This window comes from Anarhichas minor, unplaced genomic scaffold (assembly GCF_050575085.1).
Source record: "Anarhichas minor isolate MPS153535 unplaced genomic scaffold, ASM5057508v1 ptg000003l, whole genome shotgun sequence".
NCBI classification, from domain to species: Eukaryota; Metazoa; Chordata; class Actinopteri; order Perciformes; family Anarhichadidae; genus Anarhichas; species Anarhichas minor.
This window is the reverse complement of record NW_027466449.1, coordinates 8,037,036-8,181,214: the sequence shown is the minus strand read 5'-3', so window position 1 is coordinate 8,181,214 and position 144,179 is coordinate 8,037,036. Positions and strand designations below refer to the sequence as shown.

Here is a 144,179-nt window from a genome sequence, read left to right as displayed (position 1 = left end):
TGACCTTAAGTGGGAGGGTTGCATGTCTCTATGTTTCCGGACTGACATTTTGCTGCACACCCCAGCTACATGTAAACTTTGATTTCGTTTGACATGGATTTGTAGTATAGAGCCTGAAGCAACTTTGCATCTTGTGTCACTTGTTTCTCCCCTAACTGCACACACAACTCAGGTAGACACCTTCTCGCTGACACTTTTGGAACTTACATGGATCTCAAACAAACTGTCAACCGAATCTTTAGCAAACATCCATACATGGCACCATCTTACCCAACCAAAACCATCTCTCTCCTCAATAAACCAGGTCAACAAACAAAAAGCAATTATGTTGGGCAGCTGCCGCCTGGGAGTGGGTAATTACAGCGTGGTGTGGACAGCTTCATTCTAAACAGGTACTAAAAGCATCATTAATCATCCTCCCTCTGACGCCTAGCCCTGGTCATGTGACACAGGCTGCTGATGAGCAGGGGTGGGGGATCCGCCTTAGGGAGGTAGGAACAAGATCTGATTGGCTCCTTCCAGAAGTCCTTTTAGAGGTCAGCCAGTCAGCAGAGATGAACTGCCAATGACCTTGTATCACTTGACCCCTGAGGGCCCAAGGGTCACTCTCTCATATCAGTTGGGACGCAGGCAGAGGAGAGGCAGGAGGAAGACGAATGACACGGAGAGAGGGAAGAAGAGGAGAAGAATGGCGCGAGGAGAAAGGGAAGGCACACAGAAGGTTTGTGCACTGGGAGGGGTGAAGATGAAAAATAAAACAGTAGGCATGAGGTTTGATTGAGCACCTGGTCTTCCCTTTTCCATAAAATGGCTGACAAAAAAAAGTGTTTTTATAGCAGCAAGGCCAGTCCTGATGGCCCCTTCATCCCCCCTCCTCTCACCCTCTATTCCTTTCGCTCTCTTATTTTCTTCCTGTCCATTGCCAAGCTGTTGTCAGGTTGGCTGAAAGGTTAGTTATATCATCTGAATCTAATTTGTGAGGACCAAAAACATCTATATGTTCGTTTCTCTAGTGTTGATTGGTCATAGTATAAACGGCAAAATGGCCAGAGATTGCAAAATGTGAACACAACCTTCCAAATCAATTTAATAATACACATTTTCACTGAACTATTTGCCCGTGGCGCCCCTGCACATACTATGTTTTTTAGGTCGTGAAGCCGGCACAAGAATCAATCCTTTCCCTGATGAAATATAGCCAAGATGGCGCCTGACAGCGACTTGATTGAGAAAAGTTCATGAACTGTTCCCTCACTGAGCACAGACTGACACGGATGGCTGATTGACAGATGAAACACAAAGACACATCTGAAAGACAGAGCGCCAACGTCCTCAAACTGGTACCCATCCCCTTCTCCTCTGCCCCCCCCCCTCCACCTCGCCCCCGTAGCCCCACCCCTTCAACTCGGCTCCCCTTCTCCTCTCTCTCCATATGTCTGTGAATCTGTCACTATGGCAACCTCACCCCAGTGGCGAAGGAGGAGGGGGTTGCCTTCGTTCAGACAAATAAGCATCGCAGGGCTCATTTATGATGGTTTGTTTAGGGATTATAATACAATGATGAGAGGTCAAAATGTGTGTTTGCACACATGTTCGGAGAGTGTGTATGTTTGAGCCTATTCAGAAGACTGTGTGCCGCAAGTCGCTGAGCATATGTGGTAAAGCTGTAAACATTTTGGAAGGAAAAATGATTTAAAAAAAACATATATTTATTTAAGTATTTTTTAGTATATTGCAATTTTCCCCTGGACACAAACTGAAGAAAGCACATGCAGCATGCCGCCACCAGACTGGTGCCATTAAATCTGTGGATTATATTAATGGCATCATTAGCATTGCTGGTCCTAGGTTATAGCTGATGTCTCAGATGCAGTATCAGCAAACTCTGTAAAGGCTCATTCTATTGTTTTCCCTTCACTTTATGCTTGTCTGCAACTTTTGAAAGGGCAATTCAAACTAGTGAGTAAACAGAGCTGCATGGGAGAGGTCAGAGGCTCCACACAATCAGATATGTAGGGCCACCTTGGTTGAATACTGATGCTGCATGATGCCACAGGAAGATACTATCTGCACTGTACATAATGATATCCCACCCTGTGTACTCCGACACAGCACCAGACGTCTCAGGAAACAGGGAATTTTCCTATGCAACAGACTTGCAACCTTGACACAGTTTCACCTCTGCGTGCACCCCTTCTCACTCTTTTCTCCCTCACATCCCATCCTCATGATACCTTACATTGACTCAAAGCCCCCACCAAACACACACACACACACACACACACATACACATACACACACTTTCAAGAGCAAATCTCCGTTTGCAGCCAGAAGTGCTGAGTGCTGCTGTTTGCTTTGTACACAGAAATTCGCTGAGGCTGTAAGCTGTCCCCAAACATCTGCTCCCTGGAGTGGAGCAGGAGAGCGGCAAGGACTGGATTGGTGCGCATGTTGTTCAGTGTAGCTCTGTCAGAATGTGTTATGAATGGATTTGTATGTGCGGGTGTGTGCATGCATGCGCGTGTGAGTGAACACTTATTCAAATAGGTGCTTTGTATCTTTTTGAGCGCTTTATTAGTAGCACCTTGGAAACAAAACACATATTTGTGTAATTGTACACAGGACATCCAAATATGCATAGGCACACACACACACACAAACAGGTGCACTTCATTTAAACTTTCTTGATGCACAAATTGTTTGCTAGTCAAATATGTGAATGAGCCCGATCAAAAAGACTGATTGAGCATGAAAGTCTTTGCAAATAAAGGAAAACATTAAAATCAGACGATCAGACAAACTAAAAGGGAGGAGGGCATTCAAATGATCTGTAATTACACAACAACTGAGCTATTTGTAAGTGCTTCACTTAGAGTTAGAAAGAGCTTCACTTGAACAATTGATTTTATTCCCCTGAGCACCGGTGAGGATATTACATGCATATTATGCATTAAGTTAATTTTAGGTCAACTCAGCATTAATTACAATGAGCTCAGAAGAACCCACTTACATGTGTTCATTTAAAACGTAGTGTAAGATATGCTGTAAGCTGCATATGTTCTCTCATTGCTCATGCCAAGCAGGGCTCCTCGGGAGAATTTTAACAGCTCTGAACATCAGCTAACTTCCGAGAGAAGACAGTACAGAAGACGGTCAATAGCCTCATTCCTGATGAATTAATACATGTTTTAGTTTCATATCTCAGTGTTTTATCTAAATAAAAATGTAACAGGTAACTTCACTTTGACAAATCATGTTTGATCTATTGTACTTTATTATAAATATGTTTCTTATTGATCTAAATGAATGAGTTAAATAAAGTAGATTTTGGAACAAATTTCATTACAATAAATCATTGCTGTACAGGAGAGGAAAAGAAAAATAAAGGTGAAGAAAATTCCAACTTGTTCAATGTCACGACTGTTACTACCTGCGGCAGTAATACATTTTCAGCTGAGTTATTTTGGTTTTATTTCCCTTCCATTTACCATGTGTTTGCTCATGTATAAGCACAGCACAGCTGTCAGTCTCGTGAACCAACCGTACATCTTCAGGAAGGAATTACAGAAGAGCACAAATTCATCAGAGTAGAGTCACACTCAAATGCTTTCGAACTAAATGTCAGGTCTGAACAAACAATGCAGTTTGCCTTTCATCAATTGAGAGGCAAATGTTGAAGCTGCCACAGAATGAAATTAAAGTGATAGTTCACCCAAAATAAATCAACTCTTCTTTTCACCTTCACATCATACCTATAACTCACATTAAGTTTTTTTCCTCCACACATTTTCTCTGCTATTTTAAATTCTATTATATTATACAGTAGAAAACTCTAATGAAGTAAGTTTGGATTTTAAAAAGTCTGACAGCACACCTGCTGCAAACATCCTCTGTGCACATCAAAACCTGTAACTTAATGCCCTGTGGCAAGGGAACATATTCGCACAAGGTGATGAAAGAGTTTCTGATGAGGTCAACTTAACACACTTCTTAGTAACATGCACATGAGGGACCATTTTTATATTCACAAGCTTTATCATCACATTGTTTCATCATCGTTGTCCTCATCCTCATAACCTTCACAAGTGCACACTTATTTGCATTAAAAGAAGACAGGCGCATTAGATTGTTTTGTTAAGCCTTCCACTTTGTGCTATTTTGTTTAGAGAAAGGCAACCTTAATGGCATGTATTTTGTTTAAATGCAAATGTAAAATAAATTGGGCTTAACACATTTTAAGTCTAGCTCGCATGAAAAATAATTTGTAATTACAAACAAAACTTTAAAATGTGTGCACTGTCAAAAGTTCCTCTGCAGACCTTTACGTTTGAACTTCTATTCCTTTCTAGCTTTCAGTTAAAATTAATGAGATGAACATTATAAAGGATATTGGTTAAGGGGATTAATGTCTATATTCTTCCAAAATTATTCAAGGCAGCATGAAATATAAAAGCAGCAAGGGTGTTATGAATAGTTGGCTCTAAATGTTGTTTATCCGGGCTCTGACATAGAATCCTATTAAGTGTGCAGTATGCTCAAGTAACTTTAATTTTTCAACTTTGCAATTAAAAATAGATCTGTGGTTTATATCCAAAAACCTATTGGGTGAAAATACTCTTTTATCCAGTTTATAAAGTGAGCCAGGAACATACTTTTGGGCTTATTAAAATAAGAGATAGGGCAAAAATTAGGTTAGCTCTGGGTGTAGAAAAAATGCATTATGTGGCTTGGAATTATAATATGAACAATTATCATATGGCCTAGTCGCCCCTCTATTCAGCTGGATGAAATATGATTGTGTGGACATAGAGACCCACCACCAGAACAAAAGCGTTCAGAGTTGTTGAAAAAAAGAGAAAACGAAAGAAAGAATGAGAGAAAGAAAGAAAGAGGGAAAGCTCAGACTTAGAGGTCATCCAAATTAATGGTGCATCTTTCTCTCGCTGAGCCGCTGACCGGGTCATCGCTGTCCCGAGGCAAGACAAAGGTCAAGAGGTGAGAGGTGAACGCCGGTGTAACTGCATATATTAGAGTGAAGGTGCCGTCTAATAATTATATTATTATTTTACTTACACAAATCCCAAAGAGGACACCTGTTAAATGTTTAAAACGGACCCAATGCATTCATTTTGATTATCGCTTTGTATTTCTAAGCGGCACCCAGCTGCTTTAGGTTTATTTTCTTTGTTGTTGTCATTAACATCCGCTTTGGCTCTACTTACCTTCAGCATCAAGTGCAAACACCGCTAATTGAAAGCTAAACAAAAATATTCCCTGACATGGAATTAGTGTGGCTGATGGCCTCATATCTTGATATTAGAATAAACATTAACATGAAAGAAACCCATTGCGATACCGGGAACATAACAGTGTTTGTGGGCTGAGTTTACAATCATTTACTTTATATGAGATGAGATGTGAATCTAGAAGGAATATTTAGCAGCTGCTGCTGGGGCCACACAATTTATTGGTTGATCTGCAAACCAGCACAGACAGCGTTTTATTGTCTGCTCTCCCGCATGAGTGTTCAAGCTAAATTGTCATTTTCTGAAGCATGTATCGGTAATAAAAGACGCAACAACTCCCGACCGTGATTTTTCTACATTCCATTAACATGCAGTTACAGATGCATGCAAATGATCCCAGATTTGTGCCTCAAATAGATGGATCACCACGGATCAATACTCTTAATAAGAACGATCAATAAATCGATCAGTCAATTATGGCATTTTAATCTTTCCGTGAAAAAAACCCCTTAAAACCGGACAAATACACAACATTAAACAGCATCAACGCTCTGCTAAATTAGCCTGATAATTATCTGCTACCATGTTTACGATGTTATTTGTTTACAACAGGTGCATCTGACTTTTTCCTCAAATATTCAGAAACAAACAGCTTTTTAAATACATTTAAAAAATGAAATCTAATAATGCTGCAACTTGAATTGATTGAGTAAGCAAGTAAATCAATCCTGGTAAAAATGTATTTCCAATATAATAAATATGATCAAATGTACATTAAATAAATAAAAATAATTCTTATTTTAAACAAATGTAGGAAACACGTGTCCTGTTGAATAAATATTCAAGTAAAGTCAGCTCCTGGTTAAATTGTAAAGAATAAATAAACAAATAGTCTGCCACAGTTTCTACGGACAATTAATATCATTTTGTTTCCTTGTTTTCATAGGAGCGCTGTGCAATGACTTGAATTTTAATATTCAAATCAGCACCAGTCTGAAGCCGAGGGAGGATGACAAATTGTTTTCATCCGTTCTTGCATGACGAAACTTGCCAATGCGCTTCTTGCGATAAGAATCCATCGTGGTAAGCAAATACAGGTGACGCCTGATTGAAACCGATGCAAAAGGGAATCAAAACATCTGCAGGCAGGCGCCCTTGCATGAGTGAAAGCAGCTCCTGTGGTTCAGGAGTTCAGGGGCAGGTGTTTTGACGAGGACGGTCCAGGAGAGGGGCGGGTGTCCAAAGTGTCAGCGTGAGAGTGCGGTGCCGCCGGCCCCGGGTCTGAGAGCAGCCCGTCTCTCTGTAATTTCTTCTGCTTCATGCGTCTGTTCTGAAACCAAACTTTCACCTGCGTCTCGCTGAGCTGCAGGGCGCTGGCGACCTCCACGCGCCTGGCCCGCGTCAGGTACTTGTTGAAGTGGAACTCCTTCTCCAGCTCGGTCAGCTGCTTGGTGCTGAAGCTGGTCCTCGAGGCCCCGTTCACCGTGGGATGGTCACCCGTGCAGATGCTGCTGCTTCCAGCCTCGACAGCACCGAGGCCCGAGCCAACAACACTGAACCCGCAGGTCATGTGCATCCTGCCTGGGAACAGAGGACATGAAAACAGTCGTCAGCTAGATCAATGAGGTTACAAAACCCTTCTGAACAAAAGGGTCCACGTCCTTGTCCAGGAAATAAGATTAGATATTATTCCAGAGTTGAAGCAACAATTCTTGTATAATAAACTTCAGTCAAGGTTACATGTTTTAACTTTTGTATAAATCATCAGAAAATAAATACAATATTAATCACAGCTGTATTTATACTGGCCTGGTAATTTGTGTGATAATGAGGAATACAACAAAGAATTAATACAAATCACAGTTTGTTTTTGATACTAAAGAAATGAGTTAAAAACATATTGAAACATTCAAAATATTATCTACAAGAAACTGATTTGTAGGAACTGGCCCTGTGCCAAATAGTTGATTTAAAGTTTTCACCTGGGAGCAATTCTTCTCTCTGTATAACAGACGTGTTTCACTGAGGTATCAACTTTAGCAGTAGCCTAAAGGCACATTGTAAAATCGTTTGCAACTGTCAAACATGTGGATGGGAAATTATGTTTTATCTAATTGAACCTAACAGAAACACCTGAAAAGTACAATGCGATCTCATGCAACAACATTACAAACTATAGCCTGAAAAATGATTTTGACAAGATTTGAACGTTTCACGTTCATTTTGTAAAAGTCTTGCCTTTAAAGTCCAAGACAAGTTCACCAAATAGTAAAGCAAAATTTGTCGACGTGTATTGCAGATGTATGGAAAAGTTGTCAAAGAAATGTTTGGCGATTCAAAACAACTTTGTATCGTTTACAGTCCATTAACTGTATTCATCAGAATCGTTAATAATTTGCCTTTAGGCCTTTCTGTGTCAATGACAGTTTAACAGTTTACAAATCCTTTCGAACACCGCATTAATGACAAATGCCTCCATTTTTTCCTCTGAGGTTTCTGGGTCACACATTAACGTATCATCTATGCTACTTATGTGCAATGAATGACAGGAACTGCAGCTATATCTTGATTTTTCATTGCTGACATTGTGGGTAAGTCGTCAGTGTGTCTTTGCCTCTGAGAAAATGTGCTGCTGCTGCATAATGGAGTCAGTGTGCCAGGTGTAGAGCAATGCCTCCCACCACAATTCATGGAGAGGAAGGTTAACAGGCCTCTAGCCACTTGGAAAAGCATAGCAGATGGAAAGGTCAGTTATAGGATAAATGTCGACATCTATGTTTTAAGAAAATGAATGTCAAGGTAACCGAGCCTGAGAATTAGAGGGCAGTGAATATGAAGAACCAATACAGAGGAAGTACGTAATTAAGAACTTCAGCTTTCAGGAGTGCAAATGACATGCACATTCTGATTAATGGCACCAAAGATAATAGAATTGATGCCGGCCAGAAGGCATAAAAGAATCAAACTAAATATTTGAGAAATGACTTGCATGCTTAAAAATAGCCAGGCAGCAAAGGGAATGGAAGGGCCTTCCAAGCCAAGGAGAGGGAAGAAGAAAAGAGATAGATCGATACACATTGCCTCAGTCATCTGGGCATCCAGCCCACAGTAATTCAGGTGCTGTCAAAGCATAATTGAAGAATGACGCACTGGGAGTATATACACTGAGCCAAGAGATCAGGTTACTGCAGGTCTGTGGAGGCCTTTCAACATGGACGAATATACGCAAGACTTTGTTTCGTGCCAAAGCCAATACAACCTCCAGAGGAAAGCATACTTTCACTAATGACTCTTTTACAAGTTACACTATAGCGCAAATGAGTTACTCCTACAGAGGATCCCCTTCAGAGAGATGCAGAAGGAGGTTACAAAGATGCAAACGGTACTGCGAGGAGATGTGTGTGCGTGGGTGGGTGTGAGCAAATGACTTTCTCAACTGCACGGATTTGGTTCATGAGTGGCTAATGTGTTTTATGAATAAAACGACTCCTCGACCAGTGAAAGGTGTTGTTGTCACCTTTTGCCTCCCTCATGGTGCACCATCAGAGAGATCTTTTCCCACTCATCTAGATACTGAAGTAGGAATTAAAAAGCTAGAAATTGTAGTTTTGTGTTTGTTGCATGTTAAAACATTGCAATATTTATGACAAATCAAAAGTTGTTCATGTCACCTTTTCTTCTCATAGTAGCAACATTAGTACAATGTTTACATTGTCCACTAATCTGAATTTCTTTTTTTTGTCAGTTTATCCTTTCTGCTGGATAATCAAATGTAGTATTGTCATCCATGGCCTCTGTGATCGAGCCTTAATCCAAAGTGATATGAATGCACATCATGAATGAACATGAGCGAGGTAATCAAAAGCTAAACATGTTAGCTTAGTGCAGTCAAATCAAAGGTGTTGATGTCAGAAATAATGTGTCCACATCATGTTATGAACGTGAATGCTGCTGCAGCGTTTGGTTTGTCGTCCTTGCAGAGGAGCTCAGGCCTTTTCACCTCAAACAGTCTGCCTCTTTGGTCACTGAACATTTGGGTCAGCAGCACGCTTACAGCAGACAGAGATTGTGCTTTGGGGGGGAAAAAAGGTTGGACCACCATTGTAGTCAATCTTTGTCCATGTAAAATGTATGACACCCAATCCAACTCCAGTAGCCAGTCAGTCAACTGACATTATTGATCGAATGAAGGATCTATAAGATACTATCACTCACATAAAATTGAGGATTGATAGGCATTTTTCACATTAGTAGGCTATTGGTATTTTTTTTAAGCCTGGGATGTGTATTCTTCTGTGGGCTCTCTGCCCAGAACTCATCAGTCAGGGAAATGATGATCTGTGACAGCAATTATGTTAAAAAGGTGGACACATGTAAAGGTGCTGCAAACTGAAATCAATACACAAGGGCTTTCATTACAAAGAGACAACTAATCAATACTCAGGGAGCACTCCAGTTTACAAGAGTAAGTTTTACTCAACTTCCTGTGAGTCTCGACAGCCATGGTCTGTTGCATTATTCAACGGCTACTGGTTAGTAAGGGCAAGGGTAAATAATTGACTATTTTCCAGTTGAATATACAGTGAGGCTAAGCAGGCTTTTGACTGTTCTCCACCAGTATTGTGTACAGTCTAGATCCTGCTTGTAACAGTGTGAGGAGCGACGATGTTAAATAACCGATGTTAAATAACCGACTTACAGAAATAACAGACTTACAGTAACATGGAAACGTTAAGGAAATAGTAACCGAGTCCTCATGTGCATATTCAAATGTGGCGTCGCCTAACCAGCTAGTGCCGTCTTCCAAACACTTTGATCTGCTTTAAAACATGGAAAGTGATTTCTTTTTAAATTCAACTGTATTGTTGGTGACGGAGGAAATGGTGCACGGTGACGCACAAAACACGTCAGCTATTTGTGTCCTCTTTTTTTCAGCTTGAAGAGAAAACTTCGGCCAAACTTTCCCAACTATGAATGGAAGTTATCCAAAGCTTAAAGTTACACCAAGAACTCATGTATCCCGAATACGTTAGTGTATCAAGGTTAATTTATCCCTCCTCTCGTGCGCAGTCTCCCTTGACAAAAAAACTTACCCGCCCGGTGCTGACTCCTTCTTACTCTCATCCACTCAAAAGTTTTACTGCTTACATCCATATGAGCCACGTTACAGTCCGAGCCAGCTGAACTCCCCATGGCGACGTGAATCTCGGGGCCATTACGAGAGTAGATTTGAATTTCCTCGGCAAGTGAGCCAAAACCGGATTGTAGCGTTTCGTTGTTATTTGACACGCAGTATCCGCGTCCTGGAGAGCCCTGCCCCTGCGCCCTGCACCGCCAGGGGACACGGGACGAGTGGGGGCAGGCCGGTGCCGAGAAGCCCTCGAGAGTCTGGCACGCTGGAGGAGGAGGGCTGTCCAAAAAGGTGCAACTGTTGGAGAGAGTTGAGTACCGGGGATGCGGAGTATTAATTCCTGAGGCGACTTTCACCTCCAGTTTCCCCTCCTCATGACGACTGCCTAGTTCAGGATGCGTACTGCCATCCAGGTCCCGGTTTATGACCTCTTTTGCTCGGCGGCAGCCCGTGAACAGAGGGCTACTCTCCCCTTCGGCCGTTAACTCTTGATAGGAAGTCATTATCACCTCTCCCCTGCATAATCATTGGACGGGGTTGCACTTCATGCCCGGCCTCTCATGCATCCAAGTAACGCATGGTCAGGCGGCCGGACGACCGTGGGGACATTCCTTAGAGGAGAAACAGCAGTCCCTGATTGATGGAGATGACGTGCCCTCCTGGTCTCGGCCAATAGCTGGACATCTCTGTCATCAGAGAGGACAGCACTGATTAAACAGAGTTTCTTTAGGTCAACATTTTAATGGTGTCCGAGCACAAAGAGTTGCAACATGCAGGCCTTAGCAAAACCTACACACAACTTCAAAACCAGCGAGGAAGTCTATCATCATCAGCAGACACTGAGGGCCGTCATGGGCCTCTCACCTATGCAGACAGGTGGGCTACGCTGTCATACGTTTTTCTATAATGCAGAGTTTTCTGACCCCAAGAGAAATATATTTTGGGTCAAACTCTGGTATTTTGATTATTTTTCACGACAACAATGAACTCTTCTTTCCCCAAAGAATTAGCATAATATAGGCCTACATTGATGCAGCTAATGGATTATGCAAATTTGGGAAGGCTTCTTGAAAACCCCAGGCCCTCTTTAGCAAAGGGCTTAGGTCATGTGAAAGGCACACTTAATGGGTTCAGAGGTCGTGACAGCTGGTATTTAGAAGTTCAGTGGCAGGCAGCAGATTTGTAATTAGCCTCGAACAAATACAAAAAAATGTCTCTGAGCGGAGATCAAGAAGTTGTAACTGACAGAGAGGACGTGTTTATCTTTAGGTTAAACTAGCTCCTCTGCTGGATTAGCTGGCCAAAAACAACAAGGCGTGTTCATTTATACAGTCCAAAAATCTGTTTTTTGAATTTCTTTTCCCCCACATGGGTGTGTTTACTCAGTCATGAATCATCATGTTAAACCTTTCATGCATGTGCAAATAGTGCTGCATGCTGCTATTCAAACTGGATTGACATAAACAAAAACCAACAAACCTAAAACACTCCCAAACTACATGTAGAGAAGAATAATACAACAAGTCCAGGACTTGCCTCTGTACACTGACTTAAAACATGCAAATAGGCCTAATGCAGCTGGCATGTGTTTTGGTACAATACAGGGACACACAGCCAGTGTTTTCACCTAGCCCTTAAGTGAACATATCAATGAGCTCCACAGTGCAGCAGAGTTGTTTTTTTCTTCTTGAAGACTGGTGACCTACTTTCAAATGCGTCTCTCGGTTTGTTGGCATATTGTCAGGATGATTAATAAAGCTATAATATTATCCTAATTGATGTTAATTTGATCTCCAAACGTTTAATTATTTTTGCTTTAAATCGAAAGTGAAAAGATTATGTCTTATATTTTCAAAGAAATCCAACAATTGTGAAATTCCAAAGAAAGTTAGCCAGTTTTATTGTCAGTCATGTTTCATGTGATTGGCTTAGTCGCTATACAAATCGTCACTCAAGCTGGAGCCCATGCTGTTGAAATTATTTTACTACTTTACATTATTTCTTATTTATAAATAATTTAAATTGTATATTTTTGCTCTCCCTGTATGCTTCGATCAATCAATGAAAACAAATATAGTATGTTAATTGAAAGCCATATCATGCAGGTTATTTTTTTTATCATTATCATTAATATTGTTATATATTATCTTCCAGATGCTCAGATAACTGTACAAAACTACAACTCTTAACATTTAATAACAACCTAAACTTAAAACCACGACATATTACTGTTCTTTTCGTACTATTTCAACAATATCTAATATGTATTAAGTCTGCAGTAATTACAAAATAATTCAGCGTAATGAACAACTTCTAACTGCATTCTTACAACACAGAAATATGGTCCCAGCTGTTGGAGTTAATAGGATTCTACAGGCAGCGATGTGCTGAATGACTGAGTGCAATATATCCCTTCTCTCCATGCATTTGGAGGGTGCACTGATCCATCTTCATGTCAGCTCGGAGGTTACTCAGGGTTCACGCGCTAGCTTGTTTCTCTCCTCCACACTCAATAAATAAATCTCTGCAGCTTTCTGTTTACCGCCTGAATATAAATTTGTTTGCAGTCGATCGAAGACCTGTGCAGAGGTATTAGAAATTGTATTTCTGTAATGGCTTTCAGCACAGGGAGGGGGAGGTGGAAAGGGGGTGCAGAGAAGAAGAAGAAGAAGAAGACGACGAAGAAAAGCAGGTGTAATCCCTGCTTTCCCGTATGCAAACGATTTTTTTAAACGCATGCCTCAGCCTTCGGACGTATTCAAATTACATTTAAAACCAAGTAACCTTTTTATCATGTAGGACAAGAGCATCAGTCCCTTGAAGTGCCATATGTTTGATTAGCATATTTGAAGTGTCGTTCCACATCACTGCCCAGCACCTTTTATCCAACAGAAGTTATATTATCACATTTAGCACAGACAAAAAAACAAGACATCTATAGCCGAGGTTTCTTCCTCTGGACAGCTTGTATCCCCTAAACCACAAACTCTGCATGAGAAATAAGAAAGAGAATAAAACCCCCAATTTAGATGAAATGGATACGATTCTGAAATTGATTTCCCTCAAACCAAAATCTGCACCCCATACACACAAAACAGAAATGTGAATATTTGGCCCCCAACCCTGTAAACATCCTCTTAAAACTCAGTGCAGGCATTTTCTATCATGATCACTATTGTCTCTATTGTTTTGACTGGAGGTGAGCAGCACTTGGTGGCTGTGTCAGGAGGCAGGAGGAGGGAGACAATATTGACTGATGCTAATTTGTTTTGCGTCCATGCACTGATGTGTGTCAATAGGCAGTTGAGGCCCTGGGATCAGCGCAGCCGTGCTTGGATTACCTCCACGGTTTGAATTGAACCCTCATCCTGTCGCTGCTGACATGATGATACTGGCCGCCGTTGACACCAGACCCTTGTCTTGCCCTCCAACACTGTCAAGCCTAATTATATGTCAGCTCTTGACCCTGACAAGACTGGGAATTAACCAGTGCTGACAGACGACTGTCACCACCAGCCAGAGAGGTCACTGACTTTAATGCAGTTCCAAGAGGGTAGGATGACAGCCGTCTTTGCCATGTGTATGGAGCTTAGTGCTCATCAATGTGGCATCATGATAGAGCTGTAATATGGCAAAGAGAAATAGAGAGAGAGAGAGAGAGAGAGAGAGAGAGAGAGAGAGAGAGAGAGAGAGAGAGACAAAGGGTCAGAGCAAGGCTAAGGCACAAGAAGACAGATATTCAAGTTTGGCACATTGACCGGTTGAAAGATGGCTATCTGTATGATTGATAGAGCATGTCTGTGTTTTTCAAATATTGACATTTTTGAAAGATAGTGATGTCAGAAGTGAGGTTTAGCTTAGTGTATACCCGGCCCACACACAATCCAGGGAATACCTCTTGAAACAAAGAAATCCATCCACTCAGGGTGTGGAATTCAAATAATTGTCCTTGCTTCGTCGTGAAATCTGTCACATTGCATAAACCGTAATCATAAATCCAATGCAACTACAGTGCAAATGGCCAGGACATTACAGATAACTGCATTCTGCACAGGCTCAACAGTGTGACAATGAAGCAATACCTTGCTAATACCAGGGCTTTTCAACAATAGCCTGTAGTATGTACTGCAGTGCTTCACAGCTTCAGTGAGCCAAGAGGCTTGGAGTCGGCAGAATCCCAAACATCATGACAACAAGCCATCAGTCATCTCCCCCCCAAGCTGATGCGCACACTTGTGTGTTTCCGGAGTTCTTACTGTGGGAAATGAGCAGGGTTAAACATGAAACAGAAGGAAATGTTCATCATTGCAGCACACTCTGTAATATTCTGTTTTTCGCTGCAGGGAAAGAGAAGCAGTGGTTTTTAATTCATTTATTTTTCTGCTTAAACATCCCCTGCTTGTTCACAATGCAGATCAGTAGTCTACTGTGCATGCTAATTATGGCTAATAGCAAAATGCGGATAGAAAAATGACACTGTATTAATAAAGCACTAATCTTTTGTTGAGGCTCAGGAAGGTTTATTCCTGCAGTCTTAAAAGGAAAAATGTCAATCGTGTAAAAGTTTGAAAGTTGAAGTGTAGATGAATAAGGTGTTGGATATTTACAATATCCAAATATTAGTTGAATGTGTTTTATTCCACATTAAGTAGCTTTAAGGTTGTTCAAATCATCTTATTTCACACTGTCTGACAGAATCATGTATTCTGTCTCAGCTTGACTGAAGCTATATTATGTTTACACTGAGTGAAATATTCAAACCCAGGACTCCATGAATGTTACGGCTGCACATTCAATTAATACTGGAAAGGGGAATAATCTAGAGGTCTTGTGCATCATTTTATACACATTTCCACAAAAATTCATTAATACATATTTTGTATCTATGAATTTCGGTCCTCACTAGTAGAATTTAAAATAAAGTTATCTGGGTCATTACATTACATTACAGTCATTTAGCAGACGCTTTTATCCAAAGCGACTTACAATTCAGATTCTATCACATTTCTACACCGTAGGCACAGCTACGGGGTCAGAACAACGTTTGGCTGCACAAGGACTGGACCACTGTTGACTGACATGAATATAACATTTTGTATTAACATTTCAGAAATGTCTAGTTTAACAATTGAGGTTCAACAAGGATTTTTCACGCAGTCAATGAAATACAAATATTGTCACAAATGTCCCAGATGTTACCCTTGTGTTTTTGTTGACATTGACTTTACTTCCTCATTGTGCAGAGTCCCACTGACCCAACTGCTGTATGTGTAAAAACAACAATATTTGCAAAGAAAATTGTTTTCTTTAATAGCTTTTTTCTAAAGGTATTAATACATGTAAAAAATTATTGATGTAGTTTCAGTTGACACAAACTGTGCTTGGACGTGTGATGTGACAAAATATGGAAATTTCCATGAAGCATTATTACTACACACAAAATAATTAATATTTCATGTGTGCATTAGCTATGCATGAGCAAACATAAATTCCTTTCTGTTTGTCAAAAAGTCCGTCGCAGACATAGAAATGTAAAATGTGTTACCCTACATTGTGACATTACTATGTTTTGTGGCAGTTTGGGGTTTGGAAGATGTCAACACCAATCACATAAATAGAGCAGATGAAAATCCATTACATTTAGCCTTATTCTACAGTGGTGTCTCTGAGAGCCCAAACAGAACTGTAAAATCGGATCAAATTTGAGGTATAAAGCACATAAAACTAAGTTAAGTATGTTTTTTATTTACATCCAAACATCAGTATTCTGATACATTTCCAAAATATGTATATGATGCAAATGTTTTTATCTGAGATATTTCCACAAGGATTTTTTCGAGAACAACCGTAAGAAAGTGTGCATTGATTAGAGTCTGTGTGATAAAGCCGTTGGGTGTTAAATAATTCGCGGGTGATCAATAATGGTCAACATGTGACATTTAGCAGGGTGACTGTTGTGATTACAAGTTCATTCATTTAACCAGAGCTCTTCAGAGGGGAAAGTGAGCTCCATCCAGCAGGTGACTGTGTCACTGCGCACAGTGCCGCCCGCTCACCACAGCTGAGACAGTTTCATCACCAACTTACCTTTTTATTGTCACCGATCATCCTTAACTGGGAAGCATTTAAAATGTCATTGATCTTGATAATGCCGTGCTGTAATATGACAGTAACAGTTGTATGAGATTCAGGAAGTCAAATTTCCAAGATTGATGAGTCGTAGCAGTTGAGTTATAATCCATCTACCTGAGTAATGCTCAGGCTCTGTTCCACACGAAGGAGCAGACAAATAAATAAAACCCATAAAGGTGACACCGGAAATTGATACTTAGCAATCATCTTGAGCAACAAGCACCTGAGAGACTGGTGGGCAGCAGTTACTGCTGTGGAGGGAAAAGGATGAGAAGGTTAATAGGTCATAAAAAGAACAAAACCTCCTAAAGGCCAGGCATAAAAGTTCAGGTTTTGCTCAACAATGGACCAAAGTATTGCACGTAACAGTAATGCTATGGGATGGTTTTACTTCTATTATTATTTTCATTGTACAAATCATTCAATTATAAAGCATAATTATTAAAAAGGAAAACTGAAACAGTCCCAAATTGGTCATAATCTTAAATATTGTGTGTTGTAGTATTTTGTAAGCGTAGATGTTGCAGTCTAGCCGATAAGGTTGTGTCATAACTGTTTTTCATAAACATACTCTTTCAAATCAGTTTTATTTTGTTGATATACAGCTATACATTTTCATGATAGAATAAACCCAAATGAAACCTCACCAGTGCTTTAAAGCGTACCAGGTTTTCTAAGAGGTACATATGCAGTGAAGGCATGCAAAGTTGGGTTTCTCATTTGGTTTTGACTTGTGATGTGGCTCTCCAACTTTGCCTTCTATTCATTATGTTTAGGTTCATAAGTGATTGCGTTTGTACACGTAAATTGTTCCATGAGATGCTGTTTTATGGTTTCAGGTTTGATGTCATAATGGTAACTTTTGTTTTCCTTTAGAAGGTTCTATATACAGGATTTAGAACATTAATGTCAGAGCAAACAACTATTTGCAAAGTAAAGATATAGTTATGTAAAGTTTACCAGAGAGGGCATGGGCATGAAGTCAGTCTCCTTCTGTGTGTGTTGTAATCAGAGCTCTTATGCCTGGTTTACATAGCTGTGCCGGCCATGCGTGCCTTTTAGTGCACGTGAGTTTCTCTGTTGTGCCCCACTGGCTAGCTCATTGCCGCAGCTCTGCAGTGTTCATATGGCGTTTACCGCCAATAACGCAGCCCCAAATGGTAGTGTAGCGCCTACCCTCCAAACAAATTATCAATCCCAACTTGTCAAATACCAACATTTGGTCAATGGCCATAAGTTTCAAACTATGGCGCTGCAGGTAACCCTCTAGCGTCAGCCTCCGACGTGGCAGGGACAATGTGGCAGTTTCCACTCATTACATGCATAGTGTCTTTTCAAAATAAACTTCCGTTTTCACAGGAAGTTAGCTTTAGGCAACAAAACCACTTAGGTTTAGGAAAAGAGCGTGGTTGACGTTACCCTGACTAACGACTCACATCACTACCAAGTGACTAATGACTCACATGGTACTGTGACAAAATGTTGATGTTTACTTTAAGTGTCGCACGGGACAGATAGTCCTGTGTTTGACCCCCTCCCTTCCCAACTGACCTGTGTGCACTATCCCGTTTTTTAAAAAGTCATTAGCTCTGACCATCTAATGATGCGGGTGGGTTCACATTGGAGTTAATTCAAAGCGTGGTTGGTCGGTATCAGACCGTCGGTATTTGACAACTTGTTAGTGAGACAGGGTTGACCCCCCCTCAGGTATACACTGTCAGCACTGTTGCCCTTGTTTACACTGTTGGTGCTGTTAGTACTGTTAGCTGCTAGCCGCTGGCTCAAGCCCCGGTTATACTTTCCGCATGGACGGTTCCACAGACATGAGCCATGGAGTCATGACCAGGAAACTTTGGGATCTTTTCTTTATACTCAGTTGCTCCTTGCGACAAACCGTCATTCTCAAGGCTCATCAACGTTCACAATTGTCTCCGCCCATCTGCATCCATGTTGTGAGAAAATGTTGGATGTGCAGGGACAGGAGAAAACCCACTTTATGGAACCTCCAAGAATGTGTCTGATGGTGCGACATTGCTTTAGCAGTGTGGAAACTCCAACCGTTGCATATGCGTCAAGCATAAATCCCGCTTCAGTCGAGAGCTGTGTGGACGCAATAGATGAACCATAAGCCATGAACTTATGTTTGGGAAAAGCTTGTTCACTTGAGACTATTCTTTCTGCTCACACGTGTTTTCTCTAGGGGACTTCCTTGTGCTGCCTGAAAGAGTACACTTTCCCTTAAAAAAGTATTTGTGGGTATTTTTCCTGCTGCTATAACAGCAACCATCCCACCACTGCCAACAAATGTACTTGTGTGAAGAATGGAATAGCATGCAGGCATTGATTTTCCAGAAAAAATGTATTCAGAAAGGCTACAAAAAAGGAGATACATAAACCCTTTTATTAGGTTTATCAGTTAGGGTCTTCTGCAGAGATGTAATGAGAAAAAAACTTCAGACACACAAAACACTGTCCTTCCATTTTCATGGAGAGTGAAAAGTAGAAAACCAGTTTGCTCTCTTCCATGACCTTATAAACCCAGTGACCTGCTCTCTGTGGTCAATCAGGGAGGATCTCTGGAATAAATGCCACTTTAACCCAGGTGGCATCAATCTCCCCTCATTTGAAACTATCTGGGAGTCAAAAGTTTTTTGACAAAATGCATTAATCAAATTACCCTCTAAAGAGGCACAATCAAAACATACATAATGTTATTGAAGGTGAGAAACAAGTAAACTTTTCAACTGAAGAATGTGAAAAATTAGAGACAAGACATTTTAAAGGGGAAGTGTATTCCTTCTTAAAGGGTCAAGCAGGACAGGAAAGTCCGCCCACAGAAAACCTGCGTCAACAGGAAGTTTAAACACAAGTGAACAAGCATTTCTCACACACACGTTTATGGCTCATATAAATGTTGAACAGATGAGACAAAGGAATGTGCACCTTCCACTCAGAATAAATACATTACCTCAAGTAAATTGCTTGCATGAAACGGTCGCGGTTATGTTTGGCCAACAAAATAGTGTAACATAAGCATGAAAGACAGGTCACAAATATCACTTCAAAATAATGCTTTTTACCAGGTAAAGGGTCTTGGAAGACAGGAAACTGGTTAGTCTGTGTTTCATTCTCCAGGAAAATGGAGGAAGGTCAGTGTTTTATTTCTCATCAGTTCTCTGCAGAAGACCTTATGTGATAAACCTCATGAAATGGTTCATGTTTCTCCTTTTTGTGGCCGGTTTGAGTATATTTAGTTTACCTGTAAACTCAACGGCTGCATCCTGGTCAATTCATCCCACTCACACTACCAAGCATCCTGAAGTCAAACAATCATTATCATTTATTTCCTCTGATAGTGATCCCCATAAAACAAATAACATAAGACTATAAGCTTACTGTGATGGTAATATGATGAGCTTCAGGCTTTACTTTTGTTGAACGCAGGGCCAAATGCTTTGAAAGATACTTAAAGCAGCATGTCTTTGTTAAGGACGCGGCAGTTTTGTTTTCACGGCAGCTTAAGAAAAGTCTTGATGCATAGAGCATTTTTCAAATCTAACCCCAAAATCAGTTTTACAACAGCTGCAAATGGGACAGTGGAACATCAGTCACTGTAAAGGACATGCACAATGCAGAAATTTCAAAATTAATGATGGACCGTAACCAAAGCTGGTTTCATGGCACTACGGCTGGCATCATTTATCACTTCAAAGATCCACTTAATGCATCGCTCCAGTCTGGTCAAAGCTCAGAGTTTAACAAAAAATACTTGTAAGGATTTTTGGCTTTGCAGATCTTCCCCCCTGAAAACAGATCAACTGAGGTTAAGTGAGTAAAAAGGAAATAATGACTTTAGTTGCTCACTAGGAGCCACCCAATGTGAGAACAACCGGCTAATTTAATGTTGAAATGGAAGTAGACTGTTCTCCCTTGCAGTGGGGCCCTTAAGGGGGGGGGGGGGGGGGGGCTTTCCATGACCCTTGGGGATCCCCCTTGACCCCATCTACAGAATTACTGCACTCCAGTGTGTGGATCCTCGTGGCTTTCAGTGTCTGTAAGGAGAATGTAGTGAGGAACCAGAGGTAAAGTTCCTATTGGGCCACGGCACCATTAACACCATAAATCACCCTGTATATACAAGAATCTCAGGAATTCAACACTGTCTGCTTCTTCTTCTTCACAACCCCCTCTTTCTCTCTTTGTACACGAACATATTTGAAGAGAAGAACTTTTTCTTGCTTCGTCTTTTTCTCTCACTTGCCTTTAATAGTTTTCTCTTAAATTACCTGACTGTCACCACGTCTTTGATACATATGTGGTGTGGTGGATTTTATTTGATTCAAAATGTCCACAGTTATAGCTGTTATAAAGCTCCCCTGACAACTACTAAGACCTGCTGAAATTGGTGTCAAATGTTTACCAAATGACAGCTGATCCACTGACTGATTAACTGATGAATTGGGGGCAGGAAGTCATTCCATCCAAGAGGACCAGGGGATCAGCTTCCTCATAGCTGTCAGTAGTCCTCTGTGACAGCTCATTTACAGTACAGCCATTGATGTAAAACTGTCAGCATGTCCAAAAAAACGTGTGAAGCTGTGTTAGGAACATTGACACCCCGGCTCACATTATCAAGTGTAAGAGGAGGTTCACTCCTTCGTCGTGAAAGTTGCTGTCTATGTTTGATGTGTAAAACTGTGGAGACCCAAGAGAACCCGTGACCCACTTCTGTCAAATAACAGCAAAATTCCCTGTGGGAGTAATTTAGCTCAGTGAGAGGAATATTCTGAAATCAAAAATATCAAGAGGAAAACAATGTTTCAATGACATCATTTACATTTGAGAACTTGTCACAATGACACAGTGGATGCTGTTAAAAAAACAAAGTCTATTCATTTCTTTTTAAGATAATAAGTTGTCATTAGTGATTGAACCTCACTTGTCTGTTGTGGCCTATGTGCTGCTGGAAGGGCGTAGAAGCTACACAACTAACATACCTCCTGAGAAGGAGGCCAGCCCCAACTTGCAGCACTACAATTTGGCTATTGAAAAGGCAAAGGCTGCAGAGGAGGCAAGAGATCTTGTCATGGTGCCCAATGGGTTCAGAGCTTGTGGCTGGAGTGCTGGAAAAACTGCCTTGTCTCAGTGATTAATGGTGGGGAACTCGGAGGTAGGAGCGAGGGAGAGGCTTATGTGGCAAGATCGTGTAACTTGAATGCACAATACTGTCGAGTTTTCAATGAATCTAAAGCCTTAATTTGATTACTTTCCGGGGTTTTTTTTCCCTTTGAGATTTGAATCCTTAATTATGAAATACTGCTGGAAAAAAATGGAACTCTAATCAGCGATGAATAAGGTAAACATTGCACAAGGGCTATGGTTTTCTCGAATGCATTTATTAAGTGTGTACAGTATATGACATCTCAATTAATCAAGAACCGTATCAAAGACTTGCCGTATCCTTCAATGGATTTAACAAAAATATAACATCATTGGATATGAACATTATTCTGCGCATTTCACAGTTAAAACATTTTACACAAATTGCCTGTTATTTACAGTAGATAATGAAAAAGAGCCCAAATGTAACACTTAGAAAATATGATAACCACTTAGCTATTATTTGACAAAAGAGGGAAACAGAAAAATCACTCATAACATGATTCCCACATGCATTAAACATGCAACGACATTATAAATGTAACAGCCACAAAATCACAGCAAAACTTGTAGTAATTAATGGCTTGAATGTGTTGTGCATGCAGCGTGAGTACAATATGAGCAGCAAGTTTGACCTGCAGTCTGCAGTCACTGTGCCTGAGAAACACAAATGATATCGCTGTAGCTCTCCTTTAATTAAGATATCTTCATATAGTTTAATTAAAATGTTTCATGAATGGTGTGTTAAGGGGATTTCAACCCAGGGATGCTAATAAGACATCCACCAGTCTTTCATAAGTGAAAGTGGATGTATCATTGAGATTTTGATGAGCACAGGAGGGATGGCCATTATGGGGCCCTAGGGCCAGTTTGAAATGCCAGCATGGTGATGACTATCTGCACCCGTACAGGAGGACAGAGGACCATTTGCAACAGATGGAATTATGCAGCTCAGATGGGGCAGGTCTGCGGGGTGATTACACTGACCACTGCTGGTATCACTGTGAGAGCCAAAGAGAGAGGAGGACATAGGAGCGTAATCCATGAAGTGCAGCTCTGAGGAGGAAGTTCTAACAGCACATTCACCCTGAAAGCTCAGCTGGTCCGCACATGAGCTCAAGCTGAGGGAAGGGTTATAGGGAGGCCACTGGGAAGACCCTGCCACCTTTCCATGCCTCTGCTCTTTTTTGTACCTCATCCTGCGGTTCTGAAACCAAATCTTGACCTGGCGATCGGTGAGATGCAGCCCGGCTGCCATCTCCAGCCGCCGAGGACGACACAGGTAAGGGCTGAAGTGAAACTCCTTCTCCAGCTCCAGCAGCTGGCTTTTGGTGAAGGCCGTTCTCTCCCTCCTGACACAGAGCCTTCCTCTGCCTGACAGATCCGCCGCCACACCACCGCTGACTGATGCAGGAGGAAGCACATAAAGAAGAGAGGGCGTTAAGAGCAAGTGCCACATTTTTAACAGGTCTATCCTGAAATGTATACCCTCCGTGGACTTCAAGTGCCAGTGAGAACCATGTTAATCCTCAGCCAATCAACCGGGGACAAACTAGGGCCCTCAGCTCTTCCTGTGTATTCAGTCATGCTTGAGACACTATACAAGACTGGTTGTCTACTGTGTCATGTGTTCAGGGAAAGTTACCTCCCGAAGAAACAGTCTGGGGGAAACATCTGACGCCACTACGGCTGCCTGACAGGCCACATTAATCACAGCTACGCACGGAAGCAGACCTGTCAAATCCCCATCTCAGTCACTTAAAAGGTACCTTGGGACCACCACTGAAAATAACCACCATTAGAGATTCAATTTGACATGTATATGAATGATATCCGGTCCCTGTTGATAACAACATAACACACAGGGGTTAATGTATACCTAATAGGCCTAATAATAGTGAGAAAAGTGCTCTCCTCAACACCAGACTGGCAGACTAAAGCTTCCTTGTTGATTGTAGTGTCAAGATCGTGATGTTTATCTATTTTTGTAAAAAAATAATTTTTAAAGCATGTTGGTAAATAATATAAACAATACAAATGTGTATTTGTTGTTGAACATTTACTCTAGTTTTATATATTTAATATTATCATTTTCTATTTCTGTGATTCTCTTTTTTTTGCAAAACGTACTGAGACAATATGATTTACACTCAAAACAAAGGTACTTAATGATTGTTATAAGAAACAACGGATCATAAAGTGATGATCTTTGCTGATTAGGATGCAGTTATTGAAAAGAAGATCCTTAGTTCCAAATGTGTAGTTCTGTGCTACCTACTCACTGTAGCTATTGAACATTATTGCCAACAGCAACCCAGAAGAGCAAAGAACTATAGCAAGACAATGACATTTAAAAATGAAGCAGGTGACACAGTATTATATTAACTATAGTGAGACTTTTGCTTGCACTGTTTGTAAACGATTAGGGGGCTGACTGTGTCTTCAGTTGCAACATGTGTCTGAAAAAGCTATAACAGTCTAACAGCTATAAGGTTAGATATCAGTTATATATTCAATGCACAAATGAGGGAAATGCTTATTAAATTTGGATTCATGGAATCACCCCGTCACTGCACCTGAAGATTGTGCACTCACTTATAGCTTTTAAGCATTAAAAAGTAAATGACAATAAACAAATCCAGTTACCAGATTGCTCAGAGTCAGTTGTCCGTGGATTCATCCAGGGAAAAATTACTCCTGAGCGGCAGATGGTGAGTAGACTGCAGCTCCTGCTCTTGATGTCCATCTTGCCCTTGGCATGGCAGTGAACCAGAGGCTCCAGTGGGCACTGAAGCTGTTCACCTGGGTTCAACCTGGAACTGACATGAGCAGAGGAGGTCATGTTTTGCTGATTAACTTCAGCTTCTTGGCCTCCACCTCCTCCTTCTTCATTGTATCCCGCGCTTAGTTTTGGCACTTGTCCAGAGCTCAAAGCAAAACTGTTGCCATGCAGCTGCAGTGGGAGGGCAGACTGTTGGGGGTCCATGGACCCAGCTCATCAAACTGTCTCAAATAAAACCAGGAATCCCTCAACAGTAGTAAAGACTATATGACTTCTGTCTGTCTAATATCCGATCACAATTAACCTGAATATATAAAGCCATGCAGGGAAGAGCACTTGAAATAACCATGTGGAACATTTGAATAATATTTACCAGAAGGGTGCCGTAGTCACGTGTGGTCGTCCTCCAATAGCAGAGCCCTGGAGTTGCAAAGTAATCCGCTGGCAACTTGGGGCGAGCGAAGAAGCTTCTGTGATATTTCTTCAGACAACATTTCTATGAGCATCCTGCGTTCCTTTATCTATAAAAACACAAAACGGAATATGAGTAGACGCTAACAACTGTGTCATAAGTGTGAGAGAGAGAAAGAGGGAGATGTGTTTATGCGGTGAGAGAGAAACAATGGCAGAGAGAGGGGGGAGACTACACTGTGTGGAGAGGGACGTCTCATCACAAACGGAGTGTTGATTTCTTGTAATATTGTCAATCTTTTGACAGGACGCGATTGTTAGAAGGACCCGCCCATTGCAGCTGCACATCCTGATCTTTAAGTGGTAGGTTTAACCAGATACAACGTGAGGACTTCCTGTTAAATTATGTCTATGAGCTAGAATAATATACTGGATAACAACGCATCATCGACCACAACTCATTATTTCGCTTCAGCCGTTTTTTTTTAATGTAAAACGGCTAAAAATAAATGGTTTTCGGGGTGTATTTTTCTACAATTAAACATAATGAGAAATATGTTTCCCCCTTATTTCCATGCTATTAGCTGCTCTATATGGGCACTCTGCAATAAGCCTGTTTGTTGCTTGTAAAATAAATTATTCCGATTATTTTGGATAATTTGATTTGCAACTCATTTAACTGGCCAGTATAAATCGGCGGGCTTTTCCTTTAAATAACAGCATATGCTTATAACTGTCGGAGTGGAAGTATAGCTTTGGCTTAATAGGATTCACGGGGAGTGGTCAAACAAAGGCTTGACAGTCATTGCCACACAAAGACAAAGGAGGCAATCATTAGAGATTTTTTTCAGCGCATTTGCATTAAGCAGGCGTCACTGTACAGTATCAAGTGTCCCTGTATGGGCTCTGTAAGGCAAGGGACAAACACTGCGGACGTTTTGGATGGTGGACGCAAAGATGGACAAAAGAGTAGGGGGAGATGTTCTGCAACGCCTGTTTAGAGTTACAACAACGAGCATACAAAACACAAGGACCATTGAAATATAGTTATGAAGGTGCAAGGCACTTAAACAAAATGTGAATTTTGCAACTTCATTTAAAAAACCCATAATAAATAAGTTGGGGGAAATTATTTGGGCTAAATGCTACATCAAGTGTGGCCAAACTGAGTTACCTTTTGGAAGAAAAGAAAACTCATAAAACATGATTGCTTAATTTCCACAAGGCACAATGTAAAGTGGATAAATAACTAGAATAATAAAGCCATCACAATTATTAAATAAAAAATAGTGCACCCAAAAGCATCTTCCAAAACGAGAGTTTTCCGCATATTCTGTGTATCAATCTAAGTTGAAGCAGGCTTTAGATATAAGTTCCTTCTGGTGTTTCACCACAACAAAGCTGTCGAGAAAACCCTCTTTAGATGTCTCTCAGCGGTGATGGATTATGCACTCAGGGTTGCATAGCTTGGAAGAAGAGGAGCCTTCCCCCTTTTCTGTTTCACCCCTGCTTTGGCTGCCACCATCACTGAGGTTTTACCTGGTTACGTCCTTGGATTCTTTTGTTTTTCTTTTGAATTTCCAAGGAAACAATACAACTATCGTCCCATACACTATGGCTTATTATTGGTAACCATGATCCACATCAAAACGACTGTTACAGGATCATAATTCAGTTTTAACTAAAAATGATACAACGTTTAGCTTGGATACTGACTGTAATTTTCAACCGAAAACGGCGTTAATCTTCTCAGCCTGTCCATTAAAATGGCAGTTAAGGGCTAAATGTCCCCTCAGTTAATCTCAGTATTGGCTGAAGGTAGCCCATCAGAGCAAAATAAATAGAAATTTAAATATATTGGCATCTGCTTGTATCTCGTTAAATCCACCAATAATACAATAACAATAGTAGTCGGTATTATCTTTATTATTATTATTTAGTAGTAGTATTATCAGGCGAATTAAGTAGTATACATCAGCACTGACTGAAATGGGGGAAAGTAATTAAATTCGTTTTGTTTTCCTTACCTCACACCCTTGAACACACTCTCTGAATTGGAGATAGGATCTATGATATACTAGCTCAGCAAGACCATAATTTAGCGCCTCCGCGCCTCCACCACAATTCTCCGTGAACTCTGTTTGAACCGCCTCAGTGGCAATAAATCATTTTTCTCTCTCTCACAAAAGCGCGCCGGTCGCTCTGGGTGTCAACCCTTTTACAATTCCTCCTTACCTTCTGCGCTCTCTCGCCTGCTGACACAAACAACCGAGCAAATCGTCGATAAACTTTTATTTTTCATACCAATAACTTACAACGGTATTGGGGAATGGGGAGTAGGCCTATCTGCAAGCGCGCACACACGGGGGAATCTGCAGAATACAATTCTTGTATTCATTTTATTATATTTTCCACATAAATTATATATTCCTTATTCGCAAAAAACATAATTGTTTTTCAGAGCTCAACAAATGCACGGATAAGTTAATGTATTTCCAGGGGACAGAGCTGGGCAGATAAGAGGAGACTGAGAGAGAGAGCTGGGGAGAAGACGTTAATGGGCAGAGGATGCTGTCGGTTAAAACGGTGCATACAAATGGCGCTGTCTTGGCAGAGCAAGGAGAAGATTTATGGGCCCGGTGCCCTATATTGCTGTAAACAATGCAGAGTGAAATGAAAGGACTAGAGTTTGCAGACTGCACTTCATAAGTGGGGAAAAGACGCACATTGTCAATTTCCAAAACAAGTCCTGACTTTTGCATAAACCATGTGCATTAACATGGAGTATTAATTTGGGCCTGTTTAAAGCACAGCTCACTGTAAATTCTGGCCTGTCTGTGGAGAGTGCACATAAATCCAGTCGCTCTGAAAGTGTCACATTTGGAAATTACTTTTTTTTTTACTCTGGGGAAATATGCGTCTTCATCAGAATATCTTTAAAAGTATAAAAAACAAATATGTTTGCTATATTTTCCTGTGAAATCTGATAAGTGTTAACAGCTTGTGTGTGTAGTAACAATTAAAGCCATTTTGTTTTTCTTCGCAACTAATGATAAATTGACCTGTTTTACTGTTTAAAGCAAACCTTTAACATCATCATAATAGGCTTCAATTTATAACAATACATTTTTTTCATCAAATCGATTATCGATTAATCTGGACGTGACGGCAGGTTTTACATTTTGGTAGTGAGGTGACCCTTTTGCACATCCAGATGATGTATTTTGCCTTTAACATTCAATTGCCGGCAACATTCCAAATGCTGCAGCAGCTGTCCTCAAAGTATGAGACTACTGCAGTAGAAAAGCAACTAGTGGCCCCACAAATACACCAGAGAATCATTTTCACAGAGCAAATCAAATAAAAAGCACATTTGCACTTAACCTATACATAATTGTGGATCTATAGTCTCAGGATCCCAAATTCAGATCACTTTTGCTAATGAAAAGTGAATAACATAATCATAACTCAATCTAGTGACTGTCTGGGCCCCCGGTGACACCTTGAACTGAGGGAAAATTACTGTAATTTCTAAGGTCTTCAACGATGCAGCAAATAGGCAAATGAAAAATTTCTCAGCGAGGCATTATGATGACATGAAGTGTTACTGGCAAGTTTACCCATGGCCATCATGTCCTGTGTGATGTGATGTTGGAGTCTACAGCGTGATATCAGTGTTGATCCAAGCTGCTTTGTCGTCCCCCTGCTTGAAATGTTTGCCAGCACTGACAGTAAATCATTTAACATGTCTGATGGAGTTTTAAAATCTAGTTTTATGTAAATGTGTTTAACTCAACATACACACACACACACACACACACACACACACACACACATACACACACAGGGACAAAAAAAAAAAAAAAAGACATGGTGCATCTGCTCCCAGGAGGGGCGAGAGATTTACGGATTTATGACACACCCACTGCTGGTCACTGCGAGAGAGCCTCGCTGTCCCTGGAAAATAGCAGCATGACCCCTGTTTCAACTCTCAGCTTTTATGCAACTGCCATGGCCTCCGTTTAAACACACTACGCCATAACAATACACCTTTCATCACAAACCAAAGTGGTTGAAGAAGACACACCTGAGACGAGTGGAAAAAAACGTTTTGCAGCCTACTTAGACAATAAAAACAGGTAATAAACCACTACACCGACACAACAGCTGATCATTTTGGTTTCGTATTTGCCTCTTGTGAAAACACTTCGATGGCTGTTTATGTAAAGTTTGTATCCACCGAGAGAGAGAGATAGAGAGAGAGAGAGATAGAGAGAGAGACGCCTGAAGTGCTCATAAATCACATGGAGCCTGCAGCGGTGCAATGTGAGCTGAAAATCATGTGTGATTCAACAGTTTCGAGTCAGAAAAGAAAACAGTTAGGGCTGAGTAAGTGTTGGGGAATTTAAACACTGAAAATACATGAAATAATAACCATATTCTTTTAGTTTAAAAAAGAAGAAGATTCAACTGAGAGCAAAGGACTGCTTTAAAATAATTCGCTGGAGGAAGATTAAAATCAATGAGCGATTATTTGAAACTTTAAGAGTGGCTCTTATTCATAAAAAGGACAACAGATGAAGCTAACTCACGGATATTAAGTTGTTTTTAGTCATGTTGATCTTTTAAAAGGTAAGACTTTAACAGATGTAAGGAATGATTTGCTTGCTTATCATGTGTAAAGTATAATATAAAATTATGACAAATATCTGTGTAAATATTTAAAAAGTAATGTTGATGTCATTGCCCATTAGTCCAAAGTTTAATAACAAAACGCCAGGAAAGACTTATTTATGACTGATAAACGACACGAGCTTTTGTTTAAACAGTCATTCTAAACACCACATTGTTTGTTCTCTTAATAAATCGAGCAGGGCCTTATATGGCTGTGTTAATTGTTTTTTTTGGCACAGCTCATTCAACGAAAAGTCCAGACATAATATCTCAGCGAATTATACTTCATGTTCTTACTTTACACAAATCTTCAATTACAAGAGCTCAAACAAAAAGCGACATTGTTCAGGTTGTGGTTTGAGCTCCACCTGTAGCCTCGGACACACGAGGAGGAGGAGCATGCTGAATTATCACACAGGCTATAAATAAGAGACACTCTGATTAGTTGCTTGGGTTTTAGTGTCAGCTGTTTATCTTAGAAGGCATGCTGTTGAATATGTTTCCTTGAGTGCTGAATATTTGGTCCTGGCCACACAAGAAAGACCAGACGTTTATTGCACAATGCATCCAAATAATAATATTGTGATACAATTGAGGCTGCTTGCAACCAGCAGTAAGGTTTTCCAAATAAAGTAAACAGAAAATATTTAAAATATCTAAAATAGCTCACATTTAACGTTGTTGTGTTAATCATTTTGGGGCGTCCGAGCAGAACTTTATTTCTCATCAATAAGCTTTATAAGTTACTTTCTGTCTCATTTGCGAAAAAGAATTAGCATTTTGATTAAAAATACATTTTAGGAAAGAGTGGCGTGTCAGTGGAAAGCTTGCAAGGTTTTTAACTTGAAGGTCCCTGTCCATAAACTAATCACAATGACCAACTGTCCTAGTACTGTCAGAGACACCAAGCTATAATTGGCAGCTTGTTTTTGAGCGGAAGTACCCGAGGCGAGTTATTCTCTTAAGTCACACAGAAGTCACATGACCGCATAGACTATTTTTACTGCCTCCTATTTTTGAGACTTTAGGGAATGTAATTAATCTCTGGAAAATGGGACATTTTTAATTCTTGGTGCTAATTTTAATTTGATCAGTTTAATACGGGTGTATAACGGGAAATATGCCCGTGTAATAAATGCACAAAATGCTTCTTCTTTTTTTTTGCATGCAGGCTCATAACAACTCGACATACAGATATTTTGAATGAAGCATTTCTCCTAATCTCTCAGAATATTGCTTTCATGTGTACTTCTGTAAACTCCGGTGAAAGTAACCACAAATTGTTGGAAGCTCGGTTTCACATGCTCCAAGAAAGACGCAAGTTTGGAGATCCTAGATCTGTTGGATATAGAGAAGAGGACTTGTCCGAGAGTTCAAAACTGTCCTGGGTCACTCTGATTAACAAAAGGAGCAACACATTCAGTGATGCCCCACCACAGGCCCCTCTCTAGGCACAACGCAGAAATATCCACAAAGAAAGACGAGGCCAAGGGGGACCAGTGAGGGCGCACACAGAAGGTACACGAATATAGAGTGAGTCAGGTCACAGGGTTGGGGAGGTCGGCCATCCAGACTGAAATGAGCTTAATGGGACAGAAAATGTGTCCTCGAGGTGAACTCGGCCTTCTCCCACTTCGCCCCCAAACTTCAATAAAGTAGCTTTTCAGCCTCGCGACATGGAGGCGACAGGGCCTAGAAAGGAATTGGAGGGATGCTGCGACTGTGGCGAGCACATTAATTTCTCTAATCTGTCCAGCAACATAAAGGCTTGTGGATTCATTTTTCAGCGCCGTCTCACCATTCTAGTGCCTCTCCAAAAGCCACGTCCAAAAAGCAGATGGTAACCGCTGTGGTCCAGTTAAAGTACTTTATTTCAAAGTACATTTAAACTCTAACGTTTGGGAATAATGGTAGAAGATATGACCTGGTAGATAATATTTAGTAAGATCAAAACTGGCTGTTGCCAGAGCTGTTTTCCAGAACATAACACAAGGCTCTCTAGTGAAAGATTGATGATGGAGAATACCTCTTCCCTTTGTGCTCCCTTGCCCCCCCACTACGTCAGGCATTTTATAAGGCCTATTCATGTCACAATTTAATAATCTATCAAATTATTGCGCGTCTTTGGGTTCAAGTCATGTCTAAACTGAAAACCCTTCTGCACATATCTATCCCACAAAAAAACTACAAGAAATGAATACATCTTTGTGGAAAAAAATAGATCTCAAGACAGTTGAGAGGTGCAGTTTGAGTGATATTTTGTAAAATAGTTGTATGAGTCCAGCAGATCTACAGTCTTTAACAGTCCTGTGCGTCGGTCCTCCGGTGTGGCCGATGACGTTGCAGTAAGACGCGCCGTTTTTTTTTGAAATTGTAGTTGTGGTGTTTCTTGAATTCTCGCGAGCTGCTGCACACTCTGGAGGCAAAGCACTCACTGGGGAGACAGCAGTTACATGTGGCAAAGTGTTTATACAAGCAAAAGCCGAGAGTGAACAGACAAGAAAACATCAGCATTGTTTTCTTTTTGCTAGGGCACTGCTACAGAGTCTGATAACAAAGGTCAACTACTCCATCACCACATGACGCGTCATAGAATCTATCTGCATCTCAAGACTTTATTGTATTTATTTTTATTTCTGTACATTTGAAAACTCAGCCGCATGGCGCAGTGGACTGCAGAACAAAAAGCAGGGAAAATACTAGGTTACAAAATGAATAAGAATATTTTCACAACAATGTGTAATCTAACAAATGTCCTCTTAAATTGAACGCATGCAGCTTTGTGTTCAAGTCAGGACGAAGGAGCACTGGCAGACTCAGTGCAGAGTGAAGGGCCTCAGTACTTCTCTTCAGCATTAATTGAATGCCCTTCAGACTGATGAGTTTGCACATAATGCACAGCGCAAACTATTTCATTTTCAGATTTTAGAAATAACTTCAGTCCATTATAAATTTGGTTTTAAAACACACACACACACACACACACACACTATCTCTTACACACACACACACACACAGTCTGTGCACGTTGCTAAAGACGCAAGAATGAGCTGCAAGATTTACAATCACAATTTAAAAACACAGTGATTCTTGTTTCCCTCATGAAATGTTCAAGTATTCACACATCTGTACACTTTTTAAGGTGATCCCTCCGAAAAAGCCATAAAACAATAGCAGACCTCATCTTGCCTAAAATGAAGTTCGACCAAAGGTATATAAAACTAGTAATGTTTTATTGACCAATATGATTAGCACAAGTACACTACACTCCGTTTATTGCATTTCACAATAATCAGCTTTTTAACGGTCTAAACACAACATCAACACCACAAAACTAAATTGTAAATCAAAATCCTGTTTCTGAAATACACGAGGTAACTCACACATTGTTATTGTCAAAAACAATACAAGTTCAAGATCAATGGTGTCTTCCAGCTTTTTTATACCAAAAATAACTATTATTATATTGATTTTCTTCCAGTGTTGTTTGAAATAAATAGATTGTGCATTTCACCTTGGGCACATGGGCAAAAGAATGGCCCACAATAACATTTTAATAAAATGTATATTTTGTCTACTATTTTTTTCCTTCATTCAAAACATTTTTTAATAAAAAACATCATCTTAATTGAGCATCAAATAAATTAAACCCTGTGTCACGTAAAAATAATTAATCGGTATTCGCAATAATCCATGCTATATAACATGCATTTTATATAACTTTGGACTTAAAGGAAACCGCACAAGATAGCTACGAAAACAAAATATATAATTGTTCTATAAATAACCAGTCCTTTTTCTACCCCTTGGTTCGTGGTTTTATAACCTGGTAATATCCTCTCCATGCTGTGCTCCGGTGAGTTCGTCGGGGGCCCCAGTGTTAGTGGCCGAAGCAGCGGCAACAGCGCCGGCTGCCGAGCTTGTGTTGGACCCGGAGGAGGAGGAGGATCTCACTTTGGTGTTCGGGAGCCTGTGATCCTTTTTCCATTTCATCCTGCGGTTTTGAAACCAGATTTTAATCTGTCGCTCGGAGAGAACCAGGGTGTGGGCAATCTCGATGCGCCTCCGCCGAGTTAAATATCGGTTATAGTGGAATTCCTTCTCCAATTCTAAGACTTGCTGCCGCGTGTAGGCTGTCCTAGACCGCTTGGACTCCGCTCCATTGTAACCCGGGTTCGCTGGAAATAGGATAAGTGGAGAGAAAGGGAGACGGAGAAGGGAGGAAAGGAGGGGTAAACAAGAATGGCCTCTACTGAGATATGGCTGGAAAGATTTATTGGATATGAATGTTTAGCTGTTTGAGAAATTTAAATGGGAAGTTAAGAACTTCTCAGGGTAATGAGAGGACACTCACATCCAACTATGAGCTAAATTATTAATGCAAGATTACAAAGCTCAATTTTTTTTTCTTATTCATTTCTCCCCCTCTCTCTCTATCGCGCAATACATAACAGCAGAAGCCACATGGTGATACGGCTGCCCTGAGTATACCTCGGCTATAAAATTTATGGTGGGTGTAATTACCAATGCCGAGTCGTAAATCCGCCTCAATTGTGCCATTTCAAAGGCTTCCCTGCTATCGGAGCAGGGGCTGGCAACGAGATGGGAGTCAGAGGGACTGATAAAGGGAGGGAAAGGGAGAGAGGAGCACGAGGAGTGCAGGGAACATGAACACACAAGTTGCCTACCAGTGCTGACGTGAATTTTCTTCATCCATGGGTACACCACGGGCTGCTTGGAGGAGGCTGTGCTGTTTGGATGCTCCGGGGTAGCTTGGTTGCAGGCGGAGGTTGCGGCTGGTGGGGTGGCGGGGGACATGGACAACTGTGGGGTTTCACATGAAGCAGGTTGCCCTTTCCCTGTCAGCAGGTGCGCAGAATGGGGTACTCCATGTCCCCTTGGCGTGTCAGGTTCAGGGATGCTTGCACAGTTATACTGGCGCTCTTGGTAGCTCGCCCGCGGAGGATATAACTCCTGATGGTGATTCTGGAAGCCAGTCTCCCTTGCGCGGCTGTAATATTCTGGACTATGCTCAGGGATGTAGTTATTTTGCGAATATTCCTCGCATGGAGGGAATTTCGGATCAATGTAGTTAGACTCCATCAAATACGAGCTCATGATCATTAATTTCTGGAGTGGAAAATAATTTTTCTAGCTTTGTCGTTTTTCTGCTCCATAAAGCCCTCCTACTTGCGAGCAGCCCTGTAAAGTTACTTTTACCACGTGACCCAATGGCCCAATAGCAGAGTAAGAGGTAGTTCCCGGATAAGGAACCAGAGGTATTTAGCATACCTACAGTCGCCATTGTGTGCACAAATATCTCTCTCCCTTTCTCTCTCTCTCTCTCTCTCTCTCGCGCCCCCCCCCCCCCCCTTCTCTCTGGTTGTGTTACCTAGGCAATTGATCTTGGGGACAAAACTAGTAGCTAGTTGCTGACCAAGGAAAAAATAAAACAGGCAAAATCCTCTGGTCTCGATTATTCAATGGGACAATAGGTGATTTGCATAAGATAGGACAATAGCAAACCAATCATTTTGTTAGCCTGCACGCCTTATATAAAGGTTATCTGCTAATTAATGAAGGCATAGTCTTTACTAACAGCACTTCAGCTGTAAAACTGATTACACTCTATTAATACACTTAAGAATTGGAGCTTTATCAGTTTTGTAAGATGATATTGCTGAAAGCATTTCAGCACAAATATTTAATAGGTTTGTTGTGAATCTAAATGTCAGAGAAGACTGGAGTGGTGAGAAGATCAGGGGGTGTGGTTGATTTTTGAAAGTAGGCCTGATAATTTATAATGTTGGAGAAAAGGTGGACAGGCTGCTTAAACAAAAGCCTTCATTCAATGATGAGATATTTGTCTATTTTAAAATTATATCCCTTTTCTTTCCCAGACTATTCATTAAAAGGCTCCGCCTTCAACTTTTAATTAGAAATTGGTGAGGATAACATCCACACCGGGCCTGATTGAAGCTGTCATGAAGAAGCTGCCTTGCAAATCTGCTGGAACGAAGGTGTAGGGTGCTTTACAATGAAGCAAATAAGATGATAAGAATAAAAAAAGCCATGGTGTTCCTATTGTCTACAGTATAAAACGGTAAAGTAAAAAACGCCAACACATGCCTTTAACTTTTGACAATAACCTCTGATTCTGAAATATAGAATAAGCATTTAACAAAAGCCTTTGATATGTACATTCAAAATAGAGAAAGTAGAGAAAGGTCATATACTACAAGTAGGGAACAGACAACAGTGGAGCAGCCAACAGACCAAACTATCTCAACACTGGGAAATGTGTGAAGTCACAAACCTGACAACTGCAGCAGAGCAGCATCATCATGTCACAAACCAGACAGAATGAACACAACCAGCATGATGTCACAGAGGACCAACACTGTCATGATGTCACAGACCAGAGAGTCTCAGAAAATTCTGGTCTGCTGAGTTTACTGCAGAGCAGTCCTATTGTGTCACAGAGAAGTTCAATCTGGTCGAGCATGTTGGAGCAGCTGTACACGCAGGGCAGTCCTGCTTAGAGATGCATTCACACAATAAGTGCAACTGAATTCATCAAATTCTTCAAAGGCTATTTTCTGACAGAATGCTGCTCTTATATTTCCATCTCCTCATGACTCTCTGCTCCACCAATATTAAGGAAACAGTATCTTATACTTGCAAGACACTTTGTGACCTTTGTTATGACCTTAAATTAAACCACGTGACCACACTATAAATCAGCGAAACTACAACCCATATTTCATGAAAGGAAATGCTGAGGAAGATTTTGAATAATGCAGTATTGCTTTATATTTACAGAAATACATGCAACAGATATATAAACATACATGTTTACAATACCCTATGTGTATATTTATTTTCCTTTAAACTATAGTTCAACTCATTGCCAAAACAATAACAACACTACAATAATATGTCAGTCTGGCTGCCTCCAAATGTTACATGCTATTCTTGACTTAAGCACTGGCCATCAGCCACATTACTGGAGGTCTGCTGTGATATTGTAAACTGATACTGCCTGGCTGTGTAAACTTGTCATGTGCTGTATGCTTCCCATTCTTATCTCAGAGTCAGCTGTGGTCAAAGAGAGACAGGGTTAACTCTCTAATAGCTCAGCAGCATCCAGAATGTATACATCTTTTCTTTTTTTATTGTTATGATAGCCTAGCTATGGAGTCATCTACAGCCAAAATTACAACCTATAATAATAATAATAATAATAATAATAATAATAATAATAATAATAATAATAATAAACGTCAGAGGCTCCCACTTGAAGAAACATTAAGCCTGAACAAAAGTAGCACACAAGTCAATCTCTGGGTCAAAAGCAGCAAATTGCACGGTAACTGATGAATATATTTTCACAGCAATAATTACATAATATGTTTAAAAATGAGACATGAAATGGCATTTCTGGCTGTCCTGTTTGTACAGAATGCGCACGACATTTCTATTACCCCTTGCTAGAATGTTAGAGGCGTTTTATAGAGCAATAAAAGCCGTAAATCAGTCACTTTTAAACGACCCCTGCTTCCTAACGTGTTTTACAGGGTCTGACACTAGTAGCCGCACACTGTCTGCACACATGGGTCTGCTCTCTGTGGCCTACCTACACAATCTACTGTCTGGACTATGAATACACTTTGTGACAATGTTATTGCATTGCTAGTGCCTGGATGTAGGCTGTGTATATCACTGATGCTTGTATATTCAATAGCATTGAGGAAAAAAGCCAGAGAGACGTGAAGACGGGCAGAAGCAGAAGAATCCATTGGCTGGCGTGGTATTTCAGTTGCCCATGTATTCCTGTAGAGACGTATTTGCGACTGTTTGCATTTCACACAAATTCGGTTCTACAGGGTACATATAGACAACTAATAATTTTTAGGTTAGACACTGCAGAGGTGATCTCTCAGCCAAACCTCTATGCCTGCAGGTTATCGTGTCTGAATTAGTACAGTATTTGTCACAACGAATATTCAGGATGCAATAGAGTAGAAATACTGCACAACGCGTGGCGCTGTTTATCACAAATACTAATCAATTCTGCTCTTAAGAGAATGTGACTTTAACATATTTCCTCCAATAAAATGAAATTCGCGTCTATAAATACGCCTTCGCGCGCGCACACCAACGCGTCGTGTGCAAAGGACAAGAGGGTCTCTTTTCTTTACGTTCAACCTCTGCCTTTGAGGTGGCTCTTATATGAATATTCAGTCACAAACACGGCAGATACAAAGGGACGGCGTGACAGCACAGATGAAAAATAAGTTTCTATTGTTCCCAACCATTTCTTCTTCTTGCTATTACCATACTGACCGCTCAGTAACCTCTCTTCCTGCCACTCTGGAAGCTAATGAGAAAAGCCTCGGATGAAAAATGAAATATCAGACATGTGACCTGTTTCGGGGTTATTAAAAACAGCAAACATGCTCAGGTTGTGAATCGATGGAATTGATTACAGTGGAAATGCACAAGGGTATTCAAACACTGTCAAAAAACATCTCAATCTACATATTTCCCCGAGTGCACTATGTGTATCAATTCATTCATTCTTTTTATTGGAGAACAAAGCATCCTGAGCAAACAAACGGTGAACTAAAGAGGAAATAGTCACAAAAAGAAATCTAACTCACGTTCATTTGGCTTTGTATGCTCATCTAAATAAAAGCAGTTTGTTGTGCACTCAGTCAGTGTGAACGAGCTGCACGCACACTCCATATTCCCCTCTCGCCCCATGCGCTCTGGCGGACGCATTTTAATATTAGTTAGACAGCCTGACCCGCGTTTCACCCCTCGCGTTTGACTGGATCCAATAGTTCACTGCCAAGGAATATTGATGGAGGGACAGCAATGAATTCTTTCTCCCCACAAATGGCTTTCAGATCGTGCACCTAGTTCAATAACTAGTTATAATGTAGAAGTACAAAAAATGAGGCCCTCGGGCGGACTAATTTGATGTTTCATTTGTTCATTTGAGAAATTGTTAAGCGCCCCCGCCCCGCCCTGTAAAATAACAACGGTACAAGCGTGTTCACACATGTACATGTAAACACAATAAATCTGTGTGAAACTATGTGGAGGGTGTGGTTGTGGCCATGCATGGCATGTTTTTTAATTTGGTGGCCCAGCAGCACCTGACCTGGATGCAGACAGTGCAGTAATATTCCGCTCCCTGATGAAAATGGTTACGATGCGCTTTTAATCAAACCCTTAACCTAATAGCCTTTACACGTTTACTCTCCCCAGGTGTAATAACGTTAAGCCGGATCGTCCAGTTAAAATAAAAAGTTTTAATGAAGTGCAGACAGACTGGAGACTAGTTGGACATGAATACCCTCTAACAGCAGCAGCCGGGGGAGCAGAGGTGGTTTCAGATACTAGATGCCCCACAGAAACCATTGGTTGGTTTTGCAGTTCATTATGGCTATATGTTGTGGCTCGTTGGACTCTTACTGCAGCGTTAAATCCAGTTCACCTGTGCAGCAAGAGAGCAGCTGTTCTGGCTGTTAACTCGACCCAAGTAGATTGCAGGACAGTAATACGAGAAGTAGTTTTTTGTTGAAGTAATGTTTGAAATTGAAAAAAATCCAAATACAAGTAAAAACAGTGTGATTGTTAAACCGCAGAATAGCAGTTGGTTAAGACTGCAGGCATCAGTAGCCTACCCGTGATGCCAGTGGAGACAGCTGTTTGCCTACAGCCGAATAACAAGCTCCACGAAGTGTCACATCTCTTGACTAAAGCCAGGTGGAAAGGCGTGGGGGCGATGGATAACACTTACTGATAGATCCACGGTCCCACTCATTTTGACCCGGTGAACTGTCTGAAAAAAAGAGAGACAACGAAAATTAGACCAAGAGCAGTCTGTCTTTGAGTTAAGAAAATTACGTTTTGCATCGAAACTGGAAAATTAGAATTCTTGATGAAGAAGAAGCTAAAATTCTACACCTTGTTCAATTAATATTTACGTTTCAATGAAAGATATATTAGATCAATAAATTGACCACTTGCCGAATCAACAGATCAAGTATTCCTTAAGTCCTATTATCAGGCGTATAAATGAACGGATGCATTGTGTGTAACATATTTCGTTTTTGCTCCATTTAAAATTGCCACAATATCATACAAATAATACAAATAAATTTAAAAGATTTCAATTCAAATATGAGCAATACATTCTATTTAAAAGATATCGAAAAGCCACATGTTTTATTCCAGCCAAAAACATTTTTCCTATAAGTTTACAGTTAATCTTTGTGTTGAAACAGAAAATAACCGTTTGATATGCTGCGTTATTATTTCATCCTAATGATGCTTGAGTTTGTCCCTCTGCGTCTGATCTCCTCTGTTATCTAGCCTAATTGAAGGGAGGCTGCCCTAGAAACACGTTGACATGTGTGGGCTCCTGCAGAACTGGGGCCGAGGACAGAGAAATTTAGGACGGGTCATTTTCAGACAGTAAAAAATAAATTTACAAGCATTATGATATTTCCTTGGGCATATGTTCTATGAATAGAAATCCCTGGACTTCAGCGCGGCTGAATTATGGCGAACAGTCAGTAAAAGAATCACGACGTTGTCTTCACATTGTAAATACATTCTGGCTGTGCTCGAAAACGACCTAATGGGACTTTATGGTTCTTATTTGGGCTAAGACAAAGGGAAGTCTGTGCTCACCCGGAAATGACCTCGGTGGATTGAATGATGACAGTGTCAGCTCCACAAGTCAAAGAAAGGAATACAACAGCACAGAACATGGCAGTGAAAACGGATGTTTAGACTGTTCCACTTTTATTGAGTCATATCAGAATGTTTTAAGCTGGAGTAACTTTGATATCAACAACATAATTCAAACTTCCTCTAAAGATGCAATGACTGACAAAAAAATACTTTCGATTATAATAAGGGCACTGCATCCTCTGTAAAGATGCCTTAACACACATCAAATTAGTTGTTAATGTATTGGAGAGATGATGAATGTTTTATTTTGTTTTTTGAAGGAGAACAACTTTGGATTCTTTTTTATTTTAGTTTGATAGCTTATGTTGATAATTTCTCCCTCTGATAACAGTAAACATGACAATACAACTGCTCAAAAACAGCACGAGATCAAATAAAATCATAGGATATAAAGAGCACTAATCCATGTCCTTACGTGGACACATTGCCCCCACAGTGAATCACCCACACAGGAGCGTGTTACACAGTGCCCCCTATTGGAAGTGTATAATTGATCATCCACCTGAAAACAAAAAGAAAAAGGGATGCTGGTGGGTTGAAAACAACACAGCCACGACTGTGAGTCATCAATACATACATGGACGTGCACATATTGATATCGGAACGTGATCCATTAAAACTCCTAATTTGGATGAGAGTGGATTCATCCATTTCTATCATATCTAATTACATTGTAGCCTTTGATGCTGCATCATGCACACCCCTGCTGCACCTTGCTCTGTCAGCTGAGCTGCACTCACCCCAAAATAGACTTAATATCAAAATGAGCCCTTTGCAATCCCACAGATTGATTAGGAAAGACCAGTATTTCTAGACTGAACTGCTTTCTAAGACATATGGGCAATTACATGATGTGCCCTATAGAGCAACAGAAAATTATCGAGCTAATAAGATCACATCGCCTCATCAGTCTCCAAACTGATCAAGTCAGTACAATTCTGCCCCTGCAGTGAGGACAAGTCTGCAGGGGGAAAGAGGGTGGAAAAACAAACATTCCTCTATTGTGCAACAAAGGTGCGTTTTTGTAAAACATGCAACAGCTCTAGCTCCAGCTCACAGCCACACTGATTTGCTCAGGCTTTGGGTTTGGACACGCCATAATTACACTGCAAAGTGCCTTTGAATCAAACCTGTCTGTTGGCCCAGACGTGACCCTATAACAACAGGAGCTCACGAGGACAAACACTAACCTCATGTCAAGGTGACACAGTGAGATGAAGCATTTTAATAAGGTTTCGTATTTTATAGCTTGTATGGTGCAGCATTTCAAACTACAAGACAACATTTTAGCATCACACCGAACAATATTACATTTTCAACACATTTTTTTTCAGCTACACAATCTGCACCCCTGAATCAAACTATGAGCATTGACTAAGAATTAAACAACAAAAAATACATACATACAGGTAAAAGAGAGAGTCAGTATGTGTATGTTTGAGAGAAAGAGGGAGAGAGTGTGGAGGGTGCCAAATTATTTCTGATAGTTCTGGCTGACATTTAATTATTTTTCAAATGTCTTTGATCGTTTTACTGACAGGATTAAGCGAAGCAAACTGTTGAATCAAACAGGATGCCACTGTCTGTGTTGAGATACATGAATACACATATAGATATATATTATTTATTTAGCTTTTAATTGTAAGATTGAAATCTCGTACAAATACAAAGATTATTCTGCGGAAAAACAATAACTGCCCTGACAAGCAAATAACCATGAGCGGTATAATCCCGTTTCTGTCGGACTAAATATGCAACTCCAGCTGTCCTTTAAAAAATGTCAAAAACAACATTTTCCCGGTGACTCAAAAAGTATAATTCTGTGATTATAAAAACGCATATTAACCATCAATTAATATCGTTCATTTTAAAGTGCATCAATTCAACATCCACGCATTCAAAGTCACGCTAACATAAAACAGAAACAATCTATTTTTTTTCACGGTGAAACAACGTTACAGTCACACAGGCCTGTAAAGGCAAAGTTAAAAGCAACTTACTGCAGCAGCTCTCAGTCCTCCGCACCACCGACTACACAGTCCGGAGAAAGGTACTGCATCCTCACTGCCACAAAGCCCTTTCTTCCTCAGATAAGGGGAACCCAGCAGCTGCGATTCCGGACAGTTAAGATTATATATGATGTGTATATATCGAAGGTTTGTCAGCTCTTCCAGGCCATAAAACCCACTTAAATGACACCACGTGCTTCCTGTGCACCATTCACAGGCCCTGCTTGGGGCAATTGGCATATGTAACCTTGTAAACTTTAAAATAGCCTAAAAGAAAGACATTCAAACAGGGATTCAATACATTGTCCACGTATATGTTAGGCCTAACAGAGCGCAGAGAAAGTGGAGGCTGTGCTGACCGGTTCTCATAACCGTCAAGGAAGTTGAATAGGAAGCTATTAGTTTGAGAGGTGAGTTGATTTTTATTTTCTTTAATAGAGAAATTAGCTCATAACCTTGGGCTATGCCGTGTCATACTACGACTTCTACAAAAGCTGCTGCTGGATGCAGACACCCAGCAAGTGGCATGGTTTTATGTCCTTTATAGTAGCAGGTCGTGTTGTTTTAACTACAGTGCAATGATGCTTAAAGAGCAGGGCGATATCATAAAGTTACCATATGGCCTTTAACAGTGACGGCGCATCAGTCTGCGGCCACAAGAAACCAACGTTTTGCATCCATGTTGTGTTGAAGGCGAGTGTTATCACAGGCTAGTGTGTCCCTTCCTTCCCTGACAAAACAGGAAACGGGAGTCTGCCAGTAGCGTAGTGCTGGAAAAGGGGCAATAAAGTTTTATGAGGGCCTTAAACTTCCAACCGCGTTTGTCAGTCAATGAAATTCTGTGGATTCCGACACATCCTCCAAAAAACGTGATCAGTAGAATAAAACAAAAGAATGAAAATCGGTAGTTGCTAAAAAAAAAAAAAGTAGACAACAATGTCCATATTAGTTTAATCAACGTAACCCTGATATGAGAAATAACAGAAATGTACATACCGACCAAAGGAAAAACCCTTTACTGTTAATGATGAGACTTTATTGGTTACAATCGACAATTAAGCCATCTATCAGTTCTTCCGGGCCTCGTGTAAACCATGGCACCTTAAGTTTACAGAGGGCGAGAGAAATGGCTTCACTGCACATCACAATATTATCACATAGTCGCTGAATTATACATAACGATTTAGATTCACAATTATATGACAGACAACAGGGATGAGGCCTTCACACTCACGGAGATATCAGCTCACTGAACATACCACACATTCAACCACTGCAACATCTTAGTGGATTTAAAAAGAAAAGGAAAGAGGTGGGAAAGTGTTTTTTTTACTGGTGGGAAAGGATCTCACTGTTGCTTACAGGACAGCTCATAAACAGCCATAAATAGCTTTTGTCTTTATTTTGATTTGTTGACGTTACATTTTTTTATCACATGATGTTGAGACAGAGCTGGAAACGATGCAGGCTATCACCCAGCCTCCACCACTTTTATCCTAATTCAAAACATAATTAGTAGCGTTGTGCAGCCTTTCAGTGCACCGCAGACCTAAAGCCTTGCAGCTCGAAGGGCCAAGCTCCTCTCAACCTCTTGTCCCCTTCGTGCAGCAAAGGGAGGTTATCATCGCATGGGCAGCAAATTAATTTAGAAATGTAAACCGATTGATCAATGTGAGTGATATTCAATACATTAGGTCCCAAACTGCAGCAAGTGACACATAATTGGTGATGAAGCACACAGCGCGGTGTCATGATGTCATTGCTCCTAGCAGTTCATCCGGAGGTCAGGCGGCACTCCAGCACTGTGTGGGGCTGAAAAACGTGCTGCATGCACCCGCTCTCTGGTGCTCTTTTATTCCTTCACTTTGATCTTTGAGTCCTTCTTCCACTTCATTCGTCTGTTCTGGAACCAGATTTTGATCTGCCTCTCGTTTAGACACAGGGTGTGGGCGATCTCTACGCGCCTGCGGCGGCTCAGGTACCGGTTGAAGTGAAACTCTTTCTCCAGCTCCAGAGTCTGGTAGCGGGTGTAACTGGTCCTGGACCGCTTACCCTCCGATTCTGAAGTGGCATTAAAATCAGTTAGCTTTCAGCAGCATTATAGTGGTGAATGAATATAATAGGCTAATAGTATTATTACATTAAAATAAAGATTGGTCATCCATAAAAATAAGAATTACAAGCACACATCTATTAATTTAAATCCCCGTCCACCCTCATTTGAAAGGTCAAATATCTTTATACAACCCAATTGAACCTGATCTTACTTACTGTGGTTTTGTGTAATAAAAATCATGTCAGGCTGATAAGGATGGTTAACTCCAATAAATATACTTAGCTTAAAGGAAGGAGGGCCCTCTACATTGTTACGCATTAAAACATATAAAATACACAAGACTAGTTAAGAAACTCTTCTTATTGTAATATGTAAAACTGGATAATAATGTGTTGGCCTTCGTGTAAACACTGACCTCGGCCTAATACCGCTGCAGTGGAACACCGTGGGAGGAAAAACAGATGTGTAAAATCTAAAGAAGTGGGATTAGAAAATGGATTCTGACGTTTCCCAGATATGTTTTCCTATTTGCAGATTTACAGACTGCTCATAGTGCTTAGAAACAGGCCTTTTGCTGCTATCGGACTTTAATATTCTAAAGTCCCTACTGTGTGCTCCAGGATGTTTGCAAATGGAGGAACACTAAACAGAAGTAGCTTCTTTTTTTTTGCAGAAAATGTGCTCACCGTCCATCTGCAGCCTAAATTGTCAACCAGTGGTTTTAAGGCAAGGAGAAGGAGCACGCCTATTCAATTCTTTTAGAGGTGAAAAGTTCACGATTGGGTCAGGGCATTGGTGTTTCCCAGAGTTCAATTTAAGGCTAAAGCTTCTCCCACACAGTGAGTTTGATAATGTAAAACATTAACTACGACTATAAAGGAAACAAGGCAAAAACTAATACTTCGAGCTGAATTTGTGAATATTATTTCATAGTTTTATCACAATTTTGTTCTCTTATCCAATTATACCACCATAAATCAACCCGCAGATCACCTCTTCACCGTAACAGAGCAGGTTTACGAGCAATGGATGCCTTTGTCATAAAATTTATGACCACGAGTTTTTATTATTTCCTGCGTTTGGCCTATAAAACTCAAGAGGGAAACTGGAACGGACGAAAAGAAGTGTTGCAGCGTAAAGAGAGAATAAGGGAAAGCATCTTTAGTCGCACTTTAGAAAATAGGCAAACTTTACCGTGGCTCATGTGCAGTTTTGTCATCCATGGATAAATCTGTGGCTGCTGCTCGCTGTCCTGACGCTGGCTCACATTTGTGTGTCGTTTCACCGTTTGCGTGTTCTCCGCGTTTCTCTCGCTCTCTTGGCTCTTGTTGCCGCCGGATTTTGCGCTCCTCTCCGGGTCTCTTTCTGCCCCTCGTCCCAGCAGCGCGCTGCTGCCGTAGTTGAGACCGCTTGCGTTCACAGACGAGCTACTGGAGACCATGGTTATCTGTGGTCCTGACGGGAGAGGAGTATCCGTATTGCCACGCAGGCTAGTTTTCATCTCCTCTCGTTCAACAGAGGTCGTGGGGACGGGACAAGTGAATATCCCGTTCACATTAACACCCTCATAGCGGCTGGACGCGCGCCCAGAAAGATCGAAACTAAACATAGTGTTAGGAGAAGTTGTCTCGCTTGTTTGCCTGAGATTGCAGCTGTCAACATAAGAGCTCATTTTGAACAATCAGCGATACTTTCTTTTTAAACTAGAGAGGGCTGCGGGATGTTTGTGGCGGTTATTTCCTTGTTTTTGTTGATCATTGCTTTTCTTTGTAGCCGCTTTTGGAAAATTCAGAGCTGTCTGCCTTAAAAAAATAATCCAGGATTTATAGGTGGAGTAGGCTTTGGTATCTTTTTTTTAATTCTTGATCCGACGTGCGCTGCCCAAATATGGGGTATTTGTATGGGATCACGTGCACATGTTGGCCAGTCATAAATTGGCTTTGATACTCAATGGGGATATTGATGAATAGGAGAAACGTGTCCGGTAAACTTTGAGCTGTTGGTTGTTGAGGACCAGGCAGGGATCTTTAGCGCAAAAAGGGCAGGACAGTAAGACAAGAGCGTCATCTGGTGTCTGGTATGGGGCAGGACGGTCAGAATCGGCCAGAGCTCTCTGCCCCCGCCACACCGCGAGTCCACCAACAGCCCCATATAATAAATTAATAATAATAACGATAACAATCATAATAATAAAAATAAATACTAATGACATTTTAAACTGCTCACTTGTTTTAAATATATTTACACATATGGACGTCAAGTTAAAATACAGCTACGGGAATGTTATTGGTTAACCGCATATTGAACAATAGCTCATTCCCATGCTTTTATGAATCATACCAAGTTGAATATTGAATCAATAAAAGGCCAAAATTTGTTTTAAAAAATCCTTTCATTGGCTTGTTTGTTGCTTGCCGTTACAGCCTCCCTTGACCATAACGGTCATGATAAAGATAACATGTCAAACAAGTATCCACAATCACGCACTGAGTTTGGTGCCTATTTCAAGAAATCTTTCTTTATACGATCATCTGACTCAGAAAGATGCTCCCAAAAACACAGGACGATGGTGACATTTTTGCAAATATTTTATTCCATGATACACAATTATGACAAAACATGAATTCGCAACTCCCAAACAGAAGTGAAGAATTACTAGTGTACAAACCTGTTTCACAATGAAAGCCTATTGTGTCAAATTATAAACAAAAAAAGGGGGGCTACGCGCAATTGTATGTTATGCAGCGTCTATCAAAGCGGCTAAATGCACATAAGTGCTTACAGGATTTACATAGTATATTGTTACTTTGATTATATACAGGCATTTCAGTTGTTTGTGTGTGGACTGTGGTCTATGTCCGTGCAAGTTTCATGTTTGTGCAGGACACTTTTCGGCGGATGATTCAAGTGGGCCTATACTATAATACTGTGATCAAATGAAGTGTCCGCCCGGTCCTTTCCTTTCCCTCCGTGGAATGTTCATGTACAACATTGAGTTAAATCTGACCAACACTGTATTCTGTGAGGTGATTTAAAGAGTTCACAGTGATGGATGGGGTGTGGGGGGATATATACACAGATTTTACTGGCATGAGAAATAACGTAGAAATGAATACTTCTTTTTATTTTCACAATACAAGTGTGACATTGCAATAAAACAGAATCAGCAGCCCAAGTGTCACAGGGGAACAAACTGTGGCTGAAATAATCTGGATTTCTAAGGCTCAACACTCCTGTGGTCAACATGGGATATAAGTGGGAGAGCTGCGGTAGCCATCATGCAGTGAAGTCGCTCTCAAGTCCATATAGATTTTTTTAGGTAGTTATGTTGGGTTTACATGGTCATCAGGTGTTTCCCCCTTTTTTTTTTTTTTTTTTTTTTTTTTTTTTTGAAACTATTCTTTCTTCTTGTCCTCATCCTTCTGTTCTTCAATTGCGCCATTGCGTTCCTCCTCCGGAGAGGCTCCTGTCTGTTCACTTCCAGTCACCGTGGAGGTCAGGTTGCTCTCTTTCTTCCATTTCATACGTCGGTTCTGAAACCAGATTTTGATCTGCCGCTCCGTTAAACAAAGCGCATTGGCGATTTCGATGCGTCTGCGCCTGGTCAGGTAGCGGTTGAAATGAAACTCCTTCTCCAGCTCAAGTGTTTGGTACCGAGAGTATATTTGACGTCCTCTGCGTCTGTCTGTCCCGTAGCCCACTCCTGCTGAAATACAAAGTGAAGTCACTAATTGAATCGCAGAAGGCGAAGTCACATTTGACATTCAAAAACACACGCCTCTGTCTGTGCTCTAATAATACTTGAAGCAGTTGAGCACAAGTTTTACCTCATTGTTAGAATCACAAATGTAATAGAAATCCACGAAGAAGAATAAAGTAATTTTAACTGAAAGACAAATCCTTCCTCAAAGGGCATCTTAGCTGTATTATTTAAAAATAATAAAAGCGTCGTAATGCATTCTCTGTGTCTCTCGCTGCTGGTTATGGCTACTATATCTTTCTTAATATGAAAGCTGTTTGTTTGCACATGTAAAGGCCCATCTACAAGTCGAGGGGATACAGTAATGTTTTATGGGGCCATAAAAAGTAACTTACTCTCTTGGTAAGACATATCGTAAAACTGGCCCATTTCCTTAATTTATTTGTCGTAGTAAAACTCACCGTTGTGTGAGTTCATTCGCTGCATCCACGGGTAGATCGGGATGTTGGTTTTCTGATCCTGCGCTCCTGCTCTTCCTTGGTCCAAACTGTACTCTTGAGCAATGTGGCTTTGTGTATTGAGTCCCATGTTTGTTTGTCTGCAACTGGGGAGCACGTCCTTGTCTTGAAGAAACACGTTTGATCCGTATTCATACTGTGCCCTGCCAGACCCAAAAACGACATTGTCTTGAGGAGAGTAGAAAGGTGCATATATCCGATTCTGGGTCACAGCAGCGCCGTACGACGAAAAATGTCTGACTGTGTCATAGGTGGTGGAGTTTAGGGGTACGTTAGGCAAAACATCTTGACCACCGGATAAATGGCAGGAGAGCGACGGGTTTGCGAAATAAGAATTCATACCTTGCCTGTAACCCTCTCTCCAACTCTCCCCACTTCTTTATCGGTCTCTCTTCAATCTCCTTCTCAGTAAATCTCCTTCCCGTCTGTGTCAACCAACCACACCTTTCTCCAAGGTCTTCCTTTTTCTCTCTCGACTTTCTGCTTCTCTAACTGGACGTGGGCTACTTTGAGGATTCAATATTATTAATTTCCAATCTCCGGTTAAGACGCACAAACCCGAGTGTTATAGCCGAGGCTTGGCTCGGTGAGAGACAATATGACAACGTCAGCTGACCGTTCTCCACCAATTGAGAGGCAGGAGTTGAGGAGAAACTGTAGCTTTTAGCTCAGCGCTTGAACATTAGTGCTAAATGCCGATAAACACACCGTGGAGTTGGAGTGGCACACTATAAGCTTGGCTGAATGAGATGTTTTTGACGTGAAGTTTAACAATATGTGGTGTTTGGGGAGGAAGTATGATGCGAAATGTGGGTAATGTCATTCAGTACAGTGATCACACTCAAAGCAAAGCGGAACATTTGCATAAAAATACACATGAACACAACTCCAAAGGTGGTAGAGAGTGCAGGAAATGAGCTATCAAATTAATTTACTGAAACAGAAAGAAAAGCTATTTTCTGTGATCTTGAGTGTGTGTGTGTATGTGTGTATGTGTGTTTTTCCAAAACACAGTTTTATTTTCACAACACCACTGCAGCGATGGGCTATACTATCTGCATGCTCTCATCCCGCAAGACGCAGCACCTTTGTATTAAGACTAAAATGAATATTGGCATTTTTTTCTGTTTATCTCAGCCATATCGACGAGTTTCCAGCATACTGTTAATGTTTCCATTGTGTATGAATTATCTGGCATGTGAGCAATTTCAATGTTTTTTGCAGTGAACTGGGGGAGGGTGTAGGTGGTAAGAATGCGTTTATGGTCTCTGTTCTGTGAGGGCAATAAAACAAGTGACGTTCCCCAGCACACCAACAACTATCTCTGCAGCAAAGCCCTGCAACACGAGCAGCAATCTCCCAGGCTCAGAAATGAAAGCACTGCACAGCACGTGGAGGCATAAACTAAATGGAAACAGCGTGTATAGATCAGACTGGCTAGCACAGAACTGCGTCCAACTGCGGCCACTCTCTATGAAAATCTAATCAGTTATGCGACTGTCCAGCACACGTCAGACAAAATCCTCCGCAGGCCAACAGTGTCCGGTGTTCCCTTTGAGCCGATAGCAGGTACAGTCTCTTTAAATCACAACAATAAATGCTATGCTTTCAGATTTATGCACAGAAGTTAGTCTTTTCCTCCTGTTCGGATCATACTTCGACATTCCTCTCGCACACAGGGGAAAGGGGAACCGATAATTATCTGAGCAGCAAATTATGGGTTTGGAAATTACTTCAGACTTGTTCTGCAAAAATCTAGCAAGTCTTGAGCGCCTGTCAGGGCGAAATGTTCTGCAACTAAATGCGTAAAATTCTACAATAATGACATAAAAGAGACCATGCAGCTTTACTCGCTCTCAGTTGTCTGTGATTAATATAATTAAATTACTTTTCGTACAGCTGATAAGAGCGCAGTTTTACACCGCCTGCATTTTCTTTTATTTAAAAAAGGACGTTTAAAAAGAATACAAATAAAACTTCACACATTCATTTGAAACAATATAATTCACATTATCTTTACTGTTCGCAACAGGCCATAATAGATACCAAGAAAATAATCAATATAGTTATTGAAAATGTCTGTTGAAACGCAGCAGCCTATCCACCTCATTGATTACTTCAATGGGGTGAATACTCGCAGCCTAAACGTGCAACACTGTTTGGTCTGTTGTTTGGGATCCTGAATAGCCCATAAAAGAGACAAGAACAAAGAGAAGGAAGTTGCTGGTGCAATAAAAGTTTCCCTTCACCTTATTCGTGGCCATATGTGATATCCGCGTGGCACGAATTTTAGGAAAATAAAGCGCAAAAGTTGGAGGCTGCAATGACCCACTCCTGCTGTCCTGGGATTTTTTTCCTTTTTCACTTTGATATCAAGTAATGAATCAGTTGATGGACATAACAAACATATATAGCATTGTTAAAATACTGGGAGTCCCAATTCAGCCTCTATATCTGTGTTTTCAACCCACGCAGGGGCCAATGTCACCAAACGTAAAAAATACGGAAACATATCAAGTATATTCACCACTTTAACAGCAAAAATAAATTTAGATTTGAACAAAAGGAGTCCCAAAGCCCAAAATGTGACAAATTTGGTGATTGGCAGTCTACTTTGTCATGCTCACGGTGTCAGATACAGCATGTGTACTGGATTTATGAAAGTCTTTGTTTCAATAACAACTTCTGTTACTGTCATGCTGTTGTTAGTAGCTATTTACTCAGTATTAAAACATTAAAATAACTTTTTAAATATTTATTTAAACTAAATATTTTTCAAATTATTTGGGTTTTTGAAACGCAGATTTTCCTTAATTGTTATTCACAGCCAGCGGCAAAAAAAAAAAAAAACACGCTGCTCCATGAAGTTTAGGTTGTAAATAAAGGCAGAACACTAAAGCCAATGTGTGGACTGGAAAGGCAGGAATGCAGCAGAGGTTGTGCCAGTGTGCAGAATTAGAAAGGTCATTCTTTCCCTCGTGTTTTAGTGTTTTATTGCGGCCCGTGAGGCAAATCACGTGCACGGCTTTTGATGCAGGAAGGAAAGGAGCCGTTTGGTCCACGTTTCCACGTTATTTTAAAGGATATTATAACGATGAACGAAAGAACCAAGAAGGTCTTAGACAAAAATTATAAATGATCAGCCTAGTACTATAGGCTACCAGCCATGGATATTAATAATTAGCATTAATAATGCATTAATGAATACTATATGCTCTTGATTTGTTAGTAGTCATCATCAGTGAATGCGCAATGAAGGGTGAGACTAATGGTAATAGATCATGAGTAGCAGGGCTTCTTCCTGTTATTTATATTATTTATATTATTATTTTATTTGTCGGGGTTATAGAGTTAGTAACTATCATGTTGGATCGGTTTTAAATGTGCACTATAATTGGCTCTTCTGCTGAAGGCCTAACTTTAACAGCCTGCGCCCCTGCAACACAACAGGGCCCATCCACGTCCATTAACCTATAACTTCTCCTTTGCATTCTTTTACATCAATATCCAACGGCACAACATCACTCACAATTAGCTATACGGGACCTGTAAAATTTCTACATTATCAGCCATGATTAAAAACACAACGAGGGAGGCAAAGTCTGGTCTGCCCCTGATGCTTTTTTCCTCTCCCCCGCTTCTAACCTTACTAATAAGGAGTAATTCACATACTAACAATGTAAAGCCCTCTATAAGCACTTTACCATTGCTGGCTAGCCCAATTAATGTCCGGAAGTGTTCGACTTTATGCTCGTTAAGCACTCAGGAAGCTGTTGCCCAATGAGCGCATGTTGATCCACACATCATAAATTATGACCATTAGTAGGCAAAAATTTTGCCCTGTCGGGATTTGTAAGTGAGGTTCTAAATGTGGTGATGCAGACAGATTCATGACTTCATGGAGTTTTATGCGAACCTATCTGTGCTTTTAAAAACACTGCAGGGCAAAACAATAGACTGGTTTTCCCTTCTTATTTTAAACCAAGATTTACCTAACAACCCCAAACGTCATGGATTAAATGGACTCTCTCTCTCCTTCCCTTTCTTTCTTTCTCTCCCTCTCTCTGCAGGCACAGTATTGGGCAGCAGCGGACACGAGCCATTGCAACAGCAATGTTTCATAAGGGAAAAACAAACAACGTGTGTAACAGTAGGTTAAAATACTTTAAAGGCTTCCAGAGCGAGGCTTTGCCAATAATTGCGTTTGACAAGATTGAAACTCAAGACTGTTGAGCTTCAGCAGGGGACAGAAACACATGAAATCACTTTATGGGTTCTCTATTTTGTTTTTGGGGTGCAGGGCCGATTTAGTATCATGAACCAGTTTTATCACGTTTTCACACACACACACACACACACACACACGCACACACACACACACACACACACACACACTTGTATAAATATGGTTTCAGTCCCATCTGAGCTATATGCTGAGAATATTTAGAAATTAATCTGGGTTGATTTTGTTTTTTTGGTCAAAATGTTGGAAAGAACTAGAGTGTATTTCATATTTACTACACGATTTACTACACACAGTTAAGTGTAACTGTAGCCCTGTTAAATAACTGTTGTTATTACTGCAGGTTTTCATGATAATGAGGATATTTGTGATGGTTTTTTGCTGATGGTGTGAATAAAATCTGGTGTTGCTCATCATAATGTCGTCAGTGATTATGTCACAATATCTTATAACAAATCACCATCTTATTACATCGGTAGAAAACAATAAAACAGACCAATCCCTCGTTCTCCGAGGTGACAACAACAAATCAGACACTCAGAAACACTCCTCGGTGTCAAGCTCGTGCGGTTACTCGCTGGCAGCCGTGTATCAGCTGGGTCAGCTGACATCCGCAGTGAACCGCCGCCGAAAACCAGCAGCCATAAACAACAAGCCTCAACACCCGCCCACTTCCACATGCAACACGTCTGATCGCTAGGGGGCACTGCCGGGATCTACACGGTGTGACTGGGTGTTTGCGTGTGCGTGTGCGTGTGCGTGTGCGTGTGCATGCGTGTGTGTGTGTGTGTGTGTGTGTGTGTGTGTGTGTGTGTGTGTGTGTGTGTGTGTGTGTGTGCGTGCGTGCGTCAAATTGCACATGATATTCAGGCCCTTGGCAAAGGCTGAATAAAACAAGTGACAGCAAGTATGGAAGCAAGAAATAATTACAGCACATGGATGTCATTTGTCACTGCCTAGTCAGTAGGGCCTCTGAGTGATGACAAAGTTTACTATCAGTATGCAATTTATTGCAACAGATTGGCACAGCATCTGTGAAATGCTCCGCTAATGTAGGCCAAAGCGGTCAGTGGCACACACGCAGGTGCTGCTACACCAGCCAGTGAGGTACAATGCCAGTCGTTCTGGGCATCAGCAGCCTCACAGGCTACAGGTCAGGTCACACAGAATAGACGACTCACTCACGCTCGCTCGCTCGCATCATTTCAACCCAGCAAACATTGGCCTGATTGTCGAACACAACACGAAAACATGACTACAGAGTGATAGAGATATGTGTAATCTTACCCCAGCAGGCTCTCCGTAGTTTGCAGCTTCACTGTGGTCCAACATTGCAGCTGAGGGGTCACGATGGCGAGTGGGAAATATCAACAGAAGGCACATCTCCCGTGTACCGTCTTCACATCCCGGCGATAAGGAGCCCGTGGAGGCAGGCTGTCGGCTTGCCGAGAAAAGTATTTTCTAGCAGGCTGGCTGGCTCCTTTTCCCTTCCCAGTCGCGGTTTTATTGCCTCCGGGGGGGGGATAAACGCAGCGGCTGGTAGAGGCGGCGACTGTCCCGAAGATCCCTGTGTCAGGGAGTCGGAGATCGGATGAATATCACACGAAGCAGCGTCAACATGTCTGTGCAGTATTTTTAAATTAGAATAAAGAAAAAGACGTTTCTACGCCCAGCGTAGTCTGCTGCTGATACAAGGGAAGGACCAGAGAATAGACAACAGCATAAAGTTCATGTTCATAGAGCGTGTGCCACGTGGCTCGCCACAGCCAATCGCAGAAAGGATTCAGTCGTAAACTTTTATTACTCAGCTGTAAATTTCTCCCTTTAACAACCAGGAATGTTTGCACCCATCTTTTCCCCTTTCCTTTTTTCGACTGCACAAAACTAAAAATGGCCACACGATATGGAGTGCGATGCTGAGATTTCCCATTTGTTACAAAATAGACGTGCGTCAAAAGAATATGACAGTTCCCCTGGTGGACAAGCTGTATGCCATGATGTACCCAAGCCAGCGCGGAATGGGAATTAAAAGTGTGAGTAAGAAATAGAGGGAGGGGAGACAGAGAGACATGACGAGAGAGACGTCTAATTAAACTTCAATTAGCTAAACACTTCCATATTAGGGCCTCTCTCTCTCTCTCTCTCTCTCTGACTGATTCTTGGGATGGATTATATGACAGTAAGCAGATATCAGGTTCCACTGTTTACATCAAACATCAACTAGATGCTCCAGGTACATGCGTAATATGAAGATTATGTAAAATTCAACTGAGTGGCTGGAGGGTATATCGTCATACTTTAAACTTGAAAAGCAGGACAGGTGGAGCCTGCAGAGAACACACGCACAACAGAAGCTACCCAACCTGACTAGCACACAATATACACTCTAAATCTGGTTCAAACTTTCAACACAATCGATGAGTAACACACGCAGAAAAGGAGAAAATTGCGATTTTGAAAATACGGACATACATTTGTATATCTTAGAAATAAGAATCACGCGAGGCGATGACTTGGTTTACAAGCAAATGTCTTCATCTTCAACAAATACATTGCATTGAAACATATCTAAAAGAGAGTAAGATGATATGAGAGCAATAGGAAATAAATCACTTAGCTTGAGCCTAACACACAGGTTTTATCTCATAGATTCCACTTGAGCAATGCCTCTCGCTTTTTTACTTTTATTAAAGAAATGATGGCATGTAATCTTAGTAACGAATAAAATAAATTTCCGACAGCAAATTAATAAAAGAAACGTGAGTTACATACTTGGATGAGTGGTGCATCTTGTCCTTGCAGGCCGTGATCTCCAAACTGAGCCTCGGCACAGACAGACAAAAGATGCAGACCCATCCGAGCCGTGCCTTTACACCACCAATAAAGTTTACAGCAGGTACACTAAACTTTATTGGTTATGTCAACCCTGTGGTAAAAGTGCACACACATAACGGGCCCATCCGTGGAGCAGAATAGCTGTGACTTGGGGACACATCCGGAATTTTCTAAAGACTACACGCACGTAAATAGAAGAATAAACACCCTGGATGGACATTGTTTCATTTAGAAAAATATAAGACACAATTGAGGGGAAACCCTAAACTGACAATCTACAATACCCTGTTTTCTTTTATGGCAGCAGCTTGGACTTGCAATGAGGAAAAGTACTGAAGTTAAAAAGCAGTTTGCAAGCAATCTGCCTTTTCACACGGATAAAAAGCCTGCATGCAAAACTGTGATTTGGTTTCGATTCCATTCGTTAGCCTATATTAACTTTAACAAGCGCACAGAATAAATGTTGCGCCTATATGTCCATCTGTAAGTTGGTTGTACTAAAAATAAAAAAATTATAATATTTTCAGAAACAACTAATTTCAAAAAAATGTGCAGCTTTGTTAATTTTGTGTCTAAAAAAAATATTCACTTAAGGCCTTGATTTTCCAAATCTCTACCTTCAAGATAAACCAGAATTCAACATTTTGAATTAGAGTTAAACACATATTAACTAAATAAGCACTCGCACCTTACAGCCGTCTTTATGCTAAACTATTTGCATCCACAAGGTCTCATATACAAATGGATCACTTCAGTTTATTAAAAATAGTCTAACTGAGCAGATAAAACGCAGACAGGCTATACGAGCCACGAGTTTTGAATAATTTAGCTGCATGACACTGAAACAACCACACGGATAGACGGCATTATTACTTATTAGAGAGATGTAGTTATAATAATACATTAAAGTTGTAAAAAAAAAAAAAAAATGATGAATAAAGGTCAGTTATTTCCCTTCAAATTAAAAATACAGCTCGTCGTTCAGTGAAATTATCTTGCAAACAGTAGATGGAAGAAGAGATCAAATTATGTGATTTAAAAGAGAAGGATCAGGTTTCTATTAATATAATCTAGCGAGTTGGCTATAACAACCCTTCAAGTGACCTACATTGCTGCACCGTTTTTGACATATTGAAGTGGCTGTACTGCTTCAATGATACTCTGGAATAAACGAAGGTAATGAGCAGTCAACTTAAAATCAAACAGTTATCATAAAAGCAGCAGCCGGGAGAGAGAAGACACAAGGTGTTACCTGCACTTGTCCTCTTTTCCGCTTTGATTTCAACGCTCTGAGGCTTTCCGGAGGTTTGTCTGGACACCAAGTTTCACACAACACCTTGCATGGTATAGACAGATAAAGCCTCCCTCATGCTTTGCCATTATTTAGTCTGATTATTAACTTCACGCCAGATGTTTGTTCATATCATCTCAAACAGCCATTATTCATCCCAAGATTCATTAAGGAAAGCTTGGTGTCCTCCCTGAAGAGAGGAAGTTTCTTATTAAGAGGATGAATCAAACACGACTCAGGCTTTGGAGAGTACGCATGCTGTGAATGGGACTCGCAATCTTTCCTTAAAAGGTGCAGGGATCCGTCTGCAAACGCACTTCTGGCGTTTTTTTTAATCGAATTGAGTTGGAAAGTTTAAATTAAGCAAACTTTATTCAAGAAGCTGTTCAATATGCCATCGCCTATATCCTTCCCTCCTAGCGCCGCCAGTAAACGCTTTGAGCGCATCATCAAAGCATCAACACTGTTGCACGTTTAGCCATTTCCTCATTGACTTATGTTGATTGTTTGTATCAAATTACTCCTGTATATGACAACAGAGTCTCTACAGCGGCCAAAAGTGTGTAACTCCTTCGAAGGAAAAGCAGAGAAGATGCAAAAAGGTAACATAATATGTACTAAACATATTAGAGTGACTGTGTCTTCACTTTTTATTTCCCACGTATATGTATGCGACTCATTTTTATGTGTGTGCGGGAGGAGGGGAGGAAATCATTTCAGTAACCAAGGCTGTAAAATCAATAAAAAACAGAAATGATTGTGAGCCATCTTGTTTATTTGTGATTTTACATCAACAATGGCGGGGACACACAATTCCGTCTTTCACATGAGAAACACCAGGAAACGAGCATATTGTTAACATCAATATATAACAAGACGTACATAAAGATTATATTCAGTGCAAAACAACTACGCTATGTCACCAGCACATTAAAATAAAAATTCCCTTACTTTAAAATCCTTGTAATTGTAGCAGGTAATATACACAGTAAATGTGCGTTATAGGCAGTTTTAGTTGTTGGGGAAATAGCTTGCAATCGAATCAGAGCGATGCCAGAAGTGAGGAATATAAATCCAGCAAAGGCAAAGCTCTGAGTTTAGGTAGTGCCGTGGTACAATCTCAAAACTGTTTGCTTGGCTTTGAGCTAATTGTCTTCCCAAGACTCACAAATTGTCTTCAACAAGTGTATATTGTATATTGGGTAAATGCTACATAACTTAATAATATAAGGTTGATACAGAACACTTTTAAAATTAAAACCATATGAAATCTCTATATTCAGAAATCTCTATTGCAATTCCCCCAGGTTTAGGTAGCATCAAAGGATTTCAAACGATTGCATTTCCCTGGTAATCCTAGAAAAAGATGTCTGAGGAGCTAATGGCTATCTTTGTCTAGGCCATTCACATGAAAACGAGTAAAACAGTAACAGTAACAATTAGAATAATAAAACTTGTGGTTTATACACAGGCCGTTAGCCAATGTAACTGCTGCAATGATGGTTGAACACTTACTACTAAGTTATAGGCCTACACTCTGAAATGACGTCCATGTTCTTTTAAATGTATAGGCTATAATCTATTTACAACACAGGTCGGCGTTGGTCATGTTTTGATCTTATTTGGCTATGCTTTTGATACAGGTATTATTAAAAGCAAATTTGTAAAACATTGCTATGCCATTTTCCATCTAACATGCGTTTTTAGTTTTTTGCAAGGGCGACTGTTCTATCAAAGAAAGTGTGCTACAAGCGTGTGTAGCTTCTACAGAAAAATACAAATGCAAATCATGTTAGGATAATGGTGAGACGGGAGAATTTTGTCTATTTGTGATATGAGAGGGATTCCTGTTCCCTCTTGACAAAATGAAGGGATGGTCATAAAGTTGACGCTCTCTGCCTCCGTGTGACTCTTCCTCTGTTTATGGGACCTCTTTTTTCTCTTTTTTCAGCCATATAACCATAAAAAGGACCATAAAATCACTCCTTGGTCTCTTCTTTCTCTTCCGCTTCTTTCTCTTCTGCTTCTTCCACTTCACCGTCCTCGTTTCCTTCTTCCTCGGCCTCGGCCTCGGCCTCGGCCTCGGCCTCGGCTTCAGCCTCTCCTCTCTGACCCGGAAACTTGTCTTTGTTGTTCTCTTTTTTCCATTTCATCCTCCTGTTCTGAAACCAAATCTTCACCTGCCGCTCGGTGAGGCTCAGGGCGTGGGACACCTCGATCCTTCTCTTGCGGGTCAGGTAAGGGTTGAAGAGAAACTCCTTCTCCAGTTCAAGAGTTTGGTAACGACTGTAGGTTTGCCTCCCATTCCGTCTTCCTGGGGCTTGAATGAAATAAAGCCAGAGGTTAGCTGGACTGACCACGGTCCCCCATAAAAAAAAAATCATTGCGATGACTTATAATTAATTCAGCATTTGCTTCTTTCCCCTCCGCATGAATACTAATCGTCCAGCTCCTTCATTTAGCTTCCATCCTTTTTCACATTTACTAATAATGAGTGGGGGAAGTCCAAATCTGAAGTTTGAGATGGGTACATCTATTAGTCTAGAGTTTATATAAGGTGTGGAATTTCTAAAAGTAATTCTATTTTTCCACGTATGTTTGTACTATTTACAGATATGTCTGCAGGAGCTGGGACTTTTACACCCACTACACTAAAGACTTACTGGGTGAGTGTGAAAATATACTATATTTATACATTTATATAGAAAAATCAATTATTAATTAATATGTCTGTGCATTAAGGCAAATGTCCTAAAGTGTCACCAGTTTATTGATTCAGAATCCTTACAAACATATCAATATCGTATTTTAGATTAGTATTTAAACTACATAGAAGCAGAGAAAAAAAGCATGGTTTTCCTCACTAGCAGCAGGGCCTATACCAGCTTGGTTCCGATTTTCAATCACACACACTCCCACACACACTGAGTGGCACACACATGAGGCAAATAAGACGAGGGGGGAAAAGTATGAGAAAATAGAGGTGAGATTAAACTGCCATGTAACAACAGAAGGGGACAGACTATTGATACATCTCTCTGTGGGCAGATACAAATTAAGCTTACACCTGTGTGAAGTTAATGTAGCCTGATATCCTGAACAGAATGATCCATGAATGGAGGGTGTTATCTACAAAGCCCTTATGATTATGGCTGTATGAGTCTGAGCCACGTTAGGCCTGTGGTTCAAATTACCCCCAAACCCTTAAAACCCGGATTCTGGATAATCGGGGCATGTTGTGTTTCAGCTAACTCTCCTTTCACTCTGCACGCCACTGGTGTGTGGCACCGTCATATTTTAAACTATGGCATATCCCTCCCTCCGCCTTGTGCATTCAGAGTTTGTGAAATATCTTATGACAACGATAATTGACTTGAAAGAGGTGGTGTCCTGAGCTGTGATCAGCAATTCGGTGTCTAAAGGCACGTTTGAAAGCAAAAATTCAGCCCTGTATAGACATGTGCTGCAGAGTAACAGCTGCCCGCAGTACAGGTTGTATCTGCCCCATCATGTTCCCTGACTTAATTCGTTTTTATAGTTAAGAGACACACTCGTGTATACTCAGGCATATTTAGCACACATGCACATGCACACAAACACATACACACAAGCAGACACACACACACAAACAGACTCACACACGCGCACACAGGGTAACATATAAAGAATAGGAAATAATTGTACGATTCTGACCGTGGGGTCTCATCCAAGGAAACATAAGACTGGGAGAGGTGTTTTGATTTAAGTGGCCTTGTCCGTCTCCGGGGTTAGAGCTGCTCGACGATTTACAGTCTGGGTATTGCGCTAGGCTTGCGTCTTGCTGGGTACCATAAAGCGTTTGCCTCGGAAGGGCTTCATATCCATAAAATTTCGTAGCGTCTCCGTGGCAAGCCAAAGCGCAGGGGTTTTGCTGGTATCCGGGGTTGGTGATCCCCGTGGTCCCGTGGTGGAAAAAGTCCTGCACATGATGGGACGGGTGCTGAAAGCCCGGTGCGGCTGCTCCGGGTCCGTACACCAGCGTGTGGCTGCGGGCAACGCTTTGTGGAAACCTGCAGTCGTAGTAAGTTGGCTCCAGTGACTCGCTGCCTTTGTACTTAGAAAAAAGAGGGTTAACAAAATAGGAGCTCATGTTTAGTTAGCATCAAGCAGATGGGCTCTCCCGCTGTAGAATATCTCCTTTAGGATGATGGCAGCCTTTTGTTTAGGGTCCCAACTCGCACAGCGCGCACAGGCAGACAAACCGGAACTAGGAGAAACGCTGCCCCTTTGGACAATCTACGGCAGCTCACTCTCTCCGAGCCGTTCCTCTCATCGGATTTCTCTCGCAGTCGTGAGTGGTGTTTTTTTCTCCAGGTTTCGCAGGCTCAAACCCGGCTCATGGCATGTGCTTTGGATGTGCGATTGCTAAGGTTAAAGCTGGCTTGCTCCACCGGCACAGTCACAGACGCTGCTCTTTTCTTTCTTTTCTTTTTTTTAGCTTCCCACCGAACCACCCCCACCACAAGCGCCCCCACCCTCCTCCACCCCCACCCCTTCATCTTCCTACGACCGGTCAGACGTGGGCCCTACGTATATCCACCTTGAGAGGATCTGCACTAATCATAACCAACAACCCGAGAGGCTTTAAATATGATCAATGTTATGTTTATCGCAAAAAGCTTTGTTATAAGCTGATCAATGGAGTCGTGGACGTGTTAAAATATAAAGAATATGACACATGGTACATTTCCACTGTATAGACAGATGTTATAGTTCAGCTTGTTGTCTTTGCATGGGGGTTATGAGGTATATAAAGCAGAGAAAGCTCCCTCTTTAAAAACGGATAAAGCTGTTATGAGTGGCCGTTTGCCCTGTCAGGCTCTACTGAAGCTTGAACACTAATTTCCAGAAAATATTTGAGCTTTTATGGGCTCCAGGAGGTCAACATATACCATTTGTGAAGTTCATAAAAACCGAAATGCTACATAAAACACGAGAAATACAAAAGCAATACAACATTGAAGCTGCGACATCAAATTAAAAAGAATGTATGAGAATAAGACAAAACATCGTCTTCGTGTAATCGAGTGAAGGCCAGGGAGAAACACTTGCACTATGCGTAGTAAAATACCGACACACGCAAATATAAACACGACCTGTGAATACTGGGTGCCACTTACTGACCCTGTAAAACCGACGAGGATAAGCAGTAAATCTCCCACGTGGAGGAGTTCATAAAATTTTACATCGGATGTTTAGCTACTATGAGCGCGAGCACAATTCCCAGCCCAATACTTGCATGGTCTCTCGCTCCAAATATACCAATGTGGTTTTTGTGGGGTTACTGACGTTTTATACACATCATCGTAAAATATGAAAGGCGCACTGAGCGAATTTATAGACCTTTCACACTCTATAAATATGCAGATTGCCAATCATTGTTACACATTTCTTGGGGACTTTGAGCTACAGACGTCACAACCGACACATTAGGGACATAAATGAGCAGGTAGCTGTTTTTTTTAACACACTGTGCCATTACGTTGTGGCAATTGGTGTGTATAATTATATTTTATTATCAGTATTTTATTATTATTGTATTGTAATTAATATTGTCATTATTATTATTGTTATCATTATTACCATGTTATTGTGTGATGAATATTATACATAATGATGTTGTTGTTTCTGCTGTCAGTGTTGTTATTTGGGGTATTGATGTTGCTGATGCAATTGTTATTAAATTCTATATATATTTAAAATTGCTTCTGTTTGTTCATCAATTATGTTATTGCTAATAAGTTGATGTATGTATTTGTTTTTCCACTTAGGTAGCCTATTTTAATTGAGTTATTATTTTTAATTTACACCACGAAAAATAAAACCAACAAAAACAAAATATAAAAAATCCAGACAGAGAATCCGAACACATTATGCCGTATGAACCCATCTAAATGCAGATATTTCTGCCCTTTGTCAAAACTTAAACCTGTGTGGGAGAAATTATCGTATGTTTAATAGGAACACAATGGGCATGGTAAAAAAATAAAATACCGCAACATCTTAATTAACTCATACATTTAAGGATATTGGAGTTGCTTTCATCAAAAAGGTGACACAAACTGAAATAAAAATGTAAACTCATCAGACAGAAACAATTTAAAAATAAAAAAATTAAATAAAAAATAGAAGAAAAAAAACCGTTCATGCAAACACTATATTCCTAACACAACAACCATCTCGCTGCATTCCAGAGTGCTGCTCTGTGGCCTATTACACAAAATGCGGTGGGTGACCAGATCTGTCATTTTGTCATCGATAGGTTCCTCTTCATTTTCAGCCAAGCCACAGAGCTGAAAAGAAGCCCTTCAACACACCGACTCTGCTCAAGACATGGACCAACAGCGTCATCTAGTGTTCACATGTGTCCCTAAACCTGAAAGAATCCACCAATAAAAAAACAATTGTGATGTAAACGGAAAGGGTCTCCCCATTTGTCCAAACCTTGTATGTATCACGTCTTTTTTCCTTAAATAAAGCAGAGGGAAAGAAGCCGTTTACCGCCACATCTGTAACTACATGCCTCCAGTCTCCTCTGTTTTACAGCAGGCTTGGCATTGTTGTGGTACTGTATCTGTTTCCTGTCATGGCCGCTACCTGCTCTCTAAGAGATAACAGTGCTCCGCAGCACTCATATTCATGCACAATAACTATTGACGTTTTCCCATCTAAATGTAGGCTAATAGACCACTCATGTGATGAAGTGCAGGGGGGTTGAGGCTGGCCCATCAGGAAAAGTCCCCTGAACGGTGCACAAGACTCTCCTTTGAAGGAGTCCACCACCACCGTCCATTAAAACCATAAAGTAATTTAGCCCAGACGTCTAGCCAGTTAGTCGAGTTTGCTTTGTTCGTCTGCATTTGAGACAAACAGCCGAGCTCCAACAGGGGCTGTAAAACTGGCATTTTTGTCCGAGCTGGGCGGAAATGCACTGGATTAGGCTTTGAAATTACAGCATCCTGTCCGTATTGTTTGCCACCACAAAAAGGCAATTTAGGCCTCTCCCAGGAAACAAATGCGAGACTTGGGAAATCGTTTCTCACCTTCACACTCAAATGTTTAAATTTAGTCTCAGATTCTCTGATCGCTTGCTTGGCGAACGTAGAAAGACGACCAATCTATAAAATGGTTTAGAAGTTAATTCATTTAGAAAAATAGCTCATAGCAGTGGTTAATATTTAGAAACGAATACGTTCTCGGAATTGTGACAACTGCACAAATCTTGGGTACTTTCAAAACATATAGACCATGGAGCGATACAACAAATACCACCTCATTTTTTACTGTTATAAGAATGTATTGTGTACAATATAAGTGAACTATATTGCTGCAGACCACCCATATTAGTAAAACCGTAAACAACAGAGCAGAAGGAATTATTTGCTTTTTTCCCGCTTTAAAATACGGGCGCTTGTGTGTGTATTTTGGTGAGCGTGCACATCATATGTACAACTGTAAATGTACGTGGCTGAGGTTTAAAAGAAAGCTAATTAAACCCCTGATTTAAAGCAATGCATTGCTAAATTAAAACAATGTTGTCTTGCTGGCTGTGCTGCCAACGTTAGGTGTTCGACCTCGCCATTATTTGCGGTGGCACAGCTCATTTAGGCCTTAGCTGTATTAGAGGAATGTTAGTCAATTATTACTGTTAGTACTTAATAAGGAGGCATAATTACTTAGCTAACTTCCATCTGTTTGCAACATAACCAATGATGATTTGGTAACTCCACTTTCCTGCAGTTTTTAAATCCGTTAAATTTAGGATATTATTGAAGTAGATCTGGTTTATTAGGCCCTCATGCAGCCACGTGTGCCAATATGCGTTTGGACGCCAACATGAGATCCACAATGAATACAGCATACAAGCACTTAGTGATTACGTTTATATTTGCAGAGGTCTATATCTACAGTCTATAATTAAACTCGTAGGTTACAATCGAAAAAAGAGATGCACAAATACAGCAACAACTATCACAAAAATACAAGACAGACAAGCCCGATAGCAGATGTTCTGTTTCTGTACAAAATACTACACCTGCACGACAACGTATACAAAAGGAATAAACATGAAAGAAAACATTCACATCATAAATTATGGGTTTGTGAAATTCAAAAGAATTCAAGTATTCTCTTTCTTCAGACAGTCTTAAACGTGTCCAAACTGCACTTGTATCATTTTTCTTACAAAAAAAACATCAAGGTATTTCGAAGTGAAAGCAGAATGTAATTGTCTCTTTTTTTCTTACATGGCGGACACTTAGATGTGCACTGGAAAGTAACAATCAGCATCAAACTGTCTCGAAGTTAAGGTTAATACAAAATCCATCAAGGTGACAAATATGAAGAGGAGAGGGAGATCATCGTGTGTTTTGGTACATCTGTGCTGTCCATTTGACTAGTGGATATTGTGGTTGTTGTGTGACTGCAGTCCACTTTATTGTTCTTTTCTGTCGTTCCTTTCTTTGTTCATTTTCTTCATCTTCATTCGCCGGTTCTGAAACCAGATTTTGACTTGCCTTTCGGTCAGATTCAGGACCCTCGCGACCTCGAATCGGCGGTCTCTAGTAAGGTACATATTGAACAAAAACTCCTTTTCCAATTCGAGAGTCTGGTACTTTGTGTACGGACATCGCTTCTTCCTCGTGGAGCGAGCGTGTATCCAATTTGCCACAGGGTTATCTGCAAGTAAAAAGCATAATAATAATAAAGACATAACATATAGGGGCGACACATTTTTAAAAACTGAAATAATGGCTGATGACTACCACATTAGCGTTAAGCATTTAGAAAACGTGCCTCTGGATTTACAGCTATTCTATCACAAGGTGCTACAATTTAAATGGAGGTTCAAAGCATAAACAAGTTTGGTGTTCAAGCTAAACTGAAAGTAAACATTTTGAGGAAAGAGCCTCAGCCTCAGACTATCCAACCCTGCACTGATTTGCTTCCTTGTCCCCTTGACTTGTGAGTAACACCGTCGTAAAATGCTCAATGCGCTTATTCACTTTATTGGCCCATAAAATGGCCCGTGGTTCAAGCCTTTACAGGTCCGTGGTGAAAGTCCTCCAGTATGTCCCTACATTCCTCAAGTTGTCTCGAAGAGTCATGTGAATTTGTTTTGGACCCAGAGAGGAGAGCAACTTTTCATATGTAACTACATGTATCTCAATATTATGTGTGTGAAGAAAAACTTAGGGATCAAATAGAGCCTAAATGTGGCTTTTCCACATCAGACAGGCCTACATAAGAAAAAAGAAAAACAGGACTAAAAGTCGGTTTATAGGGCTGCATGAGCCGTGTGTAATGGCACGGGGTCAAAATATGGTCGTAAAAATGCACCATAAAGCATTTACTGATGAATAGGATTATTTCATAAATCGGTTAAAGTTATTTGCTTTAATAAATGCTCATTGCATGTTTTAACATGATGCAACAGACTTCCAAATTCAACGTCTTCCTGTAGTTTTGAGTCCATGTTTACAACCCCGTCTGGTTTTATAGCCCCAATATTAGCCTAGTAGCGTTTGTCTTTTATAGTTCCTAAAGCTTTCCCCTTAGCAGAGGCGATTCTGGGCTGAGCAGAAATGGGAAGATGAAACGGCTTATAATTTATCTTTATACAGGACGTTAAAATGCCTTTAAGCAAAAGTAGTTGTACACAGTCCCCAAAGAAAACTCCCACCCGGTTGTAAGAGACTGCAGGAGCTTGAACTTACTCGGATCTAGCTCCGGCTTCTCGTCTTTATGTTTCCCTGTAGCCAGGAGCTCCGACTCGGGAGAGGGGATATTCTGCGGCGTCTTGTCTCGCATGTCAGTGGATGAGCAGTACAGATAATCCGTGTAGGTCCGTCCGCTGGAGCCAAGGCACTCGGCGGCTCTGTGCTCCTGAAAGGCGTCGGGCTTCAGCCCATAGTGCCTGCTGTTCCCCGGATAGCCATGGAAAGGCACGGCGCCTGATATCGGCTCCAGCCATGACCGCACATACCTCGAGTCTGTGCTTAAGTGAGGTTGGTGACTGTATGGATGGTAAACCACTGATGACTGGGAGTGTACAGGGGTCCAGGATGTGGAGAAGACGGGTGGCTTGGGTGCGAAGCTGCAGGAAGGATAGTCAGCACACTCCGGTACTAGGGACGTCGGACGAGGGCCGGCTGGGTGCGAACCGGGAGCCGAAAACCGAGCTGCAGCCAGGACATCTTCGTTTTCATGGTTGATCAAAGAGTCCACATAATAATTACTTATGGGACCCGTGGTCGACATGTCGAAGCCTCCCTGACTCTTTTACATGCATCCGATTATTATATGGAGTGTATGTGTACTTTTTTGTCGAGCCATAGAACAATCAAGGCAGGTAATTATTTCTCGACGCTTCCCTGGCTGCTATTGGCTGACTCACGGACACGTGATTATATTTACCCCCACAAAAATTGTACAGTGGATCAATGCGCCACTTATCCTGGGATCTCAATGCACATAAATCGGATTAAAGAATGTGCTCTTTTGATCTTTCTCTGGGACGTATTAGAGGTAACTTCATCAGATATGTTTCTTTATACAGAAAACGTGTCTTTGTAATTGTGGATCTTTCTGTAGACGCAGTACAGACCTGCGCACATTACAGCTAAAACCGAGCAGGGCACTATTTGATGGTGTAATTAATCTCTGTCTGGCAAAATCCGTAGCCCCGTGTTATTGCAAAGGGTAGTATTGCAGCATTAAAGTGTTTATTGAATCTTTGACGTATTTTATCTTTATCAAAGCAGCAGCAGCACGTTTGAAGTGAAGGGTTTATAACGTTCTGGAGATGTCTGTTTATTTGTTGATAGACAGAGAAGCCATCACAGTAGCTAGACTAGACAGACGAGAGAGGGACTCAAAATACATCAACAATTAAGTTTGCACCGTTTTAACGAGGGCGCAACAGACCAACCATATCCTATAGCATTTACGGAGATAAGAGAGGAGGGGATTCAAATTCTTGACAAGCAGCCCACTACAGCGGGTTATATTCGGCTAGTGACCGTCCATGTTTTCATGCCCATCTATAAATTTTAACGAGGACCATTTGATTGTTCATAAACGTGTCGTTAATAAGACTGCATCCGAGGTCCTCGCTCAACATAAAACCACCACCACTTTATGCATGTGCAACAATTCCTACATAAAAGGCTGAAGCCAAGAAAGAGAAGACTGCAGAGGGCAGAAAAGGTTCGTTAAAGGGCTAACCAAATGAAAGATTTCATTACAGGGATAATGTTACTGTTGCATCACATGGCAGAAGTTTACCGTTTGCTCTGCGATATATTTGTCAGTTAGCAGGCTGTGAAACAAGTCTGAACTCATCTACATTGTTGCAGCGACACAGCAAATAATACATACTAATATGAAGAATCATGTAACTGAAGAAGTCAACACAAATTAGACTATATGACAATACTATGACATAAGTACTGAAACTTGAATGCACATGTGCAGACTGGATACGGCCGATAACAACATGGCTGATGCATTAGTAAATCTTTAAAGCTGCACCATTTGTGACGTGGTGACTTTGGTGCAGGAGTGCATTTGTACATTTTTGAGAAAAAGGTGATGCCTGTAATTGTAAGGACTTTTAATAATATGTGGATGCATGCATGTTTTTGATGTGCTGTGGGCTATTTATTTAGCGACATGTATGAGGATGTGCGTAATTTCTGTTTTGAATTAACTTTTTTTTCAAAAGTGAATTGAACTATTGCAAACTTTAACATGTGGGAGCTAAATATAAGGATGTTTAGACCTGCAAAAGTGGAATTAGTGCTGCCGAACAAGCCGCACTTTAATCTGCTGGAATTAACTGAACTGGTAGGACTGTGTTCCATAACAAATGTTTAACCAGATGACTAAATCAGAGGCCACATTTTTAAATAAATGCTAACTTATGACTGATAACGTCGCCTGCAGTGCATCGGAAAATAGAAATCAATGTCGGATTTTAAAACAAGTCTTCGCTTTGTCATCGTCAAGCTTCAAGGATCCAATGACGTCACTTATTAGTCTAGACTAAAATAAATGATTACGCTTTGAAATGTACTGATATAATACTCAATATGTAGACTCCATGGCGCATAACTGTAATCAGTACGCCTTGGGAAGTGCGATGTTTGTCATGGCCGCTGAGTTCAGATTCAACCATGAAATTTAAAAGGCCAGACGCCAGACCTTAACCCGGATAACGCCAAACGGCGTCCTGGTGAGTGCTGATGAATGCACAAGTCTGCGGCGAGTCAAACATTTCCCCACATGTATACAGAAATACAGCCGTTTAGTAAAATTATCGTATCTTAAATTGAATTTGTCAGCAGGTTGAAGGTCTAATTCCACATATTCTTCTGCTGCCATTAAAGCAGAATTAAAAAGTGCTTGGTTGCCATTTATTACCGTAACGTATGGTCATATAAATACATTATAGCTGGTATCTGTGTCCAGAGTAATCCAATGAATAATCTCTTGTATTGTATTGTATTGGGAGCGCTTGTTTGTGTGTCCGTGTCTGCGTGTGTACTGTCTGTGCTATGAGTGAAGATTTTTTTAAACAATGTATCTAATCCATGTTTGTTGTGCTATAATAAAAATGATTGCAGCATTAAATATTCATTTGTTGTTGTTTCTTATTTCAGGCATTTTTGTCTTTACCGTTGTCCTTCCTGAGCACAAGTGGAGTTGCAAATAGACCATTCAAGACTAAGATCATACCGTCTAACAAATGCATCTTTGTTGCATCGCCAAGCCTTTTCATATTTAAAACCTTTTCACATATTTCTTAACGTTTTGAAAACAAAGCCTACTATGGTAAACAAAAACAAGAAGTTGTGGTTTGTCAATTTCGTTTTGATGATCCCGTATCACCATAAATGAAAATAAAGATGATACATCGATAAGTAACACACGATTAGAAGGATACAATTGATGGTTTGCTCTTATTAAATGGGCTCTATGTTCGTCAAGTCCATTTTATTCAGGGTAGTCCAAAATCACAAATTTGCCTCTGAAGGCTTTACAGATGTACAACACACGGCGAGGTTATGGAGCATATACTTTGTGTTTCCATCTAAAAGGGATGTACTCGATTAGTCCTAAATCTCTTGCAAATTATTTTTAACAACTTAATGACGCTAACAATGCTTGAACGTCATCCCGCCACAGTATAAACCTGACTGACATTTCTCAGTCACATGGTTCAGTTTTCTATTCATTCAAATCTAAAATATGCATCAGAAAACTCAGACGACAGGCCTTTCGGGCTGATGTTCGCATGGTCACAGCTTTACTGAGGAGGACAATGTTTCTGTTTTAGATTTACGTTATTTATACACAGCTTTGAGCCGCAATACTTCAAGTGGACGCTAACAGACAAAGACATTACAGTGATAGACAGTCTGTACATCACGCCGCCGCAGTGCAGTGAGGCTTCATATTCATTTGAAATAGTCGAAAAGCAAGTGTTTAAGGACCTACGCCTTTAATTCCATACCAACAGAACACTTTAGTTCAGGGTTTGCTTCGCCTTAATGTAGTTCTATGGTTAAAATGCAGAGAAAATGATAACTAGCATATTGAACAGGGAAGCTTCAATTAAGATCACGAATCTGTCCGCCAGTTCAATAACAAGGCCACACCTGACTGGCAGATGATGACAGGCTGCAGATTACTCTTTGTATTATTCAAATCATCAAACAGATAGAAGTATGTAGCCAAACAGGCTAATTATCAAGATCAAATAACTTCCTTTGCATGTTAATTCAAGATGATCCATCTTCATAGCCAATGTTTTCACTTCAATCACATCCAGATTGTGTCATTTCTGGGTGGATGACTCACAGACGAACGATTCAAGGCGTTGAAACACTGCTGTCTTTTATCAGACACGTACGATCGCATGCGCTGTGCGATACAAGGATGAAGGCACATTATGTTTTGTCAATCATGAAAATATACTAAATAAATTTTCCTCCCAGAAAACGTCACAGCACACAAGAAGAGTACCGTTGCCCATGAACAAACAAGCTTTTCCGCCCTCATAAATGGTTGATCTAGAAAACATTTGGACCATATTATACGCGCTTAGTCAGCATATGAAAATTTCAAAGGGCATGTTATATTATATTCATAACGACCCATGTGCAGAACAGAAGGCAGCCTACTGCACAGCCAAAAGTTACTGTGTGATCAGAAAAGCCACAAAATGATCCGCATTACCTGCAGTGGACAGTCGGACAATAGATAACTGCTGCATGGTTTCATTCAAACACGCCTATTTATTATAAAATATTCTTTATGAGTGTCCCATAAACAGTCTTAAATCAAAATTCGTGATAAAATCCATCCGTTTTCAACAGACATGCATGTTCTGTGACATTTTGCAGATCAATATATATTGATTTGGCCCGGTGCACTCAACACAGATAGACCACATTTTGTATTCTCGTCCTGTAAAATATTTCTTGGTTAAAAATGCGAAGTAATTAATATGGAATAATGATCCTGATCCCATGATTTCAAAGAAAGAAAGAAAAACACCGTTGTGATATTTTTGTAGCCTAAATGTTGTTTCTGCATATACAACTGAGTTCATTCAAACCACGCAATGCGGATACAAAATGTTCCCAATTAATAATAATTAAAAAGTGAGTTTTATATCATGAACAATATTCAAAAATAATAAAACAGATGAAAATGTTCCAGTAAAGGAAGTCCATCGTCTTCTGAATTGAATCTTCAAATAACTTTATAACGCGTTATAACTAAAGCACGAGGAGCACATTTTCGTATATACCTCACAAGAAAAACTTAAAAATATACGTCAGGAAGGAAGAAAAAAAGAGAAGGGAAAACCTTTAGCATATTTGGTTCTTGTCTGATCATGCCAGTGGCAGTAACACATCTTGAGCTGTCCTAAGGAAGTGGCTGACTAAAGCCTTCAGTTCCTGTGCGCCACTACAAAGTGAAATAAATTGCTTTATGTGTATATGGTTTAAGGGTGAATCTGTGCAGCTCTCGGGGCTGTTTCCAGCGCTGTAAAGTCTTTGTCAGTGATGCATTCCAAGGGAGACGCTCATTCACTGAGCTGAATGAAAATGACTTTGGATTCCAGACTGTCTCTTCCAGTTGCACTACCGCCAAAGGGGGGAGGGGGGAGGGGGGGGGGGGGGGGGACCTGATAAACACTGGACTGGCTTACGGACAAGATGCTGACCCTTCCATAAATAAGTTATTGTGTTTGTCTTGGATCATTTCTTTCTTGAATACCTATTTTCCTGAAAGGCCCTATATCATTCGCAGTTATAAATCAATGATTAAATTGATTACTGGTATTAGTCAACACATCAATAAAGTTAGGCGTATCCTTGTGATGGTTAGTGGCTCACTGGCGGGATATCGTTACAAACTAATTATGTTATATGTAACAGCAATAAGTCAAATAATTAGGTGCTATTGAAGCTTAGCTTCTCCAAACTGTAAACTATAAAACAACAATAAGAGCAGGTAAAGTATGAAATGGACAAGTGACGTTATTTAATGCACAAAAATAATGTTAGCAGGAATTTCACTTAACTTCAGTTAACAAAACGTGACTTCCAATGGGGTGACTGCTGTTATCATTGTCAGTGTTCTTATGTGTGTTCAAGTTTGTGGAAAACATTTACTTCCAAGGTAAGAATTATACGAGACCATATGTATATTTTAATGTTAGGCCAACGCTCAGTATAAAACGTTGAAGCAAATTGGAGATTGTGATTGCACGGAATAATTTGAATAATTTCAAGAAGCCATGTGTTAGCATTTACAAGAGCAAGACTTAGTATCCTCATATCAAATGTCAATACGCATCCATTCCCTGTCATCGACCCAGCTTCATTAGTCAGATATATGAATGAGTCAAATATGTCTATCTATCTACTGGCATCTATCCATCCGTCTGGATTTAGATGATCATAAAGCAGCTGAAACCACTAAACCTAAGCAGACAGTCAGTGATGACAGATGCAGTATAACGCAGTCTAAAACTTTACCCCACGTTGTTTATAACCCATTCTCCTCCTGAGAGCCTCAGAAGGTTTTACAGCCCACCACAAAATAACAGCAAAGAAAGAAAACGTCTCTGTCCAAGGTATTGCAGCTCAGTTCATTTACAATGCCATTTGCGGGGACCTGGGTGACTATTGGGGGTAATTCAGCGGAAATTGTGCCCTTGATGAAGACGAACTGACGTAATCAAGACAGTTTCTTGTTGCCGAGCCAGGAAGCCAACCCCAACAACATGAAACTACCTAAACCACGCTTCAGCTTCGCGCAAAAGGGGTTAAAATCCATGGAAAGGACAATGCATGCAAAAGCCAAGAGAGGATTAATACTATTCAGCACAAAGAGAAAAAGGCGAGTACCAACACAATAAAACACAACATGCTGTAGGGCTGAAATCAAGCTACTTTCTAATAACTGCCTGTAAACAAGTTATATAGCCCGATGCCCATGACTTTACTTGTTTGCTCATGAAAAAATGTGTCGGCCTTAAAGTGATATTGTTCTAATTCCATAAATAGCGTTGTAGCAGCAGCACAGCAATGTATGCATCCGTTCCAAAGAAGCAAAACTTCAGAAAAAAAGTGATTAACTAGAAACAAAATGAAAAATAATCATCAAACAGCATTTTGATTACAGTGACAAAGCAAACAGAAATCAGCGAAACGCTGACTGATCCACAACATATAAACTATCGACGTGTGCAGACGTGCACAATGCGTGCCACAAGAGCTGTCAAGCAAGCTCCCCCTGACAGATGTTCCATACTCTCCAAAACAGGAAATAAAAATATTACGTAACATTTGAGTCCTACCTTCACTTGCCTCCTGCAGTCGCCTTCCCGGTGCGTTCAGTTATCCACGTGTTTGCCGTGATGCCTGTTGTTATTATTGTTCCTGCAGCCGTCGCGGCCGCTGTCCCTTTTATCCACCATCTTTCTTATCTCCTACTCCCATGAAGCTCCATTATCCCGGGCGGAGGCAGCTGCTCCTTCCAGCCCAGCGCCTCGGCCGGATCCTGCACATTGCAGTCTCTGCTATGGATTAGCCCTCCTCCACACACACCTTTAAACGCATCTTTACTGCTGCAGCACATTATATTTGCAGATCATAAAATCCACCCCCAACGCTTTCCAGGGCGAACCTGACATTATAATTTTATGACCTTGACTTACTGTGGTCACCTGGATAATATTTAAATCAACGTTATGGTCTCTCACTTCTATTAAAACTGCCATGATCTACTTCTCTCATCTGCAGTGTCTCTCCCTCCCTCTCATTTGCACCACTATGCCAGAGGAAGGACAAAGTTGGTAATACCTTTCCATTTACCCCTCCTTTTACTGTTTAGGAATCGTTTGCGATTGCATGGCTTAATATTGTCGTGTGCATGCACATTGTACTGTACGAATATGCCACAGCAACAGACACCAGCGAAAAAGCTGCAAAAGGGGCTAAACATCCACTCCAGCTCAGCAAAGTGAAACTAAATGCCACGAGTTATTTATAGACCGCTTTATATTGCCTCCTCCTTTCGTTTGCTTCATGTTGGATTATAATTATCAGTTCAAGGTAATATCTCAACGTCCCAATGCTCCTGCAAGTGTTCACCTCGAACCAAAGTCTGCAGGTAGCAGCGTTGTATAGTTCATCACGGAAGGCACGACGTGTGTGTATGTGAATCTGTGTGGCGTGCACAAAGACAAATTTGATAAATGATAATTCAATGCATTAAAAGATGACACGTGCATGTCTGTCTATCTGTTATGTCCATGCATATGTGCGAGTGCGTGTATGTGCATGTGTATGAGTGCATGTGTGAATGTGAACGTATAGAAATGTCTTCAGGAATAGTTATATACTGCACTGTGCTCCCTTCCTCGGCTCTCCCTGTTGAACTTCTTGAGCTTCATGCGTCTGTTTTGGAACCAGATCTTGACCTGTCTGTCAGTCAGGTTGATACTCCGACTGATCTCCAGGCGGCGCTCCCGAGACAGATACATGTTGAACAAGAACTCCTTCTCCAGCTCCAGCGTCTGGTGCTTTGTGTAGGGACACCGTTTCTTCCTTCCACTTTTGGCTTTTAACCAGCTTCCCGTCGTATTTTCCGCGGATAAATCAGCTACCGGAGCAAGAGAAAGACAACAATGAGCAACTGTGGCCACATCCGGATCCATTTTGTACAGAGATCATATGCAGCTTCATAACCTCTATTTAATACACTCGATGCTATACACGCCCATATCGCACATGCATAGCGCTCATCTGGATCAAACAGAGTAGCTTAGAAAAAAACAGTTTTACCTGGGTATGGACTCTCCGTGATGCACTTGAACAAATGAACAACGCTGAACATCCCACCTTTGGCCACATTCTCCTTCTGCTCGCAAATTTCTTTTGTGTGGTGTACAGCGATAATTAGATCAAATCAAACTAGGGTGTGCAGCACTTCTTTTGTCTGTGGGACCTCAGACTCCCATAAAATGTTATTAGCTTTGCACACCGGAGCCAAATCATTTATTCGGAGGTCCACCCCAAAACAAAAGGGGCATGAAACCACATTTTAAAAAATAAAAAAATAAATATATATAAATAAATAAATAAAGACAAAGAAACACGGCATGTCAGTGATAGTAGGGAAAATCACACTGCTGCACATTCAGTTAATTTCTTGATTAGGTTGCAGACTCTTGGGAATAACGCCTCTTTTACGCGCACGCGCACGCAAACACACTTACACACACACAATGTAAGTTACAGTAATAATTACCCTAATGTGAACAGTCGGGGCCCACATTTAATTATTACCCAAAACATTTAATTCAGTAATATGGGATTAACAGGGCACACACACACACACACACACACACACACACACACACACACACACACACACACACACACAAACACACCACAGGCATGTCTATATCCTCTAATTAAATTAAAATAAAACGAGCTTGTTGGTCGTCATGTTTGAAGCTAACTCCATAAATAACGCCGAAAACTGAAACAAATTTTAAATAAGAGCTAAAGACAAACGGCAGAGGAAAGTACAATAACATCAGTTGGAGCTATAACATTAATTTATTAGGGGCATTATATTATCAACAATAACAATACGTATTATACTATGTGTGTGTATTTAACACACTATTAACTGAACGTTACCGTTTATTTAAAAAAAATCGTTTAAACTGTTAATTTACTAATCATATTAATAATAATATTTGTGCATGGTTTTGTCAAACGGAAAAAAACAAATTCGGTTAATTCTTATCAAGCTGCCGCTGTTAGCATGAAGGATATGAAGGATACTATTAGGCTACTCAGACGTGCATTTTCACTTTAAATTAAATAATTTTGTTGGAAAAAAACTGGAATGAATTATCCCGAGTTATCGTTACATCGACGCAGAAAGGTGTAAATGTATTTATGATAAATAATTTAGTGAGAAGTGTTCCCCGAGTTTTTTAGTAAGCCAGGGTATTAGCACAAAATGTTTTCAACTGTTGAGCAAAACCTTAGAATTGTATGTTGGCTAAATACCACCATTTTGGGGCGTAAAATGGTGCTGTTAAAATGGTTATGTCTCACAATGTGAATGGCCCGTGAGAGAAAGAGATAGAAAGTGAAGTAGTGATTTGTATGTGTGTGTGTGTGTGTGTGCGTGTGTGTGTGTGTGTGTGTGTGTGTGTGTGTGTGTGTGTGTGTGTGTGTGTGTGTGTGTGTGTGTGTGTGTGTGTGTGTGTGTGTGTGAGAGAGAGAGAGTGTTTATTTCAATGATAACTGCCCATCTCATATTCTCACATTAATGGAAAGGTGTTAAATGCCACAGGCACCATAACCCCAAGCGAGGCTGTCAAATGCCCATACAGCGTTTGATACAGCCCATATGACTGCCATCAAACACAAGTCTGCATTATTGGGTTATGACACAACACACCGTGCACACACTGATAGAATAAATGCACGTGTGGTAGTCTGCAAGTTTTCTGTGTATGCATGTGTATGTTTGCATGCATCAATGTGTACGCGCGTGTGTGTGTGTGTGCGTGTCAGGGAGGAGGGGGGGTAAAGTAGTCGTCTACCTTTTAATTGCCCGTCCGGGTTATCTGAACAGCTGTCACTCTTGGCCTTCTCTTCCTTCCTGTTCTGACTCTCATCTGTCTTTGAAACCTCACTCGCTGTCTCCTGCGCCGATTTATTGCAATTTGTCGTCGATTCTGATGCTGATTCAACAGATGTCGCCAAGTGGGTCAGAGAGAAGCCGGAGGGGAACTGCTGGTCGTCCTTCTGCGGCCTCTCTCCGTTGTACACCTGGAAACAGCCGCTGGACGAGGCGGTTTGCTCAGGCCGGCAGCTATTGTCCCCAAGACGGATGTAAGTGGCCGACTCTGTTGTCTGCTTCCCCTTATTGCTGTCATCCTGATAGAGGCAACAAAACGCCTCCTCTTTGACGTTGCCCACTGGAAACGAGCAGGGTTGTAAACACTGGGCAACAGGTTGTTCGTCCCTACTGGTTTTGGAGCCCGGGGTCCATGTGGCCGGCAGGTAGGGCGCATCCTGGAAGCCGCTGAGCGGAACTCCGCCCGGAGAAACCTCGTCTCTTTTGGAGAGTGAAGCTGGTCCTACCTTGCCAATGTTTCTCATCACTGAATATCCGTACTCTGCAGCTGAGTGGATGTACATCCCGGGGTTGCTGGAATAACCCTCACCCCTGAAGGAAGATGATCCTCCCATTAAAGAATCCATCAGGAATTTACCGGGAGCTATATTATTCGGACATGACATTTTTTTGCATTTGGCAACACAGTAGTCGATTGGTGAGTTGCACTGCTCTGAACTACGGGATTCCTCCAGGAGAATAACGACAGTAGGATGCTGACATCTTTTGGAGAGGGTGTAAAAATATCAGTAACATAATTATGGATGCTGGGAGACATGTCATGTGATTTTCAGACCAATAGCGGCGTGGAAGTGGCCTTGATGCTCCAGACTGACGTGACGTCAGCGCGGTCAAGTTGGGGAACCTGGGGGCTTTTTGGTGGAGCAAGAGTGCCACCTAGCGATCGAACGTTAGTTATGACAGCAGGCCCACGCCAGGGGGAACAAAGGGCGGCGGCTGCAGCAGGATTTTTTTGGGCACTACGTGGCTTTTGAGTATTTTGAATCGGTTTCAGTCCAGAACTTCAGATGTTTGAAAGAATTTAGTTGATTGAGTCAAAGTGTGATTTCCTTTCGTCCTGGCACCAGCGCTGTGGAGAAGACGCAATCGAGGAGTTGCCATAAGACAGAGTTCATTTTGTGTGTTCTTTTTGTTTGTTTTCGTCGATTTTCTTTGTTGTTGCCACCGATTTGGCGAGGTAAGCTCTACGCAGGTGTGTTGTCCAAAAGAAAATCTGAAGAGAGATGCAAACTTCTTTAAGAATTTTAAACTGGAAAAAAAATGTCTAAAAAAAAATTGTAGACGAGGATTTACTCCTTGACCTTGTGAAAGTAGGCTAAACATTAAAACAGTCACTTGTGCATTTGACCGACTAAACTTAAGATTGTGTGATATCTTCCGAAATGCAGATTTACAGTAACACATTTCATACAGTAATTACGAAAACCTTATGCCCCGGTCAGGTCTTTAATTTGAAACCTCAGATTGTTCATTTGCATTTTTCTAGAAATCACTTTACCACTCCAGCTGAATTACACCACAATTCTTCCAAAAGCAAACATATTAGATCTTTTTAGACCAATTAGCCTAGTTAACTTGGGCCAACTCATAAAGCCGCGTGTGACAGTTAAACTAGTTCTCTTCTTGAAATGAGCAACTTAAATATTAACTTGACGATGGAATTTGTTCGCTAGTGGATGGTGCCTATGAGGAGATGTATTATATTGGGGTGTAAATGGTACAGAAATGGTAACCCATACGTCAAGCATGTTTCTTTCATCTCTTAACCGTGGACACAAAACATCTTACAGCCTAATAAATTATTCATTGCATACCTGAGCTATTGTGACACACAATCCTGTTTTCGAGATGTTTCTTGTTGATTCACAGGTGCTTTCGATATGTTATCTGAAATTAACAGTCTTGGCGTTTTCGTTTTTGTTAATGTTTTTATTCTGTGTGTCAGAAGAGCTGGTGTGTGAATTAAGTGTGGCTCTCTCAACAAAGGGACTATTATGCAGAGAGACGTTCTTTTATGAAAAGAAATGTTGATTAGTCTCAATTCGCCTCTCCTCAAAACCATTCAGATGTCGTGATTTGTTTAAATGTGTCTTGATCAGGTGAAAACTTAAAAATGGTAGATATTAGTCAGTAGTAGCAGCCGACTCTGCTGCAGCCGAAACCAACAATGATATTTAGAAGGAAACATGAATCACACAAAATGAGTATAGGTTAAACTCGTCATAGTTACAAAACCTATTTAAAACCTCTCAATTTAAACACATGAGAACACTAACGTCATTGCGATGTCGCATACCAACTATAAAATGTACATTTTGTCTGCACACACGTGGTATATTGATAATCTGTTTCAGTGTGTGAAAACTTTGTAAATTAAACTTAGTTTCTAACCAAATTCAGCCCACATTTTTATTCTCATTCCGTATGAGTGTGAATCAAGTGAAAATGCACTGTTGTCTTCGTTCCGTGTTGTTTCGTATCAAGCCTGTGTTTTCCGTGCTTCAGTCAGTAGGCTCAACCTTCGGACATCAGTTCCTAACAAACCCGCAGTTGTCACAAATACTGCAAACACGTTGCTCCAGAAAGCTCACATTCTCATCCTCGCTTCAGTTAAAAAAAACGATGGGTTTCACAATTTTAAAAAAACAGCATGAAGCTTGTAAAATTAATTTAATATTTTCTAAATGTATAATTTCTATAATTGCCCATTTAAAAAAATGGCTACAAATTGTTCAGCGATGCTGCGGTAATGCAAAATGCGTATATGCTATAGGCCTACAACACCTAGGCTATATGGTTTTAGAGCTGCTATAAAACTATGTCTCATCCGCATTTTACATTGGTTTACTAACAGATCTCTGACAAACAAGACTCCTAATGCCTTTAGCCAGTTTAAAATTCATCGTTGAAATTCTTCGCCACAGCTACGCGGTCCTTGCGTCCTCTGGTTTGTGCGAGATGTGCACGCATGCCTGTCCGTCTGTGTTTTCAGTTCAAAGGCAAGGGCAAGATAGGCTCTATTAGAAAGGTGTGCATTTGAATATTTGTCTGCCTTTGCATGTGTACAGTGATGTGTCAAGACGAGACAGAACATTTATTTGCATGTGATACACTGAATGAAATAAATATTTAAAATAACCAATACAGCGTCTTTGTGGTCACTCCCCAACATTCCCTACATTTATGAAAGAAATAGGACCAATCATAGCTAGATGAAAGACTTGCCTCTTCAGTTTTTGTGATTTTTATATTAATTGATGATACAGGGACGGATAACGTGGTCTTACGAGTGTGGAGAACATCTTGGGCTCATGAAATCCTTATAAAGCTCATAATATAAACTATAAACTGTGAGCCGTAAGGTAAAAGTTTTATGTAGTTCCTGATCATTTTACATCTTGAATGACGTTTTTCACCCAAGAACAGGAAAATCCTGGAATAAAGGATTATTAAGGATAGTCTCACCCCACTCCATCTTTCTGTGACCCACACACCTTCTGCCTCATGTAGGGAGACATTAATAACCACACTTCATTAAGCCCAACTCACACCGCCGACACTCAAAAAAACTGCTTCATGACACATTCATACCTAGCCTGCAGGCTCCAACTCAGAACAACACAAAAGAAGTCATGCACACAAAAACTAATTACAACTTATCAAGGAGCACTGAGCTCTAAAGAGTGATTCCTTTTCAAATGAGTGTAAATATGCATTATGACGCCACAGACATGAGTTTGTGAATCGACAGTACTGCCGGTATTGTATTGAATGGACTTTATCATTGCACACACATTTGAACCTGTAGCAATCACAAGCAGTTGTGTATAGGGTTTACACCGTGTTATGCAACGTGCCCTCATACAATGGTTCGTATGATATCTTTCGCAGAAGTGAGAGAAGTAAAATAAAGTGATATGATGCTACAGACCCAGGAGTAGTGAATAACAGGATATATAATAGAGTTGAAGAGGCGTATTATCCCTGCATTTGTATAGCATGAGAATTAAGAACAAAACGGCGATTCAAAAATTAAGAAAAGCCTCGAGCATGTAACTTTCTGCTCGCATAACCAATTGTGCACTCTGCTGCTATTTGATGTTTATTTCACTCGTGGAAACACGAACGCAACCTTGTTTTCCAAAAGGATATTGCTACACATTTCGCAATGTTATTTCTGCCCAGGTTTAGAACCTACTGTATCGCTTTGGTCAGTTTCAAGTAATGTACGAAGTTTGCAGTGAGGACGGTTTTACATGCATCATTTGAGTTGTTTTTTTAATCACTTTTTTAAAAAAAAACGTGTAACGGCTACATGCTGTAAACTGTGTTGGAGACCATTAAGCTTTCAATAATATTCTCCCACACACTTGTACACACGGTGCTCACCAACGTGTAAACTACCCTGGGCTTTACACAGATACAACCCCCCCCCCCCCCCCCCCCCCCCCCCCACACACACACACACGAAGTGGACTCCAACTGTATTTTAACACGGTCTTTACACTTGTCGAAACTAAAGTCAGCCTTTTCGCCACTAAATTGTCGTCCAATTCATTTTAACCCTATAGGGGCTGTTATTATATTGCAAACAGGTATGGGTGTTGAATGCTGGGGGACAGAAGGCAAAGTAACTGGTTTCCTTATTGGACTAATCAGGAGCCACTGGGGCGACACAACTAATTTGCTTCTGGCAGCCACTTTGAAATATCTTTCCAGTTGGACGTGAAGAGGTCCTGCTTTGTGTCCTCTTTCATGCTGCTGTCCACTCCTTGCGCAACAGCAAATTTATGGTGCCTGAATCATGTAACTTCTTAATTAAAAACCAGAGTGGTAACTGCCATCAAAGTACAGCGGTAGAACTATTACATTATTGCCACTGACGAGCACTCCAGATACACACCACCGCCATATCTGACTTAAAACTTTCTATAAATAACTGTCACACCAAACTTGGTGGCGACGATAAATTAATAGCAATGTACAAATGCGCTAATGTACATTTAAGCGTGTTGAGAGTTATTTGGTTGCAGCAATAGCAGGAGTTCGTTTTACAGCGTCGAACTGTTTTATGGCCCTATATAGAACAGGAATGGTGCTGAGATGTGAGTGGTACACTGTAGTATAACACCATTCAATAGCCTATAACCCCGTGATTAGTATGTGCAGAGAAGCAGGAATACTCCCATATTTACATCACTGACATTTTTACAAATTATTTCCTTATATCCGCAACAAAATATTTGTAAATGCTACAAAGTATCGACCTTTGCAGATTTATTTTTTCTAAATATACTGCGTTTTGTATTTTTTCCAGCTTCTTTTTGTAGATAGGCATATATATTTCCAAAACTGTTCATATTATTGGCAATATTTGTTCTTGTTTTTATGTCAATTTGTAAATACACCTATACGCTGTAATTCCTTATGTTGCTTTACAATTTTAGTTATTTGTGGGCCAATGGGAATAATCTCACAACTTTCAATGTACAGTATAATACACTCACACACTCACACATCCATACATACACTCTCCCCTGGATTATTTGTTTATAGCCTAGTTTTATTTCAAAAATAAAATCAAGTATTATCGATAGTTTGGAGCATCAGATCGAAAAATGAGATTCTTTAAAACAATTCCTCAGATTTTATGGAGCTGAATTAATCAATTTTCATTTTTACATTATTATGGCACCAGTCTATATCTTCTCCCTCATGGATTGCCTCATCTACATAAAACACACCGCCATTTTCCTTCACCACAACACCCAAGGCAGGCTGACACATGGCAGGAGCTGCATTCCAGCACAGTGGACTGTACTTCTGTCCCACAGCACATTACAAAAGAGAATGCAGCCTATCTACGACGAATAACAGGCTACTACTCTGATGTCACCGAGGCATCCATCTCAGGAAACGTTTTCAAGATCCCGTTGAGGAAACAAAATAGTGCAGAGGCCGGGAGACTCCTGGCCCCCGTGTGGTTGATAGACAACATTTACAGAAGCCTCTGCAGCGCGGCGTTAGTGACGTTGTGTGTTGGAAACCTACAAATTACACACGTCACCGTCCCAGGGCCAAGGTTGGTGGGTGTGGCGAGAGAAGGGCTCCTATAGCCTTGATCTCCGCAAGTGTGTGTCGCCTTTCTTTTGTCAGATATTACACTGACATATGCAGATTGAGCCTGATTTCAATTCATGTAAAGAAAATAACTCCCAACTATTTCATAATACACGCAGTAAATTGTGCGTATCATGCGAATACAACCTATAAGCATGTTTGGTTCCCTTTCTTTCTTTACATTAAAATAATATAACCCGGACCAAAACCTTAATCCTAACCCAAAAGAAACCAAACTGGACCTAACAACAAATAAACACTCAGGGGTAAATACAGAACCTAGCACTAAACTGCACTGTAAAATACATTTCACCCATGCACAGCAGTCTGAGCAGGAGTCTAATCTAAAGTCAGGAATCAAAGGCTGGACTGACTGAACTCAACACACCCACGCACAAACCGTCATGTTTGCACTTATATGGAACCACCTATTACGAGATGCACACTGCAACAGCCACACACCAACATGTTATTTTTTTACTTTAGAGAATACAAATATAGTTCTACAGTTAATACCAACATGGTTTAAAACGTCTCATGCATGAACATGTATACAGTTAACAAGGACAATAAAGTGTATTTACTGGCCGTGCTTAAGCTGGCAAAGTTACCTGCTGTAGTTTAATGCGAGGGGTCAAAGTTGGTCTCTTTACACATTCCATTTTCTGTTCCCACTCACTCTTATTGGCCCATTCCGCAGCTACACACATTTCCGGGCTAAAGTGTCTCCTTGATTCCACTTTATTGCAGCAGGTTAAAGGTGAAGGCCTTGACTTTATTGAAGTTCAAAGACTACATTTAATTATAAATTGTACTTAATGCACACGTGCAATCATCATGCACATATGTTCGGGAACACACATTCGAAATACACGTACAGGCCTACGCTCAATACACACACACACACACACACACACACACACACACACACACACACACGCACGCACGCACGCACGCACGCACGCACACACACATTTTGAAAAAAAGAGAATGTGAATTATAATTTCTTTTCCCCTAGCTATCTCTTACTATAACTCATGTGGGCCATTAGTCAAAAATAATTTATTAATAACTGATGTGTTGAAATAGGCTGAGGTTTGGGGTCAGCTCAGACAAATAAGACTATTAATTAAAACGCTTGGGTGAATCTGAGCAGCTAAACGTTAGAATTTTACGAGGTCTTTCACAGGCCAGATCTTCAAAAAATAAAAAGCTAAAAGTAACTAAAATCTCTACAAAAATGGAGTTGCTGACGTTTTCCAACAGGGTATTCAGATTAGAAGAGAGGTGGACATTGCGGTTGTAGGCAGAGGGGGAGGGGGAGGGGGAGGGGGTTGGGTTTGACGTTACAGATCAGACCGAGTTCATGTCGAAATCTCTTGGTGAGTTTGTTTCGCCCCTTTCGGACATCCAGTCTTGCTTGTTTACTATTTACTGCGGAAGTGAACGCCATTCCCCCTGAACAGACGGTGCAATTAAGAGAAAAAAATAGCCATTTAGTGCCTCTGTCTTTATGGCAGTGTCTAGACTACAAGAGTGCGATTCCATTTAGTGGGCACTAAAATAGGTTATCATTCTACTCTCTTTCTCTACATTTATAAGATCTTGGCTCTATCTTCCTTTAACACGCTTGCTAAAATTTAAACATGATCTTTCAGAGTGGTGTAACCTGCAAATAGACGAAAATCTGGCAAGTGTAGGCCCGCCGACATTCCTTACTTTCACAACCGCGACCAAATCCACCACGTGTGTATCAGCATGAACTGGCCATTAACAAGTTAAAAGTGTGCGCCTGTTAGTAGGCCAACAGTTCTAGGTTATACACACATTTTTAGGCAGTTGCTATTTCCAAAACGCTCCGACTCACAACCCAGCAGAAGCAGCAAACAGTGCAGCTGTCACGAATAGATGCATATCAGTAATGGTAATTGTGATAACGGTAGCAGAAAAAGCACAAAGTCGTTGAGTTTTGCCTATACGTTTGTGTTTATTTCATATGTATTATATTAACGATACACAGGCCAACAATCTGTTCATACTCTCTGGAATCCAAAGCCCCAATGTTTTAAGCAAATAATTTAACAAGAGTTGGCGTTAAAGCTGTTTAATTTGTATGGGCAGTGTACTGAAAGATAGCAGCAGGGATAGGGTAAAGGAAATTCAACATATACACCTATTTACAGTCACGAATGCACATTGCATAGGCTGGGGGATATACTTTCACAGATTGGACGTCACAGTTCTCAATGGCGAAAAATGTAGCCAAGAGATTTGCATTACTTTGTCCATTCTCTGGTCGAGAAATAATTAGATCATGATATACTATATACATAGACCAGAGGGACGGGAAAGAGCTAAACGTTGTCTGCGCAATAAGGATTCAAACTGTTTTTTTTTACATTTGATAGCCTATTTTAACAACAAATATGTCTATATGAACAATAGAATAAACACAATGGAGAATCTTGATAAATAGAGACATATTCAAGAACAGCATAGTATAAATGATTATTTTAACCATGTAGGCCTTACTGGGGACCAGCTAGAAATTGACCGCCGCCCGTGGGGCAATAAGAAAATGGCGACATTATCCCATGCAGGCCTATTATTCCCACTGTCCACTTTAACATTGCACCGTTGGCGACATGGGCTCCTTTAGAAAATGGTTATGCCCACGATTACAACTCAATGAGATAAGAGTAGGCCTTAATGTCACTGACCAAGATGGTGACACTTTCTGCTCCTGCTCACAATAGGGGGTTCCCAGAGAAGTACTGGAGGCGATCTCTGCTCAGCTTCTTCTCTTTCATTCTTCTATTCTGAAACCAAATTTTAACCTGGCGGTCGGTGAGGTTTAACATTCGCGAAAGCTGAAGCCTTTTCTCTTTGTTGATGTAAACATTGAAGAAGAATTCCCGCTCCAGCTCCCGAATCTGAAACTTGGAATATGGGCACCTCTTCTTCCGTGTGCGAGGAGTGGCTGAAGAAAAAATAAATAAAATAAAATTCAAATAAATTCAGTTTCACGGGAAAGAGAAACAACCTCACGAGTATTGACAATAATAATAATATCTACAAAGAATAGACAAAAAAAGCGTAGTGCTGCGGTGACCATAGGACCAGATGCTAAGAATTCAGTGTCAGTGGCATTAGTAATGATAACATTTCAGTCAACATTCATCAAGCAAAGTGGCCGAGGCTATCAATTCAAACATCCATAAAGCGTGTTCAATATTCGAATCACTTGGAGGAAATAATATCAACTTACAGGCTCTAAGTACGTGTTTATATGTTATAAATATACAACAACAAAAGTATCTAACTGTATTATCCGCGTCACATTCCTCTGGAGCTAAACTAACAATTTACACAATCTTTTGGCAGTGAGTTGCAATGCATCGCTCATGTTTGCAGCGTCCTGCAGACCTCTGTGGCCCTATAACTTCTTATCAAACAGGTGACTGGGGAAATAGATTTATTTTATTGTTTTCTGGGAGGAAGAGGGGTAGCCTCAGTTAGCTTGTATATACAGCCTGGCTGGGCTAATACAATGTACATGAGGCTAAACACCAAAGGGGCATGTGTGCAATAACATCAATTTTGGTACTTTAAATCAAGCATCAATTTACTTAATGCTGGTCATTCAAGTTATCAGTAATGCCAGCTTGCATTAAAATCATCTATAGAGAGGTGATGCAAAAGTAAAAGGATTTAGACTTCACCTTTCTTTCAGTAGCTACTGAGGAAATAGCATAAATTGCAGACCTATGCATTCTCCTCATTAGACTGGACGGTGCAAAACACTCGATTCTCTGCCGCCGAGTAATTTACTGCCTATTTGTTAATGGAGGAAACGGTTCTAATCTCTCATTAGATGGATATATATATATCTATAATCTGGATTTCTTGGTATCTAGAGAGATAGGAACGCATTTAACCGTAAAGTGTGTAATAATCTGTGCAGCATGTCCTTTGCGGGCAAACCTGGTGCTAAAAGAAAATTCACAAGACGCCAAAAGCAATGTTCTGCCCAATTGGTTTTTACTCTCGACAGCCCGACGAGAAAATCCCTTAAAATGCCCAACGCAAGTTCATGATCAAAGTTAACATTTGTCACAATAGCTCTCTCTTAAAAATTTCACAGACTCTCACCATAGAGGCGTCTGTGTATAACATCCACTTTTTTTTCAAAGCGCTTTCCCATCGTAAACATTCTTCTCGTTGCAAGAAAGAGCTTTGTAGGGTTATAATAAAATCCTTTGAATGCTTATAAAACTCCACATAAAATCTGACCGACAAAACACCGGGCTAGTCCCCTTAACCTTCCCCCATTTTACTGCTTCGGTATACCTACTCGAGTGGCTGCTCTTGTTGGCGGTGCCGTCCTTGGTTGTCGCGGAGGAAGAAGTGCACGAGCCTGAATTTGTATGCTCCCCCTCATCTTCTGGGTCTTTTTCCTGCTCCGGAGCTCCGGGTACGGAGGCTATGGGCTGCTGCTGCTGCTGCTGCTGGGAGTCGCTTTCCAGCTTTCCCCCCTCGCCCTTTTGTAAACAACTGTCTGACTGATTGTCCGTGCTGCTGCAGTATGCAGTCTCGAAAAAGCGGTCGAAACCTTGCGGAAGGACGCTGTTTTTCCCCACGCCGGAGTAAAAACCTGTGGAGGGGTGATTGGAGCCCGGATGAGTGTGATGGTGATGGTGGTGGCTGTACACACTCTCGTTTTTCATAAGCATTTCTGTCATGGTGGATGGTGGAAGACAGTCCCTATGCACCAGATCCTCTCCCGAGTAGCACGATGCATAATTGCTTCTGTGGTGCCATTTACTAGCAGGGTCCAAGCCGTATGAAACTTCCCGTACCGGCTGAGACAGATTTGTGGAATAAGGGTAGCTGATTTGCCGGGACGGGGCCTGTGGAAGAAACGAGGAGACGGCAGAAAACTCGGGGACGTAGTAGGTGCAGCTGGGGAGGTAGATGTTGGACGCGCAGCCTGTCCTGTCCCCAAACTCGGATGTCCGGTCTTTGCGCGTCTGGGAGCAGAAGTTGCCCAGATTCACCGAGTTAAACATCTTTCACTCTCTCGTACTCCGAACTATAGATAGATGTTTTGGATACGAGCTGCAGCAGAAGGAGAAAATTTGGGAAGGCGAGATGACGCGCAATCCGTCTAAGTCGCCCCGCAGACACGTGATCGAAAGTAGATATTGTCATATATCAATTTGGAAGAGTTGGATGTGTAGGAGTGGTTGGCTTTAGGTAACATCGAGAAGCTTCAAACGAATAATTTTCAAACACCACAGGCGCACTAAGAAAACCAGTAACAGATTCCTGCTTGATGACTTATGACAATTAGAGAGATATGTACTGTGTGTGTTTGTGTTTATGTTTATGGGCTGGTGGTAGGCTAGCTACACAGCTACAGCTCCTTAAACCGGTATAGCACAAACTACAGAGCACACTCAGAGACATGCATTTCATAGTGTTATTGAATTGAACAGGCAAGATTTGTATGATTACAATTATTAAATTATTATTCTTATTATAATCAAATGAGAATCAATACATACACATATCAGAAACGGTTTAACTACTGGTCATTTTGATATGTTAATCATAGAATGAGGAATTATTATGAATAACACTGTTACACACAGTTCAAAATCTGGATTAAGAAAGTAGGATCGATCAGTAGACGATGTCAATGTAGCCCAAAAAAGTTGTAAAGCTGTTCAAAAGCAATCCAACGAGTCTAATAATCGTTTTACTATTTTCAAAAAGTTTAACACTTCACAGTGAATGGCTTGTGCCATTCTACAAATCTCTGAGACTCCCCAGGACATTTTACACTGTGGTCTGCGAATATGCAGGAGATCTTTTCACAAGGATTGTATCATTTGTTAAAGCTCCTTTTATTATTTAATAGGATTATTAAACAGAGGCGTAGATGGTCCGCTAAAATTGTGCAACATATTAATTTGTCATCCATTTTATTCAGGTTTTCACGAAGAGAAAAACCTTGCTACACTAGATGGTGTACGACTATAATAATGTTGTGAAATGAAGTTGAACCAACGATGAGGCAATGCAGGATACACAGCATGCACGTTGACTGTGCAAGCTAAATGAATCGGCCCACTCTCATTAATCCCTTATGACTTTGGATCAGAGTCCATGGAGGACAACTGTGCAATTTAAGACCCAAGCTACTAGAGTTCCTGGAGGGATACTGCCAGTGAAGCCCTGGGACATTGCATCTCCTCCACTGGCAAAATGTGACCTGATGACATAAACACAAACTCTAACAAATGTTTTACTCGACTCAAATTGCTGGATTCAGCATTATTCACGTTGGAGTGCATTGACAAAACCTCCAGGAAAATGTGTGAAACTCTTACACTAAAGATATTCAAACTGATATTTTGAGATATATGGTCTCATTGGACACACTACTCGATCAAGTTAAATGTTTTGTATTGCAGCTTGTGTCTATATGTTTCAAAGCAAAGCAACAATTAGTCGTCTTGTAAACGGCTGCTTATAGGCCACTCAGACTGAGCCTATTGACCCAACGGTATGAATGTTTCCCTCTTAAATTAAATAAGTCCCAGCTGACGTTCCAAGCTGCTGTAATCATTTTATTTTCGACATTCATCTGTGGATAACTGTTAAACAGAGAGGCATGTCCTTCGGACTTTCTTTTTTTCTTTTTAGAATAAAATGTAATAAACAAGTGGTTTGGAGAAAAGATGCGCCTGCGTGTTCTTTCCTCATTGTAAACTTTTAATTATACTGTTGAGGGCCGTCTTCGAATCTTTATAGACTAACTGATACTATCACAAGGATAAATTAATATGATGGGCCATTGTTTATGATCACAGGCTACTTTCTAAATGATGCAATAGAATTTAGAATTATTATCAAATAGTCCAATAACACTATCGTTCTAAAACAATCACTTATTGGACACCTGTGTTGTTTAAAAATAATGGAAAACAAAGTTTGTGTCTTTGGTGATTTCCAACAGCAAGGGGAAGAACAAGCAACATCATCAGACCTCAGCATTGGAAATAAGATTCCATTGCAGGCATATTTGTGAAAAAGGTGGCGGTGGCATTGGCATTAGCTTGTTTACTACCCTTACAGACAAAAGGTTGTCTCACATGATGCATCTTGCATCCAAGTACAAAGAAAGCAGACAGCTGTCCAGACACAGCACTTGAATTTGACCACTAAAATCCTCTCTATGTCCACCATAAAACTCCGAATGGCTGTAGTAACGCTAAATCCCTTTGTTCTATAGAAAACCATAAAACTTGAGAATGAGAGGAATTTGGAATTCAGCAACTAGATATTCTGCAATTTAAAAAAAAAAAACACCGGTGAGCTGAATTTTCACACCGACCACCATAATACATTTTCTGCAATTTGGACCACCAATAAAAGCCTCAAATTCCGTGTTTTTACATTTTTGTAAGGATTAACAATTCATTCACGCAAATCTAAATAAAATAGTTTGAATGTGATACATAGTACAAAAAAAACAAGTATATACAAGTGTATTTGTGCCCTGTGATGAACAGCTACTGGTGTCATTTTTGGTAGATTAACAACCGAAGCTATGGAAATATTTGTCTAAACACACTGGCCTGTGGCCTGTATGGACACATGCTCGACACATGCTGTGGCATTAGTGATGTGTAGTTGTATAACAATAATGATCCGCACATCAAAATTCCATTGCCGATTCTAAAAGTATAAAAGTTAGTACACTGAGTAATTAAAAAAATGAAAGAAGATGAAACGCCGGGCTTGAATCTGAAGTTGAATTTCAAACTGAAAAGCCGCAATACGAATTGACCTACAATAAAGGTTCTGAACTACGACATTTAAAATGTATCCGTATATGTCAACATTAATCCGATCATTATATCAATTGTAGAATAAAAAAAAGTCCCATACAAATAAATACACGCTACAAACTTTTTTTTCAGCAGGCAGACAGTCCAAAACTATTTTGTCAAATCATTTCCTCTTCACGATCATTTCATTGATGTGTATTAGCGCGGTATAAATAAGTAATGTGAGGGTATGAATAAGTGATGCACAAATTAAATTCAAAAGTTAGGGCTGATAATCAAGACGACTGAAAAATACAAACGATTATTTTAAAGGCTACACAGTACACAAGAGTAATTAATGCGTTTAAGCGGAACTAGTGGTCCTGGCTGCCTTTAAGTCGCAGTGTTTGTCATAATATGGCAACAAGGTCCATCATTTGGCAATACCCGCCTTCCAATGGTTCAAACACTGGCTATTATCATCAGTGCGTGCTATATCATCAGTCAAAAAATAAGTTTAACCATGTGTTAATTTCCCTGGACTGACTTAGCTGCAGATATTCGGCTAGCAGTAGGACCCAGAAAAGTTTGATTTGGTTGCACCAAATGAGCAGGCTGCGGTATGCGGAGTTTGCACGCAAAAGGGTCTGCCTCTGAGTTATGAGTCATCTATGTATTCTATCTTATGACTCATACAATGATAAACAATATTGTAAATGTATGTCCCAACTACTCTTAGTTATAGTTAAAATATTCTGCTGAGAGCTCCAAAGAGAATGTGTTGTAAACAGTTGACATTCTTTGCTTAAATATCACTGTTGGAGCACTAACTTTGCGACTGTATCTGTGGAATGTAGGCTATGTATTGCTATCTCGCAGTATAATTGCAATGGTTAACTCAGGTATCACACTTTTGTTAAGAAGGACTCTCAGTTCAAAAATGGCGCCCCTAAATATTGCAGTGCTGGCTCTGCGTCGATAAATCCTGTGCCATGTGATACAACACTAACCACACACAAACACAACACACGCACAATGGGCGCAGTTCACCAAGTCAGTGCTGCACAGTTAGCTGAAGTCAAGGCTAAATGTAGGAAGCCTGTGTAATCATATTACTGTCCCCTCATGGCCTAGATAAGTTTAATTGGATGTAAGTCGGGCAGTTAAACTTGTCTGTATGAGCTGCGAACAGTTTCAAGCAACACTAAAGAGCCTTGTTTTTTTTTTTACTGAGGTCTCAGTGAATGCACCTAGCGTGAAGCGTTTGGGTGGTAACAATAGCTTACAAGATAAGGATGTGTGTTGCTGTTACATTTAGAGCAATCTCCAGAGTGTATTTCTCTTCCAACCACTAGGACATAAAGCTTTCACAACAATGTGTTAACTTTTTTATTAGAAGTATTAAATGATTCTAAAGAAATCGGCCAATAGTGACTTCTAGCTCCAGCTGCTATGCTATTTAGATGAACCTGGAAGTCCTATGAGCAGAGGGCCAATAAACACAGAATTGTATCTATCTTTGAACAAATTATAAATAAGCAACAAAAAAAAGCTTGTGTCCGATATTCTGCTAGAGGGGCTCTTAGTTTCGCGATTAATACTAGCCTTCAAAAGTCATCATAAAGACCATTTATAAGCACAATGTACTTGAGGGTATGGCCTGTCACATGCCGATATACTCAAAAATATATTCTTAGGCTCGGTCTGTATTAGACGTATATTATCTCCACAGTCAATCTTCTAAAATATCAGAATCCCCTTCAAAAAACAGCAGGGATAATATGCCTCGTGCTTGAAAACAATTCAGAGTTGACTAACTATCCTAATTAAACGGTTTTTGCCAGGTATCACAAATTACGCACAAGACGGCACGAAATTACGCACCACCAGCGAACCATTACGCAGTGGTTTTATTTGGAATTTCTAGACTTACAGGATATGTACTTAGATTGGTGGAAATGACGAAATACTAACAAAATCAAAGTTTGGTCATATTGTAATATAACTTGTGTATGTGCATAATAACACAGAGATACGTTTCCAAACGTTAGTGTTTTACTTGATGGCATTGTTTTCATTATTTGGTCAAATCTTGTCTGTTGTAACCAAAGTCTTGTCGAAAGAAATGTGACATGCTGTGCATGCAGGTGGAGTGTCAGTGCATTTATTTGACAATCCGTACATATTCAACCTGTATTTATTTCAATAGAGGCGATGCGCGCACTGGTTGGTCCTTTTTGCACCGGGGGTCAAAAAGCATTATTTTAGTCTGCACTGGCCTTGCACAGAAGTGGTTCAGTACGTGGACCCAAAACAGAAGCTCTGAGCTTTACGCTATAAACTCAGATATCGTTGAAATGCCTGCTCAAGCACTTAGTACTTTGCCGTCTGAGCTGCAGGTTTTTTAAAGCTTTTCTTCAGAGCCAGACCTTTAAACACATATACAAACTGCACAGCCAAATATGTGTGTTAAGTAAATGCACAGAACCGATACGGGACAAACTTGAACAGGTGACATAGAATTTCCCATCTTGTATTAAATTGGAAGACCTTCAAGCAGGCACCGCCGGTTGAACAGCTCTGTGCTGCATACTTGACCTTCAGCGTCGGCCTGGAGAGGATGGCCCACCTCCAAAATACTACACGTATAAGAAGAATGCCCTATAGGCAGAAAAAAAGGAGATAAATCAACATATGTATTTAAGACGTTAAAAAATGGGTTTGCTCTCTGAGATTTGATAACACTGTGTAAACATTGTGTAACCATTGTGTAAACATTGTGTAAACATTTGTGAGAAAATAATGATTCTGGTGCTGACGAATGCCGTACACATTCTTTAGATACTAAATGTTGTCACACGATTTCAGAAATACAAAATGAAAAATGGCAATGACTCCACAATAGGCTAAACAAAAACCGTAAAATGAAACCCTACTCATTTGCTATCGCGACCTCAATCCATTTTAAATCAATTCTAAGATGTTTCTTTCCATCAGGGAGAACTGGTCTAGGATTCCAGCTCTTCCAAGGCGGCAATGAAACATTGACTTCCCGGGGTTGTTTGACGGGCGATGCTATTGAAAAATAAATTGATAAGATAATATATTTCAGAAAAAATGAAGCTCGTAGAGAACTCATTTCAAATAATGTCAAAATCAATATCTAACCGTTCTGAACGGAGAGAAACGACATGGATCTTTCATGTTAAGCATTCTGCCTATTCTCTCTTTCTCTATTACATTAACACTCCTTCCAAACACACACACACACACACACACACACGCACGCTTACCCCACACTCTTGCGCACGTCCGCACGCACACACACACGCACACTTTAGCAGGAATAACATTGCTTTCTATTTCTCTAGCCAGCTCCGTACCATAAACGGCAGAGGGGTGGCGGGGGACGTAGACCACATGCCACACAAGTTCTCTGCGAAGGGCACTGTGTAGCTCACTGACCTTTGGGACACGGAGACAGGCCGCCATAAACAGATGTAGCCAGTCTCAAAGTCAAAAGTGCGTAAGAGCAGTGAAAGACCTGTTGTAAACATCTGCAAAGCTGACTGAGATTTTGTCCTGTTTTACAATACAAATATGTTGAGGTTGTCCGCAATAGTTTCCTTTGATGTTTGGTTTTAATTCTCTCCGATATCCTGTATTACACTAATTATTAATACTAATTACTAACTACAGACAGACAAGGCAAAAAAGTGAAAACGAATTATTAGCTGCAATGCAAGGATCATGTTTTGCTTTTGAGGAGAAGGGATTGCGGGTAAAGGCGCAGTCCAATGTTTAGTAGTTTGTTGGACGTGAAAGCTCTTATAAAGGTTTCCAGCACAATGTCATTGTATTGTCATAAGCAAAAGCAAAATAAAGAATAGAAATATCTGAGGAAATAGGATACACAAAAAAAGTCACTTGTAACAACAGCAGATAAGTCTGGTTTGAAGTTCAAGTTAAAACTGGATTGCATGTTCAGACATCCGATTGGCACCGTTCAAAAACCAGACTGCCATGTTATATAATCAAATAATCCCACCGTTTTACACAGGAATCACCTGTAAAAGCACAAACAACTGTTTGCATCATTTAATCTTGGTAGCAAACACGACTCATGGTGTGCTCAATGTTGCCTGTGGTTTATATGCTATCAAAATACATTTATTTAAACAAATGATGACACATTTTCGCTGCTTTGATTTTAAGTTTACATTTCCCTCAGTTAACTGAACGTTAAACATAAACCATGGCTCCTGGTAAATATGTATTCTCTCTTTTCTATATCGCCATTTTATTTAGCGCATTTTACTAGCACAAAGGCAAATAACACTATCAATATAAATATGTGCACAATATTGAGTTATTACAATTATTGATGTTTAAATTTCAAGAGTACGAACAATGTTTCCTATAACTGACCTCGAAGATTTTTTTTTTTACAAATAATGGCTGAGGTAGGCTACAGCAGGACGCTCAGGAGCGTCATGGTGCATTTTGCATCCATTATTCTTCTGTAACCCATTTAACAAGGCAACACAGAAACATAAGACAGTAGTTTATCTTCTTTCATGGTCAACAGCGCGTTTGATAGGCTAAAAAGATTGGAGTTGTTATGAATGATGTCCCCTGGATGAAAAAATTCAATACACGCAATTTCAGTGTTATTTCACAGTCTTGGTTATTATATATGACAGCAAATACTTGGTACATTTTCTGTTTATGTTTTGCATCAGCCTGACACCGCTTCAAAACGAATGCACTGTGTATCCCTTGGATTAAAACGTACACGGACATATGAATCTTGTCGTGGGTTCGTAAAAGGTGTATATCAAAACATTACGCCTGTATTTTTCTTATTACAAGGAGGGAAATAATCAATCGCAGGTGCTATTTACTCTGATATCATGTTCAAAGTCTAGATGGTCATTCATTTGATATGATTCGTCAAACAAGCTTTAACCAGATGCTTAAATGCACATTGATAAGATTTTTTTTCAATACATAAAACTAGCGAATGTCATATATTTCAATAGTTATATCTAGTCTCGTTTTGACTAGACATATATTGCATATTCACAAACGATTTGTTTATACTATTTACAGACAGAAGCAGACATTTACAACTATTATTTTTCATATCTGCAAACTGACGGATTGTGCCCGATCGGATCGCAGCGCGTCCCAGACGGCCCAATCCTCTCATGGAGGATATTACAGTACTTATATTCATTCTTTAAATAATCATTACAATACAGTACATATGGCTATATTATGCACTATGCTGATTAATACAGTGTGTGTGTGTGTGTGTGTGTGTTGCCCATTTGGGGAAGGTTGAAGCAAGGTAGACAGGCAAAATATCAGAGGCTTCTGTCAGCATCAGTATAGTACAGTACAGCTACTATGTGATAGAATAGTTTGTAGTGAAACTAAATCTGGTCAAAGCAAAATGCACTTTCATAGTCGCAACGGACCATATCGTAATTGATAAACGTTGAAGCCGGTACAGCACCAATAGGATTGTGTTAAGCAATAAGCTCACGTCATCTTACATGTGTGTATTCATGTTGTGATCATGGACGGACTAACTCAGAAAGGCCGGTTGCAGGAGCGGCCGTTCACAGTTCACTTAAAAGGCAACATGTGATGAACATTGAGACAGCACCACAGCTTCCAGTCACCCAACTGAGAATGGAAGCTGTTGAGGAGAGAAGCATTAATTAATACCAGCTCAATTAGCTGATATGAAAACAATGCACGACCCTGCATTGCTTTATACTTCATTGCCACAAGGGTGAGCGTTACAAACGCCTGTGTCGTTTGTAAGGATGAGAGCACTTGTGATCTGTGTGCATGTATTCGAAGCCAAGGGATTGATATGAAAGTGTAACTCGTTTAAAACCCTAATGCAAACCAGAAGATACACGATGTACAGCCAGTCCAAGAGGCTTGACTGTACAGAGCACTGGGGTGTAGCCCTACTGCTTTACAGAGCTACAGCGTGTTTAGCTGCGTCCTTATTGGCTCGTAGCATACCAGTGACATTGATTAGGTCCAACTTCAGGGGTGGAATTTTTCTATTTTTGTTAACCTAAAACTAATGTCGTTTTTGTATCAATGAAATAGATATACTATTCAATGCAAGATAGGGTTTAGCATACTGTATGCACCTGGCCGCCATTTTGCATGGAAAATAGTATAGCTATGAAGCCAATATACCTTTGTATCTGAGCGGTCATAATAAAACAATGCCAACCTGTGTGGGCTCCCATTGATTATAGTTCACAGCATGTGAAGCTGCATGCCAACAAAACACCCTCTCAAATACTTCCAAATGTCCCATTAATGTTAATTTCCCTGCGCTGGACACATGAACTTTTTTAAACTGTGGTACAGGTCACGTCTAATAAAATAATACCACCAGTCAGCACTCACAAAAGCAGATTTTAAAGCAGAACATTCAAAGAGGCAACCTAATGACAGAGTGAGGTTACACCAATAAACGTTTCAATATATGTTTATTGAAGACCATACGCATATACATTCATATCATCATTATTACCTTTACAAGACAAAGTAGCAACCCTTACAAGCGCAAAGAAGTGAATGCAATAAGGGACGAAATAAAAGAACGTTAACAAACAACTAACACACTGAAACATGGTTTATTTAAATGTCATGTCTGGTAACACTTATTGCATACCATTTCTTATATCCATTATTGGCAGTATGATATAATAGGCCTACATTTCCGACCCTTACAACTACAAATAGGCTATATGGAATGCGATATAGTACAAGACGATCAATAACATAACGCACTATTACATAGCGATAAGGGATCCTCAATCAAGATGCAAAAAAGTAATATAATTTCATTTTACAAAGTTATACACGTATGGAAAGGGACAACATTGAGCACGTTGCAAAGAGCAAGTACATTTAGTAGGCCTAATAAGCCCCCAGTCTTTCCATCCTAATAGTCTAATATTAATAATATCAACAATAATACATTCTTTGTAGACGTTTGTGTCAAAATGTTCAAGGTTGGGTTCACTTTTGATTTGTTCAGAAAAACATGTATTAAACAAGTCACCTACAGAAGTGGCCCGCAGAACATGACATAGCTATTTCACATCAATAACATGCTGCAAATACATTTCACTGCTATAGCTTACTCGTTTTACATAATACATGATGCACTTTATTCGCCCCGAACTATGGGAGCGCACACAAAGGCCTATGATTAACTTCTCTAAATGTCTACATATTTATTTTTATTCTGGTCATTAAGTTTCAGAAATTCTTTTCCAGGCCTAAAATGTAGGGTGCCGCCCCCCCCCCCCCCCCCCCCCTCCCCCTCCCCCTCCCCCCGTTGCAACTTTAGGCAGTTCCCTTGTTTAACCAAGTTGGCCTACAATGTACTTGTTCTGGGAACATTTCCATTACAGATTCGGGCGAGTTTATAGTTGAATGCACGGGCACAATCTGGACTCAAAACCATATTCAAACGGTGATCTGACTCAACTAAAGAAATGCAACCCATGCAGTATGCTGTGCAAGTTACGACAAATGTAAATGTAATACAAGTAAGAAAAAATACCGTAAGAAACTTGTTAGCACATGAATGAAGTCATGGTAATGCATTTTTTCCAATGCGCAGTCATAAATATATCGATATGAATTACATTGCGGTTCTAGTCGTCCTCTCCTCATGCAGACACCCAGACTTCCTGCTCGTGACCGTGAACGTGCATCAAAGCTTGGCGAAACTATGGAAAGGAGATCATGATGATGCTCTTTTGACCCGGCAAATTATGGCTGTGGAAGCATTAAGCAACTGAGAGAGGGATTCTTCTTTATCAGTCCATAACGCCAGAGAAATTATTGCGCGGATCAGACAGTCCTTCAGCTTCTCTGCCTTTCTGCCTATTTATTTATTTTAGATTTTACCGAGTGGCCTCGCTTTCTCCTCATTTTCCCTGATTACATGTGGAACAAAAAGGAGGATGTCATGGGTCATCCAAAACTGAGCTATCGCCACGAAGGCAAATCTCAAATCAGGAAAACTAAAATATTTATCCCAACAAAAAAACACATCCTCACCGCTTTTTGTACGAACATACAAAACATGAAGGCAGTCTTACTGCCATGTAGCTTTGAATGACTGATGTGGACTTTTTTTGGGCTTGTGTAGCCCGCACCTTTGAGAAACAAAAATATCAGAAAATGTTGTAATAATCGCCTGCAATGTAAAAGATGGATATATGAGTGCATGCATTGAAATAAGACCTAAGGGAGCGGTAGAAGGATTGGCTTTTACTGCCTATCGATTCACCTTCTGCCGCATCTCTAAAAGTAGGCCAAAGCTTGCTCCCTCAGCATGAGTCTCTTCTTCTTCATCCTGCGGTTCTGAAACCAGATCTTCACTTGTTGGTCGCTGAGGTTCAGACGGTCGGAGAGCTCCCTCCGCCGCTGTCTGGTGATGAACTCATTCAGCATGAATTCGCCTTCTAGCTCAGCCAGCTGCAGTTTGGAATACGGTTTACGCTTCTTTCTGGTCCGAGTGTGCATCGGGTACCACGGGGCACCTGGGGGAGAGGGGGGGGGGGGGGGGGGGGGACAACGGATTAGTCAACCACAGTTGCAAAATCACGGTCACCTCCAAGGTTATGAGGAGCCTACAAGGGCGTCAGTTGTCCAAGGGTAGCTTGGGTAATTGCCTTACTGTGTATGGGCTAAGTTAAATGTACATTCATTTGAGCAGTAAGCTGGAAAGCAATCACTAAAAGTCAAATTACATTATTATAAAGCAACTACCAAAGATGTCTATACGGCCGCGGACATAACACGTTTAAGTCATCTAGAGAGGATTTCTCTGTTTTGCAGATGATCTCAAATGTAGGAATATTAGGATTCAGAGAAATGGCGCCCCTGAGCTTTGACTTCCTCCACACACACAGCCAAACTGGATTTGTTTTGGTCTCTGTTGGGACATATTTGATCTCAAACGTAATTTCAGATCCACCAGAACCTGCACAATTCTGTGCAATTTGTGATGGTTTTTTGTATTTCTCAATCCTCTCTAGAGACCACCAGTGGCTTGTGTCACAGCAAGTTTTATTGTTGCAGTTAAAGTAGCATTAACGTGATAATTAAGCCGTGCTTGAAAATACCCCTACTTATTTGCGAGTTTCAGAGCATATTAAATGACTCTTGAGTACACAGCGACAGATATTAATTCTGTTTACGAGTCATTAAAAAGAAAACTCTCTCTCTATGCAATGCAGTCATCCAAAACACCTCTCCTCTTTAAATCACTACGCAAATTTGGTTAGGCCTGTACAAAGTGTAACAATACAACTATTACTATGCCTGGATCACAGTTCTGTCGTTCAAGAGCAGGAAATGCAATGAATGGGTTGATCATGTATTCAAAAGCTGGTGAGCATTAAGGCTTGGTGAGGTTATCTGTAACTGTACACAACCACATGGCGCGTGAGGCATTTTAGGGCAACCCCTAGCGGCGTTTGCACACCACGCAACCACCCTGCAGGCTAATCTGGCTGCAAATTGTGCATCAAGATAAGGAGCCCTAACGACCGTGTAATACCGCAAGTGCACGCTATGTGCTAGTCTCTTATAAATAATGTAAACGTGTGTTTTAAATAATTGTTGTTGAGTGAATAAAAAAAGAAGCACCCACCTCCGCCTATGGCTATGTTGCTTGAATGGTTTCCCGGTGACACCAGTGTCTGTGTGTCGCTGGATGGAGGCTTGCTGCCCTCGTTGAGCAGAGAGGAGCTGGAGTCGGACTCCATTGACTGACAGGATGGCGGGTCTTGCGTTAGCTGTTCGGTCCCATAATCATATTTGGAGAAGGCGGCTGTGCTGCCAATTCCACTGTGCATCCCGTGGTCAGATGTTAATGACGATGTGTCTCTCGCCCTGTCCTCTCGTTTGAGGCTGCTGCCACCTGAACAGGTCTCCCTGTTCCCGTTGCTATAATAACATTTACCCTCTTCTGGTCTGCTAATTTCACACGAGCGATTGAAAGAAGGGGTAATAGACACGGGGCTGCTAAAGTAGGATTGAGAGTATCCATTGCACGGCTCCGAAGGATTCCACGGAAGGGAGCAAACATTGTCCCTTCTCGGGTAGGAGAGCGACGGTAGCCCCGCCAGTTGTCCCCCTGAGGCTCTAAAATTCGGAAAATAAAATGTGTCTCCTGTGTGGATGTTTACCAAAGGTCCCACAAACCCTGGATTAAGGAGATTATGCTCGCCCATTTCCGCGGGCCCGACCAACAGCTTCTAGTTTATAGCAATCTGACATTTAACATAGTTAAACCTGGAGGGGCGCCTGATTGGTCATCCACAAACCACGTGTGCAGGCTAACTTCTGCTACACATGGTACCACCCACTCGGTCCACCTCAGACAAAACAAAACATTAACTTCTGTATTACAGAGGTTTATATGCTTTTGAAAAATACAATAAAATCCTTTTATTAAAAATGTAGAATCTTGTTTTCCTCCACTTGAGTCACGCCGAGTCCAAAAGGAGCCCAGGCTGCTTCTCCTTTTACACTCATGGAACTGTCCGTGGCCTCGTTTAATATCTTTATAAGGTGACAAAAGTTTTTTAAACGCTATTTCTTATGAAAACTATTTTTCTTCAGAGGAGAGGGTCCATATGACATCTTGTTTTCTAGCAAATTATGGTTGAATTCCATGTCATATAAAGCTGTGATGTTCCAATTTTACAAGCTTGTTTTAAGAAAAGACTGATGCTCATTGCCGCACTCTACTCATATTTACAGTAACGGGGTCAGCAGGTTGAAGCCACTGGCTGTGTAAAAGAGAACGATATTCTACAAGGTTACTTTAAGAGGATATATTTCACATAATATCCCCTAGTACACCTCACATGAACAACTTTAACAGATACCTCCAATAAACGTTCACAGCCAAACTCTGGTGGGATTGTTATACCTCTCACAATTCTTTTATATGAATTTTACAAGATATCAGAGGGCACTCAACTGATTCAATCAGCAGAGAGTCTCTGCTTTATATCTCGCTAATTAGTTGATCTATAGATGCAGGTCTGAAGACACTGAACAAACATTGGATATATACCATTCTCTATAGTTATGGCTCTGGTTTGACAAAAAAGCCTCTTTTTTTACCAACAAAAAAACTTTTCAGAGACTCCATCACAGTACACGTTTTCAGCAGAAACCTTCACCACGGTGTGCAAATGATTCATGCATACTGTCTTCAGCCGGCGTAAAGGATTTCTAATGTGGTCTTTGGTCATCAAACTGCCCAATTATCATCCTCAGCTGTATTCTCATGACTGACCCTTGCCTTTTGCATTCCTCTCCCACGTCAACAGACTCATTAACTGAAAAATAAATCTAGCAGGACTTTCCCATCATTTATAGCTTTCTACATTTTTTTTATTTTCTATTTTGCTAATCCCTCTTTACCTTTATAAATCCAGAATTTACCACCGTCCCTCCTCTCCACTATTTAAGCAAGACACAATCAATTTATGGATCTCAAAAGTTTTCATAACTGAGCAGTGGGGAGTTGCTTTTGTCTCAATTATGGCAATTAAAAATAGTCTGGCTACGTCAAGGACGAAAAGTTTGACTCGTCAATGACAGATAGTCCTAAATATAACTAAGCACTAAGCACAGGCATACCTCTCTGTCAATCCACTCAAGTTCAAGACACAGAGTCACAGTTGGTTGAACTTGATATTGAACTCAAATACTCAATCTAAATGAATTAAAGTAGACATTTGAATCAATAAACTAGAATAAACTGCATAAGGATGTGACAGCTCAAAGTGAGGACTGACAGTCTGACTCATATAAATAATGTGAATGTATTCCAAGATGCTCTGCTGACTTAAAAAGCAACTCGTCATTTGTCTTAACACACACTCTGTTTATTTTTACTATTCAGACTCTTATCGATCATTTTATTTTCAAACTGAATTAATAATTAATATCAAGAGTTTGGGATTAACAAAAGTGTGCATGGGTTACAGCAGTTTGCACATGCGTGTTGAATGGCGCTGGGTGCATGCTACACATTTGCCAATGAAGTGTTATGTGAGAGCATATTTAAACATTGGTTTGGAAACGATTTGCGAGTCAGCCGATATTTGATAGCTGCATCCGTCACTTGTGTATGTATCCTATCTAACCCAAAGGCAGCAGGCACCAGGCACCAGCAAGCTCTAGCCTTAAATAGGCAGACAAATATCAAATGTTTGAACTGGAGAGGCTCAGAGGGATCCGTTGCTGTTTCATTCTGTCCCTTGGACTCATTGGCTCAACCATCATTGCACATTCTTGCATCTAGTTAGTGAGTCTCGCAATGCAGCACAACACCAATCCAATATGATATCTTGTGCCTCAGTGGGAGCAATAGGGCGTCGTGGTATCACTTCGCCTGTTATAACAGCAACCGAACGCAAAACAGTGCAGTGTGATGTTTACAACAAAATGGCCCGGACGGTCATCCAGTAAGTGAGTAACGTACAGGCTTAAATCGCCACTTTACTTCGGAGAAAGAGGCCATGTGTTGCACCTCCTCCCCTCGTCTCTCCATGCCTCTAATCCTGTGCTCCCACAAATACGCATTTCATAATCAAACAACTGGTCGTCTGTTCAGTGCATCTTTAGTTCAGCTGGCGATGATGTCATGAGCTGTAGGCCTTGTGCTCTCATTTAGAAAAACGAAAATGAGCTGTTAAAGAAGAACTTGGTAAACCAAACATTGGACTGTCAAGGTCACTGCCTAGTACACTGTCTGCTCGATATTGAAATTACCGTCCTGGAATCCACGGGTCCTGTCCAACAGGGCAATAGCCTAAACAAAAGGCTTTTCTTCCCTTTTCTCTCTTTGATTCTCTGCAGGCTGGTCGCCACAGTTATATCCTTGCAACCCTTTTAAAGCGCCCTTTAAGGAAAACAAACCACCAAGGGAAGCCTTAAGAACCCACAACCTTTAAATTGAAAGGTTTAGCTGATCTTTTGCGTTTGTTTACAACAGACGGTATTTCATTTGGCTTTCATATTCTATGACTAAGCTTAGGAAAAAAATATGTATTATATTACTTCAACATGTTTTTTAAGTAAAGCCCATATCCATCTGGATTTTTTTAAATTAAATTTAATATTAATAACACATAATTGAATACATTAATAGTAATTCAGTATGTATAATTCTTTTGTACATAAAAGCAAATTAAACATCGCAAACTAGCATTTATAATAAAGCCATTGCGTCATATTTGAATTTGACGGACATTTTGTATAAAGTTATAATGTTACAAGCTGCGCAAGGTATTTGCTTAAATGTTCCATTCCTTTAAATATCTTTTATTTTAATATCTGTTCAATTCATTTTCAACTTTAGTGTTTGAGTGTGTGTGTGTGTGTGTGTGTGTGTGTGTGTGTGTGTGTGTGTGTGTGTGTGTGTGTGTGGGTGTCTGTAATCAAGTGGATCAAAAGTAAAAAAGTGCTCATCCACTATAGGACTATTGATGATCAACACATTTCAAGAATTTTCAAACCAAACAAAGTACATGTCAGATGGGATTAAAACGCCTCAACACACGTGACTGTCAAACATGACTGCAGTCAAATGTGTGAAATATATTCGTATAGCCATGTATCATAGCTATATTCAAAGACATCAACGGAAAAATAAATAGGAGCTACATAAATAGATAAAAAACTGAACTTAAAATCCTGGTTATCTGTTCTTTTTTGATACTGTCTCGATATGTGATTTCCACATTATCGGATGTATTCCAACAGTAGAGCCATCAAAACACAAAGCAAGGCATTGATTGCATGAATGTAAAATTAAACAATACAACAAGATAACAGCGTACAATGATTAGGACCAACGTGGCTTCAGCTGTAACTTCTCTATTTGTGGCATTATGTATACAAGCAGGGCTTGAACATTAAAAGTTAGAAAAACTTCTGCATCAAAATGATACTAATTGTCAAATGCATATTTCATAAATATTATAAAACGCACAGAACCAAACAACACTGAGCCAAATGTGTCATGACAACAAAACAACTAATTAACTGAACTTAAATATTCGTAAATTAGAGACAGTTGAAGCACTTCCTGATAGTTTCCTCTGGTCACCACCAGAGGTTATCAGCCCCCTGTCTCATGTGTCCTGTTGAACGTGGCCTGCAGCTCTGACGTCTCCACACACACACAACCAAAAGCAATGCAACTTTTTAAAATACATCTCATGTTTTCAAGGTAAAATCAGCGGTGGATGAGGGTGCAACGATTTTAGTTTCGTTTACTTCTTCATTATTATTTGAAAGGATTATGTCTGGTGAGTTTATTCACGGCTCTTGCTTTGTTTGGTCCCGGGCGTGTAGGCTGCTTCATTATTTTAAGTGATACAGTGAAACAATAAACTGTACACTGTATTGCAGTGTTCGGTTAACAGAACATAATTCCAGATTTTCTTCAACAATTGTATAAAAACTATTTTGAATAGGATTAAATGGATATTTCTGTATTTATCCATTGTGACATGTATTATTTAGAAAAAAAACCTGTACATTCTGGTACATTGAAAGAAAAAGTATTCGTTTGAATTACACATAAAAATAATTTGCATATTGTGCAAGTTTTTTTAAACTATTTTGTTTGAGACTCGTCATGTTATGTGGCAGACATTACATATACTGCTAGAACTGTTTTTTAAATTATTATTATAATTTCGGCTATAATGTTGTAAAATATCAAGAGTTAAATGTATACATGTATAAAGGAGGCCTAATTTTCTCTCAACTTCATCACACGCTTTACTTTGAAGAAAATAAGAATTTGACAAATGAAGTAGGCTACAAATCATATATCCATGTCTGTGGAAGTTAGTTTTGACTGTTCAATGCGCAGCGTTTGTTGTGAGCTAAACCGTCATAAAACAAAGTTCATGTCGGCCTACTGCCATAGTAGGAAGAAAACGGCCATACCTTTAATCGTTATAGTGTGGGCGACGTCGTATTATCGTTTCCTCTCGCTGCGTAGACAGTATGGCTGCTTGCTGCGGATTACTGGTGTTAGTGTGAGACGTTAAAAGTTCTACCTGTCCTTCTTGGTCAATAATACACACCTCATGAAGACTGCATGAAACCATTGGTGGTTCCAGAGTGCCTGTCAGAGCAATAGGACTTCCGCAAAACACAAAGGAACAGAGCCCAAATGTCAATGCAAAGCTCCGAGAGATGATCAGAAATGCAGGTCAGAGGATATCGCTACACTTCCCCTTTTTTATGTATTTATGGCATGCCATTAAGCCCGGCTGTCTAGACAGGGAAATAACACCTTGTTTGCCTACAAACAAACCGTCAGCATTGGTGTCCAGCCCCCTATTTATTATTCACAATCTGCTGTGATGTCAAGGTCAAAGTGACTGCATAGTCATGGTCAAGGGTAAATCAGGAGACCCAGAACTTTCCGCAAGGATCGAAAATCCAGGAAGCAGACCCACTTAAAAAAAATGTAAGTCCAACGGCTTGGATTCCAATCAACAAACTCAAAATACCTGAAGAACTGGAAACAGTGACAAGCCGCAGCTAACCTATTGACAATTTAAAATACTAAAACTCTGGCATGTTGACGTCATGTTTTCAGCAATAGCTTCAACATTAGACACATCAGGGGGGAATAGTTAGGGCTTATAAGTGAATTGTTTTTGACTTAAAAAGAAAAGACAGGTTTTATTTATTTACATTTACGTCAGGACATGAACTATTCTGCAATTAAGTTCATTTAGATTTAACACTGAAATAAGGACTTGTGATACTAGTTTAAAGTATCTAAAAGTAAACCACCTTCAACGTTTATTATTCTCAGACCGGTCGTTTTTAAATGTAATTTCTCGACATATTCTCAACTTTCATATCGGAAGCAGCCTAATTTACCTATGAGAGAATAAGTTACTTTTGCTCGATAACACTGGCCGCACGTAAAACTTTCCCCATTCATACATACAGGATCTCTAAATAATAAATAAATAATCCATTAATAAATCTATGTAGACTCGATCTGCAATGCAACTTCGGGCTATACCAGCGCTTAGCGTGCGCACGTGTATACGTGTCCATAATACGTATAGATGAAATAAATAGGGAGTTCATATATAGGTGACAGAATCGAATGCATCCAAGTTAATTGCTAAACTCACCTAATTATACTGAAACAGTGTGCTATAGCAGGTCAAATCAAAACTAATTACGCGGGGGGCTGCAATAGCCTGTAATACAGGTATGCATGTGCTGTAAAAGTACATTTACACGTGCAAATGGTTGGCAGGTTATAATACATGTATGTATTCTTCTTATCTTAATAAAAGCATAATAAGCAGCATATGTTGGCCTTACACCGGACGGTGACAGGGAAGGAAACGTGCTTGTTGAACTCTTGGGTGCAGGTAATAATGATGATCATCATTTGATGAACAATAACTAATTTACCTGTGGAATATGAAAAAGGTCTGACAATAATATGCTGGGATCAACCAGTGCATTTCTGTGAAAGCTGTTGAATAAATCGCAGTTATGAGGGTTTCGGCCTGTTTGATATGATTCTGAAATTGCACTTCTGCCAAGTATCGGGTAACACATCTTGAATATTCATTTGGATTCAAAATGCGGTTTCAGTTGGAGGGCAGGGCGTGGTAGATTTGGACGTTATACAGTGCGTTCGTCTCACCCGCCTTACGTGTTTTTTTTTTAACTGATACAATTGAAGGATCAAGTCTTAATACAGCATTTCTTTCTGGAACAGAAATGGTTTAAATATCATGACTCACTTGGTATTTTTCAGTGTGAGAAAACGCGCCTTGCTGCTCACCAAACATCATGAAGCACTGTATTATCTCCTCGTGCCATTAACAAGACTCCAGGATGTCCAATAAGTCTTAATCAAGCACTCTAACATACAATCCTCACTCGCTCATCCGCTGCTGATGTTATGGATTCAACTTGAGGAGGATAGACGACAGTGTTTAGAGCTTCTGCAGCTTAATGACACCATATGTGCAGTTGAAACTGAAGGAAACACTGCAAGTATTGACTAAAATATTTAAGCATTTTCATAATCATCATTTATTTATGAAACATGTTACCAGTACGTAATTCAACACCACAATACAGTTCACATACTGCACGAAAGTAGAAATTGCAGGCTTCGTACAAGGCGTGTAGTCAGCTGCAATGCTACACTAACAAAGACAACAAATAAAATAAAACCATTGTGCATTTATGTGTAATACTCACTGATTTTAATAGTTTACAATCATTCCAGTTGCATGACAGAATCCTTCACTGACAAAGGAAAACATACGGGTCTTGGGATATTCCAGTTTACAGTTCCGCCATACTAGATAATATGAATTAAATAAAAATGCATTGCACTATACAGATTAACAACATAGGAGCTTTGTCTTGTTTTACCCCTGGCTTAAGAAACATTTCCAACACAGGAATATAGCTTTTGATAGTCAGAAGGAATATTAAAAAAAAAAAAAAACATTTTCTTTCGGTCGAAAGTCCTCGTTGTGAGCTTTTTGTTGAAGAAGTCTCAAGGTCAACGTGTCATTACGCCACAAATTATGTCCATGTGGCGATTATCTTTCTAAAAGGGCATCAAACAAGCCTTCTCTGCGTTGATCTGCTCGTTGTATAAATCATTGAAATGTCATCAGTCCTTTTGAGATTTGGCTTGAATAAAAAAAAAGAAAAAGAAAAAGACAGACACGCAATACTTGTCTTTGAAATACAGATACTGTTTTAAATATTATATATTTATATATGTACAATCATAGAACAAATGTGGAGTGAATTTTCAATACTTTCACAGTTTTTAGAGCATTATCTCCAACTTGAAAACAGGGGATGTGGTGACATGGTCGACGGAGATGACGGAGGTGACACTGCCAAAATGTTCTTCAGCAACGATTTTTGATGCAAGAGGTAAATAAATGGCATTGTGTATTGGAAGTTATGAGTTGCAGTTTCAAGGAGGCTGCTGATCTCATCAAGTGGTGTGCATATGACTGCTCTTGGATTTACAGACAAACTTCTTCTCCTTAACTCGTCGGTTTTGAAACCAGATGGTGACTTGACGCTCTGAGAGGTTGGTTCCAGCCGAGATGCGCCTTCTCTTGTCTTTGGTGATGAACTTGCTCGCTGCATACTCTTTCTCCAGCTCCTTCAGCTGGAGCTTTGTGTAAGGGACACGTTTTTTACGCCCACGTCGGTAACTGCTTACCTCAGGCTGCAATGGCACAACATCTGTAGGGGGAAAAAATGCCAAGAAAATATTAGACTATGCGCAAAAACACCGCAATATTTCACTTCAAAATCAGCAGCAACTGCAATTGTCAAGACTGTTCTGTTTCCGAAGCAAACTGCGCAATGTTTCGATTGAATTGCTGATTGTCCGAACGTGTGTGTGTGTGTGTGTGTGTGTGTGTGTGTGTGTGTGTGTGTGTGTGTGATGGTTGGGGAGGGGGTCTCAGGTGTAGCTACTACACCTGACATGTAGGAACGCAACACAGTGTTGGGTCATCCTTGGTTTCTGTAAATTAATAGTTACTATCTGGTTACAGCCACTACAATTCTGCTTTGTTTTGCAATGGTAAGTGATCCATGTTGCCCTATGGCTACATGTTGATACTTAATCTTCTGATTGACAATCTACTAAACTACGCAACACACCTTGTTAGTATCTTGGATAAATATCTCGTATCTCGTATAATGAACTCCTGGGTAAGAGTGTGTTGTAAGCCTATAAACTGCAATAAATCTCAATGTGGCTGTAATACGCCGGTCAGAGCCAGATTACGAAATAGAAATCACTATCTGGCAACTAAAAGGAATCCTCATCTGGCCACTAAAGTGACAGTAATTGAAAACGTTATGTTGTTTAATCAGAAAGTTACACGTGTTGCACGTAATTTAGGTAAAAGTTCATTAATTTAAAAAAAACTTGACAGAATTTTCATGAAAATTAGACAGAATTTCCCCCCACTTTGTCCTTTTTAAAAGCTCCAAAACCTTTTGGCAGTGGCTACCTGACTTGTTCAGGTATAATAAATTCTGGGATTACACCTTTTCGCCAAGACCTGCGTGCTGCAGCCAATGAAAAACATGACAGGACAAGTGTGGCATTACCTTGAGAAATAGTGGCAAGCTGTGAGACATGAAGCTTTTTACCACCATGTAATTTTACAGTTATGGGTTGTGGTTATTTCTACACAGTTGTGTCTAAGATGATGGTAGTTATTAATTTAGGCTAATGGATAGTCAAATATAGTTAATCGCTAAATATTTTGTCATAAGTAAATTGAGGATATCTGAGTGGAGTTCACTTTTACATTCTTTAAAGCAAACTAGTTTTGCACGACTGTGACTGTATTTGTGTATATGGGTGAGGTGAGACAGAAAGACAACGACAGCGCGCTCTTGTGTTTTTGTGCGCGCGCATTCGACTACGTGCCCGTGCCTGCGTGGCTTGCTCTTTCGATATTTTCAATATAAAAGGAGATATATGTCGTGTGAGAGATCCTGTCGAGGTCTGAGAACGTTCCTATCTGAAATTAAAATGCATACAGAGTTCACATAGATAATAGACCCTTGTGGTAAAAGAAGCAGCCTAGTAAAGACACTGTAAACTGCATATTGGACGGGCCCCTGTGCATTTTCAGATATCTTGCATGTATGACGATAAGTAAAGTAAAAGGCAAGCCTGGATTATATGTCAACAGGTCAGTAGTTGTGAACCATTTGTGAAATGCTGAGGTTTATATGCAACTCAAATGTTGGTCAAATGAATCCTATATGCAGGAGATTGTGGACACATCGCAGGGCGCTGAGATAAATTGGGACCATCCAAACACAGTAGCTTGGTCACTATATTGTCAAACGGGGGGCAAGGGGCTAAACTGGTGCTGCTTCCTATTCGTAACTGAAACTATATTAATCATATGACTTGCTACAGAAAAAAAACTAACTGTCGAAAGCAAATGTTCCGTTTCTGAATGTATAGTAACCAGTAAAGGGCCATGCAACTGAAAATCTCATTGAACTCTCAATTCAGATTTTTACGCACACATCTAGGAAAATGCATGATGATTTGCTTCATGTCAGACTGAATGACTGGCTATACTGACAGAGCCCATAAAGGACATATGACAACTCACATATGGCTTGACAGTTATATGTTTATTCAGCACATTTAGTTTCCCCGGACTTCTATGCAAGTTGATATTGCCACTTTAACGCAACAAATGTGTACACCGAAGCAATAACATCTCAGCAAAGTCAAAAATATCCAGCTATATTTAAATAGCTTTCTTAATGTGATGACACGTGTATTAAAAACGTGCAAGCTGCTGAACTATGAATTAGAGCCTGGAGAAAGCACTGGAAGAAAAAAAAATCTAACTATTTTCACATACCTGGAAAAGGTGATTTCCAGAGATGAGTTGACTGCGTTTGCTCTTTGGAGCAGTACACCTGCCCATCCCAGCCATTGGAGAGAGCCCAGTGCTGGTAGCCTTCCATGGGGATCAAGGCGTCGTGCCTCGGTTCGGGATGGGCACTGATACTGGGCACCACAGACATGTCGAGGTATCCAGGGACAGCCTGATATGAACTGGCGAAGCTCGGGTAGAAGGCAAACTCTTTCGCCCTGGTAGACAGTTCTTCCGCGGGCAGCGCAGTGCTTTGCTCGGCATATTTCTCTGCGGGGTGGTACGAGCAAGGCTTCTGCTGCAAGTTCACGTTGTGCGAATGAGATAATCTACAGCCGTAATATGGGTTTCCAAAAGGATAGCCGTAGCTCAAAGATGCACTGGACGACGTTTGAGGAGCGGGACACTGCCGGCCGGTGTCTGGAGAGGAAATATCCGAGTAGACGGAGCCCTGGTGGGTCGCTATGGTGCCAGAATGTCGTCCTAGCGCAGGGTGCGACATCAGGTCCCGGCAGTGGGTCGCAGGGCAATTACCGCTCAGTCCCTCCATTGTTTGGCTTTTATTCTGGTTGTTTTCATTCGGGCTTTTTTCATAAACGTACATCAAGGTGTCCGCCCAGCGTGGATGCAGAACCAGCGAAGTCGTCATATCAGGGGCTGCCGATGCTTTTTAAAAGTCGACTTCTCCAAGACGGACACCTCATTTCCAACTACATTTTACACCACGCGCATGCGCACACGAAGCCCTGGTGTGTCCACTTCATTATGAATCTGGCACGTGATATGCTAACAAGTCCTACGCGAGTTGGGCAGAGCAGCCCTTTAAAGACCCACTGCCTCACATATCACAGTTTTTTCTTGCAGAATATCGAGTCATATCATTGGTTTAAATCACTGAGACCCACAACCTTAAAGGGGAGTTTGGATACTTGCAAGATTGCAAGATTGGGGCAAAGGGAAATAACCTGTGAAATGTGGCCGATTCCGAGGACAGCCAGAGAATATGATAGCATATGATACATGTCACCGTACATGGAAAATAAAAAATAAAGGTATTTTTGATTACACCTTTGAACATAATCTTTCAACTTGCTTCCTGTTGTTTTGGTGCACACACTTTATGTTTCACTTGGTGAAAGCTATGTTCCGGTTGAGGTTGAAGTATTATTACTTATTAAATGTAATAATCATAAATATAAAATGATTCAATTTGGAATCCCTGGTCTGCAGTCCATTTAATGTCTATCGCCACAAAGTACGCATTAACAAATACAGAGCTATCAGATCAAATGTGTCTTCATCCTCCTACCAAGACTCCTTTTTTGAAGGACAAATTTCCTTTAAACCCGTATACAACTGCCACTGGTCACCTCGTAACATGCTGAGATGAGAATCTGGGACTAGTTGGTTGTGGACATGTTCCAGTAGGGCATAATATTTATGTTTATTAATAATGTTACCTTTTAGAGGTTGATATTGGAGCGTAAAATAGCAGATTATAACTTTTGCATGACGTGTTTATTTTGTATTAATCAGTCAGGTTGAAACAATATATATTTTGTATCTACAGGTTATGCTTGTTTTGTGTGGTACAACCAGAAATTTTAGTATTGTCAAAGTTGAATGTGTTGAATGAGTGCCATTGCACCTCGGCATTAACAGCCACAGGACCAAGTGAACGCTATTCCAGGTAAGATACCGTCATTGTAAATTACCTTTCAGAAGCTACTTAGTGTGTCTTTCATTTAAAGATATAATTACAAAAGTCACCCACATTGAATGATATAGCCGCCTTTAGCGTATACAACTGTTCAGTGTTGATATGGTTGGGGTAGAGATACGTTCTGTCGCAGTACTCCATTAGACCTAAACTATTTTTGGGCCATAACGTGACCACTAAAATGACCATCAAACGACTCTATGTGATGTTTCTATTCATTCATAACATAGCCTACAAGTGGATGCTGACGCTTCCAGCCACAACAACAATGGGCGGCTTTCAGGACTTTGTGTATATCTTATATTCAACGAGCCACCATAGAAATGCGGTCCTATATTTGTCCCTGGAATTCTTCCGCCGCTAATGTACTCACATCCTCTTTCTGAATTGAAGAACTGGCCACCAGCTAACGCTTTCTTCTAAATCCATAACGTCATTTAGTTAAACTCGTCACCAGGCCCCGTAATCACAACAGTTGAGGATATTACATATTCCTCTCATCTTCTTTAAAATAAATCTGGGTTAATATTTAAAATGTGACTGTGTTTTTGAGGTTCAAATATTACCGATGGTATAGGGCCACATCATGTCCATAAAATACTTTTTTTGTGAGGCCTAACCCATGAGTCACTCATAAAGCAAGCAAGCTGCCCTAGTTTATCAACATTGTTGCACTGCTGAGTTGCCTTAGGAATAATCAGGCCACCATTGAGTATGTGTATACTGAGGAAGCTAGACCCCTGTCCTTCCTCGGACAGAGACTAGTTCTATTGTCTCAAGGAAATTACAACTATGAGGGGCTCATCCAAACGGCAGCTGCACGGAAGTCCAAGGTCAAGGTAAAAAAACGCAGACAAACAGGGTCGTAATCAGAGTCTAGACAGACAAGAATGAACTTCACACTAGAGTATGCATGCAAACTAGGTGTTATTTAGAGACCCTTACTCTAAAATACCTGCTGTGTGTGAAGAGAGAGAGGGCTCCAAATAATCTCTCGTGGTTCTTTTTTTTTTTTTTTTTTCAAGGATCAGGAATTTGACAGCTTTTGCGCTGAAGGAAACCGGCTCCTTCTAAACGAACTATTCCATGAAAGCTCAGACTTCAGAAGATTACGTCCTCTTCAGTTTATGAATGATAGCATGCTATTTTTTAGTTCGGTTCATTTTGTTTTCTCTCAGCCTAAATTCGACATTATGCACAAATATTTTGTAGGCTATAGTAAATGTTTCCGCTCGTGGGAGACATGGATGTTGCAGCGTTAGTGAACAGGCGGCACAGTCTCGGGGACAGTTGAAGCTGTGAAATTTAGAAAAAAAAAATGCTATAATTTGATTAAGTTCCTTATGTTGCAATAACCACAATTCACACACCAAGCCTGCCGGTGTTCTCCAAAACTGAGGCTGAACGATGTTTTTGTACATATTCTCATAATTAATCATTGAAATTAAAAAGAAAAAGTAAAACCTTAAATGTATATATATTGGGACAACTACAGAATTCATAATAAAGTATGTTTTCTTTTTAGCTTTTGAAAGAAGTAACACAATTATTATACAGTTATATTTTCAGCAAATAAATGATTACCTTAATATTAAATATTCAAGCGCATGGCGCATTCACACCACACAAGATGTGCACTGCACTAAGACACCAGCGGCACAACCTTAAACCATATGCCAGCAACGATAGTTGAGCGTGTAGCCTGTCTATTACACAACCTGCAAAACAAATATTCACAATTCATTCTATCAGATATCATACTTTTAACTTCCATCTCTCCACACCAGTGGGCAAGTTGTACAGGTGCATTCTTCAAGGACGAACATTATTTTTTCAAGTTTACCATTGCAGGGCTGTTTTAAATGTAACGTTGGCTTCTAAACTACATACCAATATGATACGTAATATTATAATTTGCATATTGGTGGCTAAATACTTTAGCACTATTCAAGATAGCCAATTGATATGAAAGTTGATATTTTCTCGCCCATAATCCATCTAAACTTTATCCGAGGGAACATATTGCCTGTGTCTGTAAATCTTAAATTGGTACTGAAATATAATTAATTAGCTTAGTTTGAATTTTAATTTAGTCACCATAGAAAGTATAACAATTCCAACAACTCAACCAGCCATGGGCGAAGGGACAAATATGGTATAGTCGTGTGGCTGTCAGTATTATTTAACTAAATTATTCAAATTCCAACACCGTAAGGTAAAATGCTAAAACTGTAACCATGCATCATTGAAACAACATAGAATGCGCCATCACAGACTAAATGGTTTTATAATAATGCAATATAAAAACTGCTGCAGTGTCAGTTTTAGTGCATTTGTAAGTGTTTAACACGTCATGGTGGTGGATGGTTTTTACTCTGTATACAGTTTATAGTGGAACTTCATTGCAAATGCATCCTGTTGGCCACTTTAAAAAATATTTTTCTTAAAAAACCTAAAATATTCTGCCAGGTATTCTTCTCCGCTGCGGTTTCACTTATTTCAGGATTTGTTAATTGAAAGGACTATCAATATCTTGACAACCAGCCATAATGTGCTGCTGTAAATATAATGACAACCAGACATCATGTAGACAGTCCCTGTCAGACGGAGAAAGAGCCCAACTGATGCGGTTTGTGGGGGAGGGGAGAGCATCCATCCCCATACATCCCAATGCTGCTTACCTGCGGCTTCCGCTCTCAGGAACTGACTGCACGTGCACATGACTGAGCCAATGGATCATATCTATGCAGAATAAGCTTACATACATACACAGTTCATGTGTAGAATATTATTTTTATCCTGCAATACAATAATGTTAAAGTGCTCCATCATCCCAATGATTTCAAAATCGTAGGCATATATCTCGTAATCACATAACTTAAAAAACGAATTATCAATGGTCAGTTTTCATTTGCCTTGATTTAACGGAAACCATATTGGCCACATGGACAGTGCAGTCCCTCCATCAACACGACTCTGTGTCTCTTTCATATGTTAAACACCGACAAAAAAAACAATACTATTACAAGTCAAACATTATCTCACCGGTTTTGAGAATGCTGCAAATCCTTGGGGGATACAAAGTCGTTGAGGAGGCGATGCGGCGATCCAAGAATGTGTTGACAGCTTGCAGGTAGAGTCTGCGCCATGCATGCTGGAGTCAGGTTGCGTTTATGTTTACGAGTTTTCAGCGAGCTTCAGGCTTAGCTTTGAGATAAAACCATGTTTTATAATCAAAGTTACCCAAGTGGTAAATTCACTGAAAAGTGGACGATGTCAACCTAAATAACCAAACAGATCGGCACACTAGTGGGCTATAAAGGCCAATAGTCCAAGTGCACTTTCAAAATGACGATTTGAAGATGTCAAACTTAATGGAATAAACTTTGGACTCATTAAGTGAACTAATTAAATGGACAAAAATTGGACCGTAGTGCACACATCTCATAGTAAATAAAGACTGATGCCCTTTTGGAACTGGAAGTTGTGCGTGTGACTCATGAGCTCCTGGCCTGGCGCATTACATGTATTTTGCATTAACGGTTATGTTAATGCTTCATTTTCCAACAAAACTGTTCGCTTCCTTTTAGCAAGTCATACTGCTGTATGTTGCCATTGTGCATATACATTGGCGCGTGTGTGTGTGTGTGTGTGTGTGTGTGTAAAAGAAAGTGGGTAGTTGTTTAGCGGACTGGAGGGACAGCAGAGCAGTCCAATGTATGAGAACATTCCTACAAAACTAAAACAGCATCTCATTCTGCTGTTTTCCCGTTCAGTCAGGCTTTAATTTACGATCAAAAATGTTTAAGCCAAGACCACTGGAATTCTGTGCCAGCAGTCAGGGCACAGGAAGTGCGATTGTGAAGAAAATACTAAACTAGAGCATTGCCGTGTTTGTGCGTGACAAACATACTAGATTGGCTATACAATTAGACAGAGACATTTAGAAGCAACCGTTAACATGCGTAAATGGAGGGAATATTTCAGCTCGCACCAAGATTTGCGCATTCCTTGTCGCATTTCTCACAGGATCTTGCTGCATATGCATGAGCACATTTTAAAATGCAGATCCGAAACGGATGCATTACATGACTTGTATCGACACGAATACAGAGCAGTAAGCCTTCAAGTAAAAATTAGCTTAAAGTATTCGTGCAACGACATACAGTGACTAGAAGACACAATAGTGTCGAATTTAAGTCCATACAGAGATGTGGGGGGTAACCCCCCCCCCCCCCCCCTTAGTCACTTTACAAACCAACACCTTCTTATACATGTGACACGGACTTCACACAGACATACAGTGCAGCATCTATTAAAGCAGAGGCCTTAAAAGCTTAGATTAGGGCTTCTCTGAAATTCATTAGATTTCTGTTCATGTCGGTGGATTGTTTCTGTATGATAATCACTGCGAGGTAAATCCACCTGTTTACTTACCACTGGTAATATACAATAGTCTACATTTGTTGTAGGCTGATGGAAAGTCAAGCGTGAAAAATACGACCAGTTTAGGGCTAATTTATCTAGGATTTGACTCGGTTAACCTCACCCAGAGCAGGTAGATGGAGAAGATGGCTGTGGCTTAACCGCAAAATAAAGCAGGCCATGCGGAGCCGCACCCGGAGGACAGAGGACAGGCTGGCAGACCACCACTTGAGTCAGGCCACAGTGGATTTACAAAATACAACATGGCTTGAAAGCGGTTTGATGCGGTGTGCTTATCATTTTGTTATTAAACTGTTAGTGGTTCATTACGTAAAGATTTTCACCACATTTGAGAGGAATATATATCTTTACGCATCATGTTTGCAACGCAACGTGTAGTTTTCACACTTGTGAAAAAAAAACGTGAACTGTGATTAAATCAGGAAAAGGACTACAGTACAACACTAGTGTATTGTCGAGAATTTCAGCCTCAACATTTGCAGAATGTCGCACAATTTAAAAAAAAAACAGACTATATTAAAAGCGCGATCATATAAGTCAATATAAGCATCAGCACGGGTGTTCTCATTTGCGTGTAATTACAACTTCTATACAACAGTAGACTAGAAGTTTAGACAATAAAGTATATTTTAGAATTTATTTATGGACAAAGTGGGAAATGCACGGCGCCATGAGATAAGCATCTGTGACGCACCGTCACTAAATGAGCGTGGATAATATAGGCAAAATATGTTTTATTCCACTTTTTGACAGAAGTTACTTCATTAAGATATATTTATTCATAATAATATTATACCACAAGTTATCAAGTCATGTGTGGTCATGTTGCGCTTTAGCCTGTCCAGTCTGATCTCTGAATATATATTTAGAATACTTGTAATGTGGTCAATACGTCCGGCAGGAGTTAATTCTCATTTCTTCTGCTGCAGTCTGGTTGGTAAACTGGCGAGAAAGCAGACAAAATAAATACACAGTTGGACGCGCCTTGCTGGAAGTCCAAGTTCAAGTTAAGAGAGGCGGTCGCTCCATCAGTCCAGACAGCAAAACAAAAGACACACACGTTCCTCATTAATCATCTCACTTCTTCCGTCACAGAATAAAGCGCTTCAAACTTTCTGTCGATTTCAGACTATGCAGGCTAAACCGAAGACACCAAACATGTCTACAAGTATATTTTAAAATGCGTTATGCTTCGATGAAACAGATCTTTGTGGAACTATTGACGAGCATGTATTTCTAGAAATGAGTTTGAAAATAGAAAGGTCTTTGAGGCTGAACTTGTATATTTTAAATGCGATTATAAATCATTATGAATTAATTAAACTCGGCCATTAAGACACTACTGTGATTCTTGAAGGGCACATCGTTTACAATCGGGAGCTTTAGGCAAACTGTGGGAGGAAAGAAAATCCTCTGGAAATGTCAATCTGTATCAAAATAATAATCTTCAAGGGTATCTTCCTAAATCTCGAGGCTTGCGTTAAAGGGCAATATTTCCACGCCACTTAATGTGTATTATAGCCTCCAACACCATGCAGTTTTCAAAATGTTCACAAATAGAAAATGTGTCAAAAGGACATGCGCAATGGATATGTGTGAGCTTAACACACCGCTATATCCTCTAATGAGATACTCTTTCGCCAATATTGTTAAACAAAAACACTTTCTGAAAACAAACAATAGCCCTAGCATATTAAAGGGAAAATTATATCAGTTTTGAATCTTGGCTAAAGGTTGGTTTTGTGCAAAAATGAACGAACTCCACTTGCACGCACTGCAGATCCCTAAAATTACTAAACTCATTAAAACTGAAACAAATTTGACCTTTTGTTCCTCAAATCATCTTGTAGATCTATGATATGTACATTTTCCCTTTACATTACCAACATTTGAATGTACTTTAATGATCTTTACGATGTATGAACATCCTGTATAGAATGTAGGCGACATTACATTTACGTAAAGATGAAACTTATGGAATACACTATCATATAAGATATATTACTTGCATCATTACAACGTCTAGATTCTGAATTTGATGTACAGAATAGAAAACAGGAAGCCAACTGTATTTGGCATAGGCCAATGGTTTATTTATATAGTCAACACTGTGAAGTACACTTTTAAACACAAATACTAAACACCACACCAAATTAAAAAAAACGGGTACATTTACAGAAGCGATTTAGTGACAAGAGGAAGCATTTAAAAATATAATTCTGTGCCAAAGGGACGTTTCCTTCTAATTCTGAAAACTGAAGGTCAGGCCACATAAAACCAATCTGAATTCAGTCAGTTTAAACTGACTTCACAAAAGGACAAGGCGTGTTGTCCGCTTTTTGCGAAGGGGAGTTTCGAGATGGTTGCTTACATTTACTATGGCTGTTCAAGCGTGGTTGAGTTGAAACTCTAGGTCCAAATGTTAAACTGGATGGTTATAACACATTGTAATAAACAGTTTGAAATAGCTCCAGAGAAGTCTTTTCTGTGTGCAATGTGTTCTTTGTCAGTGCGCCTGATCAAACATATGTGGCACTTGCGCAATTGTTGGCTCATACCCCTCAGCCTACTCATGCTCTCCAGGAAAACTAAATAATAAAACTGCACGTACAAACGTGTAAAATGTCTTAGATCGACCCTGTTTTCTTCAGAAGAATGCGTTTGCGAACCTTCAGCAGTCTCAAATAGCTTGTGCTTAATATATAATAATAATTCAATATTATACATTTAATGAGGACAGAATAGTAAAAGTAGGGAATCTTATTTTAATAAACATCTTAACAGACTCCTCTTGAACAAAAAAAAAAAAACATGTATTTAAATGTGACAATGAGAGTGATAATTTCCTGCATGTGGACTTAAAAGTCGAATGAAGTATAACTGCCTTTCTCCACATGGTCTAGATGTATTAGACATTTGACTAAGCCCACAATAGGCGATAAACATGACTGGCTGAAGGTTTTTTGGCTCATAAAGCAATAGCAAAGATCAATTCGTCAATATTTTTCAAATCCCAGAAATCTCATTTATAACTTAATCCAGGTCACAACAGTTCACTGTCCCACAACAACTAATTAAAGCCCTAGTACCCTAAGCTTGAGTTGAATCAAAGACGGATTGGAAAACCACAGAGGAATCATGGTGACGTTTGTACTGTCGACTGCTGTCTGAACTACAATTATTTTGAAACTTATTTTTGCGCATGGCCTATAATGAACGGAGATGGATTGATAGGCCAACGAGGCAGATTGTGCATCGACTCAGATTAGTGCGGGTTCACCTGTGCCAGTGTATTGCACACATGATGAAGATGAGCAAGACGGAGTTCAAGTTCAAAGTCACTGTGCTCAGACAGAGCTGGGTGTGATCAGGACAGGACACCCCTCACCTGCTCATAAACCCAAAAAACAGTAGCCGTTTGCATAAACGGGGTCCAAATCCGATACTGAAGAAATAGCCGAGACTCCAATTCAACCTGTGAGCCAACAAGGAAACAACTGAATAATCGTATCAACCTCTCCAGACCGGATTACTGACAAAAAGTCAAGCATTTATTTATTTATTAGAATGGACCTGCTTTACTCTCATCAGTAAATAAAAGTAGTCCTACATCATTGTTGTCTTTATGCTCTTTATCGCCACTGCGCTGAATTGCGTAAGTTATTGATCTCCTTGTTTTGAGTCTGAATGACATTCATTATGGCTGGACTTTGCGATTCCCCTTCCTCGGGCTAAAGGGAGATAAACAAAGCATCCGTTTCAAATCCATTCATAATTCAAGTGTTGGCAAGAAAGACAAATTAAATCAAAATTCAGTTGTTTGCAGGATAAAACCTGTTAAAGAATCCCATATCAGATTTTGAAACTTTGTATCCCGGCTGTTCCATGTTTTATATTTTGTTGTTGGGATTTTTAAAAAGCTGTGCATGTTTTTTTCTCTGAATTATTCTATAAAAAACACTTAAAAACAAACCAGCACTTTTATTAACTGAGAGGAGTAATAGGCCGATGAAAAACCACATTCTCTCACTTTTTCGTCCTGCGTGGGATTTTATGGAGAAGCCAAAACCACTCCAAAACTTCGGACCTTGATTTGTGCTACTGCATCGCCAGAAAAGTGCATCGGCGCTTCAGAGCTTTAATTAATTTGCTATTTAATTGCACAATTAACGATTGAAGGGGCTGTAAAATAATCCGCATCGGTAAAATATTAAATGCGTGAGAGGGTTTTACATGTTATATGGCAATATATCTGAGAAAGATGCGTACAAATAAATGCGCAACATCGAGCCATATTGATCGGGTTTCACCTGTTGACTAACAATGCGGAGAACACCACAAAACAACAACAAAATGTGTTTAATGTCAAATTAAATCAGATACAGGCCTAACTAAACCAGAGCCAGGCCTAACTAAACCAGAGCCAGAAGAAAAACTTTATTTGTAGTGGCAAAATACAAGTCAAAAATAATAAACACATGGAAGATTTATATTCATCATTGAATCTCCACAATATATTTACATAACATTAGATATACATGTTCCAAAAAACATGCAGACATTCATTTATGAAGGAAATCATTGTTCTTCATTTTGAGAAGCTAAACATGAGTGTATCCTTTTATTTTTACAAAAACTGCTAAATATGGCTGGTGTGTTTATTCACAGATCAAACTATAATCTAATATATTAGCATTTCTGCAGCAAACTAAATAGCTAACCCAGAGCAGCTGCACACTTTGATGCAAAGGACATGCAGAGATTTAATCAAAGTACTTCACATTCAAACATTCAAATTACAATGTGAACACTGTCACATGTAACTGAAGAGTAAACACAGAACTTCAAGCCAGGAAGTAGATAAAATATTCTAATAAATCATTAGATTTTTCAAACTAAATGCTGATGGTCAGAACACCTCGCAAGGCTTAACTTCCATAAATGCTTATCTTAAGCCTGCTTTGACTGTTGTGGACTCCTGGAAATATATTGAGGAATAATATTTGTGCATGACTTTGTTTAAGGTCAAAGTAAACACAAAAAGACCATTTTGTTAGTAATTTGTAGCTGAATTTGGCCAAGAATCACGGGGAAGTCCGTTCCAAGAGCTGGTGGAGATATTAAAAGTATTTCAATGTTTAGAAATCCAACCTGACCATATAAACTGCAATTAAATGACTGACCTAAACCTACAGATTGAATTGACTGCGAGGCAATGGCTCCTAAAGCCGAGAAACTGTTTGGGTGCAATTTTAAGCTGGAGCCATGTGTGACCCTCGGGCTGCTAAATGGGCATCACCGTTTTAAATCTGTTCGGAGCTGCTGCAGTGCGACACAGTTGTTGTCAGTGCCGTTCTTTACTGCAGTAATGCCAAAACTATATCACCTGAAACGGTATACTGGAAACGTTATTTTTGAAGCAGTTGCGTTGAGAATCTTAAGTGCACACGATGCAGCCATGACCGAGCCTGTGTTTTTAAAGATTTATCTTATTTGGTCACTCCGACAGATCTTAACAAGCAATAGACAGTTTTTTTAAATCATGTAATTTGTTTTTACTGTATTGTCATATTTTTACAAAACCAATATCATTTAGTAGTTAAAGTAAAAGTAGTCATGACATTGTATCCCTCATTAAAATATATGCTGATTCATCTAAAAATGTGAAACATACTATAATGTAGAGTAATATGTACAGTACTCACATCAGAGTATGTTTCTCATTTAAGTAATCATTTGCCTTTAGCTATTATTTTATGTTTTACGGTAAAGCAAACATGGCAAAGTCAAAGACATTACCCAGAATTCAATTCAGTTGTGTACATATTTCATTCACTTTTATATTGCGTAGGAGAAAAATACAGATTTATTTTGCAGATCTAATGTCTGTACTTTCTTTGTCCATGCATCGCGTTAGCAGTGTAATAAAAAACTGAAATGGGGCAACCTGCTTTAAGAGTCAAATTTTCTGCATAGTTTGAAAAATAGTTTTTCAGATTCGGCACACGACTGAATCGTCTGATAAACTAAGGTCTACGTGTTTAAAGCTGCATCTCATCAGCACCGTAATCACACAGCATGTAAATCTAAATGATGCAATTGACCTTTAAACTGACTTCATATCGTTAGCGCAGTAACTAAAGCGTAGAGTGGTATTTGTATTGTTTCCTGATGTTTCTGCAGCTAAAAATCTACAAATGGATTGCGCGTTCATTGAGGAAAAGAGAACATATTTGTGAATGTAGGTCAAGTGTTCAAAGGAACATCTGTATTGGTTGCTAGAACAAAACTAAAACTATGGCTGTATTATTTTACTCCAAAACCTATGTTTTAATTAAATTCTGTGCTACATCCAGAACGTGTCGTTAAAATATTTCTGTTATACAGTTTGGTTGATGGAATTAATAATATGATTTGACTTCGTTGATCTGATGATTTTCTCCCTCTTGTAATGAGTTGCACAAGCATTACATACAGCACACCACGATGACTCAAGTTACTATTAAACGTCAACATATAAGATGTACAAAGAGTCTCACAGGCGTCTCGTTTACACAACAATATGTAAACACTTTGACTTGACTGAGAGCGGTTTGAAGGAGAGTGACAGATACTCAGGGGAGGAATATTTATGCACAGAGTCAACTGTGCGAGGAATATGTTCTAATAACCACAATAGAGGAGCTTTTTAAAACCGGATATCTTCCATGTAGAAAAAAAAGTGGCAGCCTCTCCACATGATTGTTGATGGCATGAACAGGAAATCCCCGATGGAACAATTTTAATAAAAAGCTAAAAGTCACATTTTTGTGGATATTCAGTGTAATTATGCCACTCTCTGCTTATGTGCAATTTTCTAGAGTCCAGCAGTTCAAATCACAAGTTCTTACATTTTAGAACCAAACAATAGTTCTAAGAATAAGCAATAAGACATTTTGCCCACTCTTACTTTTTTCTGTTTTAGGGGAATAACAACTACAATACACAGTACCCTTGTGTCTTGTACATGACTAACATAATATTAACATACCGATACAGTGATCATGTAAACAGAATGCACCTTTAAATCTGTAAAATGCCCCGCTTCACCTTACCTCTTAGTCCTTCCTTGGAAGCTTTTGGTTCTTCTCTCTAATAGATGCAGATGATCAAACAAGCTTGCAAGTCTGCCCTCTTCATGGCTGCTGTCCCGGGCTGTGAGTTTGAGAAGAACGACTAATTATTAGCAGATTTTAGGAAAAAATAAAAATAAAATCAATTTCAACATACTTCTATCAAAGCCTCCAACATTACAACTCTTACAATAAAGATCCTGGCTTGAGTACAGTGTATTAATTAAAGGCAAAAACTCCCATTAAATACTCAAATTCACTAGTTAATGCTCAGTCTCTGATTGACAGAGAGGAGAAACTCCAGAATCTGTATCCTGAATGAAGCAAATCAACAGTTTATTTCTACTACAGGGGGAATGTGAACATGTAGATTATCGAAATCACACCCATAAAGAGACAAACGATAAAAATACTTGGCTAATCTTTGCCATTGAGGTATTCTCTTTCTTCAACTGACACTTTGTGATATCTGCATTAATCTGAAAGTAATACTCGATTATAAATTAACCAAAAATGACTAAATATGCAAATTAGAATTTAACGAAGGTCCTGAAAACGTGGTTCAAAGACAGTTCAGACAGTAAGTAAGTTAATGCAATACACATAGTACACGGTTACAAACCTGCAAATGGTTATGTGGCAAAAAAATACCAAATGGATGAGAACAAATTTGCAGCGCCTTCATTAGGGTGAATGGGGCACCATCTTTCTCACTCGCTCTGCATGTCACACTATAGCACGGTGGTGCGGCATGTTGTGGGCATTTCCAGTGTGCCGACCAAACTATATCGTTTCTGCAAGACGGCAGAACTGAGCCCCGAAAGGTGCCCGTCTGTAGTTTTGTGTTTCTCATATTTGGATTTTTGTTTCACTCATGGGGTGCTGTTCTGACATGTATCCATCAGAGATGCAGTGATGCCCCTTGCTGTGTCAAGCTATTGATAACACCAACCGGAAACACAGTTACTGTGAGGCAGCTAAAGGAACTTCATGCTACTTATTTTTAGTCACACTTTTATGTGAGGACACATCTCAACATCTCCTGGATGGATTGACAGCATTTTGTACAAACATTTATGGTTCGCAGACGATGAATCCTAATAAATGTCACACTCGAGTTTTCTTAAAACCATTCTGCACATACAAGTCCAAAAATGATTTAAGAGCATTCAGTGATAAATTAATTTGTGTGGCGGGAGTCTGTATTGGTCCATAGATCTCCACTAAGATTCCCACAAACCAAGAGGAGCTCCGCAGCTCGTCAGGCGTTTTCCAAACTGGCACCTCTACCCGTCCCCATTTCCTTGTCATATCTGTGTGCTACTAGCAGTTTCGCTCTGTGATAATCTTAGACATTTAATTCAGAAGTGCTCAAAAACCTCCACTTTGATTACAACATCTGTCTGATAACAATAATCAAACATTAAATCCAGAGAAGATCATTCTCAATCTGGGTCTTTTCCTCCACAATCTAGGAGTTTCTTAAGGACTCTTATAAAGTCCTACCCTGCAAGAGTAAAAATTATAAATTTGGGTATTTATTAGTCTTTCAACAGAAAATGGATCTCATCAGTATTGTGAGCTTTTTACCCTTCATTATTTACAATTAATTGCATTAAAACAATTTCAAGCTGAGCATCGTTATGACCCTTATACAGTGAGGACATTAAGTGTTTTTAGATAGTATTGTACATATTCTTTACATTTAAACTTTGAGATATATAATCTTTCTACATGCATGTTAATGTGCTTCTGGTAGCAAATAAAATCTGCCAGACAATCATTGACAATGCGGAAGTTAAAATGTCAATAAGTCCTCATACAGCCTCAACAAAAACTCATTTTCACAACTGTGCTGCTTCAAGTAACCAGAGCAGACCGCCGTGTGTATCTAATTCTACAGGAAAGGCGAGAGCCCCGCTGTTGGAGCAATACTTTGTAATGGTATTAGGAGGGCTATAAAAGTGTCAGAGCCCTGTAAACAGGCAATCAGAGAGTGAGCCATGGTCTGTTTTTGCAGGCATCAATCACTAAGTAATGTAGATGAAGTCTGAAAAACTGCTGGGCAATTGACATAATGAGATAGGTCTACTTTGTTTGGTATTATTATGGACAGTAATACTTAAAAGTGCTATAACCATAAATACACAAACATCTGTGTACAGAACCAGTGAACCAGAAACAAGGATAAACCAAAAATATTGGTATGAAATTGAGAGGTAAACAGAGTTTCATCTAGAATGTTCTTGCATTTCCTTTGCCTTCTTCCGTGCATTTAGGAAACATCAAAATTATGGAAACAAACAAACTGAAAGAACCAAAAGAAACTGCTGTTACTTTTAGCATTTTGGATATGAAATTGTGAGGACGCAATCATATTAATTAAAGTATTTAAGTAGTTTTGTTTCGAGTAAACGTTCACTTAAAAACTACAGTACACAGTACAACAGTATTCAAACTGCAGAGTTTGGAAATGACTGAAAAAAAGACAGATGGGAATGACATGCAATCAAGGTATAATATACTTATACAGGAAACCTCAAGTAATGGTAGTTTATTGGGATCTCACAACATGTTCTCATTCTGCCTCGTCATAGTGACGCTTTGTCAGACCCCTTGGCGTAATTTTCTAATGCACTGGGAAGCACAAAGCAAGGTCGCAGTACACACGCAGTTAACCAAAAAACTTGCTTAGGTTTAGGCAACAAAACTACTAAGTTGGGTTCATGGAAAACATCATGGTTAAGCATAAAAAAAAAAAAACCTACATAAACTAAAGAAATGTTAACTACGTAACGAGTACAGAAAACACATCACAAACATCTTAAATGTATGTTCAAAATAGCTCAACCCCGGTCTCGAACACCGGTCTCCTGGTTGACGTCACATTCCCAGAGCATTTTCTCTGTACGTCCAATGATGACAATGATGGGTTAAACTGTAGTTACTCGAAAGCCATGCAGACCATGCAGACACTAAAGCAGGGGTCACTAATAGGCGGACCGGAGTCCGGATCCGGATCCAGATGCTATTGTAATCTAAACCCTGGACCAAAAACGATAAACAATTGAGAATTATTCTAATTTGATGGAGTGCTTCTATTTTAACCTGCGCAGCTTTTCTAGCCTTTACAGCACTCGTTTAGCAGCCCAGGAAACACACCGACCAATTACATGCCAATCAAATATGTGTATTCCAATAAGCTTCCCACTCGTGTGGTGCGCGCGTGGAGAGAAGGGCGACAGACTCGAGTAGTCGAAGAATAGTGCGCGAGTCAGAAGTTATTTCACATGGCATTCACCAAAAAGAGAAATGTGGTCAGTGAGACTAGAGCCTTTAATCAAGAATGGACAAACTCTTAAATGTCCATTCTTCCCACGGAGAGTTTAAAACCAGTATGTCTCGTATGTTCAGAGACCGTGGCGATTATTAAAAGCGGTAACGTGAAGCACCACTAAGAGACAAAGCATAACTCTTTTAAGCAAATACACCCACTCAAATCCAAAATGAAGGCAGAGAAAATAAACAATATAAGAGCCCAATATGATCAGAATCCTAACGCATTAATTCACTGCCCAACAATGATGTTAACAGAGAGGAATAGAGCTTTCAATAACCACAGATGTAACGTTAGACCCTGCACACAAACTTCTCTTTTTCTCTCCTCTCACCCTGAATGAACTGAATATAAAGCTGCAGGGCAATTCAGTTAAATTAATTTTTCTAAAATGTAGTACTTTATTTTAAGATTCACATTTTCCAAAAGCTTTCCGTTATGTAATGTTCCGTTATGTCAATTGAACTTTCTATATTTGATTTGACAGTCAGTTGTTGACTACTTACAGATGTTAATACAACTGTTGGCTACTTCAATATATATGGAACTAAATCATCGAGCAAGTTGGACATTGTGGTGATGTTCCGGACCTTTGCATGAGAAAATTCTCTCAAAATGGACCTCGTTGAATTTCATGTGAATACCCTGCACTAAAGGGTGCCTTATGCTTTGGTATCAGATGCAGAGGGGTGGGACAAAGTGTCGGTATTTGATGCCCTGGAAATGTGAACAGGCTGGATATCACTATGATGAGATAAAATCATAACTATACAACGTAAATAACAACACACCCGGCTCATCTTGAAACACGGACCCCATACTAATATTGTCAAAGAAATGTAGTGAAGTTAAAGTACAATGTTTACCTCTGAGATGCAGTGGAGTATAAGTATGAAGTTATATAAATGAAAATACTCAAGTAAAGTACAATTCCCCCAAAATTGTAGTTAAGTAGTATTTAAGAGCTAAATTAAGAGGCTAGATCTATGAAGAACTTGCCAAAGTGCAACATATTTATGGATTGCGCTTCAAAATGTACAAATTGTCTTCCGGTGAAGGACGCCACCCAACATAGGCTCACAAAATCCTTTAGGAAACACAGTCAGAGATATTTAATATTTACTCTCATTGTTGGCACTTTGAAAAGTTGCTCCAACTTTGATCTAGCAACATCATACGGTCGTTTTTATACCAACACCCTGGTTTATTATCAAATGTATGCAAAACTAATGACATTTACAACAGTCTTAGCTGTACTTTGTGTTTAGTGCTATTGTTAGCATACTACAATGCTAAACTAAGATGGTGAACATGGTAAACATACCTGCTTAACATTTGCATGTTATCATTGTGCGCAAGTTAGCATGCCGTGAGCATTGAGCTCAAAGCACTGCTGTGCCTCAATGCAGCCTCACAGATCTGCTAGCATGGATGTATAGACTCTAAGTCTTGTTAATGAATGAGGCAACAAATGACCAGTTTATGGGACAAAGAAGATAACAGAATTCTGAGAAGAAGCACTTTATTACTGAGGCGGTAGTGCTACCACCAGTTGTGTAAATGATTTGTGAGCACTCCTCTGACTCAGACAGGGCCGGCTGACTCAGTTTCAGAGAATGTATGGCAGACAAGCCATATTATTTACGTTTTCACACCACCCAAAACATTATCTAAAGATGTACTGAAGACGGCTCCACGGTTTGAAAAATTGTAAAATTATCCATGCAGTATAAAAAAGGTATGAAATTGTAGCTGTGTCACTCTACTATAGTAGATATATTTAGTAGTAAATCTCCTTTGTCTCACCACTGCCCACTGAGTGAAAAGCTAATTAAATAATATAAAAGGGGAATGGTGTTCCATCCATTCTCTTTTAAAGATGTTAAATGTTGGATCTTTGACTTTAGTCTCTTGCAGTAAAATGAAATGCAATAAAAATCACTGGGGCAATGTCCAGTGTTCCCTGTGAGCCGCTTTGTTGCTTTTGAAGCATATCTGCTGCTGTTCAGCTACAAGTTTCAGAGTGATTCAACTCAAATAAGAAATCAAATTATTTGGATATACTGTAACTTCGATAGGCGGGACCAAGTGTGCGCATATGTAGGCAAAGATACTCTGGTGAATGACAAATAAATACGCACGGTAATGCAGATACCTCGTACTTTTAAAACTTTATTAAAGTCGTCATTATACATTTTTACACATACATGAAATTTGACGTCTGCATTTAACCCATCCCTAGCATATTGGGAGCAGTGGGCTGCTGAGAAGCACCCGGGGAGCGGTTAGGGGTTTAGCGTCTTGCTCAGAGACACTTCGGCACAGGACTCTTCGGATCCTCTATACCCAATGAGCCACAGCCGCCCACAACCCCACTTTAAAAAATCCAAATTATGCCTTTAAGGCATTCTTTTGAGGCCAGTGTAACGCAAGTCCGGCCTAAATCGACCCCTGCTGGACATAAGATTCAGGAATTATTTTAAGAATATCTTTTAAAGATGTTTCTTAAAACTACATTTATAATGGGGAGGCTCGGTTGGAAACATCAATAGAATGGTTTGAAAGCCCACCAGCAACAGCTGTTGTTTAAATGTGAACTCACTATAAGAAACCAGCAGGTCTGAGATCAGTGCTCTTTACCCTCACGCTTCCAACTATCGCAAGTTAACGTTACCTAGCAATCTTAGCTAGCTAGCCAAACTGTCAATAACTGATATGCCCTATGGAAACGGTGTTGTGGCTTTTTTTTAAATATTCACAGAAACTGTAGGGCTCTAAGCCTTAAGCTGCCCGCCTCAGACCACCGCTGAGCACCCATCAAAACATACTTGCCACCGGGTCAAAGAAATTCAAGTGGAAACCGTGCAATTTTAAAACAAAGAAAATCTCATTCTCAATGTATATACTCATTTTATGGGACATTACCTGAGACAATGTTAGAGTCACATTTAAACAAGACTAAGTCTCTAAAGCCATGATGGTAGCCATGTGAAGTTGCACTTAGATAAAGCGGTGCTTTGAGCTAAATGCTAACATACACTCGATGATATTGCTAGTATGCCGAGAAGGTAGACTCTTAAACATGTTAACCATCTTACTTTACCCCGTCAGCATGCTAACAACCACTAAACAAAGTGCAACTGAGGCGAGTGAGAATGTCAGTTTTGCGGCTATTTAGTCAGAAACCAAAGTATTGACCCGATGATGGTGCTAGAAGCAAACTTAAGGGACCATTAACGTGATTATACAATTCATCTTGTATTGAATAAAAAACAAATAAACCCAAGTGAACCTCTTTGTGGCATTAGATTAAAAGTCAGGAAATCACCAAAGTCATTAGGATGATCCTCTGGACACCATGGAAATCTGTACATTTGACATTGAATTCACAGCAATCCATTGGATAGTTGTTAATACTTCAGTCTGGACCAATCAACCAACAGAACCATCCATAGCCATGCCACCATCATGGCTATAAATCTAGAGCTCAAGAGTGAAGAATTTACTCTGAGTCACAATCTATCAGAGTTCTAATGCAGGAATCCATGTAGGCCTAAAATTATTCTGCTGACTGTTTGTGATGGAGTAAGTATAGACCCTTAAACAGCCGATGTCATGATTACGTCACTTTGTTAGCTGGAGGCAAAGGAAAGACTGGCGGCAAACACAAATCACCTCAGAGTAGAGCGCTAAAGTTCCAAATGGAAAATGTCATCTGCTGTGTTGTTGGGTGCCAGAATCGATATGCATATATTTGAGATAATAATTATAGGCTCCCACAGGCTGCAATATCGGCAAAGCGTTTCAGAGATGGAGAGGAAACATTGCTTATAGTTTAGCTTAGCCTTCAGCTAAGGACCTCTGCACCGCAGCGGTGGGCTGAGCTCACCGTTCACACAGAAGGCTTAACTATTAGAGAGATGGAGAGAAATGTTGCTTAGAGACTCAACTATTTGAGAGATGAACAGAAGGCCCGCTGTTGGGCTCATTCTCTGCAACCAGTGGTACACCAACGCATGGTGGAACCAGCAATCAAACCAGTGGAAGGCTGGGTACTTGGCTGACGTGCCCATTCCGCCTGGCTTCCATGCAACACTGGGAACAGAAAACGATCCGACCAAAGTTGTTATTTATCCGACTAGAGCAATTTACTTTCCTACGCTGTGACAAGAGTGTGAGGATGAAGCTGTTCAATTTGACTCATTTAGCAACTGGCTGCTTCCACCATGCTTCCATGGTAATGTTACACTGGCCACAGAAAATGTACAAAACAGCGGGCTGACGCCAGCAGCAGCGTAGTGGTTATTGTCCCTCTGCCTCATTCGTCACTGCTAGGAAACCACCTCACCGGGAGTAGAGCAGACGGGAGCTTTGGAGACCAGCTCGCCAGCTCTGTAGATGGACAAGCTAGCTAGCTAGCTGACCAGCCCTCTGCTGTCCCCCCTGCATAGTAGTCTGCCAGCAACATAGGGGTCAGCTACTATGGTCCTGTTGTTTGACGTTAACTTTTTAAAGTAGCACTCCAGGTCCCGGAGAGTGAGTGACTGTACACATTGATAGAAACTCGTATTTTCTTCAGCCTTTATACAAATTAAAATTAAAAATTGCTAGCTGGCGTTAACTAACATGTTCATAGAATTGTTCCGCTTCCACCTATGCTCTGCCAGCACATTTACTGACAGAAAAAGGATCTATAGGAAATAACATTAGCTGACACAATACCAGCTGTTGTACATTTAGTGTTACAATTGAATTATAAAATCTATCTTGCATATTGCATAATGGTTGAGGGTTAGCAGCATTTAAGAGCCAATTGAAAAAAGAACAATTGTCTGGATAATCAACTCAGATTTTTATAAATGGAATCAATTTAACGAAGCCAGGTATGGTGACGTACTGTGCCACTCATCCTTCTTTGTTTGAACTGAGTGAAGATCAGTTTGAGTGTTATTTTGAGTGTCGATTAGGTTGTTGCATATGGTGATCATCGTCAGTCAATGTACTGAGCAAGAATCACAGAGTGGATTTAGAAGTATCGTTCAACATTTGGGGAAATTTTCCTATTTGCTTTGAGAGACTTTGCTGAGAAGTCAATGCCATTCTCACTTCTGTATGGTTAGCCAGTAAATGTCTATGACAATTGAATCTAATTTAATAAGGCGATGTCAGCCACATCACAGCTTTAACTATTGAATCTGAAGCCTGTTATTGTAAAGGAAAGTGCAGATGATATCTTACCGAGGTGTAGACTACTGCAGGGTGGACAGCAATAGACGTCGTGCTTTAGAGCCAGTCTTTCAACGAGATCTTCACAAACACGAATGTACCAACAGACCATCATTATCAACCTACGGGCCAGATCACAGTAGTGCCGATCTATCAAATGCATATCAATCCATCCAAGCAAGACTAAATTATATAGAAACAAATCAAGACGTGACAGGTTTTCCCAACAAAGGCACGGTGTAGGACCCACACACCAGTCTGCACACACACAAATGCACACACAAAGCGAGATGGCTATAAATGCACCCAAGAGGACTCAACCCCGCTGCAGTGAAAAGCATAAATCAAGAAGAATGATTTCAATGGTTTACAGTGCAGATAAACAGACATATAGATATAAAGATGGATAGAAATAGATGACTTGATTAAAATTCCGTTTTTAAGGGTAGTGGTCCTGAATGTACATTCGCTCACTTTGCAATTTCAATACTGAATTCATTAAAATGCCAGCTTTCTTTCCATTCTGACAAGTGATGCAGTTGCGGAGGTGGGTAATCCGGAAAACAGTAATAATTCCGTTTTAATGCAGTTTAGATCCAAAATATTCCAGATTTTTACTCCACTTTAATGGGTTTTAATGTTTAACAGGAAAACAACCTGGAAATGATTTGAAAACAGCTAAATGCACATACAGACGCTGGATAAAATGAGACCTCATGGGAATTCATGAGTCGTTTTAGGCCAATTCTGATATTGATGATTAGTAACCAACTCATTTTCCCTTTTGTTGACAATGTTAGGGAACATATCTTATTAAGAAAGAAAAAGATATTTGTTTATTGGCTCCAAACAGGAACGAAAATGAGGTATCGACCTACATGTGATTTGGGAAGAGGAGCCGGTCCCATACCTGCAATGGGATTCATTCAGTGTTAGTAACAGCCATGCTGTTGGTTTGAGTTGTGACTGAACTGTATTGCTGAGCTACCTGGATCCCAGAAATAAATATTATTTTGCCTCTTTTCACCACAGCCAAAATGGGAATTACATTAATCTTTGAAGAAACCTAAAGCTGACATAACCGTTTACTTCTTAACCCACATGAAAACAGAGAGTGTAAATACTGAGGGTAGTTACTTTTGTGCCAGTACTGTACAAACATTGACAGAAAGCGGTAGCCTGTACGTTACTACAGATAAATAGTATAAGCTGTAAGGGAGAGCCGAAGCTCATCGGGTGTTGTATCTGTGTGCTGATCGTGTCACATCTTCGGCCCACGTCCAAGCCATCCAGCAAAGGCATCTGTACTAAGCGATTTTTTTGACATTGACCTGTAATTACTGAGGACCTCCCCGTCTCGGTTCGATTAGTAAAGGCCCAACGATGCAGAGTTTCCACCACTGAATTACAAAAGGTCTCCAGGCCGAAGCATTAGGATTTTTTTTTTTAATGCATTTTCAAGATGTTTTTTAAACCATAGTTACAGTGGGGCGGCTCATTGGAAGTTTAGATATAAAGGTTGGAAAGCTCACCAGGGACATTTGTTAGTTGAAACGTGAACACGCTACGCGAGGACAGCAGGTCTGAGATCATCGTTCTTTACTCCACGCTTCCCTCTATCACAGAGCTAAGGTTACAGAGTCACCGTAGCTCACCTTACCTCTTCAAAACAGCTTGATATTCATTTAGTAAGTTATGGTCCTATTTAGAGTAAAATAGACGTTACAGCAGGGCATGCTTTAGGGTGTGGCTACCTTGTGATTGACAGGTCGCTACCACAGCGTTGTCAGGTCTGGGAGTTGTCAGTGTTTTCGTCTTACAACGTTAACCCTTTCACAGTGGGTTTTCAGTTCATGAAAGAAAATTGAAAACTTGAAGCTTCAAAACGGCCGTCCACAAGCCAATGGGTACCATCACGGTGACTACGTCCGCTTCTTATAAACAGTCTAGGCATACATATCTTACAGTACAGTGCATTTTCTGTGTCGTTAAATGTCCGAGGAGCTGAATATATTGTCTTTTACTATAGTGATTGGGCAAATACGAAGAGACGGACATGTCCCTGGAGAAATCTCTTTGTAGAATGAGGTTTGACTGACACATAAATGACTACAACATAGAATATGTGCTTTAGGGTGTGATCTCGTTTCAAACTAGGTGTAACAAAAACTATTATACAAAGCCGAGGCTTCAGGTTTGGGCCACATTATGAGTATTTATAGATATTATATGAGCCATAACTTTCCACAGTTTTTTCATCACATCGTAATTCAAAAATAGAGGTCTTCTTTACTAGACCTTTTACAATCAATAAACTGTTGTTTTTTTTTAATCTTGTTCACACACTTACTCCAATCGCTTGTTTTAACTTTCGGTGGGAGGTTGTCGGTTTATTTATGATGGATCGGCACGGTTCTCTAAGTCGTCTACAACAGCAAAAGCTGTGAATCTCACTCACTTTCTGTGGTGCAGCACTCTTCACTGCCACTGCTGTCCCTCTAGAGAGTTAACCACTAACGGGCATTAGACATGATCTTTAATTCCCTTCAGCTAAGCAGTTTTCACTCTACTTCACGGTTTTCCATTTCTGCATAAGCACACACCCATGTCTGGAGCCTTAATGTGTCCCTTTGAATGTTTACGCAAGTATATGCATATACCAGTGTCATAAAATCCTTGCAAAAGGAAAAAAAGTATTTTTTAATCAGACCACAAAACCCTTTGTTTTGCATCAAAGAAAGGTTGAGTACAGTGTGGCTCTGGGGACGAACTGCACCAACAGAAAAGGATCCATATTCACTGGTCACATTTCTGACAAAATGGAGGAAATGTCTCTACACAACATGTTTCCACCAAGGCTTTTCCTGCCTTCAACGATTTTTCCATATTAATTATTCAGAAATGTTTCCCGTCTTTTTTTTTGACACCCGTGAAGGAGTCTACCCACATTCCATTACAGCAATGACTGATACTACGTAATTATAGATCATATGCTTCCAGTCACATGTGCTCTTTTTCACTACCGCTGTCCAACTCTTTGTCTACACAAACACTACTAACTATTTCAGAGCAACATGGAAGCCATTAGTTAGCCTCTAGTCAAATAGCCATTTCACTTTTTTATTTTTGACTGGAGATTGAATAAATTAAATGTCAATATATAAACTGCAATCTGTCACAATGTCCACCAAAACTCTTGAGTACATTGTAAATGAGTCATTAACCTCTATGGAAATAGTTGATCATTGTGGATCCCATATACGTACATACTTTAAAAGCTACTGTTTGAAAATACATTAGTTGTTCTGATGGATTTAAAGGATACGATAACCTCAAGGAAATATTTACCTCACAGCAGCTGTTGGTGTTTTGTGTTTATCGGAGATTCTGCTCGTCCTAATCATTTTTCCTCATGTCAAGCTTTGGTTAGGTACTGACATCTGGGCATTTATAGTACTGGCAAGTAACGACTGCTGGCTCAGGCTAAGCATACTTCAAGCTATACCTTTGAGGGCTGAGCAGGGGTTTGTTCAAACAGACTGATATTCCAGGTCTAATTTGAGCGAAATCCTGAGACGAGCCAAAACGTCCTCCAGTTTGGACTGAACTGACTGAGGCAACAACAACACATACATTTATAATGCACAGATAATTAGTTTAAACTTATTTATATGAACAGATATCAAAATGTAGCCAAGTGTGCAATATCCTTGTAGTCAGCATAAGACACCTATGTTTCAATTTGCAAGCTGTTTTCATACACCATGTCGTAGGCATACCTACCAAAACTAACAAACATACAAATCTCCCCCTGGGGATGAATGAAGTACATATCTATCTATCCAACGCACTGTAATTTATTTTACAAAATTAATTTGTATTTATTCCACGTAATCACAGACAAGGAAGTATAAAAACTCCACGTAGGGAGGAGGTCGGGGCGGATGCTTGGGTTAAACACGCCGTTTGTGTCCCGTGTATAACCAGAAGTCACAACATTGAGATATATTTGTCAATGTAACTTCTGTATTTTAACCTAAATATTGAGTTATTAGTCCGCAACTTCCGTACTTGTATAACACCACTTCCGTAGCTATTTGAACCCAAATCATCGTCTTTTCCTAAACCTAACCAAAGTAGCTTTGTTGCCTAAATCTAGCAAAGTTGTTTCCTGTTAAGATGGAAGTTTAACAAAGACTGTGTATTTAAGAAGCGGAAATTGACACGTGTTGCTTGGCAAGCATATGAAAACACACGAAAAATGAAGAATAATTTTTCGTAAGATGTCCCATGAGTTGTTTGAGGATATGTTGCACTGGGTCACCTGACATGGTGAAAGAGAACCGTTTATTTTACTTAGACAAACTTTCACACTTTGTGGATATAATAAAAGAAACCCTGTAAAACACTAATATCTAAGCTCATTCTAAGATTAAGTCAGAGAATTGTTTCTTTAACGAATTTATCAGATTTGTTGCATTTGCTTGCAATCAATTTAAAGAAAATAATTAAAAACAAAACATTTGGCGGTGGTAAAAAAAGTTAAATTTACAGTTTTATCAAAACCTGACATGTCATATATACAAAACTGTACATATGTCACACAAAGGCAGATTTCTTACAACCCATTTGAGTTTCTTTGCACAAGTATTGCGTTAACTGTAGACAGCTTCTGTATTTCATCCAATTAAGGAAATAAATGCTAAATGTTGAATAAAGATTTGACAACACAAACAAGACTGTAACAAAGATATAAACATAAAAAATTGCTCCTAATGGAATGAAAAGTCACACACAGCCTCTACTCTTTTCCCCATTGTGGTGTCAATCACTTTTCCATCCCCACGAGTGTATAATATAACAATAAATATGTTTATAGCAAGACATAACATTTTACTGTAAATATGTCTTGGCTTACACACAAATAATTGGGCATGCCAGTTGAGCACCATATGCAACTAATTATGAACTCTTTTTTGTGTGTTTTAACAAGAATATGAGGGAGGCGAGGGAGATAAAGAGGGAGACACGACAGTTAATCTTTTAGCGTAGTTTTACTTACACTTATGCATTCATACACAAAAAAACACAAAGAAACAGAATTAAGAACTTTGTAGTCCTACACTATTAAACAATTGCAGCAAACAAAAGCTAACCGACAAATTATTTTGTGCGCAGATACCGTTTCCTGATACCCGTTATTTACCCCGACATGGTACCAAATCTATCTCCCCCTCAATGAGAACACTTTGTTCTTGTGTTTAAACACTGGTACTGGCAGAGAGACAGCAGTGGTTTTGAAATGCAGCCAAACATTTCAAGGAATGCAGCAGTAAGGGAGAAAGGCTGAGCACACTCGTTCTACTTTACATGTTTACTTCTACGGCATTCAGATTCCTATGTGCAAAAACTAACCAGTCAAACATTAATGATATTAAATACTCAAATTTTGAGACTTCTGTGGTGGCTGATTGAGTTAGACTTGGTCTTAAGAAAAGGGTGAGCAATAAATCAATGCAGACCTCGTTTCCCCTGGGCTATTCAGCCACTTGGGGTGTAAAACACTCAAAGGCAATGAGCACTTGAAAGTCTGGAGCTACGGCCAGTTTCTGCCCAGCAATTATTCTGTCTGCGTGCCTCCTAAACACTGCATACCAGATATGGTTGGGCCTCTTCAGCCACAGCCCCAGTTATGGAGACACACATGCTAATGACACCATATTTTCAGAGCTGCAGAGACAGAGGGCCTCTGGCCATCACTTCTAAAACACATGCCACACAGCCTGCACCACACACACCACACAGACCTGTTATTGATGACCACTGACGGCTATCCTCTTCACTTGACTCAGGGTGGCCGCCATAGGCAACAAAGCAGGAAATACAACTTGTCATGGTAACGTAACTTACCCAGAACTGCTTATCAGCTACCTACACTTGTCTTTTTAGTGACGATAGATATCCTATAAAGATGTGTTCATATATTGACAAATGTTCTCTTCCCCTGATAGAGTTGTGCCATCTAAGACTTTGCGTTTCCTTTTCGGGTTGCTGCCCTGGAAGGAGCCGACTGACAAGCACCTGTCACATGGATTGATGTGTCCAGCTGGTGCACAAGAGGTGGGCTAAGAGACACAGGAGCAGCACACATTAAATCTGATGTCCGAGACGAGAGGGGTGTGGTTGGGGCCCGAGCAGAAGGTTTAAAGGCGATAGAAAGATGAGGTAAGATGGAAGGGTTGAAGAGAGGGAGGAGTGGATCATTGAGGGAGAAGGTGACAGGAAGTGACTATACCTTGGATACCTTCAAGGTGATTCAGTATGACAGAACATTCCCAAGGGTTTACTACTGCAAAGAGGGATAGTCAGGGAGAGAGAGAGAGAGAATTTGAAGGTGCAAAAGCTCTTTGCAGATGTCCAAATACGCAGTAAATCACTCTGAGGACCTGAGGGTACTCAAATGCTTTTTGACTGAATCTGTCTCCCAGCCCAGCGGCTCCAGAATGACTAAAACATTAACAGGAGTCTGCAGGGTAGGGGTAGCTGCAGCAGCCCACCCATCCCCCACTAGCGCCTGCACAATCCCAGGGCTGAGCAAACATAAGGCCAAACCAAAATGGCTTCCATTCAGATGTTGTCCAAACGCACGTTTTGTTTGAAACCAAGGGAATGCTCGACGAGAACATAGGCTTGTACACAAACTATCTATTTAGCCGTGTGTGCCCATTCTCATGAGTCATAAAGTTGCCTCTGGCATTTGAGCAGAGAAGTCTCTGTGTCGAGTTACAGGTGTTCTTTTTAACACTGTTGCTCCAAAAAAAAAAAAAAAAAAAAGAAGGTTTATGACTTTTCTTCTACGGAGGGCTGAGGAAACAGAAGTGACATCGGGCTTAGAAAACAAGTTAACTTTAAAGCCTGGATATAATCACCTTTACCACACAATAACATATAGACCTACACAGCATGCTATGCAACATACCTTTCCACAAACACCCGCTGAGCAAAAGTGCTGAGAGGCAGGAAAGAAATTACTCTTGTGAATGAAAACAAACCGCCATAATGAATTTTATTATAATCTATTATAAACACATAAAGAAGCATTAGAATAAATATAAATAATAATAAAAGAAAAACAATCATTAGTGGCCTGGAATCACTACTTCTTTTTACTTTCTTTGGTTGAAAATAAATTAAAAAACAAAACTATTCTGTGAATGTTCAGTTAGAAGTTTAGTGCGGCACCATTATTCAAATGAGCAATAACATTAATGTATCTATTTCTTATTGCTCATAAATGGGACGAGTAGTGAAATAAGTATTAGTGAAATGAATAAAATTCTTTTAACAGTTTTATGGGTTCAAAATTACAACTCCACATTTTGAATTCATTGAACTGCAACTGGCAAGCTTACTTTGGAGTGAATAAATGTTCTTTTTATGCATGCTGTTTAAACTTTTTCAATGCTTCAACATTAATGCATTATATTCTAAACATCGTTTTTTGATGACATTGTCCTGTGGATAAGACCATTTTCACTCCATCCCTCTTTTTGCTTCCTCTGACCTGTATATAGAAAATGACTAACATGATTTAATGCTAATGAAGAGAACATTAATAGGGGATATAAACCAGTGAGTGCTTAATAATTACAGCCGAGCTTCACAGAACTATATCCACTACTCAAAATAATTCAAACGGTAGTGCTAATCTCAACAATGACTCGTATAACATTACACAGATAAGCTGAATTAGCCACTTGCTTTAGAGATCTTCTGATAAAAAAGGACAGAAGCAGCAATATTGCCACAAAGGGAGCGATGGAGATCTGCAGAGGCAGGACTGTGACTTTCTGCTGCCTTGATGCGTGTGCTCGACTGCCCCCTGGCAGATGCAGCTGTAACTGCACTAAAATGTCAAGAAAGGAAAACCACTCCCTACAACAGAAAACCCCAGAAAAACGGTCCAGTGTCTGACAAATGTGTCATATTCACCTTCTCATTAATGCCGTCTGCATTGTTTGGGGTTTATGTAAATAAGTGGTATTGCAACTGTCTTAAGATCAACTAGGAAGTACGCCATCTGCAACTCCTAGAGTTTTATCACTTAAATCATGAAAAAAAATTAAAAAAAATTAAAAAAAACGAGCTTCGGAAAGATAAGATACATGATGGTATTCCGAGCTTTGCAACGGTGCATACCCTCGAGTGAAGACCAGATTTTGGTAGCCTCATCTTTCAAAAACTACAAATAAAAACGAACTGCAATCTAGACAAATTAACTAATTATTGCCATTGACAGCAAATTCCCTGGTCTTTGGTCTCGTGCATTAACGTACTACGGTAATCTACAGCTGAGATCAGAGCCTTTCCTTTTCTTTTCAAGTTTTCTGGCAATGTTTAAAAGCCAAAACTTATAATTAAATTGCTCCAGTTTTTGGCTGGTAAGCAGCAGTTATACAGATTACATATGCATGGAGAACTGTTTCAATCCGAGCCAGGGACCCCTGTGTTTCAGCTTTATATGGGGGGAAATAACATGCTCACGACTAAGCCATAAAGCAGCCACAGCAACGGATATACTGTAGAAGTAAAAGTTCATGCGCAAAAAAGAAAGCCAATCAAATGATCAAAAAATATAAAAGACAATATACGAACATGGTAAAGCGACACATGATGGACTAAATTTATAACAAAACCTTAAAATGCGAGGGAATACAGGACTGCTCACAAAGTTAATGCCTAGTTTTTAAACATTAATGGCACCGAGAGGGTAGAAAAGCTTAAACAGTTGGACAGTATATCGTTCTGACAGTCCTTTTTACATAAAGCCTGCATGCCCATGGTACACTAGCTGTAATGCAGTAAGGTTAGATGTGTTGTTAAACTACCCTCTGTCACAAACACATGCTGTGTGACTGAACTGCAGAGTAGCCCACCGAAACTGTTGGGGAGTGGATACTGCATTACAGTACCTCAGTCTATCTAAGGGTGGCAGCACAGCCCCTGACACGAGACTTGGCTAACTGTGATCACTCTGCCAGGGAGCATCTTTAACTCTCAACCGTAAACCACCAGGACCACAGAGAACCTCTTGGTCGGTGACCAGTTACTTCGGTGAATGAAGCCAGCATTGTACCAGTCCTATATGAACATTTTAACTTCATAAACTCATCAGAACCCCAACTATTGGCTATATACACTCAAATCAATAGTCCACTCCGTCACCATTTTTAAGTGGGAAATACGCCGTTGCCACTTTTCCGTCCTTAATGACTGCTTTGTGCCCAGTAACACCTTCCTGTGGCCGTGATAAATAGACACGGGGCAGAATATACTAGAGGGGCTACTGCAGATGGACATGCATCACTGCATCCATTTCACAGCGCTTAAAGTCTGCTCAGTGCAGAATGACATCACTCAACCAGGACCACTGGAGCCTGTAAGGCTATTCAAATTAATTAACAAATGACCTTAGATTAAAGGGGGAGTCACAGATCAGACAACGAAGGCATTCATCAGCTCAATAGGCCATCTCACATGATGCCTTTATATAATTTCTCTGTGCTACAAATCTACACTTCCTTACACTTACATGAATAAGACGCACTGTATTATACACAAGTTAATATTTTTTTTAAAAGCTACGGGGTATACCGTAATTTACTTTCGCCTCAAAAGCCGTTTCAGTGAATCCACCTTGTATTAAAATGCCGTTGGATATAAAAGCATCACAGGTTGTTTTTCTGTGTGAGGAGGAAAATCCAACAATAAAGAAGCAACCAGGAATCATGTCACAGTGCTGTCTGATAAAGTGTAAAATAAGCGTCGGCCCGGATGGTGCTTTCTTTTATTTCAAGTACAGACTATATCTGAACCATCTTAGAGAGACAAGTCAATCTCAAGGTTCGCTAATACCGTCCCATGGACAGGGGATAAATCCCCGGTAGGCAACAAAAAGCAGATCAATAAAGAAAGCATGTAAACAAACCACAGTGGAAATGAAGTTGCGATGGATGGAAAGTGGGGTAGAGAAGGTGACCAGCAGTGCATCAAATGAAGAGCATGCATGGCCAGGGACTGAAGGAAGAATAAAAGGGCAGAAAGCCAGTGGGACATCAGGGTGAGGAGCAGAGGGAGATGCACAGTTATTACGGATAGAAAGAAACAGAGAAAGAGGAAGAGAGCGTGTGAGGGAGATGGGGGAAGCGAGAAAATGAGGGGAGGGAGAAAAACGGTAGTGTAGAAGTGATTTATGCTCGTTGTATAATTTTCTACAACGCTGCCCCAACCCCCCCCCCCCTCTTCCCCCATGGCTCCCCTCTCCTCCTCAATATCCAACCCTCCCACCAGAGTGTGCTCCTCCTCACCGTCACACCAAGGAACAGTCCCCAGCCACACCAGCCAGCGATTAAGATTCTGCCGCGATGCGACTGCAGCACTTCGCAAATGGAAGACTGGACATAATTTCCCTAAAATGCTGTTTTTTTATCACCTATTTCCCCTTCATCAGCTTGCCGCACACGATTGATGGCTGATGGCACCTCTGACAACTTAACGTTTTTATGGGTAGATTTATGG

General features: G+C 40.2%; 11 protein-coding genes across 13 annotated transcripts; all 11 read right to left on the bottom strand.

Moving 5' to 3' along the window:
• Nucleotides 1-6,429: 6,429 nt before the first annotated feature.
• On the bottom strand, nt 6,430-10,939 carry hoxc1a (homeobox C1a). Its single transcript, XM_076091151.1, is given in 3 exon segments — nt 6,430-6,827; nt 10,340-10,894; nt 10,897-10,939. Coding segments are annotated over 3 exon segments (996 nt in total).
• Nucleotides 10,940-22,423: 11,484 nt separating this feature from the next.
• LOC142949477 (homeobox protein Hox-A3-like) lies at nt 22,424-24,655 on the bottom strand. Its single transcript, XM_076091139.1, has 2 exons — nt 24,316-24,655; nt 22,424-23,043 (listed from the first exon to the last, which is right to left on the bottom strand). The coding sequence occupies exons 1-2, from the start codon at nt 24,653-24,655 to the stop codon at nt 22,529-22,531; spliced, it is 855 nt and encodes a 284-aa protein (XP_075947254.1). The 3' UTR covers nt 22,424-22,528.
• An 8,700-nt stretch (nt 24,656-33,355) lies between these two features.
• hoxc4a (homeobox C4a) lies at nt 33,356-34,666 on the bottom strand. The gene is made up of 2 exons (XM_076091126.1): nt 34,225-34,666; nt 33,356-33,714 (listed from the first exon to the last, which is right to left on the bottom strand). Exons 1-2 carry the CDS (start codon nt 34,658-34,660, stop codon nt 33,356-33,358), a joined length of 795 nt encoding a protein of 264 aa, XP_075947241.1. The 5' UTR covers nt 34,661-34,666.
• Nucleotides 34,667-44,167: 9,501 nt separating this feature from the next.
• hoxc5a (homeobox C5a) lies at nt 44,168-46,043 on the bottom strand. The gene is made up of 2 exons (XM_076091114.1): nt 45,566-46,043; nt 44,168-44,376 (listed from the first exon to the last, which is right to left on the bottom strand). The coding sequence occupies exons 1-2, from the start codon at nt 46,041-46,043 to the stop codon at nt 44,168-44,170; spliced, it is 687 nt and encodes a 228-aa protein (XP_075947229.1).
• A 1,694-nt stretch (nt 46,044-47,737) lies between these two features.
• Nucleotides 47,738-48,941, bottom strand: hoxc6a (homeobox C6a). Its single transcript, XM_076091105.1, has 2 exons — nt 48,533-48,941; nt 47,738-48,077 (listed from the first exon to the last, which is right to left on the bottom strand). The coding sequence occupies exons 1-2, from the start codon at nt 48,927-48,929 to the stop codon at nt 47,767-47,769; spliced, it is 708 nt and encodes a 235-aa protein (XP_075947220.1). The 5' UTR covers nt 48,930-48,941; the 3' UTR covers nt 47,738-47,766.
• A 9,388-nt stretch (nt 48,942-58,329) lies between these two features.
• hoxc8a (homeobox C8a) lies at nt 58,330-74,126 on the bottom strand. 3 transcript variants are annotated; one of them, XM_076096167.1, is made up of 3 exons: nt 60,652-61,087; nt 59,841-59,843; nt 58,330-59,278 (listed from the first exon to the last, which is right to left on the bottom strand). In XM_076096167.1, the coding sequence occupies exons 1-3, from the start codon at nt 61,085-61,087 to the stop codon at nt 58,938-58,940; spliced, it is 780 nt and encodes a 259-aa protein (XP_075952282.1). In that variant the 3' UTR covers nt 58,330-58,937. The 3 variants fall into 3 exon arrangements, 2 of the variants coding, with proteins under 2 accessions (XP_075952282.1, XP_075952275.1); XM_076096160.1 differs by lacking the exon at nt 59,841-59,843; XR_012955764.1 differs by lacking the exons at nt 59,841-59,843; nt 60,652-61,087 and adding an exon at nt 73,877-74,126 and having other exon boundaries at nt 59,146-59,278.
• hoxc9a (homeobox C9a) lies at nt 64,894-67,257 on the bottom strand. Its single transcript, XM_076091094.1, has 2 exons — nt 66,714-67,257; nt 64,894-65,676 (listed from the first exon to the last, which is right to left on the bottom strand). Exons 1-2 carry the CDS (start codon nt 67,255-67,257, stop codon nt 65,432-65,434), a joined length of 789 nt encoding a protein of 262 aa, XP_075947209.1. The 3' UTR covers nt 64,894-65,431.
• A 531-nt stretch (nt 74,127-74,657) lies between the features above and the next one.
• LOC142954885 (homeobox protein Hox-C10a-like) lies at nt 74,658-77,869 on the bottom strand. The gene is made up of 3 exons (XM_076096187.1): nt 77,150-77,869; nt 77,012-77,014; nt 74,658-75,183 (listed from the first exon to the last, which is right to left on the bottom strand). Exons 1-3 carry the CDS (start codon nt 77,850-77,852, stop codon nt 74,906-74,908), a joined length of 984 nt encoding a protein of 327 aa, XP_075952302.1. The 5' UTR covers nt 77,853-77,869; the 3' UTR covers nt 74,658-74,905.
• Nucleotides 77,870-86,072: 8,203 nt separating this feature from the next.
• On the bottom strand, nt 86,073-88,578 carry hoxc11a (homeobox C11a). The gene is given in 3 exon segments (XM_076096149.1): nt 86,073-86,347; nt 87,722-88,440; nt 88,442-88,578. Coding segments are annotated over 3 exon segments (1,089 nt in total). The 3' UTR covers nt 86,073-86,114.
• Nucleotides 88,579-99,408: 10,830 nt separating this feature from the next.
• hoxc12a (homeobox C12a) lies at nt 99,409-101,503 on the bottom strand. The gene is made up of 2 exons (XM_076091067.1): nt 100,921-101,503; nt 99,409-99,805 (listed from the first exon to the last, which is right to left on the bottom strand). The coding sequence occupies exons 1-2, from the start codon at nt 101,501-101,503 to the stop codon at nt 99,567-99,569; spliced, it is 822 nt and encodes a 273-aa protein (XP_075947182.1). The 3' UTR covers nt 99,409-99,566.
• Nucleotides 101,504-109,264: 7,761 nt separating this feature from the next.
• hoxc13a (homeobox C13a) lies at nt 109,265-112,409 on the bottom strand. Its single transcript, XM_076091081.1, has 2 exons — nt 111,746-112,409; nt 109,265-109,577 (listed from the first exon to the last, which is right to left on the bottom strand). The coding sequence occupies exons 1-2, from the start codon at nt 112,407-112,409 to the stop codon at nt 109,321-109,323; spliced, it is 921 nt and encodes a 306-aa protein (XP_075947196.1). The 3' UTR covers nt 109,265-109,320.
• Nucleotides 112,410-144,179: the final 31,770 nt, after the last annotated feature.

Excerpts from the sequence above, each read along its gene's own strand:
- LOC142949477 (XM_076091139.1), bottom strand. The coding sequence starts at position 24,655 with ATGGACCCCCAACAGTCTGCCCTCCCACTGCAGCTGCATGGCAACAGT. Across the intron at positions 23,044-24,315 it reads AACTGACTCTGAGCAATCTG|GCAGAGGAAGGCTCTGTGTC; the intron begins GTAACTGGATTT and ends CGGATCTGTCAG.
- hoxc4a (XM_076091126.1), bottom strand. The coding sequence starts at position 34,660 with ATGATCATGAGCTCGTATTTGATGGAGTCTAACTACATTGATCCGAAA. Across the intron at positions 33,715-34,224 it reads GAAAATTCACGTCAGCACTG|CGAACCCGGGTTACAATGGA; the intron begins GTAGGCAACTTG and ends TCCTATTTCCAG.
- hoxc5a (XM_076091114.1), bottom strand. The coding sequence starts at position 46,043 with ATGAGCTCTTATGTTGACAGCTGCAATCTCAGGCAAACAAGCGAGACA. Across the intron at positions 44,377-45,565 it reads AAAACTGCACATGAGCCACG|AATCGGAGGGTAAGCGGTCC; the intron begins GTAAAGTTTGCC and ends ATGCCACTTCAG.
- hoxc6a (XM_076091105.1), bottom strand. The coding sequence starts at position 48,929 with ATGAATTCTTATTTCGCAAACCCGTCGCTCTCCTGCCATTTATCCGGT. Across the intron at positions 48,078-48,532 it reads GCGAATGAACTCACACAACG|CAGGAGTGGGCTACGGGACA; the intron begins GTGAGTTTTACT and ends TTTGTATTTCAG.
- hoxc8a (XM_076096167.1), bottom strand. The coding sequence starts at position 61,087 with ATGAGCTCCTATTTTGTTAACCCTCTTTTTTCTAAGTACAAAGGCAGC.
- hoxc9a (XM_076091094.1), bottom strand. The coding sequence starts at position 67,257 with ATGTCGACCACGGGTCCCATAAGTAATTATTATGTGGACTCTTTGATC. Across the intron at positions 65,677-66,713 it reads GAAGCCGGAGCTAGATCCGA|ATAACCCTGTGGCAAATTGG; the intron begins GTAAGTTCAAGC and ends TTTTACTTGCAG.
- LOC142954885 (XM_076096187.1), bottom strand. The coding sequence starts at position 77,852 with ATGTCATGTCCGAATAATATAGCTCCCGGTAAATTCCTGATGGATTCT.
- hoxc12a (XM_076091067.1), bottom strand. The coding sequence starts at position 101,503 with ATGGGCGAGCATAATCTCCTTAATCCAGGGTTTGTGGGACCTTTGGTA. Across the intron at positions 99,806-100,920 it reads CAACATAGCCATAGGCGGAG|GTGCCCCGTGGTACCCGATG; the intron begins GTGGGTGCTTCT and ends CCTCTCCCCCAG.
- hoxc13a (XM_076091081.1), bottom strand. The coding sequence starts at position 112,409 with ATGACGACTTCGCTGGTTCTGCATCCACGCTGGGCGGACACCTTGATG. Across the intron at positions 109,578-111,745 it reads CTGGAAATCACCTTTTCCAG|ATGTTGTGCCATTGCAGCCT; the intron begins GTATGTGAAAAT and ends TTCCCCCTACAG.